Source organism: Pipistrellus kuhlii, unplaced genomic scaffold (genome assembly GCF_014108245.1).
Source record: "Pipistrellus kuhlii isolate mPipKuh1 unplaced genomic scaffold, mPipKuh1.p scaffold_m20_p_13, whole genome shotgun sequence".
In the NCBI taxonomy this organism is placed as follows: domain Eukaryota; kingdom Metazoa; phylum Chordata; class Mammalia; order Chiroptera; family Vespertilionidae; genus Pipistrellus; species Pipistrellus kuhlii.
Genome location: NW_023425438.1, coordinates 48,326,195 through 48,467,104, shown reverse-complemented (window position 1 = coordinate 48,467,104; position 140,910 = coordinate 48,326,195). Strand labels below are relative to the sequence as shown.

General features: G+C 49.6%; 5 protein-coding genes across 14 annotated transcripts in view; all 5 read left to right on the top strand.

Moving 5' to 3' along the window:
* Positions 1–1,096, top strand: part of LOC118717656 (interleukin-36 beta) — a 12,651-nt gene extending 11,555 nt beyond the window's left edge. Inside the window, exons 4-5 of the mRNA XM_036436000.2 lie at positions 1–32; positions 799–1,096. The exon at positions 1–32 is cut by the window's left edge and continues 102 nt beyond it. Coding sequence (XP_036291893.1) covers positions 1–32; positions 799–1,023 — 257 coding nt within the window. The 3' untranslated portion in view covers positions 1,024–1,096. The remainder of the gene's footprint in view (positions 33–798) is intronic.
* Positions 1,097–18,211: 17,115 nt separating this feature from the next.
* Positions 18,212–24,805, top strand: IL36RN (interleukin 36 receptor antagonist). Of its 4 annotated transcripts, XR_004987551.1 has the most exons (7): positions 18,219–18,281; positions 18,441–18,494; positions 19,774–19,859; positions 20,874–21,001; positions 21,159–21,424; positions 22,197–22,236; positions 24,478–24,805. XR_004987551.1 is itself a non-coding variant. In XM_036435994.2 (5 exons), exons 1-4 carry the CDS (start codon positions 18,466–18,468, stop codon positions 21,381–21,383), a joined length of 468 nt encoding a protein of 155 aa, XP_036291887.1. In that variant the 5' UTR covers positions 18,212–18,465; the 3' UTR covers positions 21,384–21,424; positions 24,478–24,805. The 4 variants fall into 4 exon arrangements, 2 of the variants coding, with proteins under 2 accessions (XP_036291887.1, XP_036291886.1); XR_006741471.1 differs by having other exon boundaries at positions 18,212–18,494; XM_036435994.2 differs by lacking the exon at positions 22,197–22,236 and having other exon boundaries at positions 18,212–18,494.
* Positions 24,806–31,828: 7,023 nt separating this feature from the next.
* IL1F10 (interleukin 1 family member 10) lies at positions 31,829–35,316 on the top strand. Its single transcript, XM_036435992.2, has 4 exons — positions 31,829–31,938; positions 33,893–33,978; positions 34,234–34,361; positions 34,639–35,316. The coding sequence occupies exons 1-4, from the start codon at positions 31,907–31,909 to the stop codon at positions 34,849–34,851; spliced, it is 459 nt and encodes a 152-aa protein (XP_036291885.1). The 5' UTR covers positions 31,829–31,906; the 3' UTR covers positions 34,852–35,316.
* Positions 35,317–60,252: 24,936 nt separating this feature from the next.
* On the top strand, positions 60,253–75,275 carry IL1RN (interleukin 1 receptor antagonist). 4 transcript variants are annotated; one of them, XM_036435987.1, is made up of 5 exons: positions 60,281–60,445; positions 70,048–70,099; positions 71,954–72,042; positions 73,013–73,125; positions 74,078–75,275. In XM_036435987.1, exons 1-5 carry the CDS (start codon positions 60,436–60,438, stop codon positions 74,288–74,290), a joined length of 477 nt encoding a protein of 158 aa, XP_036291880.1. In that variant the 5' UTR covers positions 60,281–60,435; the 3' UTR covers positions 74,291–75,275. The 4 variants fall into 4 exon arrangements, with proteins under 4 accessions (XP_036291882.1, XP_036291880.1, XP_036291879.1 ...); XM_036435989.2 differs by lacking the exons at positions 73,013–73,125; positions 74,078–75,275 and adding an exon at positions 72,313–72,595 and having other exon boundaries at positions 60,253–60,445; positions 69,937–70,099; XM_036435986.1 differs by lacking the exon at positions 60,281–60,445 and having other exon boundaries at positions 69,969–70,099.
* A 23,013-nt stretch (positions 75,276–98,288) lies between these two features.
* Positions 98,289–130,531, top strand: PSD4 (pleckstrin and Sec7 domain containing 4). Of its 4 annotated transcripts, XM_036435970.2 has the most exons (18): positions 110,407–110,530; positions 115,902–116,702; positions 116,739–116,966; positions 118,025–118,147; positions 118,315–118,423; positions 118,843–119,239; positions 122,027–122,203; positions 122,668–122,748; positions 122,856–122,968; positions 123,129–123,187; positions 123,337–123,426; positions 124,423–124,466; positions 124,701–124,861; positions 125,886–125,956; positions 126,095–126,258; positions 126,797–126,941; positions 127,188–127,331; positions 129,047–130,531. In XM_036435970.2, the coding sequence occupies exons 2-18, from the start codon at positions 116,004–116,006 to the stop codon at positions 129,302–129,304; spliced, it is 3,063 nt and encodes a 1,020-aa protein (XP_036291863.1). In that variant the 5' UTR covers positions 110,407–110,530; positions 115,902–116,003; the 3' UTR covers positions 129,305–130,531. The 4 variants fall into 4 exon arrangements, with proteins under 4 accessions (XP_036291861.1, XP_036291863.1, XP_045436935.1 ...); XM_036435968.2 differs by lacking the exon at positions 110,407–110,530 and adding an exon at positions 98,289–98,432 and having other exon boundaries at positions 115,902–116,966; XM_045580979.1 differs by having other exon boundaries at positions 115,902–116,966; positions 118,354–118,423.
* Positions 130,532–140,910: the final 10,379 nt, after the last annotated feature.

Genomic DNA, 140,910 nt, shown 5'->3' with positions numbered 1-140,910 from the left:
AAATTAATGGCCAGCCTACCTTGCAGCTTAAGGTGAGTGATTGTGCAGCTAATGAGAGAAATACTGTGACTTTTCATTTAATTTAGTATATTTCTATGTAAAAATAACATTTTAGCAACCCTGGATTATTTATACATTGTAAGGAAACCTGACTTAGTCTGCAAGCCAATACTTGAACCCTTTGAAATGGGTGTAACACTGTCAGAGCATCCTCTGAATGCCAGAAAGGACACCACAAAGGTATTTCAGGAAGGCCAGGGCAGCAGCTTCTCCATTCCTTGAACTCTTTAAATGCCTCCTAGAAACACTCTAAGATGTTGGGGCCCTCCCATGTGAGATCAGGCCACCACACACAGAGGAGGGAAGGGCAGATTGTGTCTGCAATCTGCAGATTTCATGTTTGTGTTCCCTGCACTGAAAGCAGCATTTATGGTCATGAAGTTCATTCTTCTGCTGTGACGGACACTGCAATGTGAGCACCCACTGGAGACTGGGAATCTTGTGAGGCTGGTCTGAACCTGTAGATGGGTGCCTAGTAGGAGCACCTATGACACAATGATCCCCACTCTGTTCTGGGAAAGATGGTGTTGTCTCAAAGAATCGGAAGTACCTAGTGCTGTGGGATTTCAGGAGGAGCCAAGCTTTTGGGAACTGAAGTGTTGCCTGTGTTTGCACCTGGCACCCTCCTCTCATCAGCCCATGCTCCTCCCTGTGGGGAAAGCAGTCACTCCTGAAGCTGAATTAATTGAGCTCCCTCCTCCCAGTAATCATCTCTGATAGGCCTCTTTCTGTTCCTAGGAGCAAAACTTAATGAAACTGTACAAGGAAAAGGAGGCGAAGAAGTCCTTTCTCTTTCTGCACAGTCCAGAGGGCTCCACCTCCTCCTTCGAGTCCGTCGCCTACCTGGGCTGGTTCATAGCCACTTCCTCTCAGGCTAGACAGCCAGTCACCCTCACAAAGGAAAGGGGAAAAACTTACAACACCAACTTCTATTTCAGATCTTTGCAGCCTGGGCTGTGGTAGGCTGATTCCGGGACAGAGAATCTCTAGGTCCACCTCACACCTGTCAGAATGGCTATCATCAACAAATCAACAAACGACAAGTGCTGGAGAGGATGAGGAGAAAAAGGAACCCTCCTTCACTGATGGTGGGAATGCAGACTGGTGTAGCCACTATGGAAAATAGTATGGCATTTCCTCAAAAAATTAAAAATGGAACTGCCATTTGACCCAGTAATACCACTTCTAGGACTACAGAAACACCAATCAGAAAGGATATATGTACCCCTATGTTCATAGCAACACAATTTACAATAGCTAAGATTTGGAAACAGCCTAAATGTCCATCAGCAGATGAGTGGATTAAAAAACTGGAACATCTACACAATGAATACTACTGCTATAAAAAAGAAGGGATTTTTACCATTTGCAATAGCATGGATGGACCTGGAGAGCATTATGCTAAGTGAAATCAGCCAGTCAGTGAAAGGAAAATACCACATGATCTCACTTATTTATGGGTAACAAAGAACATTATAAACTATGAACAAAAATAGATACAGAGGCAGAGAAGCATCAAACAAACTGTCAAACTACAGTTGGAAATCTGGGGAGGGTGGTGGGGGTTAAGAGATCAACCGAAAGACTTGTATGCATGCATATAAGCATAACCAATGGACACAAAACACTAGGGGGGGGGGGCGGGGGGGGGGGCATGTGCCAGTGGGTAGGGGAGGCTGGGAAAAAATACATATCTATTACTATTTGTAATACTTTAAACAATAAAATAATTTTTTTAAAAAAATTCAAGAATAAATGCATTAAAAGTAAAAATAAAAAAAGAAGAAAAAAAAAAGAAAAAAAAAGGACAGACCACCAAGCATTGATGTCCATCCACAGTTCACCTCATGCTCAGCACCCAAAGCCACCTCCTCTAGACATTCACTGGCACACATGACTCCCAATAGATTGTTGTTCCAGTATTAAAGCTGAGAGTCACTTTTTATTCTTTCCTGATCTTGTATTATTATCCATTTTGTTGTCAAGTCCAGTTGCTGTAAATCAAGATCTACAGCAATTAATATAAATTTGAGAAGACTGTCAGAAGGATGACCTGGGCTCCTTTGATATTCACAGGGTGAATTTCCATTTTATGACCTACTGCTGACTCAATGGCCTAATGCAAACTCCCCAACCTGATAATCTTACTGTTTACTAAACAATCACCTTTGATATGTCTGTTTGCATTCCTAAAAGGCAATTGTGTATTCTGGTATATAAAAGCAGAACAGAGACTCAGTGGAACTTGACTACTACAGTTTTTTCTGGTTTCTCCCCATAATTTCAAAATTATTATTTCTTGTGTTTTAATTTGCATATCAGCTCTTTCTTCAAGACCGAACTGGCCATGGCTTTTCACATCCAGTTAAGTCAACATCCCAAATGCTCCTTGTACACAACCCTCTCCTGTTCCTCCCGCCAACCCATGGCTTAGAGATGTGAATTGCAAACATTTTTGTTCATATCACTTAATACAAATACTATTTATTAATTTTATACATGTTCATTATAAATATTGGAAATTTACTCCCAAAGAGAAATATAAAGAATAAGAAAAATATGAAATAAACATTTTACATGTTCATACTCATGGTGAATTCTTAATACCATTAGTTAATAATTTGACACATAGTATATACTTTGGTTAAAGATGAATTGTTAACATATGAATACAAATGAACAATATGAATGCAAATCAATCCATGTTTCAAAGAATCGCATATCAGTTTGAATTATTTTTCAGGCAACTTCTCGAAACTCCTTGTTTTTACTTTCTAAAGTGGCTGGTAGTAGGTCAGCTATGACATTTTCTTGTTATTTTTTGGAATTATAGCAGAACCTTCAATCAATAGTTTCTTTATTGGGATGTTTTTAAGCCCATTGTCCATTTTGTGAGGGTGACTTTAGTTAAAGCCTGTAATGAAATCTACAAACTCACCTCACCAATCACATATAAACTTTAATTTACTATAATATCCTGGACATGAATGTGAGTGTAATGGGCTCTCCTCTCAGGAGACCCTGTCTTTCTTTGCACAAGACAAGTGTGATCATCAGTGTGAGATTCTCCCTCCTCCCAATTGGTGGGCGGAGTTATGACATTACTGGCATCTATCACAGAGACATCACCAAGACATTGAACCACCAATCAACACGTGCCAAAGTGCCCCGGAGCCACTCCTTCCTATTTCCACCCTGGGTCCAACCCTCTTCTGTTCCTCCCCTTAAAAAGATCCCCAGACCAGCCACGTGTTGCCTTCCTCCGTGTCCATCTGGAGGCAGTCCAGCTGGGTCCTTTCTCCCCTCCCCACTTCTTCAATTCTGATTTCTCTACTTCTGTAATGAGTCCCGCTCATTACTGGGGAATAAACTTTACTTTAAAATGTCTTGGTGGTCAGTTTTCTGCATCTCAAACCTTACAATCAGGTTTTGCAATGAGTACCGATTGCTAACTAAGTTTGATTTTCTCAGCCAGGCATAATCTGTTCCAAGACCTGTCCTTCTGGCATTACCTCCTGTTGCTTCACTGCCCAGGATTGTTGGTGATAACTCTTGAACCCCACCTTACACCCTGCTAGCCTGCCTTTTCCCCAGTCACTGCTATACTTTGAGAAGTCATCTCTGTTGTTCCAGCCTGCTCAGGGGTGCCTAGGACATCTTGGGTAGGGCACTTGCAGGGACCAGCCCTGTACTCATGCATGTGCACACCTGGAACTAAGAGGGAGCTGCTCCAGAGGAAACCTTCACCCGTGGGGGGATGGGAGTGGGTGGGAAATGCTATGCCTCCCATCACATGGTGGACAGTTCTGAGAAGCATTATATCTATTACATCTACATGGTTCTCAGAGGGTCCCAGCAGGACTTGGTCATAGTTGCCCATGGCAGTGCTGAGCCCAAGAACACATCCTCATGTTGGTTGCCCTAGCATTCCTGCTTCCATTTTCCTAGCCCCTACTCCTGTATGCTTCTCATCACCCTGCATGCAAGCATTGTCTCAGGCTCTGCTTTCTGGTGTAAACTGAGGCTGAGAAAATTCAGAGTAACTTCTTTTCTCTACTACTTACTCCCAGCACATCAGCTTCCCTCCCCCAACACCTCCTCTCATGCAAACATCTCAGACACATGCATCCCTGTGTATCTCACTGCCCATGTGTCTAACATCCTACATGTCTGAAGTGTTGATTGATCTCTCTCTATCTCCCCAACCAAATGCAATATCTAGTCTCCTTTAAGGTCCATAACATTTTGCCTTCTCTTGTGACATTTCTTTTGCTAGATTTTGTGCTCATTTATCCATTTGTCTTGGCCCCTCTGCTCTCTTCTCCTCAACCAAATTCTAGGTACATAGAGAACAGAGATTGTGTCTTTTATGCCTATTTACTCCCCTTAAGTGCCAACTATTGCCTCTTACATAAAGGTTTCTAAAAAAAAATTGTAAGTGCTTCTTTTATTTTCAACGGATACTGGCAATCTGCCTTTTGATGTGGCTTTTTCAGCATATACTCCCAACGATGTGTTTATCTTTCCTTCCCTGACCAAAACCTACTTTTAAATTAAAAACCATTGTTCATCCAGTGTATTAAGAATATCTTGTTGTTACTGTAATTGGCATGCCTCTGAGTACTAGGATACCATTGACTGGTCAGCACATTCTAGTCTTGGCTTCTAACTTCTCCACCAAAACATTTTTTTGAGCATCACCAATGACATCTCAGTTGCCAAATCCCATGGGCATTCTGCTGTACTCATCTTAATCAGTGTTGAACACAGCCTGCTGCTCTGCCTCATTTTTACACTCACATCTAGGGGTGATGGCCACAGAGCATTTCCCAACCCCAGTGCTTTTCTCTCTCATTCCTCTTCTCCAGTTCCTCCTTCTGTGACTTCAAAAGTTAAGGTTCCTCAGGCCTGATCTCTCCTCTATGCTGTCTCTCTGGATGACATTACTGGTTCTCATGAATGGAAAACTGTCCTGATGGATGGGCCAGTTTGATATAGCCCAAGATTCTTGTTAGAATACCAATTTATATTGTCCCAGAGCATGCAAATTGAGTATGTCCTAAGTAGTACCCTCAATAATTGTCCAATATGCCCACTCCCACACCCAGTTACTCAAGACAGAAACCTAAGACTCATCTTTGATTCCTCCTTTCCTTGAAGCCCTACATCCAACCCATCAAGTCTATCCTCCTTTCCCTAAAGAGGTTTATCTTCAAAATACACCTCAACTCCACCCATCTCTCTCCAATGTTTCTGCCACCCACCACTGCATATAGAGCAACTGCCATCACTTCCCAGTCTGTAAATTAGAATCCTGGTTGGCTGTCTCCACCCATTCCTCCGTCTATCTGTTAAATCCATTCTTTATGAATTAGCCAGGATTATCTCTGTAAGTGGAGATTTAACTGTATCATTCCAATATTTAGACTCCTCCAGTGCTTCCACTTACACCCTCTATTGTTATCTTCAGTCATGCTAATCCATCCCCATTCATTTTTTCAACATGCCAAGTTCCTTATAGCCCCAGGACCTTTGCATATGCCATGCTCATATATATCCCTGTTATCTATATTAGTTTCTTTTTATTATTTGCCTTTCTAGCTTCTTCAAGTTACTTCTTCATATGTTACCCCCTCAAGAGGCCTTTTCTAACCACCATGTCTGAAGTAAGCTGCTTCCTCTACCTCCTGAAATTTCTATCTACAGTTTTTTATTGTTTTCTTCGCATCACTTATAATGACCTCATTTAATTGTCTTTATCTTTCTTTACTTCCTCCTTTTATTATAAAGTTCCTGATTGCCAGGAAGTATCAGTTGTCTAGTTCATCATTATATCCCCAGTCCCTAGCACAGTGTCTGTGTTTAATAAATACCTGTGGAATAAATAAATTATTCATTAATAAAATGATCAGTGAGTGAATGAATGAGGATCTGACCTCCTCAGGCAGCCAACCCTCCTTAGCAGGACTAGCCTTTTTCGGAATAAAATCTACTTTCCTGTTCCTAAGCCTTGATGTCACAGAGAAAGAAGTGCCAGTGTCCACAAAGTCCTTCAGCTTGTGAAGGCAGCTCTTTGGTCCTCTTTTTTTCCTTGTTGTTAATCCTTACCTGAGGATATTTTTTCCATTGATTTTTTTTTTTTTTTTTTTTTTTAAAGAAAGAGTAGAAACAGTGGGCAAAGAAGAGGGTGTGAGAGAGAGAAACATTGACATAAGAGAGACACATTGCTTGGTTGCCTCCCACACTCCTCAGACCAGAGGCAGGGATGCAACACAGGTACATGCTCTTGATCAAGAATCAAACCTACCAATCTTTGGTATGTGGGCCAATGCTCTAAACACTGAGTAACACTGGCCAGGGCTCTCGTGGCCTTCTTTAATGTTCGTTCTCCTCTGATGGAAACTGCCATGGGAGAAGAGTGCTTCCCCACTCCTGATGTCCCCTTCTGTTACACACCTGCCCTTCTTCCCTGTCCTCACTCACCTACCCAGCGTGCACCTATCATCTCTAGACCACACGCCCTGGTGCACACCTATCATCCTCCTGCTCTCACAGGTGCCACACTCTGTGATACATTATGTGATCATCCTACTTATTAGAACCTGGGGTGGTGTGGCCCAGCCGCGTCTTACCTGCCTTCCACTGGGAGCCAACTGAATGGAGGAAAGTGTGCACTCTGCTCTGCTCCTCTGCGACCTAGGTTCTCAAGGCTCATCCTCACATGAGGAGGTACGACAGTCCCACTGCCAGTCACTGGGTGTGAGTGAGTCTCATGGTCTTACTCTGTGCTTCATTGGTCTGCAGAAAGCAATCCACACTCTCCAATATCAGCTTTATCAATGATAAACTTATCATTCAACAATACATTTTAGACTTCGTCTTTTAAAAAGTAATTTATATTTATCATTGAAATATTGCGGATGTCCTCCTTTAGTCCCCCCACCTAAGAGTTTGTCTTAATCCTCAATTGGTTCATAACTCAAGTGGGAAAGACAGTGTATTTATTACTCCTCCTCTTAAACAACTAACCTGACAAAAAACTATTCTCAACTCACTGCCAGGGTCATGGGTGTCCACTCCAGAGAGACCTTTCATTGGGGAAAGCCTGAAAGGACAACAGAGCACAGCAGCACAAGAACACTGGGGAAAGGGAAGGCTGGACATAAGCTGGGCAGACACATGGGCGCTGGACACTCATCTGGAATATCATGACATATGCTTGGATCTGCTGTCAGGGTCAACTGTCAAGGTCCCATGACTGATTCTCACTTGTCCCTGCCCCTCAGCCTATACCACCAGGAATAACTGCAAGTTGACAGCATTAGGTTGCCATGAGGGAGCCTGTCTCCCAGGAGCTGTGGCTGTCTCACCAGACAAAGGAAGAGAGAGTTATTGTCAGAACTTGGGCAATGGTAATGTTTAGGCATGATTTAAAGCAGTGTTTCAATGGGCCTAAAGCAGAGGGGATATGTGGGAAGGGGTTGTATCAGGTCAGAGTGTGAAAGGACTCAGGTCTGTGTTCTCTGAAGGCACAAAGCGAGGTAGACATAGAAGGCTGTGTCCAGACCTCTGCCTGGACCTGTGCTAAGGGTGGAATCGAGGTTACTCTTATGTGTTCATGGGACTCACAATTTAAACTGATATAATTCAAACACCACATTTTGGGTAGTTCATGGTTTTAAAGAACAAAGTCTCTTAGAAACTGAGAAAGCAGAAGTCACTCAAAGAAGGGAAATGTTATGGCACTTGTGGCCCATCCTTGGGAGAAGCCTTGCTTCCTGTTCATGTGCTGCTGGCTGTGTCTGTGTCTTGCCATCTAGCAGGTGAATGGCTGGGATGGTTTACTCTCTCACGGCCCACGATGCCTCTCAGTGGAGCTTCTCCTCTTATTCCAGAGTGGAACATGAAGCCCAGGAAGACCTATGAAGCCTGGAAGAGCACACTCATGGAAAGCAGACCTACCAGCAGTCATGGGCTCTCTCAGCCTGTGAGACCATGGAAGGACCCCAAAGCCTTTCCAATCACCAGCTCCTCTAACAACAGGGCCGAAGGGACTATTCTGTGATGGGCTGGGAGGCCAGCATCCCAGAAGGTGAGTGAGTCCACTTGCTTAGAACTTGCCATGTCCTGCCCTGGATGAGCATGCCCTCCCTGTCCCACTCAGGACAGCAAGCAACAAGTACATTGTCCTCTCTCAGAACTCAGTGTCTCTGGGCCTGTCTGCTCCCAGAGGGTTCAAGGACACTTCAAAGCCAAATTTCTTCGATGCCCATCTTCTCTGTCTCCAGCCCTGCTGTGAGGAGCACATACAGTCCCAGAAACCTACTGCCCAGTGAGAAGCATCCATCCCTTTGATGGCGGCACAGGTCAAAGGCACAGCAGAGCTTGTGTAGATCAGCATCTCCGGTTCCCATGGACATGGCCCCCTGTACTCTGACTGGCTCAGGCTTGGCTTCTGAGCCACAAAAGCATTTGGAAGCTCTTCTTTCTGGAAAGTGGCTTGTTGGTGGGCCTTTGGGTAGGGCAGTGAGTGCAGCACAGGCCAGGCTCCTTAGAGATACTCAAGGAAGAAATCCCCAACAGTAAATACAAAGGTAGGTAGTGACAGGGAGGTTTTGTGGGACTGTCCTGAGTCAGGTCCTGGGCCCTGTGCTATCTTGTCCTGGCCGCTGCCTGGGGCTGGGAAGGGGGTGGGTGGGAAGGGGAGAGGGGATAATTTGAGGGCTGGGTGAAGGTGTCTGGTAAAGGTGTTCCACCTGCTGGTCCTGGTTCCTTGGGGCCAGCTCAGGCCACTGCTGTGGGCCTCCTGGCCCTTGAAGGAGGACTCAGAGCCCTAAGCTAGGAATCCAGAAGAGAGAGGCATGTTCTCTGAGGTGGAAGCCTGGCCTGCAGCTTTCTGCATCGCCAGTGCCTGGAAAGTGTGGGGTGTCCTGGAGGTTTATGAAGATAGAGACTCCAGCATTTTCTCTACCAGCAGATATTAAATGGAGTGTGGGTGCCATCCTGGGAAGCAGCAAATGGAGATTTCCACAACACTCAGAGCTCTGATATGCTCAGGGTGGGTGGGAGAGAACCCCAGAGGTTCTGGTCACTTCACATGGAGAAGCCTGAGGTGAGCAGAAGGCTTGGACCATGGGGTTTTGCTCCAAGGGATCAGTAGGTCAAGTGATGAGACATTCAACCTGGAAAGAGTTTTGACACAACTCAGGTCCCTCTGTGGTCCTTGGTGACAGGAGAGGCAAGTAATACTGGTGTTCACATTCTCTCAACAGCTACACACCCACCTCCTGAAATCAGAGAGACCAGCATGCCCCAGAGAGTGTGGATCCTCACCCCAATGCCTAAGAACTCTGCCTCTCCTTTCCTCAAGTTTTGTCTACAACATCTGGCCTGGTATTAAGAAGGGAACAACTTCCTTGAAGCCAAAACGGCATCCCCCAACCCTCACATTCTGAGAAAAATGATAACAAAGTTGTGCCACTTGGACTGGGGCGTTGTTTGGGAACCAGATAGATACCCTGTGGAAAAGGCAAGTAAATACAGCAGAAGCTCAAGTCGTGACTGCAGACAAGGGGGGAAAATGTTTTGATGTTTATACCTAGAAGATTTGACTGCTCTTCCCTTTCTTTGGGTTAGAAAGGGAAATAGCCAAGAAGAAGAAAAACCCGGGGCCACAGGAGAGATACTTTGCTGGGAGGTGCCTGGGGTTCCTTTCCTGAATGGACCAGAGGATTGGGCTAAAGAAGGGCAAGCATGGCCTGGGGGGCGAGGAAACTCAGGGAAGGTGTGGCTGGGCTCTATTATTTGTAGTTTTGCATTTTTAAATTCTGATTTTAAAGCAACATGCACATATCACTCTGATGAAAATGAACTAAAATAGTCTGATTCTGGGCCCTTGTTTTCTCATTATGCAACATGGGTTTTTTTTTTTGTTTTGTTTTGTTTTGTGTGTGTTTTTCCACTGGGGAGGGAACCAAGTCCCCTTTAGGGAGATAAATATAGAAAGTTGGGAAGGTTTATCCAAGTCACAAAACATTACATCTTTTCTCTTTCCTATTACCAAACATCTGTGAATGCACCTGGGGACTTCAAGCCTATTCTCCATGCCCAGGTTGGAAGTTCTGCCCCTATCCCTGGCCTTCCTGGTGACAAATGAGTAGCTCAACAACATCTCCTGCCCCCAGAGGAGTACATTTCTATGGGTGCCCAGACAGGTCATTCTCAGTCCTGCAGAGGCCCTGAGCCAGAGATTGAGTAAGCTCCTGACTCTGCCCTGAGTGCCTCATCCTGACTTCTCAAAGGCAAGAGAGAACCCAGGAGCCATTCCTGTCCTGGTTTAGAGAGAGGTGGATGATGTGGGAGGCTCAGCTGTGGTGATTCAATCCCAGGAGGCTCCATCTGCATGTCAAAACCTAGGGCTATGCCTGGGCTGATGGCATAGCCCTACTTGTCTTTCTGGGTACCAGACCTAGTGCCTTGTGAATCGTGAGGGTTTACAGTCTGCCTGGTTGGAACAGGTATTGCTCCCTCTAATGGTCTAGAGCAGTGGTTCTCAATCTTTCTAATGCTGCGATCCTTTAATATAGTTCCTCATGTTGTGGTGACCCCCCAACTATAATATTACTTTCATTGCTACTTCATAACTGCAATTTTGCTACTGTTATGAATCGTAATGTAAATATCTGTGTTTTCCAATGGTATTAGGTGACCCTGCTAGCGGTCGTTACCCACAGGTTGAGAACTGCTGCTATAGAGCCTAAGACCATTGGAAAAGACAGATATTTACATTAAGATTCATTAACAGTAGCAAAATTACAGTTATGAAGTAGCAACAAAAATGATTGTATGGTTGGGCTTCACCAAAACATGAGGAACTATATTAAAGGGTCACAGCATTAAAGGTTGAGAACCACTGGTATAGAAGGTTTTTTACCTGCAGCTTTGAGTAGGTCCCTCACCTGTATGCACCGCTCAGGACTGGTGATTTTTGCAATGGGGACCCTCCGTAGACCTTCTGGGTTCTCTTCCATGAAGATGGGCCCTCTCTGCACTCTGTGATTCCTAACTACGTTTATGTGTTGACTCTCAGCTCTGTCTCCTCTACTTGGAGAGAATGCTGGGATTTCTCCTCCAAAGCTGGGTAACTAATGGGAGCACTGTCCTTTCCTGGTTGATGCTCAGTGCTTTCAGACCATTGTTTCTTGGGTTTTATCTCTTTCTCCTCCTCCTCCTCCTCCTCCTCCTCCTCCTCCTCCTCCTCCTCCTCATTCTCCTCTTCCTCCTCCTCCTCCTCTTCTTCCTTCTCCTCCTCTTCCTCCTCCTCCTCTTCCTCCTTCTCCTCCTCTTCCTCCTCCTCCTTTTCTTCCTCCTTAGTAGATTCAGATGGGAAGTTAACTTTGGTTCTTGTTACCCCATCTTTCTGGAAATGAATACAGAAGCCAAGTTGCATGCATAAAAGGAGTCTCTGGTTAGCCTCGCAGTACAGCCAGGCACCCAGTGTGCCTGATGAACTGGTCTTCTCAGGATTTTACTGTGTAGCTGCAGAGATCATTCACATGCAGATAAAGCCATTAGCAGAAATACCAGATCGAAGTTAGGATGCAGGTGATAATGCCAACTGATGATCATAGCTTTCTGGTCCAATTTATTTAAAGCACATAAAATTGGTCCCAAGTTAGGTCTTACAGACCTAATATGCTGAATAATAAATATAAACTTAAAAAAATAAATTTGAATACATATATAAAAATTTAAATAAACCATTAGAGAATAAAAATAGAATTGTATGCCTCTGACACATTATCAGAAAATTAAGTGGAACAACAACAACAACAACAACAAAAAGAATACATCAATTAAACAAAAAGTGTGAATATAACAAAAACAAAATTATGGGAGGCAGAAAACCTAAATTAAAATGATAGAATAAGCCCACATATGTTAATAATTCCAATAAAAGAAAATGGATTAAATTTATTATTCAAAGTGGCACACTTTTAAAAAGCACATGTGAATACACACTCTTAATTCTTATGCTAAAATAACAGGAGTAAGACTAAACTGTTCCTCAGCAAACTGGAGCATATTGGTAGGGATGAGGAGTTGGGTAGAGTCTAGATTTGGCTATAAAGGAGGCCTTGTATGATGGAATTTTTCTGTATTAAGATTGCATGGAGGTTGTACAAAGCTACAGGATGGTAGCATTGCAAACAAATGTGTGTGTGTGTGTGTGTGTGTGTGTGTGTGTGTGTGTGAATAGAGAGGTCAGTTTTCCAAAAAGACATAATAATCTCAAATGTGTGTGCTCCTAATAGCAGGTCTTCAGAATGCAGCAAAAATTAATGGGGTTGCAAGGAAAAAGAGACTTATCTCCAATGACAGTCGGAGAATTCAATACTCCTTTCTTCATAATTTCTAGAACAAGTAGACAGAAAATCACATATAAAAGACCTGAAAAACACTGTCAACCAACTTGACCTAATTGACATTTATATAATACAACAGTCTTCCCTCAAACAGCTGAATACACTTTGTTTTTCAGTGCACATAGAATATTCACCAAGGTAGATCATATTCTGGGCGGTAAAACTAATCTCAATAAATCTCAACAGAATGAAGATTACACAAAGTGTATGCTCAGGCCATAAGTGAATTAACTAGAAATCAATAACATTTCAAAGCTTACTACAAAAGTGTAGTAACCAAAATGCTGCGATACTGTCATATATAGACAGACATATAGACCAGTGGAATAGAATACAGACCCCAGAAATAAACCCACACATATGGTCAAATGATTTCACAAGAGTGTCAAGATCATTCAGTAGGAAAAGGACAACCTTTTCAACAAATAGTATTGGGAAAACTGGCTGTCAACATGCAAAAGAATAAAGTTGGACCCTTATCTAATACCGTTTACAAAAATTAACTCCACATGGATCAAAGACCAGAATGTAAGAGCTACACAATAAGACTTTTAGAAAAAGACATAGGGGAAGAACTTCGTGTCATGAGATTTGGCAATGATTTATTGGATATAACACCATAGGACAATAAAAGAGAAAATAGATGAGACTACATCAAAATAAAAAATTATATACATCAACAGACACTATTAAATGTCATTTAAATGAAAGAATGAAAAGATTTCCACTGATTGGGAGTCTTTTTTTTTTATCTGTTAAGTGGTTAATATTCAGAATATACAAAGAATTCCTATAACTTAACAGTAAAACAACCATATTAAAAAACAGGCAAAGGACTTAAATAGTCCTTTGAATTTCAACAAAGATATACAATGGCCAATAAAAACTTGAATCAGTGCTCAACACACTAGTCATTAGGGAAATGCAAATCAAAACCACAATGAGACACCATCTCAACTTGTCAGGATGGGTATTAAAAACTACAAAACAAAACAGAAAAATAAGCATTGGTGAGAATGTGGAGAAAATGGGGCCCTTGTGCATGGTTGGTGGGATTATAAAATATAGTCACTGTGGAAAGCAGTGTAATGGTTCTTAAAAATATTAAAAATAGAATTACTATATAATCTGGCAATCCCAATTCTGGGTATATATACCCCAAAATACTGAAAGCAGGGACTCAAACAGATATTAGAACACCCATGCTTATATCAGCATGACTCACAACAGCCAAAAGGTAGAGGCAACTAGAATATCCATCAATAAATAAAAGGAAAAGAAAAAAAAAATAAACTAAAATGAAGAAAATAAATAAATTTAAAAAAGGAAAAATAAGGTGTGGTCTATCCATACAATGGAATATTATTCAGCCTTAAAAAGGAAGGAAATTCCCATACATGCTACCACATGAGTGAGGATATTTTGTTGAGTGAAAAAAGCTAGTCACTCGTACACCGGAGGCTGAATTATTCCTCTTATATGAGGTACTTAGAGTAGTAGAATTCAGAGACAGAGGTGGAATGGTGGGTGCCAGGGACTGGGGGAGGGCGATGAGGAGTTATTGTTTAATGGGCTCAGAGGTTCAGTTTCGCAAGATAAAAGCTTCTGGAGATGGATGATGGTGATGGTTGCACAACAGTGTGAATGTACTTAACACTGCTGAACTCTATGGTTAAGATGGCAAATAATATATTTATTTTACTACAAATATTCTACCAGTGTACAATAAAAACCCAGTGACCATAATGGCAGAATAACCAGAACAACTGCTAGACTAGTCACTATGAGGTACACCTCTTGGTTCCTTTCCCCTGCCAGCAGGCTCTGATCGCCAATGGTGAATGGGGACCAGGGATGGGTAGCGGGGGATGTGGGTGGCACCAGGCCAAGCCCTACCCCCCACGGGAACCCCCTTCCTTCCCCCCCCCAGTTGCCCCCCCCCCCCCCCCCACAGAGAGTGACCAGTGGCTGGGATAGAGCTGGCAAGCGGGCAAGAACAGCAGACCTCTTTAAAAAAAATGTTTTTAATTGATTTTTTACAGAGAGGAAGAGAGAGGGATAGAGAGCTAGAAACATAGATGAGAGAGAAACATCCACCAGCTGCCTCCTGCACACCCCCTACTGGGGATGTGCCCGCAACCAATGTACATGCCCTTGACTGGAATAGAATCCAGGACCTTTCAGTCTACAGACCGACACTCTATCCACTGAGCCAAACCGGTTTGGCAACAGCAGACCTCTTGATCCCTACCCCAGCCATCGGCTCCCATTGCTATTTGGCCAGTAGGGAACTGGGGTGAGTGGTGGTGTGGGGCAGGGCTGGCTGCCAGCAACTGGGGAAGATGGCCCTGATCACAGGCTAGGCCTAGGGACTATACCTGTGCACGATTTCATGCACCAGGCCTCTAGTAATAATAATAAATTAGAAAAGACATATGTAGAAACACCTATGTAATAATTGTTATCAAACATACATGCACACATGTACACACACACACACACACACACACAATATTAATTAAAAAAGAATGAACAGTCTCTGATCTAGAGGAGCTCCTGAAAGAGGATGATCCCACCTCTCAGTGCCAGCATCGCCCACAGAGGAAGGAGGGCTGGGCCTCCCCTGGGGGAGCCTGTGCAGCTCTCCTTGCCTGTGTGGTGCTGCTGTCGGGGACTCACTGCTTCTTCATGGAGAGAGACAGGAAACAGGAGGAAAGACATGGTAGCTATTTGAAAGATATGCATGCAGTGTGGCCTGCCCCATGGAGGCTGGCTGACAGCGCCCTCTCTGGTGGGTCACAGCCATGCACGCAGAACCTGTACTCTGGTGGACAGGCAAGAATAGTGCAGTATGACCAGCTTGCTGACCTTCCACATTAGGCTTGTTTCCCTCATGCCCAGCTCCAGAACTTGCTCAAGTCCTCCCTTGAGGCCCAGCAATGGCCAAACCTCATAACTCTGAGAGGTGAGACCTTGGGCTCTGGGACTTCTGAGGAGCAGCCGAGGGAATCCCTGGGCCTGCCTTTGGAGGTCTCTCACCAGGGTCTGAGGTGAGGAGGTGGTGGGTGGCTTAGCCCTACCCTCAATGACTCAATTGGCAGCTACTGCCTGTGGGTGGGACACATGGAGCCTCACCCTGCCTTGTGGGTTACCCACAGAGCTCCCATCCCAGCTTGTAGAGCAGCCCCTCCCCAGGCTCCACCCAGGATGATGACATGGAACTACGCAAACACATCCGGGCTCAGCCCTCAGCTGCAGGGCCTGACCCATAGCCTCCCTGTTATTTCACAAGGATCCGTGTTTCTCAACTGTGCTGTGAGCAAAGTGGCACCTCTTTTCTGTCACTCTCCACAGTGACCCTAGGCTGTGTCTGGGATTAGGACTAGGGAGGGGGAAGTCTCTGTCCGCTGACTGCTCCCTGGAGGCCATGTGTCCTTGCATCCCCGCCATCTCTCCCATGCCCACTAACAAAGTCTTCACAAGGAATGGAGAATTCTCTGTGCCCTGAGGTGGCCACTCTGTCTTGGTGGAGCCTGTGTCTCTGGCCCAAATCTGTTGGTGTCCATGGTCTTTCCTGAAGCCTGTCCTTCTCAGGGAGCCATTGGTCCTTCCTGCACACGGACTCCGGGCAGGGAGATCGGCCGGTTTGCCTTCACCCTCTGCTGCTGGAATCTCTAAGCTTGCCATGGTGTATTTGTTCAACTTGGGGAGTAGGGTGAGTCAGTGTGGAATTTAACAGCCAGGGTACCAACACCAGCTCCATCTGTTACTCACCTGTACCTTGGGTGACTTCCCCTTTCCAAGTCTCACCAGCGAGACAGGCCGAGAATAGCACACCTCGCACATCATGGCACAGCGTCGGCACCACTTTTGAGCGAGTGCCTGTCAATGAGTATGTGCATACATTAGCCTTCCCTGTGAGTAATCTGAAAGCCCCACCGCGTATGCCCCAGCCGGGCAGCCAGCCGAGCCGGCCTCCTCCCCCTCGGGGGCAGGTGAGACGTGTTAGCAAATGTTTGGTCTTGAACCAGCCTCACATTTAGGTCAATGTGAACCTGGTCTCTGCCACGTTCTCAGAGTCCTCTTGGCACACCTGGGAGGAGTGCAGGAGGAGGGGACACATGGGGTGCAGAGAGCAGGTGTCTGTGGGTTTATGCTAAGTGCTAACCCTCCCCCTCCCCTTCCCTCCCACCCCTCTCTACCCCACGGGCAGACAAGGCCAGCACTGGCGTCATTCCTTTCTAGGCAGAAGGAGGAAAGAGTGAAGCCATGGCTTGTCCTGGGCACACCGTGCCATTCACTGGGGCCAGGGGCTCAGAGGAGGCAGCCTGGGCATATGGCATTTTACCTTTTTAGGTGAAATAATATCCACTTCTGTATAGTCACTTTGCAAACAAAAGCCTGTTTGCTTAAAGTCACTTTGCCTATAGAACAACAAATTCTGGAATTTCTTTCTGGTTTTATTACTTTTTGCACTATTTCAGTGTCATTTTTGTTTGATCAGTTTAATAATTTTGAAATAAGGTAACCTCTACATCTTTTGTTTTTCTGAAAGGGGTTTATCATATTAGGAGCATTATGTGAAGGACAGAAGATTATTTTCTAACTTTTGAACAACTTCATGTTTTATTTATCCTTGAACACTGTAAGGATCATTTAGCCCAATAAGCCTGAACACAATTTAAAAAATTTATTCCTTAACAGTCAATGATTATCACTGGTACTCAAGACATAATTAAACTGTTTATTATTACGCTTGGACCCTTACCTTTCATTCAAATCGATCAGAGAGTATATGGATGAATTGCCTGAATGAACATTGCCTGAATCATTACACAATCACATATTATTTTACTGTTTAGGGACTGAAGAAAGATCAATCACAGAGAGCATGAGATCGATTTTATTTCCTAAGGAAATCCTATGACAAATGAGCCAAGAAGCTGATACAAATATGTTTGTCACAACCTGATTTCCAATAGCAAATGATAAGCACAATGCAAAGGACTAACGATGATTGATTACTCTAAATACGTGATGCTGCCTCTATACAATGGACTACTGAACAGCCATTGAATGCGAGGACATCATTATTTATGTTTGGTAAGGCAAGGTACTCTGCGGTTTTGCTACATGAGCAGCAGGCTGAAGAGTGTGGGTCCTGCGATGCAGGTGTGTGAAGGCGGCGGGCAGCTCCCCGTGTGCAGAGGAAAAGCTGTGCGTGTGGGGTTTCTGGCCTTGCTCTGGTAGTGAAGGCACACATTTTTCTTCTTTGCTGACCTGGATTTTCAAGTTTTTCTACAATGAATATGCAGACTTAAACATCTAAGCAGGAGAGCCCCACCTCCAGCACCTTCCACAGGCCTGGAGGATTGAGGGGAGGAGGAAATAAAGGGAGGGAGGAAGGGAGGGAGGGAGGAAAGAAGGAGAGAGGGATGAGAAAGCAGGGAAGGTAAGAGAGAGGGAGGAAGGGGGTTGTTAGTTGACTTTCCCTGAGCTGCTTCTGCGCTGACACTTTTGGGTCTGGAAGGACCTGAGGCCCAGGAACCCAGTGTTCAGTGGGAGCTGGAAACCCCAGAAATGGTCAGAATTGCTGGGAGGAAGACAGTCTCCAGAACCTTCCTTCCCTGGGAGAGAGGGGGGTGTGAAGCCACGTGGGGAACCCTGCTCGTCCTGTCTGGGGCAGTTTCAGGCCCCTCCCTGGCATGCTATTAAAGGCTAGGCCTCCTGTGCTGCCCAGTCCCCGCAGGAGCAGGCAGACACGGTGGCTCTGCCAGGAGAACGGGGTGCTCTCAGGTGGCCCCTGGAGCTCGTTCCATCCTCCTGGCAGGACTGGGCTTCTCTCCTGACCCCAGACCAGGGTCCCCTGCTCAGTGTGGGCAGCTCACACGCTGGTGGTCAGAGGCCCCTGCCAGCTCAGCCTGTCTCCTCCTAACACCAATTATTTCGAGAAAGGACGGTCCGCACGCCGAAGGGCAGGATGGTTCTGAGCGGAGCCCTGTGCTTCCGGTGAGTATGAGCCTCGGAAATGGCTGTGTCCTGGGGACAGCGCAGGTGCATGCTGTCCAGCCTTTTCTGGGAGGAACAGGCCTGGCCCAGGGGAGCTGCAGCTCCCCAAGAGGGGTGGGCAGTGGGCCATTGAGAATAGCTCTCCCCACCCTTTCCTCCCTCCCCCTCCCAAGACACATTCTTCCAGCCTCTCCCTGGGCAGCCCCTCAGGGGCTCCTCTGTGGGCAGAGGGACAGGGGCCCCCTGTGTGGAGCTGCAGCCTCCTGCGTCCATATTGAGATCAAGTCAGGAGACCGCCTGTCATGCCACGGCATGACCTGGCATCCCTGGCCCTTGCCCCACTGGCCCTGCTGCCTTCGGGACAAAAGAACCACGGCAACAAAACGACTGTCAGGCAGTCTGTCTGCCCTCTGGTGTGTGAGACTGGGCCCTAGGCTACGCTCTGGACATTGTAGCCATGAATGACATCCGTCCTCACTCTCACTGCACTCAGAGCCTCAACAGCTTTTCCCAAAGTGTGTTCCCTGGAGCCCAGTCCTGCGAGCCGCTGTACACAGGGGACTTCCCAACAGAGTGAGTGCAAGACATGCTCTTTATGGCTCCTTGTGAGTGGCACAGTCTGAGGAACTCTGAGGCAGAGATTTGTCCACATTAACCGACACCGAGCCAGTGTACACAGTGCACTTTATTCCACGTGGCGTCTGGGGAATCCCCACTGGACACACCTTCACCTCACGGGACGCCAGGAATCAGCTGAGCTCACATGTGAAAAGTAAAAGAAAAGCATTTTACATGAAAGACATTCTGACGGTGGCAGGGCATCTGTGGCCGAGCAGAAGGAAAGCCCCTGATGTCTTCAGTGACGACTGAGCGTGGGATTTTCATCGAGGAGAGCCGGGCATGTTGAACTCGCTGTCTTAGCGTGTGATGGGTAAACCAGCCCTGCCGTGTGGGACTGGGCAGAAACCGACTCTGAGCGGTTTGTCCATTGCAAGTTGGCAGCCGTGCTGGCAGAGCAGGACGGGGACCTGGGACTCCAACTTTCCAACATGACACCCAAGGGGCTGCTTAGTGTAGGAAAGACTGAATAGGGTGAAGAAGTGAACCCCAGGCTCTGTGGGAGGCTGTGGGGCCAGTGGGGCTGGAAGAAGGTCTTGCCATTCCTTTGGCACAGCGGGCAGAGGAGGACAGTGCCTGGGACTGGGGAACTCTGGTGCACGTCAAACTGGACTCCCCACTCCCACTTCCCTGACCGAGTGTCATTGTTCTGATGTTCCAGAATGAAGGATGCAGCATTGAAGGTGCTTTATCTGCAGGATAACCAGCTGCTGGCGGGTGGGGTGCATGCAGGGAAGGTCCTGAAAGGTAGGTGGCAACAGACCCTTCTTCCCTGGGGCTCTGCTCTGAGGGGAGGGGTTGGGAGGGCTTAGAACAGCCTTGCAAAACCCAGGCCTGACACAATAGCCAGGGCTCCCTGAAGCCCAGCTTCTCGCAAGGACAAAAAGAGTGACACCTCCCTGCAATGCGAGACATGTGCCCAGTGCAACCTGGAGCCACTGTGCAGGGGGAGGTGATGTAGGGGCTGTTTTCTAAGACAAATGCGTTGTCCTGTCCTCACAACTGGACTTAGGCCACACATCCTTGTCCTGGGACACATCCAGTGCTGGGAGAACCTGACAGGCTCCCTGGGCCTTTATTTCCCCGGGGGCGAGTTTCTGTACCTATAGCCTGGTTCCCTTGTGCTCTAGGTGACCCCTGGTCACTCAGAGTGGCAGGACCCTGAGAACAGGTGGCACCCTTGGCCTGGTGCTTACTCATTCTGTGCCACACATGGCGAGAGGCAGGCCCTTCTCTCTGCAACAGCTCTCACCTGCCCGCCTGGGACAGGCTCGCCGGGCCTGGGGCCAGGCAGACCCTCTGCGAGGCTGTGTGTGCATGCCATATGTGTGCATGTGTCTGAGTGCCTGTGTGCACACATGTGTGCATATGGGGGGAATGGCCCAGACGATTGAGACTCTCTCCTGTTCTTAGGCATCTCCCAGGGGATAGAATAATATTCAAGTAACTCGGAGGAGAGGCCAAGTGTGGAGGGTATTAAAGGAGGAGGTCAGGGTCCTGTGAGGGTTGGTGAAGGCTTAAGGATTTGATCATGGACAAGAAGGTGGGGGAGGGGGCGGGAGATGGTACAATGTGCTCTATGCCTTGATGTCTTCGGCCCAGCTGGCAGGAGAGCACCTTTCCCCACATGACAGCTGCTGAGGCCCAGGGACAGCATGCCTCACAGAGACCTGCTCCCCCAAGTCCACGACGGGGCGTGGGAGTGGGCGGAGAGTGGGAGGAAAGGCAGGCAAGGCCCTGCATCTGGCTTCCTTCCTCTAGGAGAGGAGATCAGTGTTGTCCCCAATCGGTTTTTGGATGGCAGCCTCTCTCCAGTCATCCTGGGCGTCCAGGGAGGGAGCCAGTGCCTATCGTGTGGGACTGGGCAGGAACCGATTCTGAAACTAGAGGTGAGTTCAATGGGCTCCACTGAGCAGCCAATGCTGAGGCCAAGGTCGAGCGCCTCTCCCACCAGCTTCTGTTATTGCCCTCTGTGTTCCAAGCCCTCGTCCCAGCCCTCCTCGCCACCCCATTCACACCCTCACCTGCTGTACCCTCTACCTGCAGCCAGTGGACATTATGGAGCTCTACCGCAGCCCAGAGGGCTCCAGGGGCTTCACCTTCTACAGGCGGGACACGGGGCTCACCTCCAGATTCGAGTCGGCTGCCTTCCCGGGCTGGTTCCTCTGCACTGCGCCCGAAGCAGACCAGCCTCTCAGGCTCACCCAGCTTCCAGGGGATGCCAGCTGGGACCACCCCATCATGGACTTCTACTTCCAGCAATGTGACTAGGGCAACCCATCTCCCAGGACCCAGGGGCAAAGCCCCCAGGGGTGAGTGGAGGAGGAGGAGGAGGAGGGCCAAACGACCATCCTCCTCTGTTCTCGGGCCCTCACTTGACTGACTCGACACATGGTCACTCTCCCTTCTCCTGATTCCTAGTTTGCGTAAATTCTTCTAGATTTGGTGATTAGTTCAAGTTTTTTCCCTGCTGGGTGGTACTCCTGGTATGGAACCTTGCAAAAATGACACGAGGTATAAAAGGGGAGTGGTGGGAATCCTCATGCTTCATGGTACCTTGTCCAGTGCCCCTGAACCCCACAGGCCAGCCCCATCCCAAGTTGAGCCTATTAGGGCCACCAGCTCCCTACATGGGGTCCCATCACTATCCCTGTGCAGGATAAAGGGTTAGGGACCCAAGTCCCAGTCCCTTCCCCTTCCCTAATTCAGCTGCCATCATATGTGCCTTCTCCACCCCACCCTCATGCTCTCAGGGTGGTGGTGCCCAAGGGCATGGCTCCAGCTCAGAAGACCGAGGGTGGACAGGCAGTCACTCCTTCTGAAACCCAAGGTACAATTAAAATCCAAGATGCTGGTGTCTAGTCACATGGAGATGCTCATGACACATTAAGCAAGAAGAGCAAGTTACACAGTGGCATATCTTATAATTCCATTTTAATTAAAAATACATATTTAATTAAAAATATAAGAAAAAGTCTTCAAGAGTTTACTTCAATTTTAGCAATGTCAGGCTGCTGGTATTAGGTGACTTTTTGTTGTTGTTCTTTTTATTTATTTGTATATTCTAATTGTCCTACACTGAAGATGGATTACCTGTGTCATGATCAGAAGAATTAATTTTGAGGTGAGCAGAGCAGACATCATTTCTGATTGTCCTCAGCTCCCACTTCCTGGGAGTGAGATAGGGTGGTTGCCTTCAGTTCAGATCTCAGCAGGCTGGGAAGGAGGGCCTGGTGGGTGCCTGTGGTTGGAGTCTCCTGGGGAGGGAACCGACAGAGAGAATACCATGCACTTTGACTGGAAGTGGTCCCTGAGGTTTCAGGATGTGAGATTCAGCCTCCCAGGGACTCCAGTGCTGGTTGAGTATGTCCCTCTAAATCTACATCCTTCTGAACCCCAGACTGTGACCTTATTTGGAGATAGGGCCTTTCCAGGTACAATTGGTTGAAGCCATGCTGTATTGGATGGGCCCCTCACAGTGTTCTTGGTATGGAACCTTGCAAAAATGACACGAGGTAAAAAAGGGGAGTGGTGGGAATCCTCATGCTTCATGGTACTTTGCTCAGTGCCCTAAACCCCACAGGCCAGCCCCATCCCAAGTTGAGCCTATTAGGGCCACCAGCTGCCTACATGGGGTCCCATCACTACCCCTGTGCAGGATAAAGGGTTAGGGACCCAAGTCCCAGTCCCTTCCCCTTCCCTAATTCAGCTGCAATCATATGTGCCTTCTCCAACCCCACCCTCATGCTCTCACCCCCACCCTCATTGCATATGGATGCAATATGCCTGCTGTCGTGGTAAGAACAGGGGGCCCAGGGAAGAAGGTTGTGTGCAGACTGAGGCAGAGACTGGAGCTGAGCTACAATAAGGCAGGAGTGCCATGGCCCAGGCACCCTCCAGGAGGTAGCATTGTCCTGCCAGTCTCCCCAGCTGAGAGAGTGCATTTCCCCGGTGTTTTAAATCACCAAGTCTGTGATAATTGCTCATGACAGCCCTAGGAAATGAATATTCCTCTCACACTGTGTCCCCTCCCACATTGCACCAGTCCTCTCTGTGACCAGTAGAATATGGCAGAAGGAACATGGTGCCACTTCTGAAACTACGTTGGTCTCTCTCATTTCTTTGTTCCCTTGAGCTGGGGAAGCAGCTGTGTGTTGTAAGCAGCCAACAGAGACCCGAGTGGTGAAGAATGAAGCCTCTTGCCAAGGGCCACATGAATGAGCATGGAAACGCCCCTCCAGCCCTGGTCAGGCAGCCATGACGCTGCCACAGAGGACAGTGACACAGAACCACCCAGCCAAGCTGCTGTAGGCACCCTGTCCCCCCAAGAGCATGTGAGAAGAAAAACATCTGGTGCTTTAAATGACTAAGCTTTTGGAGTCACTTGTTAGGCAGCAATAGATGACTAATACACAGGGAAAAGAAGTAAATGCATTTATTTTATTATGATTGCAATTTTCTCCAATATTTTCATTTTTCTTCTCAAAGTGAACATTGGCCCCTTTACTTCTTTAAACGTTCTATTTAAAAGTTGATCATACTAAATTTGCCAAATATTCTCTGTTTCTGCAAGATTCAGTTCTTCTTTGACTACCTTTGCACCTCCAGCCATGTGTGCCAGGACTGTGACCCCAGTGTTCCCACGTAAACCCTGGGGATGAGAGCAGAGGCCAGGGAGGGGCTCAAATCTGAGCAGGTGTTGCACCTGCTCCTCACCTGTCAGACCAGCATGGATTCCACTAAGGACTAGCACGGGTTGACCGGACCAGAGAGTATGCCTCCTAGACCTTTAGCCTCAGCCTCCCAGGCCTCAGGGCTGAGAACATGGCTCCAGGCACCAGGCTATTTCTGTAGATCCAGTTCACACTCTGTGCCCACTGGCCCAGCCATGGTCCCTGATTATCACCTCTTCTGAGGAGCTTCTGCTGAATTGAGATCCCTGGCCATCTGTTCCAACACTGTCTTACATGTACCTCTATGTGACCTTCCCCTCACTGTAATAAGTTGACTTGGGGTCTCTGGTCCTTAATTTGACCTCAAAGTCAAGGCTGCATTAGCTTGTTTCCATGTACCTTGCATAGTCTTTGGCAATTGGAATTCAGTGAGTGGGATGTGGGAGCCATTTCTTACCTGAAACATTCTCTTCCCTCCTCCATCTAAATTTCAGCTGCCCCACCCTTAGGAGGAGCTGAAATTCCTTCATTCTTGAAGCTTCTCCAGCCTGAAGTGGCTCTTTATCACTTGTAGGATGATAAAACTCAAAAGGGATTTAGCAGGGATGCGCATGTAGCAGGGGAATTGTAACCACCCCACCATTCTTTTGACTTTGTTTCTGTAAGTGCTGACTCTGGTATGTTGCTTGTAGATAAACAGCATATTTGTATAAGAATCCTAGGAACTAACTTTAGAATATACAGACTCCACCTTCAGTTGTCCCTGACCTTCAACTGTAAAACCACGATGATACAAACCAGATTGTCACTTGACCAAGATCCTTATTGGAAAGGACTGTACTGGTCTGCATGTAGAATGACTTTTCAAAACCATCTCCTTGAACTCTTTGTTCTGCTTTCCCTCTTCCTTCCTTATATAAATGCTGCCTGCACTGAGATGTTGGGATGGGCTATGACAAGAGTCCCCCGTCTTCTCAGGTGACTAACACTTGAATAAACCTCTTTCCTTTTTCATCAGCACCTGTCTCACAAGTTTGGCTTTTGTGGCACCAAATAGCCAAACCTTGGTTTTGGTTACAAACTGACATGTTGATTGAAAAGGAAAGAATGTAAAATGCTGTGTATATGAACCAGAGGTCTTGGCATCATGGCATTCAAATGAAACAGGTCTCATTGTTTTAGATTTCTTCCAGCCTCAGCCAGTATTTACAGAGGTATATACCCATGACATATGTAGTTTGTGCCAGCTGTCATCACTAAGGACAATAGTTGTCCTGAAGAGCAGAGAGGGTCCCAGACCATGCCTAAGGGAAGAAGCAGAAGTGCTGAGGGCTCATATCCTGAAGAAGCTGTACAGGGAGAGCCCTCCTCAAGGACTACAAGACCTCTTAGTAGGAGAATACACTCATTCTATGTGACTCCAGAACACACAAGCAAGACCAATGAATGGATAGAGCTGTTTTTCCTGTGTGACCTGGAAATTTTAACCATAATGACCACACACACTATTAGGATTTTTCCAAGAGGTTGTGAGGTCTCTGGCCCTGGAGGTATTGAAGTAGAGCCTGCTTACCCTATTATTCAGAGATGCTGTAGCACCCATTATGTCATGTCTAAGAGCCTTAAAATTGTATAAATTTGGTTTCTCACTCAAGGAAATTATTTATCTGTATTGTCTCTAACCCAATATGCCCTTGGCCCACAGATTGGAGTCTGGTTTTCTTAATTGACTTTTCAAGTGTTTATGACTTAGCTCCCCAGATGGACTATAAAGTTACTTAACAGGGATATGTAATGGATGTCTTTGTCATATAGCAGTGTGAATAAACATTCACTGATTGCCTGGAATCATACCCCACGCTTTGGCCCTTTACACAGAGGGGCAAGAGACTGAGAGAGGGGGTCAAGAATGACTGCTGGCCTTAGAAAACAGAAATCTGGTCCTGTTCCTGCCCATCTTTTCTTATCTCTCATTCTGCAGATATTGGGGTGTTAGATCGCCTCTCCCACTTCCTCCCTGGAGCCATGCGTGGAACTTTGAAAATGTCTTTAGAGGAAGAATTACAATAAGGCATTGATCCCCAGAGAACACTACACCTAAGTATTCTTCCCCTTGTGAGTGGGTAGCTGGACGAATGGATGGACAGATGTGTAGATGGATGGACTGAAATAAGTTCTGTCAGTTAGGGGCCGAGTATTTACCCTGGCCCTGCTCATTCCATGTCATGCACTCTTAGTCATCCAGGGCACATGGCACCTGGTCAGTTCAGGATTATCTAAGTTTAATGTCCTTTGAGCATGGATTTTGTCAGATGTTCTGTATCATCAAGTTGATTCCAGCTATTGGATGTACCTCCCATCATTCCAAACAGGGTCAAGCTCATATGCGCTCAGGCCCCACTTCCATGCTGCCTGGCTTCAGCCATCAGAGGTTGTTCTCCCCTCAGGCCCCTTGGACTCATTCCACTTGCCTCTGCCACCTTTAAGTCTAGAATGGAGCCCATGGGTACCAAAGGGAAGGCAACCTGAGGACATCTGATGCCAGCATTGTTTATCTAGTGGCCCAAGCCACCAATAACAGTGTCAATGACAGTAGCTATGAGCAGGGGCCCAGCGCTGAGCTTCTGCAAACAAACATTCATTAATACCCCCACCTTCTCATTACCCATATTTGCTGTAGACATTGTGAAATCCACAGGTTCTTCTTCCCCATCCTGGAGCCAATTTTAAAGATGCTGCAGGCCCAACCTACCAGATCAGACTGTATAAAGGCAGGCAGGTGCCCTGGAGAAGTCAGTTGGTGGTTCCAGGCACTGAGGATTTGCAGGTCAGTGGTGGGCAGGCAATGTTCTCTCTATTTTCTTCTTCCTTCTATCAACATCCCAATATGCCCTTTCTTTAACTCCTCCTGGCAACTCTCTAGATGGAAAAATGTTCTATCCACAGAACACCATGGGATACTGGGGAAGTTCCGGGGCACATAGAAGGAATTGGAGGAGAAAGTTGAATCAGGATAATGTTAATATTTGGAACTATATGCTTTAGGATATAATGCCAGAGGAATTTTCTAGGCCAGTGGTGTTCAGTAGTGCTTGGTGAGGTTTGGACTCTTTAAGGTACCCCAGTGCCTACTGTAGTGCTCAAGGATAATGCTTGCATGTTCTGCTGACTCCATCACATGTTGACTCAGCAAAAGCAGGCCCCTTTTATCCATTTTCATTCAAGTTTCTGTGTAAAACTTAGTTTTTAAAAGTACTGTCTGGGCTAGCCACTCGTTCCAATGATAGTAAGTTGGAGGCCGGGATAAAGGGGACTCTCCAAGGTTGAATACAAATGAGTAGCAGCGCTAGGTCTTGAGCCCACTTTGCCATTTGAATTCGCTGTGTGGCTCTGTGTCCTGCCCATGAGCACCACTTGTGTCAGAAGGAGGTTGGAGGGAGCTACAAGCCATGCTTTATGGCTTCAAGATAGTGTTAACTTTTATAAGGGAAACCAATGTCTATAGATAGAACAATAAACAATACAGTGAAATTTAATAGGAGTGCAGAGTAGGGTGCAATAGTAAAGATTTATTAAACTCTGAGTCTCGGCATCATAGATAGTTTGATCTGATTCTTAATAACCACATACTCTAACTTCATGATTTTATAGATGCTGAAACTGAGGATTGAGGTTAAGTGAACTTGTATGGCTTGTTACTCTGAGCTGCCAATTAATTTGGCAGAACTAGACATTTAACCTATAGATAATGATTCCATGTTCAGTGACCCTAATGACATAGGTCAGAGTGGACAGCAGTGAGGAGGAATGACTTTTGAGACAGAGGAATCAAAGACAGCCCTAAGTGTGGCCATTGGGAGGTAGAAAGAAGTTGTATGCCTGGAGGGGTGGCTCAGTGTCCACAGAGAAGTGAGACACGCTCATACAAATAGATCTGGGCCAGAGGGTGGTGAAAGAGCAGCCACCGTGGATTGTAGAGCTGGGTGGGGATGTGTGAGAGCAGTACTTAGAAGATGAGTCCATGTTGGTCTGGATTGAAGGTAGGAAAACCAGGAACACAGGCAAGGTCTAATGGCTGTTAAGAAATAAAAGTTAATTTTAAAGAATAATCTATCACAGTAGTCAGCAAACTGCAGCTCTCGAACCACATGCGGCTTGTGTACCGCGGTTTGCTGCTCTGTTGACTAATGAGTTTGCCAACCACTGATGTATCAGAACTTGTTAATAAATTAAACAGAGTCAGGAGACGTGGGCAAAATGGTCAATGACTCTCAGGTTTTTGAATCTCACTGGCTGGAGGAAGATTGTGTAGGAGGGAGAAATAAAACTGGGAGGGAGATTGGACTGGGGGTGGGTGGGCAAGAGGTGATCAATTTGACCTTAGAAATATTTGGTTGGGTGTGATGGCAAGATGTCCAGAAGGGGGTGTCCTTTAGCTGCTGGAGATAAACTGGGGTGTTCAGTCTGGACTTGGAGGTGTAAACTAACATGATCATTGCAGTTATGGAAATGGGTGAATTGAAACTCTGGGAAATGAAAGAGAAGGGCTTAGGACTTTGACTTGTGGCTTCCAGTGTTAGGAATGCTTCCAAAGGAAGGGCAAATCTACACCATCTGAGAAGAGGACATGCAGAGGTGTGAAGGGAGGCAGTCAACCAAGGGTTCCAAGGGGCAATGGCCAACTATCAGAGGATTGAGAAAGAGTCCAGATTTGGTGCCATAGAAACTAATGTGGGTTTTAGAGAACATATTCACATGCAGGAGACCAAAAAGAAGATAGGATGGGGATGGTGTGCAAATAGCATGGAGAGTGTCTGGGGCTATTTGGTGCTGGTATGTGACCCAGGACAGGAGAACTGATGAACTCTGTGACAGCCAGAGATGGTGTTTAAGGAGAGGTACGGGACAAAGTCCAGTGAAAGGCCACTTGGGGGCAAAAGAGAAGGAAAAGCTCTGGGGATGGAGTGTGTGACACACTGGGAGGGACTGAGATCCCTGAGCTCCCTGATGGACTAAATATGAACTTTTCCCTCCTCCTCACTCCATCACCGTGAAGCCAGGACCCAGGCAGGAGCTGATGTGGGAGCCTATAGGGGAGACACTGGAATTTGGGGCTATGCCAGGACTGGAGGCTTCTGGGGCTCCAGGGGGCACTCAGTTGCCCTGAATTTCTGCCAGTTCTTTGAGCTGATAGTGACTATGGGAATCCTGCTGGTCCAGCTTCACTGGGTCTGCCCCAGCCAGACCTTGGCACAGCTACCAGGATGCGTATACTTTTGCTGCCACAACCAAAAGATCCCATGTAGCTTGGCTGAGAGAGAGCACTGCATCAGGTGGGCTTTGTCGAGGCCATGCTGCTGGGGTCCTCTCTAGGCTGGGGGATCATCCGGTGCTTTGCTACTCAGAGTTTGGTCCAGGGACCAGCAGCATTGGCACTTGGTTGCGAGTTTGAAATTCAGAGTCTCAGGTCCCACACCAGACTGAGGGAATCAGAATCTGCTTTTAGCAATAGCTGCCAATGAATGACATGTTCACCAGAGAGAGAATGGAGCTAGCCTAGCTGATCACTGGGATCACACCAAGCCTAGGAAAGACTCATCAAGAACCCCTAGGTGACTCAAAGGGCAGGCACTTTTGGGAGCCAGTGACTTTATCTGAATGCTTCACTTAAAAAAATTAAAACTGCTGAAACCAGTTTGGCTCAGTAGATAGAGTGTTGGTCTTTGGACTGAAGGGTCCCAGGTTAGATTCTGGTCAAGGGCATGTACCTGGGTTGTAAGCTCAATCCCTGGACCCAAGTTGGGGTCCAAGCAATCAATGTTTTTCTCTCTCTTCCCTTTTCTTCCACTCTCAAAAAAGAAAAAAAAAATCAATGGAAAAATATCCTAAGGTGAGGATTAAAAAGAAAATTAAACTTACTTTACTTTATACTAAAACTGAAATTCATATTTATTATATATAGGAAGAATGTTAACATCTTAAAAAACAAACAAACAAAAAAAACCATTCATGATCTTGCTACCACAGATCAGTGCTGTAGCAATGTGGGCATCCTTTGCTTCTGTGTCTTTGAATGCTTGTGGGTTTCAGTGGCATCATAACCTATGCATGATTTATATCCTGCACTTTTCACTTGATATATCTTCTACAATATCATATTTAATGTACACATACTTTTCTTATTTACTAAATTTGCCATAATTTTAAAATCAATGGCCTATTATTGAATATTTAGATTATTCATAACTTCCTGCTATTGTAAAGTCTATATAGTGAAGATCTTTGTTGTTGTGGGGTCATACCCTGGAGTCAGAATAAGACCACCAGAGGCTGCTAATAGATTAAAAAAGCAGGCATGGATTTATTGAACTGGCCAGGACAGCCGCAAGAGCACCACACACAGGTGGCCACACTCACGACTGCGCCGTTCCAGGTGTAGGCAATCCTTTAGGTCTAAACCACAAGGATTTTCCTTTGTTCTGAATTCTGAATTCTAAATTCTAAAGTCTGGGAACAACCCCCAAGGTGGCTCCCAGCTACATCCTGCTAGACATTGGAATGTGGCCCTATCTTGGGATAGCAGATATTGTAGTACACAAGCAGACCTGAGCGGTTAATCTCTAAAGGTTATCTGCAGTTTCTACTCCTGAAGCTACCGAGTCAGTGGGAATCAATCTCCTGTGGTCCTGGTCCACAGGCACAGGAAAATTGCCTTAGCCTCCAGGTCTCAATCTGGAAGCTGAGGCAACTACCCTATTGTTTAAGCAAGTAAGCGAGTGCCGAAGCCAGAATAGCAGGGTTAAAATTCAAACAGCAGTTTTTACCCAAGTATGGTTGCTACCATACTTCATTTGTGACTAAATGTTTGGGCAATCTCTTATATTTCATTAGAATGAGGGCAATGGATGAACTTACGAAGCACAAAAGGCTTTTTTAATACTTTGATCACATCACCAGTACCTTCCAGAATTGCAGTCCTGCCTGGCTCCCTGTTATTCTTTACTCCCACGAACCCTCAGACTGCAAAGCCCAGAGACAAGAAATGGACTGAGGCAGATCCAGCTCTAAAGCTGTCTCAGTCTCACCACTTCTCACACCCAGGCCTTGGAGCTCAGTGCTGCTGCAGCAGCTGGAGCCCACCATCAGCATCAACCTGTCCTCTCACCTGCCTCCACACATCCTCGTCACTTCCCTCTCCCTCTCTGAGCCCTGCTCCTTTCTACCAATTTTCTCCTCCTCCCACCCTCTCTATTTTCTGCTCTCTTATTTCTTCTCTTTCCCCTTCTTGGTGAGAATCTTACCTGCTCGGTAAACCTCAGCCCTAGCCATCCTTGCATTTTACTTTTCCAGGCTATTTTCCAACTCTTACCACACTCAGGCCCTAATTTGCTCTGGTTCTTTCAAACTAGATTCCAGACCAGCCCTTTGGGAGGTCATTTTAGGACAAAGCTCTGGGGCAGATTACCTGGCTGGAAGGAGAGGCTTTGTGGCCTGGGTTTATATGGGGACACTGGCTTCAGTTTCGATCACTCATACCTTGAACCTGAGCCTGTCCTGTTTCCACGTGGTGTAGTGGCAGGAGCTTGTCAGGGTTTGGATGGTCTCTCTCTTCCAGAGTCTGGGCAAGGCGACCAGTCCCTCGGAACAAGCTGTCTCACTGTGCAGGGCAGGGTCCACACCTCCTGCTCAGAGGGAAGGGTGGCTGTGGTGACTATATCTCTGGGAAGTGGGGTGAGGTTCCAGTGAGCCCATCCTCAAGCTGTGAGGCTCCAGCTCACCACCACCAGCTCAGCATGGGAAGTGCTCCTAGAGAAATCATTTGGAGAATGTATTCTCTGATTTCGCAGGGCTGGAACTAGGGCACGCTCTCAAGCTCACACCCCTGCCAGCTCGACCTGTTCCCAGATGCCCAAATGAGAGGGGCCAGCGCTGCCTGGAGTGTATGGGGTTAGGGAGACCTCAGTGGACTAGGGGGCCAGTCATGGAATAGTGGCCTGGTGGGATCTTCCATCCTGTGCCTGGGGATTTGGGGCGCATGGGGTGTCTGCCCCAGCTCCACTGCCCTCCTCTCACAGTCCTTCTCTCTTTTCCCTCAAGGACCAGTCACCTGGGATTGGAGAAATGTGCTCCCTCCCCATGGCAAGATACTACATGTAAGTTCTCCCTTTCCTGGTCAGGAGCCTGGGGATGATTCGGGAGAGGGAAAGAGGCCAAGGCAGAATGGCAAGCCTCCTTCTTACCCTAGAAACCTCAATGCCCTGTAATTAAGCTTAATCACAACCCCAATAACAATAGTCTCTTTCCTAAGCATCTGCACTATGCCAGCCATTTACTGTCTTGTCTCCATCCTAAGAAATCCATGAAAGGTTGTTACTAAGCTCATTTTACAGATCGATAAACAGGCTCAGAGGTTAAACAAATTCGCGGATGTCACCCAGAGCCAGGGCCCAGACTGCACATCCTCTGTGCTGCTCTATTCTCTTTCTGAAAGTTGAGGGATCATTCTGCGTCTCAGTGACAACATCTCCATGTGCTGGCCTCTGTGGCCTCACTCCTAATCCGGGTTTCTGTGTCTTACTTACATTTTTTCTTGTTTGACATTTTGGTGTTTACTTAGTTTACTCTTTACTGTCTATGACTTTCTATGCAAATTACCCCAGCCCTTAGGGAAGGTGATGGGATGTAATGAAAATAAAATACACTGGCCACTGGGGTGCCTGTCCTCAGCTCCTGCACAGACATCTTGTCCCAACATGGGCCAGTCGGGGGCTCCAGGAAGTCACACCGCAGCTGGAAGTCATGACACATATACAAAACATGGAAATGACAAGACAGATGCCTACCTTGGGGTATCTAGCTTGGGTTCAGGTCTCCAAACAACTCTGGCCAGCAGATGCATTCCACACTGTCTTGGAGGACCAGTTGGCAAGCCCAGGCTCCTCAGATGTTTATTTTTATTTTATTTATTTATTTATTTATTTATTTATTTATTTAAATATATTTTTATTGATTTTGAACAGAGAGGAAGGGAGAGAGATAGAGAGTCAGAAACATCGATGAGAGAGAGTCATTGATCAGCTGCCTCTTGCACACCTCCCACCGGTATGCCCGCAACCAAGGTACATGCCCTTGACCAGAATCGAACCCGGGGACCTTTCAGTCCCCAAGCGGACGCTCTATCCATTGAGCCAAACCGGTTTCGGCAGATGTTTATTTTTTATTGTGTAAGTGAACTTGCTTTAAACACATAGTCATTAGCTAAGGGTATTGTAATTAGCTGTTATTGAGAAAGGAAGCTCTCCTGGAGGCAGTGGCGTTGGCTCTGAGCCTCTGCCCTGGAAAATAAGGAAGCTCCTCGGGCTTGAGAATGGCTGACAAATGTCTCTGAAACCAGCCAGGCAACTGAGCTAATAGCCATGCACATGCTCACTCAGCATGGTTTCTCAGCTCCAGGCATGCAGTCACCCTCCCAGGCCACTATTACCACCAAAGCCAAGCCCAGTGGCTGTCATCAGGCCATTCCAGCTTTCTGCCGACCCCTTTACTTGGCCTCCATAATATGGGTGTCCCAGAGCTCTCCTGCTGGGTACAGAGAACTGTGTGGCTTATTTACTATCACTTAGAATTTGTTTCCCCAATTTATGGATTTTCTTCTATTAAAGAGTGCTTAGATAGCTGAAAAGCAAATCACACTTCAATATACACTCAATTAATTCCTTTAATAAGAGAATAAACATCTATGGATAACTGGGGCAGGTCCAGAAAACCCAGAAGAAGACTCACTGTATGCTGAGACATCTCAGCCTCCTGAGAAGATTTCTCCAGAAGGCAGCAGAAAAGGGCTATATCATCCAGAAACTTCTCTACCCCCCAGTGAAATGGCACACTCTCCTCTCAATGTCCTGAAGGCCTGACAGAGCCCAAGCCTTGTAAAGGGCAGAGGTGCAGCCTCTGATGAGATCCAGGAAGCCTTTCCTGCCTTAAGATAACCTGGTCCTTACCTGCCCCTTCTCACCTGTAGGAGGAGAACAACCCCAGATACTTAGTATGCAATCAGATTGCAGGGTTGGGGCTCAGCAGTGCCATCAGTATTGCCATCTGTTCCAGAATTAAGGATGCCGATCAGAAGGCTCTGTACCTAAGAGGCGACCAACTCTTGGTGGGAGATCCTGATGCAGACAACTGCTGTGCAGGTGAGCCCTGAGCCTCTGCCTCCGGGACCTGCCCAGGCTCCATCTGCCACATGCTCACCCCTGCCCTCCTGCCTCTGGGGACAGTGAGAAGAGACAGTGAATAACTGAGACCCACTCCTACTAAGAGGGCATGACCCTGAAGGTGTCCTAGTGCATCCTGCTTTGCCCTGGCCCAATTCCTGCCAAACACAGCTCGGCCAGAGTTTATGATGTGGGTCCGCTCATGCCCTGGTTCTCTCCTCTCTTCCTTCCCAGAGAAGATCTGCATACTTCCCAACAGAGACCTGGACCGCACCCAACTTCCCATCTTCCTGGGGATCCAGGGAGGCAGGCGCTGCCTGGCCTGTGTGGAGACAGGAGAGGGGCCTACCCTGCAGCTGGAGGTGAGAAGCTTCCTATTCTAGGGAACCCTGTAGAGCTGCCTGTCCTCCAGGCACTCTGGCATCTCTGGTCCCACCTGTGGGTGCCCTGCCAGGTCCACACGTCCCTCTCCTGCAGGTTTCCGCCATCTCCCTATGCACCCAGGGCCAAGACCCTTGTCCTCACAGCCCTCAGAAGGCCTTTCCCAGTAAAGTCCCTCCTTGCCCAGTCCCTCACCACCTCCTCTGCAGCCTCACCTTGCAGCTGGCCTCTTGCACCCCCTCCGCCCCCCTCCCCCAGGATGTGAGTATCGAGGACCTGTACAAGGGCGGCGAGCAGGCCAAACGCTTCACCTTCTTCCAGAGAAGCCTGGGTTCTGCCTTCAGGCTTGAGGCTGCAGCCTGGCCCGGCTGGTTTCTCTGTGGCCCGGCTGAGCCCCAGCAACCGGTTCAACTCACCGAGGAGACTGAACCTTCCATCCGCACTGTGTTCTACTTTGAACAGAGTCGGTAGGGAGGCAGCCGGCAAAGTTCCAGCCTGATGCCCCCAAGCAGGCTCATGTGCTCCGGGCCAGTGGTAGGCAGAGCGATGTCCACATCTTGACCCCCAGCACCTGGGGATATGTCACCTTACAAAGCAAAGGGGACTTTGTGTAAGTTAAAGGTCTGGAAATGGGAAGACCATCTTGGCTTATGAGGTGGAAGGGAGATGAGCAATGTCTCATGGGGTCCTCATAAGAGGGAGGCAGGAGGGCAGGAGTCAGAGAGAGGTGGGAAGATGCTGTGCTGCTAACTTCAAAGATGGGAAGGGGCTGTGGCATGAGTGCAGGTGGTCCAGAAGCTGGACAAGGCAAGGGAATGATTGTTCCCTAAAGCCCCCAGGAGAAAACAACGCTGTGACTACTTGATTTAATCTCATGATGCCATTTCAGGCACCTGCCATCCAGAGCTGTCAAATATTAAATGTGTGTTGTTTTCAGCACTACACTTGTGGAGTTTGTTACAGCGGCAACAGGGAACTGATACAGGGCCTCAGCCCTGCGTGTGTCCAATGCCAGGGAACCTTGAGGTCTCCAGAAGGCCAGCCACAGCTGCTCCTCTAGTCCATCTGCTCCAGAGCTTCCAGAGCAGCCACGACACTCCAGGAAGAACCCACCTGTCTTCCTCTGTTCACGGGCAATGCCTTGGGCAGCTAACCGTTTCAGCTTTAGTTCAAATCTTACAACTTTTCTATGAGACACTTCACAATGTGTCAGTCATTCCACTGATGATTGGTGCCTTTATTGTCTGCTGGTCCAGATGAGTGAGGAGCAAAGAGGGGCAGTGAGGGATGGGCAGGGGGTTTCCACAGGACGGGGTGAGTTTAAGGTTCCAGTGGAACCAATATGTTGAGGTGACTGTTAGAGCTGGGAAACAGACTGGAGACTTTGCAGCCAGACTGACACTTGTTCTCAGGGCTCGGTCTCTCTCCACTCACAGAGGATGTGTGGTAGGGCGCCAGCCAGAGCCCATGGTGCCGGGCTCTGAGGTGGTGGGCTGCTGGCTGGCACCATTCCTCTCCTAAAATCGCTCCAGATCCGTGCGACAGGTGCCATGGGCCAAGGAGTTTCAGAGCACTATGATTTCATCTGGAGCGACCCACAGGGGAGGCTCCTGACCCCCTTCTGACAGGCAAGGAGCCTGTAAGGAGAGGCGTGAAATAACGTGTGCACGTGGTGGAGCATCCGACGTCAATGGCAGTCCTCAGTGTATCCCCGCTTATTCCAGAGGCTGGGATAGAATGGGGAACAGAGCTGAGCTCCCTTGGAGCTGAGAATTGAGTGTGAGAAATACTAAACAAGCAAGCAAACAAACAAGAAAACAAACAAGGGCAGTTGACCTGATAGAGGGTGGTAACAGCGTGGTGACAGGGAGGTGACTCTGCCTTTTTTGAGGAGGTAACACATGAGCTGAGACTGAGGGACAGGAGGAGTTGGGCGAGGAGTGATCCTGGGGAGGAGTAGCCAACACAGAGGGCGTGATGTACATTTAGCAGCAGAAGGCCAGGTGGGTGAAGCATGGAGAGCAATGCAGAAGGTCAAGAGGTAAGCAGACCATAGGGCTGATCAGAAGGCCTCAAAGGCAGAGTAAGAGCTGTGGTCCATTTTTAGATGCAAAGGGAAGCCAGAGAACAGTCATGCTGGCTTCATAGCTATGTCCAGTCTAGCTTCTTCTCTTGCTTCTCCATGGCCTAGTGTTTATATGTTGGGACTGCTCTGTGGCTTTTTAGGACTTGTTCTGTTTAAGTTTGGTTCGCCAGGGCCCAGAGCAGCTGCTGGTACACCGGGAGGTGCTGAGCAAATACAAAATCTCCAACAACTTGGTGGGTGATCACTTGGTTCCTGTCAGGCCAGTCTGAGGAGCTGGAGCAACAGGGGAATGGCGCCGCTGCAGCCGGATCTGGAGGTAGAGCCGGTGGCGGGGCGGACAGGCTTCTCAAGGGCAGGGCCTTTAACCTGGGCCTCTAAGAAAAAGGACTTTTCCAGACAGTGAGTGTGGGGAGGGGCCCTGCCGGCAGAGAGGATGATTCAGGGAGGTGATGACGGAGCGCCCACCCAGTGTGAGGCTGGGGAACTGCTGAAAACAGGTGAGAAGACAGGTGGGGGCCAACTGTGAGAGCCTTGGAGGGAGGTTACACTTCATCTAGGAGGTCTGGAGGAATCATCCCAGGATTTCAAGTCTTAAGCCTGGGCCCTGGAGGTCCACACCAAACCCACCTGCGGCTGCCAGCGCTTCAGCTCGGCTCAGTTTCCTGCTCTCTCCACACCCACAGGCCTTCTGCTGGGTGCTGCCTTGGATCAGTGTGGCACTCTGGTTTGACCCATCTCTGGCCACAGTCCCTCATCTCCTTCACTCCTGGTAACTCACCTGACCCAACCTGAGCAGAGCCCACACGTGGCAGGGACGTGGGTCTGCCTGGAGGCTGTGAGCTCAGAAGAGAAGGGTCAGCCAAGTGAACTGGATCAAGTTCTCTACTCACATGAGATACCATTTGCACACCTAATGCCTGCCGGTTCTGTGTTCATGCTCTGGAGAGTGAGAGGCTCTGTGAGACTGAGAAGACACAGTGCCATGGGAGCCTGCCAGGCTCTGGGGAAAGTGATAGGTGCTCTAGTCCTAGGGGTTCTGGTCCTGGGGATTTCAGAGAGAGAGAGACCTGAAGTGCCTTTTGATAGGTGCAGGTCAGAGATGCCACTCTCAAGCTGTCCCTTAGATGCCTTCTCCTCCCTGGTGACCACACCAGAAGCTTCATCCCACCACCAGCCCCTCAGCACTATCCTCACATACATTCTGAGAGAGGCTCACTATGTATCTTACCCACAATTCATATCTCAGAGTGAACCAGAAAGTCAGAGCCAGAGACAGTAAGCTGGTGCTGACAGTAACATGGTGACCGCTCCTGTGGGACTGGGGGGCGTGGGCAGGGCAGGAGATCCAGGCAGAGGAGATGGCTCAAAATGGGCCTGAAGAAGGTGCTATGTGTGTGTGTTAGTGCATGCATGTTTGTGAACACATATGTGTATGGTGTGTGTGTATGTGTATGCATGAGTTTACCTGTGTGTATGTGTGCTATGTGTATGCATGAGTGTCTGAGTGTGTGTAAGTGTTGTGTGTGTGCATGAGAATCTTGGTGTGCGTATATGTGTTCATGAACTTGTGTCCATCTGTGTGCAGATGGACTGTGTGTGTGCTTGAGTGTCTGGGTGTGTGTGCGTGTTGTGTGTGTGTGTTGTGGGTTCCATACATGAGCAGTGGTTGATATATAAAAACCCATGTTTTTATTCCAGGAAGCTTTGGAGCAATGTTATACAGAGGGTGATGTGTTCAGGGTCTCCTGTAACCCGGTTTCACTCCAGCCAGAATTCAAAATGTAGTTACATTCCCTTTGAGCACATTTTTATCTTGTGATATCCTACAAACAACTGCTCAAAATGTTGGGCACTAAGCTCCACTGTCTGCACAGTTCAGGGCAGTGTTAGGCAAGTTCAAACCCAGATTTAGGGAGGAAAAGTGAAAGTGAGAAAGAAAACTTAATGGGACACAACTTTTCCTGGGTACTGTTCTGCAAAAACATACAACCATTTCCAAAATGAACATGACGGAAATGAACAAAATGACACCAACAGAGAAGTTTGCCTTGGTCAGAAGCACTGGTATTTGAGTTATTTGAGTTCACTTCCTGTTGGAGTTTACATTTGTGTAACTACCGGTAAATAAAAGGTTTGCTGGTATTTTACCAAAACAAATTCCAGTCACTGCCCCGAAGAGACTATTCTGAAGCCAGGAACCTGCAGCTCAGCTTTTGGTCTGCAGGTGGCAATGAAGGTCAACTTCTGTGTCATGTTGGGGAGCAATTTCGATGAATTCTTATAGTGTCAACAGGGTCAGCTCCGTGCTCATATCTCCTCCTCACTTACAGTAGGTGCATCTATCTCAGACGATGTACAGATCCAAATCACATGACAACTCCTTCCTTCCCTCAGCAGCAGATTTCTAGCAATTTCTCATAGGAGAAGCAGATCTCTGAGCCTGGGAAGGAAGAGAAATGTAAGCACAATCTCTTATGTTTGTGCCTGTATGTTGAGGAGCAAATATGCCTGAACCCCTCCTCCTGTGACTGAGTCTGCAGTAAGTCCTCTGCTGTGAGTCCTCCCACCCTTGTCCCCTCTGACACGTTTGGGACACCAGTCCAGGGCCTGTGATAGCAGGTGAAGGCAAGGAGGCTGCAACCTGGAGTCTTAGCCAGGCTCTGCCCTAGAACCTTCCCATGACGTTTTCTGGAGCTCCAGAAAGCAGTACTGGTCACATGATTCGTGTTCTTGGAGGACTGCAGATTCAGTTTCTCCTAATCAAGTACTTCCCACACTGATGCCAGGGAACAGGATTCCAGGGAATGCTCATGATTTATGGGGGAAAGGTCATTGTGATGGTTAATTTTATGCAGCTAAGTGATGCCCAGATGGCTGGCAGACACTGTCTCTGGGTTTGTCTGTCAGGGAATCTCCAGAAGGGCTTGCACTTGAATCAGTGAGTGAGGGAAGCAGACACCTTCCCAGTGTGGATGGGCACCATCCAGTCCACTGAGGGCCCCAGCAAAACAAAAAGCCAGAGAAAGGGTGAGTTTGGTCTCTTTTCTTGAGCTGGAATGTCCATCTTTTCCAATCCTCAGACTTCAAAGCCTCTGGTTCCAGGGCATTCAGACTCAGACTGAGTTCTACCACTGCTTTCCTGGCCCTTCAGCTTTCAGACAGCAGACCTTGTGACTTCTGGCTTCCAATACCTTGTAACAGTGAGCACCTTCTTATACTCTATCTATCCATCATCATCTATATATCTATCTATTTATCCATCCATCATCTACCTATTCATCATCTATGTATCTACCTAACTATCCATCTATCTATCCATTATCTATCTATCCATCAGCTACCTATATATCTATCTATCTATCTATCCACTCATCCATCATCTACCTATCCATCATCTATCTATCCATCATATATGTATGTATGTATGTATGTATGTATCTATCTATCTATCTATCTATCCATTATCTATCTATCTATCCATAATCTACTTATCCATCATCTATCCATCAGCTATCTATCCATCATCTATCTATCTATCTATCTATCTATCTATCTATCTATCTATCTATCTAAGCATGTGTGCACACCCACACACTCCCACACACACAAACACACACACATACCTATTTCTATTTCTAGGGGAACCCTCATACCTATTTACTTTGCTTTAGCCACACCAGGCTCCTAACTGTTCCCCAGAGATTGCAGGCATGGTGCTATCCAGGGCCTTTACATCAGCCTTCTGTCTGGAAGTCTCACTTCCTCCATGAGGCCACGCCAATCACTTGACATTGTCCCACACCCCCTTCTCCGCATGTCTGTGCCGCTGGGTGCCCGATGGCACGATCACGTGTAAACACACTCTGACCCCAGTGTGCGCTGAACCCCACCTCCTCCCGGTCAGCTGACGGCAATAAGAGCCCAGTCAATGTACGTGACACTGGAATACGTGTTTCCATGACACAAAGGGAATCACTAAAATAGGAAGCTGACAATCAAAACATAACTCTCCTACAAAAAGCATGTGCTTCAAATGTGACTAACATGTCAGCCCTGCTGGACTTGTTAGTCACTGAAGATCATGGAACATCTCCCTCATTCACAGGCTGCTCGTCAGCAATACCTCCCAACACTCTGAGGAGGCACAGGGGTCACCGCATGGAAATCCAGGGGTCCCGATTCTGGGAAGTCCCTGGAGCAGACTCCAGTAGAGAGGAGGTCTTCGCCAGGGCTGGCTGGTGGGCAGCGGGGGCATGGCGTCGGTGACGTTACCTCTGTTCCGTTCTGGAAGTTGGGTGTCTCTTTAGGGTGTTGTCCTTGTTGCAGTGGCATTTCTGGGCTGGCCGATCACTCAACCAAAGGGATGGGAGCTCCTGCTCTAAAGGGTCCTCGAGGAGAGAACACGGGGTGGCAAAGCCCATGCTGCTCACACAGACTCTGCCAAGCAAGAGGGCGCTGGCCTTTTATCAGCGTCTCGTTCATGGCACTGACCTATGCACTATGAGAGGCAGACTGGCTGCTTACACATGAGCACAGCCCTACCAGGATCCACGTGTGAACGTGCAGGTCCCACTGCCTTGTTCTGGGGCTGAATGTTTATTATAGCAATATGTGACAGCAACAAAGGGCCATGTGCTAAAAAAAAAAAAAAAAGCCAGTATTTCCAATGACGTTCTAGCAGATGAAAATAAAATTAGAAAAGGTAGCTTTTTATGATTCCCTTCAAGGGGTCACAGGTGGCTGGAGCAAAGCAAACAAGGAAAGGGGGTGAGGGAGAGACATGGCTCTGAGGAATATGCGGGCATGTTAGAGGCCTGGTTCTTAGCAGGAGGGCAATGAGGGGACCCCTGGGTGATTTCAAGCAGGGCAGTGACAGGTCCAACAAGCCTCCTACCAGCAGTGTCAGGTGCTGCCCAGAGAAGGAGTGTCAGCATGGCCTCTGGTGGCTCGCTGTCCTCCCCACTCCTCCTCCTTACCCTCATCTGCTCACCTCCAGTGCAGATGAGTACTGAGAGTCTACTGGCCACTGTGGGGGAGCTGGGAGAGGTGAATGGATGCAAGGCACGGTATGAAGGTAGGGTTGGCAGAATGGGGTTGACGACCAGTGTTGTAGTTTTCAGCATTGAGCTTGTGGGGTGGATGAAATGGAAGACTGAGTCCTTTGAAAGAGCAGATGGCCCAGGATGGAGAGGTATTTGAGAGTCGGGCAGAGGATGCCAGGCCTTCAGTGGAGGCTTAAAGACAGGCTGTAGACGGACAATCAGGAGATGTGGAGTATGGACATTTAGGAAGGCAAGGGCTTCAAACGAGTCAGCGTACCGACACCACAGTGCCAGTCTGGCCAAGTTCAGAGTGTCCATGGGATCCAGGAGCTGAGAGGCCCTGGAATGCTTCCAGGAGAGTGGATGGCCAGATGAAAAGGGTGTTCAGGAGTGATTGGAAGGTGAGGACATGGAACAGTGAGCACAGATCATTTTCCAATAAATTTGGTTGTCATATGGTGAGAGAGACAAATGTGTAGCTAGAGGGAGACACAAGGCTAGGGAAGAAATTTTCAACATGTGATAGGTTTAAACACGTGTAAGGTTGGGATAAAGGGGGGATGCACTAGGGTTCGAGGTTAAGTGCATGGACTGTGAAGAAAAGTTATCTGAGCTTAAATTTCCACTCTGCTATTTCTTATCTGAGTAAATAGAATAAAGTAGAAACACTCTAGTTACCTTTAGAATTCTGGCTGGTTTGCTCAGTGGATAGAGTGTCTGCCTGTGGACTGAAGGGTCTTGGGTTTGATTCTAGTCAGGGCACATGCTGGGTTGTAGGGAGTGCAGGAGGCAACCAATCAATGGTTCCCTCTCATCATCATCATTGAAATCAATATATATTAGAGTCCTAGTGCATGAAATTTGTGCACGGTGTGTGTGTGTGTGTGTGTGTGTGTGTGTGTGTGTGTATGTGTGTGTGTGAGTCCGCCCAGCCTGCACCCTCTCCAATCTAAGAGACCACTCACAATCCAGGACTGCTGGCTCCCAACCACTCACCTGCCTGCCTGCCTGATTGCCTTTAACTGTTTCTGCCTGCCAGCTTGATCACCTCCTAACCACTCTACTGTTAGCCTCATCAACGCTTAACTGCTCCCCTGCTGGCCTGGTTGCCCCCAACTACCCCCCCCCCCCCAGAAGCCTGGTCTCCCCGCAACTGCCCTCTCCTGCTGGCCATCTTGTGGCAGCCATCTTGTGTCCACGTGGGGGTGGCATCTTGTGTGTTGGAGTGATGATCAATTTGCATATTACCTCTCTCTCTCTCTCTCTCTCTCTCTCTCTCTCTCTCTCTCTCTCTCTCTCTCTCTCTTATATATATATATACATACATACATATATATGTATTAGCCCAGCCAGGTGGCTGAGTGGCTGGATGTCAACTGACCTATTAACTAGGAGGTCATGGTTCCATCATTGATGTTTCTATCTCTCTCTCTCTCCCTTCCTCTTTGAAATTAATAATAATAATAATAGTAGTAATAATAATAATAATAATAATAATAATAATAAAGAATTCTAGATGTAGCAGAGTCTTAAGTTTTTATCTTTCCATAATGCACCTGGGGAAAAAGAGCCAATGATTTTCTTTAGACTTAGTGCCAGTCCCATTTAAGGATATGAAAATGCTGTCTCAATATTATTTCCAAGGCAACTGTTTCACTCATCTATTATTGTGAAATAAACCATCCTGAAACCTTTTGGTTTTAAAAAGAAGACTATATTCTGTTTGGGAATCTGCAGTTGACCAGGGCTCGGTGGGGTTACCTTCTCTCTTAGTCACCTGTGTCTCACCGATCTGCTGGTGACACTGGCTCTGCACTGGGATCTCACGGGGATATCTATTGGCCCCAACACCATTGCTGGTCCTCTCCAGGAAGCTAGGGCTTCCCCACAGCACAGGGGCTGGGTTCCCAGAGTGCGCATCTGCAGGGAGAGAGCTATAGGATTTTGAGGACCTGACTTGGGAAGTGATTCAGCATTGCCTTTGCCTCACTGTGTTCATTAGAAGTGCGTCATTAATGTCAATCACCTTTAAAGAGGCAAAATCAGATTCCACCTCACAGTGAGAAAGCCTCAGAGAATGTGTGGGCTTGTTTTAAAACCACAGTAGCAATATAGTGCCAATGTAGACAAAAAAAATTACAATGACAGGTTTTCTCAGGCTGTTCTCCCAAAGCCGTCAGTGTTCTATGACTTCCTTGTTGAAGCAATACTTGCAAGGACATATTTATTTTATCTAAGAGCAGAAAAGCTGATGATAGAAATGAATTATCCATACAGATTTTCATAACACAAAGAGGGAAAATAGTCTTGTGGTCATTCTGAATTTATTGCTTCTCAAAACTGTGTGAACTAGTGTTTAATCCAGTTTGTAAGGCAGGCCCATATCTCTCCCATTGGAGTGGAGAGAGGAGGGAAAGGTTCATGCATCACTGAGGCTGTCTGTCATTATTAAGACTAGCATTATAGGCAGTGACACTCCTATGATAAGCAAACAGCTGGCCTTTACACATAATGTTGCCCAAAGGAATGGGAAAAGGATGAAATCACATTTTATCTCACGAGAGTGGGTAAGGCACATAGAGTGTGTTTCTCCCACCAGATGTAAACTTGGGCCAGTGGAGTGGGTGTGCTGACAGCTATCAGCACATCACAGCTTTATGGGGAGGACAGAGAAAGCCGAAGTTGGCAGAGCCCTGAGTGGGGCCCTGCACAAAGGATGCTCACTAAGAATTGAGAATGGCTCAAGATGTGCAAACCTCGAGGAGGCTGAATAAGATGGGACCTTGCATAAGAGTATACTACTGCTTCTGCTGGGTGAAAGGGAAGAAGGAAAAAGTTTAGGAGGTTTCAGTGCAGGTTGATGGGGACTTGAGGATGTCTCCTTCTACTAGTTATATTATTTGTCTATAAGTGAGGAGAGAGGAGGGGGACAGAAGACTGAACAAAGTTTGGAGTATTTGAAATATTTTCTATGAAGATGGGACAGCTAGCAAATCAAAGATACATGGAAGGGCCCAGCCGGTGTGGCTTAGTGGTTGATCATCAACATATGAACCAAGAGGTCATGATTGGATTCCTGGTCAGGGCACATGCCCTGGTTTCAGACTCCATACCCAGTGCGGAGTGTGCAGGAAGCATTGATGTTTCTATTTCTCTCTCCCTCTCCCTTCCTCCCTAAAATCAATAAAATATATATATTTTTAAAAAGACACACGAAAGGGTTGCTAAGCAATAGAAAGTTCAGTAAAACATTGGGAGAGCTGAGGGGCCAGAGTGGAATATTGACAAAAGGATGGACAAGTGAGGGGATGGAAGGAACTGAGACAGCAGGAGATGGTAGAGCAAAGTTGACTAAGTCAAAGGACTGGGTTCCTGATGGTGAAGGACACAGTCACAATGGGGAAATGCAGAAAGAGTGAGGAAGAGAGGGAGGGAGAAAAAAAGGAAGTCTAGGCCATAAAGATGGGTTGTTATGATCAGAGGGTAGGATTTTGAACTTCTAAATTTTTTTTTCTTTCAATTCTCACCCAAGGATATATTTATTACTAGAGGCCCAGTGCACAAAATTTGTGCACGGGAGTGTGTGTCCCTCAGCCCAACCTGCACCCTCTCCAATCTGAGACCCCTTGGGGGATGTTTGACTGCTGGGCCTAAACAGACAGTCAGACATCCCTCTCACAATCCTGGACTGCTAGCTCCCAACTGCTTGCCTGCCTGCCTGATTGCCCCTAACCACTTCTGCCTGCCAGCATGATCATCCCGTAATCACTCTCCTGCCAGCCTGATCAACGCCTAACTACCCTCCTGCTGGCCTGATCATCCCCAACTGCCCTCCCCTGACAGCCCAGTCACCCCCAAATGCCCTCCCCTGCATATTCTCTCTTTATTAGATAGGGTTTTTTTTTCTTTAACATATTGGACAGCCCTAACTGGTTTGGATCAGTGGATGGAGCAATGGCCTGCAGACTCAAAGTCCCAGGTTGGATTCCAGTCAAGGTCATGTACCTCGGTTGGGGGCACATACCCAGTGGGGACTGTGCAGAAGGCAGCTGATTGATGTTTCTCTCCATAGATATTTCTAGCTCTCTTCCCTTTCCCTTCCTCTCTGTAAAACATCAATTATATATATATATATATATATATATATATATATATATAGATAGATAGATAGATAGATAGATATAGATATAGATATAGATATAGATATAGACATATATAAAAGAATCATTTAAGATTCCTCCATATCTGCCTGGCTGGTGTGACTCAGTGGCTGAGAACTCAGGCTGGGCCAGGAGGGGATCTCTGCATGGGTGTGGGCACCACAGCCAGCCTGAGACCCTAGCCTGGGGCGTGGACCCAAACCACTGATTGATGCTGGAGCATTTCCAAGTGACTGCAGGTGGAGAGGGAATGTCCCCGCCCCCAGCCACTTGGCACCTGCATTCATAGGCTCCACGTGTCCGGGGGGCATTCTGGGACCCTTGCCGCTCAGGGCCTATGGGCCATAGGCTAGGAGTAGTCTGGGTCCAGAGGATGTTCCTGTTGCCTGGGAAATCCAAGCCTCCCTCCTGCTCTCTGTGGTCAGTAGCCATCTTGGTTGGGTTTATTTGCATACTCACTGTGATTGGCTAGTGGGCGTGGCCAGTGGGTGTAGCTTGTGGTGAGTGTAGTGGAGTAGAGGTTAATTTGCATATTACTCTTTTATTAGGTAGGATTGAATTTTTTTTGAGAGAGAGATACATCCATGTGAGAGAGAAACATGGGTCAGTTGTCTCCTGCATGTGCCCCAACTTCCTGACCAGGGTTAGAACCCGCAACCTGGGTATGTGCCCCAACCTGGAATCAAACCCATCATTTTTTGGTGTATGGGATGCTCCAACCAACTGAGCCACATGGACCAGGTTTAGGATTTGGAACTTTTCAGAGCAAAAGAAGTTCCGAGTGATGACCAAGCACAGGAGTGGCTGTGGGAATGGACAGAAAAAAGAGGATAGGAGTATAAGTCATTGGAAGTGAGAGAGACAAGTGACTTAGAGATCCTTCAGGGATTTGAACAAAAAGAAAGCTGTGGTTCCGGGTACCAAATATTAATTCATGGAGGGAATGACAGGAGGCCAGGAGGTGAAAGCTTCAAAGAAAGGTGTAAATTTCAAATGGCTGGAACTCTGTTTAAATGGGCTGTTCATTTTTATGGAGATCACATTCTGATGCCAGTGGACAGGTGACCTACTGTTGATCCCAGCTTCCTGTCTTGAAATGTCTGGGCAGAAAGTCTTTGTCTCTGAGGAAGCTGTAGGGAAAACATGTCCCCAGAGGAGAGCCAGGAGTCAGCCAGGGCAAGAACCAAAGAATTGGGGAGATATTTGGAAAAGGGAATGGAAAGATAGATTCATTCATTTATGAAATAACCGTTGTGCACTGCTGTGTGTATGATATTGTTTTGGACTTTGGGTACATTTGTAAATAAAAGTAAAGAAATTGATATCTGGTGGGGGAGACAGAGCATACACACCCAAGTAAAAATATGCACAAGGTAATTTCTGATAGTGACACAGACTGGGAAGGAAAATAAATAGGGCCGTCAGATAGAAAACAATGGGTGTGAGGAGGAAGTGAGGATTTATTTGTCACAGAGGGGGTACAGTGGGACTTTTGTCCATGGTAAACCTAGATCAACTTCGTTGGATGAACATTTGCTGGAACAGACAATACTGCTTAAAGCAGACGGAAAATAGCATCAACAAGGTTGCGAATCACTACTGTGGGACAGGTGATTTTGCAAAATAATGGCCAGGGTTTTTACAGCAGCTCTTGCCCAGCATGGCCCCCAGGGAAGCTGCCCATGCATGACCCTGTTTGACCTTAAGGGCAGTGACAGACGTTTGTCACCTCGGCCACCACTGTCCAGCACTGGAAAGCAGAGGAGACACTGCTGCCTCGGGTGGGCAGCTTGCATGCAGTGCAGGAAGCAGTGGTTCTCGAAGTTGAGTAAAGGGAAGTGGCTAGCAGTTCAGACATGACTCTCCTTGATGCTTAGATGAAACCTTTTTAGGGCAAAGAAAAGGAAGTTTTATTTTACCAGAGGTTGGTAAGCATAAAAAATTTACTTTCTTAGTAGAACTCAAGCTAAGGTTAGTGGGAGACCAGTAACAATACTGGGGACAGAGCTGTAACTGTCTGGTAATAAGAACTGGGGACTTTGGAGGGGTCCTCACCCCGGGTGACCCTGAGAACTGCTGCTTGGGCTCCTGTGATGCTGCCAGGTGCCGTGATGGCCTGAGCATCAGAGATACCACTAGGGTGGGACCCATGGCCCCAGCCCAACCTCCTGCATCTTGCATCCTGCAGTCCCATTCCCTCATTCTCTCCTCACTTGGGCTACTCCCAGAGATCATGAGGAAGATACAGTTTTTTGGCTGCAGTGAAGCCCTTTCTTTTTAAAATGACTAAACTAATTCATTACTGATTGATTTACTCCAACTTTCTGAGCTTTACCTTTATTCATTTTACTTTTGTAGAAAATAAACTCAATGATTAAAATGTGACAGTTCATAGTCCAGCGAGGAGAACTGATGGTTTTTATAAATGACACTAGAGATCCAGTGCATGAAATTCATGCCCTTGTGTCGGATGTCTCTTAGCCTGGCCTGTGCCCTTTCACAGTCTGGAAGCCCTTGGGAGATGTCCAACTGTCAGCTTAGGCCTGTCTGCCACCATCACTGCACTCACCAGCTTTGAGCCTGTCTCAGGGCTTCTGGCTGAGTGGTGCTCCCCTTGTGGGAGAGCACTCACCACCAGAGGCAGCTCCTGTGTTGCACATCTGCCTCCTGTTCAGTGCGTGTCATAGTGACTGGTCATTCTGCAGTTTGGTCAATTTGCATATAGCCATATAGGATTACAAAATAGCACAAATCAAAATGTCACCTGTGCTCTCTCTCCCTCAGGCCTCAACCGACAGTCACGTACAGAGCTTTCATCTTCTGCACCATGTTCTTTTCTAGATTCTAGGTGTGTAGGTTCGACAACCACCTGGACTGGGTGTCCCATCCACACCTCAAATAACACGTGACTTGAATTGAATGAACTGTCTTCCTCCACTGCCCTCAGAACAACCTCGTCCTTCTCCTGTGTCTTCTTTCTGAATAAATGCTGCCATCCCTCATTTATCTAAGCCATAAACAAGAATACCCTTGATCTCTGCCTTCAATCCTCACTAAGTCCTATTGAATTTACCTTCTAAATACTTCTAGGGCTTCTGTCCATCCTGATGATCATCTCCATAGTTCAGACCTTTTCTTCTCATCTGTGGGTTACCTAGGCAACCCCCAACTGGCCTCCTTACCACATTTGCCTTATTCAAAACCTTGGTGCACTGCTATCAGGGTGATCCTCTGCCTTTTCTTCTTCCATGGCTCCCATGTGCTTTTGGCAGACAAGATTCCTCATATTCTGGACCCCATGGCTCCCTGTACCCACAACATGTCACAGCCACTGCCAGTCTCCTGCTGTGCTCTCACCCAGCTTAGTGATGGCACGTGCTGCTTCTAGTGAGAAAACATTCTTCAGGGCTCAGCTCAAGACTCAGCCCCTTGGGGAAATAACATGTATCTGATTTTCACTGGAAAGTCACCCAGGTAAGTTGCCAGGGGTTAGGAGATGTGCTCAAGCCTTCTCAGTTAACAACAGACAGAAGCGAGGTTCACATCTCATCCAATCTGATTTTAGACTGTGATTTATTTATTTATTTATTTATTTATTTATTTATTTTTATCATTTCATGATGTTATTGACCCACTGCAGTTCTTAGGAAGGAAGTCAAGGCAGTCCCTGACAGATGTCCTGATTCTTCTCAGTAACACAGATAAGGTCCCCATGATACAGTTAATGTCAGGGTTAAAGGGTCACTTCGAGAAGTTAGAGGTGAGTAAAGCTCAGAGCAATGGCCGTAGGAGAGGAGACTAATCTTTGGTAATCCGGAGGAGATGCTTCTCAGATGGAAAGTTTCTTCATGTTATGAGGTCACAGGTTCCCAGACCAGTGGGTGTCAGAATGATGATAACAGTGACTCACTCACCGTCTGCTGTTCCAGAAGAGGGAGGGAGTGAGAGGTTGGGCAGTGATTAGGGGACCCCTGCAGAGGTCTATTCCTGGATCTCCTCAACGTGGGCACAGGAGGAAGTGTGTGAAGGGGTTCCCCCAATGTCTGAGGGCTCCAAGGGGACAGGAAAAACAACTGCTAATTTCAGATTCAAAGTTGGACACTTGTTGTCAGGGAGATGGGGTGTTCTGTGCTTTGTATGCCTCCCCTGATCCACTTGTTGTGGCAGAGCTGGGAGCAAAGAACCTGGTCCTGGTCCACTCCCCTGCCCCATAGCCTGCCTGCATAGCTAACATTTATTGGGCATTTAGCATATGCTAATAGCTTTCTGAAACAGGTTTCCTTTGACTTTTCTTGAATTAATAAAGAAACAGAAGTTCAAGGAAGCTCAATAACTTGTCCAAGGTCACAAAGAGAGTCAGTAGTGTGGCCCAAATTTTAAAAAAACAGGCTTATCCAACTGGAGATCTCAGAAGGAGAGGGGAGTCTCTGAGGTGTACAGTTCTATTTGATCCATTTTTCTATGGATTAAACAAGGTTCTGATTTCAAAAACAAAAACAAAACTTGAGGTAGCAGAGAGGAAACAGATGAAGTCTTAAATGTGTCCTAGCACATTCAGGCATGTAGAAAGAAGGGGAAGAGCATGGAAGCCCTGCGGAAACTCTAACATTGATGGGGAGTGTGTGGGTGTATCTCAGAGGAGGTGGCCTCAGAGTTCACTCAGGGTGAGTGAGTTTCTGGCCAGAAGCAAGGTCTTCTGAGTAAAGAGAAATGTGCAAAGGCATGAAGATAGCGGGCATGTTTGGGAAGAGTGAGTAGATTAGTGACTATCATGAGTCAAGAACTCGTGACATCAGGTGACACTATTGGCCTGATGATGACTGAAGATCCCATGAAAAGAAAATCCTTAGCTCTTCCAGATGAGCCCTCCTCAGAACCAAGAAGGTGAACATTTGGGCATTCTGCTCTCTGATCATTATGTTGCTCATTCAGTATGTGTCAGGGTAGCATTTTTGGTGGGATTTGTTTGCTCAGAACTGTAAAGTCTATGCGTGTAGCCACAGGATTCTTGGTTTGTTACTCATACAATGTGGTTGTCAATGATGAGGCACAAGCATCTGCTCAAAGTTTTTTAAGTGGAGAAAAGTTTGCATCCTCATTTCACCTCCTTTGAGAACTGTGCACCTCACCAGCTTCCCTTTCCTTCTGAGGCCCATGGATGACATGGCACTAATAAGCACTTCTCAAGTTGGCTACCCAGTCTCCAAAATTAAACATTTTAAATAGCTGCATAGTTTTCTAATACAACATTATTAATTAATATTCCTTTTCTTGAATGATGAGGTTTCTCTCGGTAGTTTGTTGTTTTCATCTTTGCTGAAACAATGGTGTGGCTTTTATACGTTGTATTATTTTCTGTTAAAAGGTTCCCTAAAGTGGGAAGAATGGGTCAACAATTCATCATATTTTTATGGGTTTGGGTACACGTCACACAGTCACCTTCTGAAAAGCTGGAACTGTAGCCTGTCGCTGGCATCAACTTTCACTGCAGCCTCACCAATGTTGGGAAATGTGCTTTTCCTAATTTTTGCTAATTTATTAGGTGTAAATGCCTATTCTAACTGTGATTTCCTTGTTAACTACAGAAGTCAAGCATTTCCTATATTTGTTTCCCATCTGATTTAAACTTTTTGCAAATTTCCCTTTGCTCACTTACCTAACAGAATTTTAATATTTTTCTTTTCAAATTGTATGAGTTCAAATTCACATGTGGGAAAATAGGCCAAAGGCTCTCATAGAAGCTACATAAAGATAGACCAGGAGCCAGAATATCAAAGGGGTAGTGAAGAAACATACAAAGTAAGAGCTTAGAGTTTGTTTTCATTTTTTCATTCTTAACCGTTTATGAGTCTACACATCCTTTTGAGATATGGCTCCTTATCCCCAAAATGAACCTAACCTATTACATAGAATTTAAGTGAGTTCCTGGGCCAGCTGAGGTCTGTCCACAGATCCCTCTCAGTCAAGGTCCTTTGTTCTATAAAAACTGCTTTTATTAAAATGTTCATTTAATTATGCTAATTTAAAAATATCTTTATTGATTTTAGAGAGGAATGGAGAGGGAGAGAGAGATAGAAAAATCAACAATGAGAGAGAATCATTGATGGACTGCCTCCTGCATGCCGCCAATAGGGGATCGAACCCACAATTCAGGTATGTGCCCTGACCAGGAATAAAACGATGACCTCCTGGTTCATTAGTTGATGCTCAACCTCTGAGCACACTGACCAGGCTAATTATGCTTATTTTTTACCAGTCTGAACAAAGGGCTAAGTTGTTATGTTTTGTTTGAAGGTTAATGTTATAAATAATTCAATGTAGTCTTCATTTCTTTGTGTGTGTGTGTGTGTGTGTGTGTGTGTGTGTGCGTGTGTGTGTGTGGTGTTGTTTTTAATTTCAGAGAGGAAGGGAGAGGAAGAGAGAAATAGAAACATCAGTGATGAGAGAGAATCATTGATTGGCTGCCTTCTGCAGTCCCCACACTGGGGGTTGAACTCAAAACCCAGGAATGTAGCCTTGACTGAATTGAACCTGGAACTCTTTAGTCTACAGGCCGATGCTCTATCCACTGAACAAAACTGGCTAAGGCTAGTCTTTATTTCTTTTTCCTTTTCCTTTTCCTTTCCTTTTCTTTTTTTTTTTTTCTGAGAGTTTTAAGGTTATTTTTAAAAAATATTTTTATTGCCGATTTGGCTCAATGGATAGAGCATCGGCGTGGGGACTGAGGGACCCGGGTTTGATTCCGGTCAAGGGCATGTACCTTGGCTGTGGGCATATCCCCAGTAGGGGGTGTGCAAGAGGTAGCTGATCAATGACTCTCTCTCATCGATGTTTCTAACTCTCTATCTCTCTCCCTTCCTCTCTGTACAAAATCAATTATATATATATATATATATATATATATATATCTATATATATATATATTTTATTATTGATTTTTTTACAGAGAGGAAGAGAGAGGGATAGAGAGTTAGAAACATCGATGAGAGAATAATCTACCAGCTGCCTTTTGCACACTCCCAGTGGTGTGCTCACAACCAAGGTACATGCCCTTGACCGAAATCGAACCTGGGACCCTTGAGTCCGCAGGCTGACCCTCTATCCACTGAGCCAAACTGGTTTTGGCAGTTTTAAGGTTATTGCTGGGTGGCCTTCAATGTCCCACATAAAAACTTGGCCTCAAGATTCAGACCTTCAACTCCAGATGTGACAAAGTCTCAATTATGTGGAATCCAGGTCCCTAAACTCCTATTGTGATAAGGGCTCAGTGATATGGGAACTTTTGAGTTTGAAACAAAAATAACAGATTGAGGCTCCAAAGACCTAAGATTCTAAATTTTAAATTACTATGTTTGAAAACTTAAAGTGAAAAAAAAAATAAGTGAGAGAAAAGTATAACAAATCATCTGACAGTTTTGAGGAATTATTTAAATTGAGCTTTTGGAAATAATAAATACTGTTTTTGAAATAAAAAACTCAATGGATGGGTTTCAACAGCATAAGAAATGCATTGTTAAAAAAGGAATTATTGCCCTGGAAGAGTTCAAAAACATTACTCAGCATGCAGAACAAAGAAACAGGGCAAGTCAGTGTGGGACTTACGTGTTCAGACACTGTGAGGACAGAGTGAGAAGGTCTAGCTTAATCTAGTCACAGCCTCCTAAGGTGGAAGCAGAGAGCAAAGAGAAAACAAAGTTCAAAGAGTTAACATTTTAGAATATTCCAGAACTGATAAATAAATGAATCCATAGATCCATAGTTCATCCCCAGAAAGATACGCTTGTCTCAGATGGACTGCAATGAATCTGTAAATGAAGTTGAAGAGATTATTTTAGAAGTGCTTGATGGCTGACATCACAATAGAAATGGAAGCCACCTTCTAAGTGCTGAGAGAATTAACCGTTGTTACAGAATTGTGTACCTACTAAAACTAATCTGTTAAGAGAAGGGACATAATAAAGATGTTTCCAGATAAATAATAATAAATAGCTTTATTATCAACAAGCCCTCCTTAAAAGAATGTCTAAAGGGTTTTATAAAAAGAAGAAAATTATCCTAGAATGAAAGTATATTTCTTTTTTATTAGCTGCTATAACACATTGTCACAAACTTAGTGGCTCAGAACAAGACAAAATTATCATCTTCCTTTTCGGCAGATGAGACTCTGACACAGGCTCACGAGCTGGAATGGGGTGTCAACTGGGCTGCCAGAGGCTCTGGGGAGAAGTGCTTCTTGACTTTTCTACCATTTGGTGGCTTCCTCTGTCATCACTGGGCCTTCCTCCTCCTTCAGAGTTAGCATCTGGGATAGGTCCTCCTCCCTGCACATCACTCTGACTCCTCTCCTGTCCCCCTCCGCTTTGAAGGGCCCCATGATTCCACTGGGCCCATCCGGATGACCCAGAACAACACCCTTGTTTAAAAGTCATCTTATTAGCAAAGTCATTCCATCTGTAACCTTAATTCTCCCTTTTCCATGTAACCTGACACATTCCCAGGTCTGGGGATTAGGGTGTAGATGGCTTTGGGAGCCATTCTTCAGCCTATCACACAAGAACTAGGATGAAAGCAAGAATGGTGAGCCAAGAAACCAGTAAACACTTAGAAAAATCTGAATAAACCTTTAAAAAACAAAATCTAAATGTGGAGTTAGAAAAAGGACAGATCTAAAATGCCATCAATAAAGCCTTATAGGTTGAGCGGGAGATGATTGAGGTTAAAAATGCAAATAGAGCCACGAATTTTTGGAGAAAGGTTAACTATTACCTTTAGTAATATGAAAAGTAAAATATTCCTGGTAAAATTTCAATAGTAACCACTAAAAAAGCAGAAACAGATTATGTAACTTCTAAACCAGTAGGGGGAAAAAAAAATAACATCTACCCCTTCCTCCCCCAAAAATAAGGCAAGAAAGGAGAAATAGAAACATTGAAAAGAGTTAAAAAAATGTAAGTAGTAAAGCAAGTCCAAATATAGTAAAGATTATAACAGGTGAACATGAACTAAACTTCCTAGTTGGGGGACAGAGTATCATGTTGAATTTTAAAATCCGGCTCAATGCTGTTTACAAGAGACATGCTCAAAATATTAAACAGGAAAGTTGAAAGTGTAAGAATGAAAGAACATAGTCAGACACTAATTAGCAGAGTCGGGCCAGTCCATTCATTCTGAGCAGAATTTTTTTGAGAACAAGAAGGAGATGGCCACCCTATAGTGACCAAGTATTTAATTCACCACAAGTAGATGTACGACTGTGAACAAAACAACACATCTCAAAACTTCAACATATATAGACTTTGGAAGAGCCATAGCCACCAGGGGGACACATGCTTACTATGTTCATGAGACTCTACTAAAAACTTTGCAGGTTCATCAAAGTGCTAGCGTCATTCCCACTTTACAGATGGGAAGCCTTCCCCACAGAGGACGGGGTTGGACCTGGGCCATGGTTTCTTCTGGGCTCTGCTCCTTCTTCACTGGGCCCACACTTCCCTTGAAGAACTTGGCACTGTCCATAGGGCCACAGTCACCAGCGAACAGGTTTAGACAGATCTGGGTGGACCTTCCCCAGTTGCAAATGAATAAAGCACCAAGGTACATCTCCCCAGGTCAGTCACAGCTCGCACACAGTACACACACACACACACACACACACACACACACACACGGGCAGACACAGTCCTCTCAAGCCTGACGGTGGTCCTCCTTGGAATCTCTTTAAGGAGCCACTGCCATGCTGGGGCCGTAGGAAAGCCTTCTCTCTGGGCCCTTGCTTTTTTTCTTCCTGAGCTGGGGGCTCAAGTCCGACCTCAGCAGGCTGGTACTACTCACCCACATCAGGCCCCTGCATATTAACCCCAGAACATCCCAATCCCCAAATTAAAGAACAAGTATTCCTGTAAGATTTGGAGGTTCTCCCTCTATCCCACAGCTTGAACCTCTATGGAAACAATTCACATGCTGGCCAGTCCACGAAGCTGCCAACATTTCCTCAACTGCAACACTGAAGCTAGTGTCTCGTCTGGCAGGTGGCAGCCAGGTGTGTAGGGGAAGACCAAGTAAGTAACCTCCCACTTTCAAACCTCTGATTTGCTGATTGATAAGTGCCTTTGGCTGTTGAAAAGATGCAAACATTAGACACATAAAGCACCTGGCAGGTGCCAAGCACAGGTAGGCATTAACAAATGCTGCCTCCTTCCCACGTTGCTCAGGAGGTCCGCATGCTCTTGGATGGGCTAGCCCTTATTTCCGTAGTGGCTTCAAAGCCATACCAAGGCCATGTTGGACATGGGACCAGGAAACAGATTCTTAACCTAAGTTCTGTCCACAGACTTCCCTGTCACTTGTCTCCATTTCTCCATTTGCTAAGTGGAAGCATTTGCAATTGGCCTCTGCCACTTGGCGTTTCCAAAAGGCCTAGGCCCAGTGTCATCCTCAGAGGCTTGTGGGGGGCTTATGCTGCCGCCTCTTAGGTCACGTGTTGCCCTTCTTGTGGAATAAGAATTCCATCTTATACGTGTATTGAGTTAGCAGTTCACCAAGCACTCCCACTTCATGGCCCTGGGTTAATTGGTCTTAGCAATGATGCTGCATCAGGTCAGGTGTTCAGATCCCCATTTCAGAGCTGGGGAGAGTGACTGTCAGAGAGGAATAGGGCTTGTCTGGGACACTGTCGGTGGGTAACTGGAAAAGCTAGGTGTCCTGACTGCTAGTGCTTCCTTCTGAAGGAGGCGTCATGGTGGTGACAAGGGCTCTGAGGCAAACAGCCCCATGCCTCAGTTTCCCCAAATGTAAAATGGAGATAATAAAAATATATCTGATGATTGCTGTGAGAGTCAGGAAGGGTGTGTGTGTGACAGCATGACGACTGCTGTTGTCATTGTTACTGTGGATGCTGAGTGTGCTGCCCAGACCTCCTACCTGCCCGTGGGAACAGGCCACTGCTGAGAGGTCACAGCTCATCTCCAAGGGAAGCCTGCATCCAGTGGCCAGTCAGTCTGGGAATGGAAAGGCCTGACTCCCTCTCCAGGGCCACCCTCCCTCCAAATGGGCGAAGGCCTATGTCTGGGCTGCATCACAGCTCAACCTCACTTTCTTCACATCTCAAACTAGCTCCCGAGTAAATGCCTCGCATGCTAATCTCCACGGCATGGTAGGCTTGTGCATGCATTGAAAGTATCCTCTGCCAGTCAGGCATGAACCACAAAGTGGGTGACTTTGCATGGAACCATCACATAGAGTCCTGTCCCATGGAAAGCATCTATGTTCTTGCAACAGACCAAGATGGGAAGGCCCTCCCTCATCTAATTCCATGACCTGGCACCGCGCTGGGACCCAGCAGCTGGGGCAGTCTCCTGGCCCAGGCAAGCCTGACCCTGGGCTGTTCTGTTCTGGACACAGCCTCCTATCCCCAGTGATGCAACCCTGCCACCCAGCACAGAGTGTTCCTGTCACCCAGCACAGAGAGGCTTGCAGCTAGCCGACTGACCAGGAATCTGAAACACCGCAAGACCCTGTGGTGGGAACGCTTCTACTTTCCCATTGAAAGCCACTGGCCTCAGAAAGGGAAGCATTCCCAGGTGACAGACATTTGGGGCAGGGCTTCCCACACTCAAACCCCTGTCACACGAAACAACCAACAGAGACACCTGATGGTTCCAATTGCTCTTTGGATAATATATAGGGATAAGAAGCCATAATTATGGCCAGCTCCCCAGAGAAGAGTACAATGTAGGAAGGAAAACACAAACTGAAAGAGTTACTAAACTTGTTCCCATGCCTTTCCTATGGGAAGTCCTGACACCCCTATTCTGCCACAAGTCTAGGGTCCTTGAAGGGGTAAACGGATAAGGATGTATAGGCCAGGCCCCTTACCCTGTGGGCCCTTCAAGTTGCCTTCTGTCCTGACCACTGCACTTGGTGTTGAGCACTCAGGCCTGCCTATACCCCAGCCATGCTACTTCTCACTTCCTCTTGCCAGGCTGTCCCATCTCCCTCTGAGACCCCACTCCAAGCCCTGTGGGTTGGGTGTTCCTGCTCTGTGCTCCCTGTATTCAGGTCCACAGCACCCTGCGATGTGGTTTCTGGAGGTGTGGACACTGAGCCCTGGAGGACAAGGACATACCCACCACACTCACCTCTGTCCTCAGGGTCTCAGGTCACACTTGTCAGGTGTGTGAGGACCAGCGCACATTCGGTTTTGTTGTGATTGCTAGTTATCCATATAGCTGACAGCTCTGAGCAAAGAGGCACCACACCTTTTCCTTAAGCCTCAGCTCCCAGGACACCAGGAGGGTCGATTGCTCTGACCTAGCTCTGCCTTCTGTTCTTGTGCTGTCTGAGGATGGAGGGGTTGGAGGGTGTGAGAAAAGGAGGAGCAGGTCTCCAGAACAAGGCAGATGTCGGCAGACTGATGGGGTCCTGTGGGGAACTGGGGGGTGGCCTGGATGGGGGAGCTGCTGTGCCCACCTGGAACCCAGCCTCTGCATTTTCATTTTCATTTACCAGACTTCTCAGTCCCCTTGCATCACTTGTTGGCTTTTACAGGATTATCTCATGCCTGACTCTGATTGCAGGAAACAGACTTGCTTGAGCTTCTATTATAAAGGAGAATTTATGAAACAGGACATGGTGACAGGAAGCATAGCCGGATCTCAGGAGAGACTGTAACTGGGAACAGGAAGTTCATGGGCCACAAAGCAGTCATGATGGTCTGTCAACCGCCCCCTCTGTCTGCATCTGGGCTTCATTCTGAACCACTCTGTGTGACCCTGAGGACATCTGTGAAACTGGGGTCAGACAGTGCCCATCTCATAGAATGGCTTAGGCCAGAGATGGCCAACATAAGGAGGCAATAGTGTGATCCTCTGGGTGCCAGACCCACTTCCTGGAGTGGTTCTCCGATGTGATAATAGATACAGACTCCACAGTGTCTCACTGGCAGGTGTCCTGGATGCCCCAATGCTCAACTTTCCAGATTTACAAAATCTAGTTCCTGATTGGAACAGGCGTTTCTCTACAGAAGCTGCCTCAGAAGTCCCCCGCCTGGCTCAGAGGCCTTCGTGCAGCTGTGAGCCCAGCTGAAGAGCAGGAAGTAAAGGTGTGGGAAGTCCCTGCGGTCGGTCCGAGCACCCAGGATGGGGTTCCACCCGCCCCCTGCACCTCCCAGCCAGATTTCAGGCCTGTGGGCTGAGTGAAGGGACTCTGGGCACAAGTCCAGGCCCCAGAGACAGGGTAGGGGTCCGAGAAGGGCCCAGCAGACTCCTCTGGACATGTTTAAGGATAAGGAGTGAGCGTGCCCATCCTTCCCCATGGGAGAGACAGGCTTGACGGCCGCCTTCTGAGACAGGGCCAGGCATGCCTACCTCTCCCTTTGCTTCCTCTGCCCTAAGGCAGTACCCACGCAAGGCCCTCTTTCCATGCACTCTGGGCACGAAGCACTTTATAGCATGCCTGTCATTCCTGGTTAGCCTGCCTCTAATCTAAGGTGGGGTGGGGAATGCCGGCCCTTTTACAGCTATTGGACTGAGGCCTAGAGAACAGAGGGGATGTGTCAAGAGTGCAGACCTGGGGACAGCAGCCAGGACTTTCATTCTCTCAAAAGAGCCCTTGCCGCTGTTTCCCCAGGTGTCTACCCAGATGACTTTAAGGGTTCTGAGTGGCCTTCCCTTAATGACAGGGTCCAGGGGCATGAAGCCAGAGAGCAGGTTCTGGATGGCCAAGAGGAGAAGGTTCCGAACACAGGGTCTTCTAGTGAAGGCAGGGGAGTATCTGGCCTTGAGGTCAGCATCACACAGGCACCAAGAATGCAGAGCCTGAAGTAACTGGGAAAGGCATGGATGCCCTTTGCTCCCTAAGCCATACCCCAACCACGTGATCCTCACACCATGAAGAACCGCACACACCCAGGAGCCTTCGCAATTGCTGTTCCCTCCACCTGGAACATGTTCCTTTTTTTTCAGCTCAACGTCACCTTCTCTGAGAGGCCTTCCCTGACCACTTTCCCTACAGCACGTACCCACCTGGATATCCCTCAGAAACATTGTGTTTTGATTTCCTTCATAACACTTAGCAGCATATAAAGTTGGTTTGCTTATTTACTTCTTTCCTGTCTGCCTTCCTCCATTAGAATATCAGCAAACTTGCCCAGCCAGTATGGCTCAGTGGTTGAGCATCCACCTATGAACTGGGAGATCATGGTTTGATTCCTGATCAGGACACATACTTGGGTTACGGACTTGATCCCCAGCAGGGGATGTGCAGGAGGCAACCAATCTCATCATTGATGTTTCTATCTCTCTCCCCCTCTCCTTCTTCTCTGAAATCAATACAAATATATTAAAATGTATAAAAAAAAAAGAATATCAGAGATCTTGTCTGGCTGGAGGAGTGGCTGGCACATGGTCCATATTGTCTGCATCTATGGACCCATGCATGAACTGGTGGCATTTGGGTGGGGTGGGCACACAGGCCCAGCCCCACTGGTCCAGCTCAGGCCCTCTTGTGACCTCCAGTCTTGTGCAGATAAGAACCAGTTTGGCTTCTGTTAACCTGAGTCACCATTCTGGCAGCAGGGCATGGCCAGCCTGCGTGGGTGTGTGGAAGGCAGCTGCACTCTCCTGCCTCTTCCCAGGTCTCGGGAAGAAGCAGAAGCTTCCAGGAGGCAGTGGTGCACAGGTACAGCCTCGTGTCCTTTCTACACAGAAGCCTGGGCTGGAGCCAGCAGCTGGAAGACCTCAGAAGACCTTGTATTCTCTCAGGTCCAACCATGGCTTCAGGTAAGCTCCTTCCACTCTTGTATTTTTCATCTGAAAAATGGGGAGGAAAATGTCCACCACTGGTGTTTGCCAAATGCTTTCAGGCTCTGAGAAACAAGTTTCCAGGGAAATGGTAGGGGCGTGAAGCTCCAGACCTGCCTGGGTGACCTGGCCATGCGGGAGGCCACAGCGCCAAGGGGAGGCTGTGCGGTTGTGGTGCCACCAGCAGGTGAACAGGAAACTCGCCAGACGGGAGGAACACCTTGGTACTCCTAGAGTCTATGGCTCATTTCCCCCTGTTGATAGAGACATAGGAATTTGGGAGGTATTTCTTTAAAATGAGAGGAAGGACAGTGTAAGCTCAGAGGAACACTGAGAGAAGCTGGGATTGGCCACGAGATCTAAGGGGTAACAGGGAGGGTGTCAGCTGTCACTAGTTAATTCCATCATTGTCCCATGAGAATGTGGGCCCAATTAGACAGAACTTATTTTCAAGAGTCAGAGATTCTGATTTTGGTATGTGTAGTATTTTGATTAAATAAAGTCATCAAATAAAATAATCTATGGGCTATTGGTTTGCAAACTCTTGTTAGGATCTGTGTGAGAAAAGAAGTGCTGACTTCAAACTGAAGTATGGGTGCAAGAAACAAAACCACTTACAATTTGCTATATATTATAATAAATATTGATTAAATGATGGGTTCCTTAAAAGCAAGTATTATAGGTTCATGCATTTCATTTTATTTCTGTTGTTTCTGTCATGTTTAGTCTTTTAAGCTATTTATTCTGTTAATAATAACTCATAAGCTAGAACAACAATAAAAAAAAAAAGCTAAAATATGAATATATAAGAACCCTGGGTGTAATGACCTATAACGACTGAGGCTCAACCAGTGCTGAGCTGTGGCAACCCAGTGCTGACTGCTTCCACTGCAGGCCTGGTGCCCCAGCACTAACTGCTGAGGGAGGGCCAGAAAGAGGCCTGAAGAGAGAAGCAGGGTCTGATCTGTAGCTACTGTGGCAGCTTTTAATCAGCGCTTGCCTCTCTTTTTCTCTCCCAGTTTTGCCAGAGCTGGGCCTCCATTTCTCTCCAGGCTTCCATTGGGGTTGCTTATCAGCCCTGCCTTTCTAATCCTGCCCCATTCATAGGCCTAGAGATGCTGACTGACATAGAAACAAATCTGGGTGAAATGTGAGGAGATAGTGGCTGCCTAGGAGGCAGAGCTTTTGACACTGATTGACATAGAAACAGACCAATCAGAACCAAATTGACTGTCTGTGTGGGGCACAGAAAATATCTTAGGATTGGTGGTCTGAGGATGCAGTTTCCAATTCTAAGATGGCCTCTAATGAGTAAACTATTTTTCCTTCTGGGTCTCACTTGCCTCAATGTCAAGAGTAGGTTAGCCAACCCTGAGGGTTTCATGAACCCAGTGCAGGTGTATTTGGGTTTATGGTGCTTCACTTTGTTGCACTTTGCAGATACTGCATTTTTTACAAATTGATCATTTGTGGCAACCCTTCATTCAGCTAGTCTGTCAGTGCCATTTTTTCAACAGCTTTGTTCACCTCATGTATCTGCGTCACATTTTGGCATTGTAATATTTCAGACTCTATTTTCCTATGTGTTTTGGTGATCTGTGACCAGCGATGTTTGATGTTCCCATGGTCATTGCTTTTGGCACCACATATAAGATTGATAAATGTTGTAAGTGTTCCCAGTGCTCCACCAACTGGCAGTTCCCCTGTCTCTCTCCCTCTCCTCGGGCCTTTCTAGTCCCTGAGACACAATAATATTATAATCAGGCCAATTAGTAACCTTACAATTGCCTCCAAGTTCATGTGGAAGGAAGCATTGCACACCTCCCCTGGTGACGATGCTGTGAAGATTGTTGAAATGACAACAAAGGATTTAGAATATCACATATGCTTATTGGCAAATCAGCAGCAGAATTCGAAGAACTAACTCCAATTCTGAAAGAAGCTCTACTGTGTGTCACATGCTATCAGACAGCTCTGCATGCTACCAAGAAGCTTTTGTAAAAGGAGGAGTTGGCTGATGTGGTTAACCTCATCGTCTTATTTTAAAAAACTGGACAGCCACCCACCTTGAGCATCTGGCCATCAGCATCAAAAAAAATAAAACAAAACTTGGACTTGCTGAAGACTCAGATGGTGGTTAGCGTTTTTAGCAGTAAAGTATTTTTAATTGAGGTATGTACATTGTTTTTTAGACATAATGCTATAGTACCCTCAATAGACTATAGTAGATACATAACGTTCATATGCACACAAAAAAGAAAAGTCTGTGTGCCTCACTTCATTGCGGGGTGTGCTTTATCGCCGTGGTCTGGGACCAAACCTGCAAGATCTCCAAGGTATGCTGTTGTAGCAAAAGTGTCCATTGGGCTCACTGCAAACCAGGTGCTCTACTGAACTCTTCACATGGTTTATCTTATTTTATTTAACCCTCATAACAACTATGTGGGAAGGACTATCATTGTTCACATTCCATAAGAGGAAACTGGGGCATAGAGAGGTTAAGGGATTTGCTCAAGACCAGGCATTTCTGTAATGGAAGGAGTCTGGCCTGACTGCAGACAGTCCTGTCTCCCCACTGTGCTATGCTGCAGGGGCCTGAGACCCAAGGAGACCATGGAAGAAGTGTTTGGTGAACAACAAGGGATTATTCCAAGGGAAACAAGCCCCCATCTCCCCACCAGGGGGTGGAGCAGTCTCTAGAGCGATATGCTACTATGTTAGGCCATGGGCCTGTGCATTTTTTCCAATGCGTAAAAGAGGATGCTGGACCCCTTCCAGACTGTGAAAAAGTAAATCACTATACTGTGAAATCACTATACTGTGAAAAACATTATTGCACCTAAAATGGTTTCTTCCAAAATATTTTAAAGACACATGGATACTAACTAAATGTATCTGCACTTGAGTTGAATTGAATTAAGGAGACAGTACATGTAAGCCCTGTGAGGACACCACTTCCTGGGAAGAGGAATCCCATCTCCATCTCAGGCTATGTAGAGAACAGGGTTCTGAGGAGAGAGGGCACGGAGAGATGCTTGGTTTGACTAAAGTGCTGGGAGAGCAGGGACAGAGGAGCAAAATGCAGGTGGGTCACCCAGTGCACAACTTGGGCAAGTCACCTACCTTACTGGGCCCTCGGGCATCCCTGTACCACTGACTTAGGGTAAGTCCTTTTTAGGACCCAAGTTTGAAAATAATTTTAAGTTGCTAGATATTGACTATATAGTGATTACATAGTTGGAGGCTATTAATATGAATTGATAAATTTAAAATTAATTGATCACTACTGTATCTATTATGGTTACTACTGTATCTACTATGGAATTTTCTTGAGTGGAATTTTCAAATTTGGGGGGTGGGCATCTTGTGTGCTTTATCTATATGTCTATTTATCTAATAAAATGGACCACATTTCTGCTGCTCAAAACACGCTAAATAGTCCTAGCTAGTGTGGCTCAGTTGGTTGGAATGTTGTTCAGTGCACCAAAGGGTTGAAGATTCAATTCCTGATCAGGGTACATACCCAGGTTGGGGGTTTGATCCCCAGTCAGGTACAGAGGGGAAACAATTAATCTATATTTCTCTATCACATCAATGTTTCTCTCTCTCTTTTCCTCTCCCTTCCTCTCTCTCTTAAAAACACACACACTGTGGTGAGGATTAAAACAAAAAAAAACCAACAAAAACCCCACACCCAACAGGCAAGATACAATGCTTGTGAATTATACCTGCAATTTGGGGAATTAGCTACCAGATGGTGATAGCACTTTTTAAGGACTCCTGTAATATGGTGATCATATCAGTTTTCCAAGGACTGAGGAGTTCCCAAGTTGTGGGACTTTCAGTACCAATACTGGCAAAGTCCTGGAAAGACCAGGGTAAGTGGCCACCCTAGTCTGTAAACAGGGAAGAAGCTTTCTCCTTAGCACATGTAAGGTTTTAGACCATCCTTTCCTTATACCAAAACAAAATAAAACACTAAAAGGTCAAAGCAATTATGGAATTAACTGTTGGTCTGTAACTTATGAGTTGAAACAGAAAGGAACACCATAAGAACAAATGTAATTCTTGCTTCTGTGAGCTGTGAAATGAAGCAGAGAAGAAAAGCCAGATGCCGCACAGGCAGAGCAGTGGTGTGGGGTGGGGTATAGGAACTGGGTTCAAATCCTGCCTCAGTCAGGATCTGGGCAAGTGATTTTATCATTCTGAATGTTGATTTCTTTCTTTCTTTCTTTCTTTCTTTCTTTCTTTCTTTCTTTCTTTCTTTCTTTCTTTCTTTCTTTCTTTTTAAAATATATTTTATTGATTTTGTACAGAGAGGAAGGGAGAGAGATAGAGAGCTAGAAACATCGATGAGAGAGAGTCATCGATCAGCTGCCTCTTGCACACCCCTTACTGGGGATATGCCCACAACCAAGTTACATGTCCTTGACCGGAATCGAACCCGGGACCCCTCAATCCTCAAGCCAACTCTCTATCCATTGAGCCAAACTGGTCTCGGCTGAATGTTGATTTCTTATACTACAGAGTGAGTATATGTATTTGCCACTCTCAAAAGTGTATGCAAACGTGTCCGCCTTGCACAGCTTGTTATTGTCATGTTTTAAGGACCCACGAGATCGGTATGAGAGAGGAGAACCCAGAGTCTGAGCACAGTAGGCAGAGACAGCTCCCTCTGTCCCAAGTGCCCATCCCTCTCCTCCTGCCTGGGAGAAGCTGCCTTAGAAAGCTTATCATTGGAGCCAAGTTGGCAAGAGCAAACATGTCCCTCTGGAAATCCAAGATAACTAGATTTTAAAAAGAATGGTGTTCAGTGCAGATCCACATCAAATCCAGAAGCTGCTGGGCCAAACCCATCTTGGAAGAAGCTGAGCAAGGACTCACTGTCGGTTGACCACTTTGACTTGGAAGGAGAGAGGGTTCCTATAGCAGAGATTGTAACAGTCAGCTTTACATACACACACACACACACACACACACACACACTCCTGATTGCTCTTCACCGGCTGGACAGCAGATATGGTCATCCTGATGCTGTGCTTAGTGGGCAGAGATGCCCAGGAGAATCTGACCAGCTGCTGTAGGGAGCTTCCAATAAGCTGCTGATTTGGTGAAAATGAACTTGATAACCCACCAGGGCTGGGGAGTTGACAGATGCAGGGACACCTCTCCCACCTGGCAACTGTCAAAGTGTTCTCTGTATTAAGTCTGTTTCTGCTTGTTCATTTATTTTTATTTTTCAGATTTAGTTATTGATATATATACATTTATTGCCATTTTATTGCTCATCTTTTTTTTAATCTTTTTTCTCTTCTTCTTAAAGAAGACCCTTTAATATTTCATGTAATATTGTTTTGGTGGTGATGAACTACTTTAGCTATTTCCTGTCTGGGAAGCTCTTTATCTGTCCTTAGATTCTAAATGATAACTTTGCTGTGTGGAGTAATCTTGGTTGTAGATCCATGTTGTTCATCATTTTGAATAATTTTTTGCCAATCCCTTCTGGTCTGCAAAATTTCTGCTGATAGTTTTATGGTAGCTCTCTCATAGATCAGTGGTTGCTAACATTTTGGACTTCATGAACTATCATTGGTTTCTGAACCAACAGTTGGCAACTGTTGATTTAGATAACCCCACCTCCTGCCCCCCCCCCCCCAACTTTTACCCTGATGCCAGACAATTGAGTTTCTCCTATATGTCCCTGGTTTTATTCAAATTACTGCCCCAGAGCTGGAACTCAGAGGGAGTGTGTCCAAATCCATATATGGCCCCTTTGAGAGGAACTGCCTGGGACTTCAGCAGCCTCCATCTCAGCCACAATCCCCACTGGTTTTTACACCCAGAACTTATGGGGACTTCTCTTCCTGGCTCTGGAACCCTGGATTGGTATACCTGGTGTGAGGTTGAGACCCCTCACTTCTCAGGAGGGACCTTCGCAGCCAAGACATCACTTCTTATTTTATTTTATTTTTCTCCTTTATTTTTAAAAATACATTTTTATTGATTTTGGAGAGGAGAGAGAGAGAGAGAAGAGTCAACGATGAGAGAGAATCATTGATCAGCTGCCTTCTGCATGCCCCACACTGGGTATTAGGCACACAACTCAAGCATATGCCCTAATCAGGAATTGAACTGTGACCTCCTGGTTCATAGTTTGACATTCGACCAATGGTTCATCCCGGCCAGGCTGTGGCTTCTTTAAATCCCTAGTTGTATGACACCTATTCAGCTAGATTTCAGGCAGTTCTGAATGATGATTGTTCTGTAGTTCAGCGGTAATTTTGATGTGATTGTGGAAGGATTAGAGGACTGCATCTACCTACACAACCATCTTGACCAGAAATGTCTGGCCAAGGCTTTGAGAAACTGCAAAGGCCCAGCGAGTTGGAGCTCGGCATCAGGGCCTTTACCCCATTTGCTGCGCTGAATGCATTTGCTGGTTTCAAAAGCTGTGGCTGGTCTTTGAACAGACTCGTGGGGCTTGGGGATGAGGAAGATAACATTTGCCTTTATCTCCCACTGAGGAGGAGGGGCCTAGATAAATGCCACAGATTTGGGCTAGGACTCTGGAGGATGAGGAGTGGACAGAAGTGGAGCAGTCCACACAGTGACTGTGTTATCTCCAGTCCTGCCTGGGGGAAGGGCACCTGGGCTGCAGTGCCCTGGCCTCACTGCCCAGTGGAAGCCAAAGTGAATCATCTCTGGATACCTACAACTTCGTCCAGGGCCTCATGTGATCCCAACAGTGTTTGCTATACGGTGTTCAGCAGTCAGCAACCTGTTGTCAGGCACAGACAAGGCAACCTGCCCAGGAACAAAACAGACAATAGGAGGAGGCCCAGCAGAGCTCCAACGAGGGTGTTATCAGGAGCAGCCTTTACATGAACCACAAAAAAATGTTGAAAATGTCAAAGACAAGATGGAAACTTTTGGCAGAAAACTAGAAACTACAAGAAAGAAACCAACTGTAAACTGCAGAACAGAAAGAACTGAAACTCAGAGAGACAGATGGCGTTCGTGTGAATGTCGGCCTGTTGAATGCTGTACTGGCGTCAACAAGCAGGGCTCCCCCTGGAGACCTGCCTACTGCCCCTCCTGGGACCTGGCCAACCTGGTGTTTCTGTCTCTCTGTAAGTGGGATTTGGTCGTTCCTGCTGTCACAAGTGTCCTGTCAGGGAGGGCTCAGCATGGAAGGCACTTGACATACCTGTGATGCCTGCAGCTCAGAGGGAGGGACAAGAGGCGACTGACTGGGAGGGCCAAGCCCATTGTGTGATGTCATTGGACTTAATTCAGGAAGCAGTGTGAGGGACTGAGCACTAGAAATGAGAATGAGTTTAGTCAGAGGTTTCCTGTGGGCAGAAATCGTAAGGACATCAACTGTCTTAAGAGGGAACCAAGAGTAGAACTGTGGCCAGAAGCGTGAGTAGAGGAGGGAGCTGCCCCTCCCTCTGCTTCCTCCTACACCAAGGAGTGAGGGCTGGAGTCCTGGGCAGTGTAGACAGTCAGGGCATTGTGATTGCCCTCACCACTTTACCTGGGATGAAAAGCACACTCAATAATAATCCATTGTTTGAGTGTTTCCTCTGTGACCACCATGTGCAGCACCTCAGTCCTCATAGCAACCCATTGTAAGGTGTCTATTAGTAGCCCAGCTAATGGAGAGCTTGGGCACATACATGTCCCAGTGGCCCAACTCAGGAATGATGAAGGAGGACGAAGCCCAGGTTGCCTGACTTCAAGCCAGGCCCAAGAATCCCTACCTAGACCCAGGAAGGCCTGCGGGCCACTTCTCAGGTGCAGTGGGCAAAGGGCATATGCATGGGAAAGTTGGGAACCCAGGCTTCGGCTCTCCAGGAGCCGAACTTGGATTGGGGGCCAAGGAACATATTCGGGAGCCAAACTGTGGGCAGGCCTTTGACTGTGGGTTCATACCCATCACCTCCTTCAAGCAGCCCTCCCTAAAATTAACAAGAACAAATCACCCCCTGGTCCTCAAAGGCAGATACAATTTCTCAAACATGCTGCAGAGAGTCAACGACTCCCACCAACCAAAGGCTGTGGCAACAGAGCAGGGCACATAGGAGCCATCTGCCATCCTAAGCAAATGCTCAGGGAGGTGATACGGTTTTTGCAGAAATATTCCATTTGTTCTCATGAGGAGCTTTTTAAAGATTTTGTAGCCTTCCTCTTTATTTTTATTTTTTTATTGATGTGTGATTGACATATTGATTTTGGGTGTAGGACACAATGATTTGCCTGTCACCACACATGGTTATATAATTTTTTTTCCCTTCCCTTGCCTCCCTCCCTCCTCACACTATGGGTAAGATATGATGGGCCTCATTCTGCATGTGAGGAGACAGAGCTGAAATCAGAGAAATGATTTGTTCAAGGGCACACAAGTGGCTATGGGAGAGGGGCAGGGGGGGATTTGGACCCACTTCTGACCCAGAGCTGAGTTCACCCAGGGTCCCAGGACCATAACCTCAGACACGTGAAGGCAGGAGCAGAGCTGGTGTCAAAGCCCCTCCCAGGCAGCTGGCTCTGGAGCAGGAGTAGCAAACGTTCAGCAAAGCCGCCACATGTTTCTGTAAATCAGGTCACACGGAACTCACCCAGCTTGTTCAGTGACGGACTGTTTACTGCCTTTGAACTACAATTCTGAGTTGAGAAATCACAAGACTGTGTGGCCCACAAATCCCAAAATGTTTACTATTTGGTCCTTTCACAGCCCTGGTCCAGAGTCCAGCTAGGTCGTCCCTCCTTCTGTGAACACCACGTGACAGGAGATGGTCCCTGTGCTCGGCCCTGACACTCAGTATTAGGAAAGGGGACATTTTCACTCGAATTTGTAGTTTTTTAAAAATTGAATTGATTGGGGGGACATTGGTTTATAAAACCATACAGGTTTCAAGTGTACAACTCAACAAAACCTCCTCTGCACACTGCATCGTGCACACATCCCCCCAGGCAAAGTCTCTTTCTCTCCCCATCCCACCCCTTTGCCCACCTCCTCCCAGCCTCCACACCCCCCTTCCCTCTGGCCATCACCACACTGTTGTGTGTGTCCTTGGGCTACGCATATACGCTCTTTGGCTAATCCCCATCACCTTCCTCCATCCAGTCTCTCCTCTCCCCTCTGGCATCTGTCTGTCTGTCTGTCCCGGTATCCATGCCTCAGGTTCTTCACCTTTGTTTTAGGTTGGCCAACAGTCCCTGGACACCTGTCAGGCAGATGACAGTGTTTGGTTAAGTTGTGCTTTTCTTCCCAGGAACTCAGTGAAGGGAAATGGAGTTCTCCATTTTGGGGAAATTACACCAGGGAAAAGGGGAGGGTTGGTTACAACACTGCGTTGCGACACACGGAAGGCCTGACCGTGACAACAGCAAGCGTTTCTCTTTTTTGGAATTGTGAAGGCATTTCCGTTTCTGCTGGTTTGGTGAGTGGCTACCTTCTTTATAAGCAGCTCCTCTGGCCCAGAATGGCAGTCCTTGTTGCACGAGGCGCCCCAGGATGGAAATCTGCAGGTGCCCCCTCAGTCACCTAATCTCTCTCCTCCTCTTCCTGTTCCCTTCAGAGACAGCCTGCCACCCTTCAGGCAGGAGGACCAGCATGATGCAAGCCTTCAGGTAAGGCCCACGGAAGAGGTGGGGGACGTCTCTGTCAGGCAGGAAAGGGATGTCCATTATTGCAAAAAGGGGCGAGCACGTGTGGAGCCTGCAGGGCTTGTGTTTCAGAATGTCCCAGATGTGCAAGCGTGGCTGGCTTTGAGGCCTGCCTGACGTTCCCAGAGACCCTGGCAACTCAGCAGGTGACAGACATGTGCCCAAGAGCCTGGCTGGGGTTTGGGCTGAGTGTGCTGGGCAGAGAAGCAGAGAGGGCGCCAGGGACAGGGTGGCTACGGGTTCTAGATGGTGGTTAGCAGTGTCTGCCTGTGCTCACAGTGGAAGATCCTGTCCCCTGGAGCCTCAGTTTCCTCACCTGTGACAGGGGGTTTACAATGACTCCCTGCCCACCTGTGAAGGTCACAGTGTGACTGTGCTCTGTGAACTATAAAGTATCCCCATAGGGTTATGATTTTTAGCGACTGGGTCAGGAGCTTTGTGAGACATCACTGACCATCACTGCCGTAAAGATGATAGGCTGCGACGTATCTGCAAATGCCTTCTAACCTGCTTCCCAGGACTGAGCTGCTCTGGGTGACTTCACCCCCAGTGCTGGGTGTCTCTGGCTGGGGCTGCAGGACAGACTGTGTGCATGTGTATCCAGAGGTGGGAAGTTTGCTCTGCCTCCTCCTGTGGGTGGGGAGCTCCAGGAGATGCCCCAGGAGACTCCAGTCCAGACTGTTCGACCCTTCAGATGGACACTCCTCCGGAACTAGAATCATTACAAAAGGTCAATGTGTCCACATGCAGAGAACTTTAGTTTGCCTGACCAACCACCCAGCTTGTGAGCTCCTCAAAGCTCCCTGGGGAGGCGGGGCTGTCAGCCACCATTCATAGGACAGGAGGAGAGGCACAGGCCACGGTTGGGCTGGTGGGCAGCAGAGAGTAGACAGGCTCCAGTGGACAAGCTCTTCGCTGAGAAGAATGAACCAGGAGATAGAAACAGGTTCCTGGGTGAGCTGGATGGGAAGCTGACTGCTACCAGGGATGCTGCCCCTGTCAGACCCAGCACAGGCCCTGGTGTGGAGACAGGCTCTGGGACAGACACCCAGGTCACTATCAAGTCCTCTGTGCCTTGAAACGCTGGTCTCAGATGACTCTAAGTCAGCGTTTTTCAACCGCTGTTCCGCGGCACACTAGTGTGCAGCAAGATGTTGCCTGGTGTGCCGTAGGTGCAGACAAGACAAGAATTTTATAATTTTTCACTATTTTGTTTACTTAATATTTCATAATAAAGTAATTATAAAATACTTTCTTTGTGTTTATTTGATTCCTATTCAAGAGAATTACTTTATATATAGTCAATATAGGCACAGAGTTAAATTTTTTAACATTTTCTAATGGTGGTGTGCCTCGTGATTTTTTTCATGAAACAAGTGTGCCTTTGTCCAAAAAAGGTTGAAAAACACTGCTCTAAGTGTACATTTAAATTAATAGCTAAAAAACTTAAATTAATAAAAGTAAAATAAAATTTTAAAATGCAGATCCTCAGACGCACCACCTTCCAGGAGCTCCATAGCCATGGTGGCCGGTGGCCTGTGTGGGGCAGTGGACAGACTCTGTGCCCCTGGCAGTCCTACTGGCAGGGGCTGCACCAGGGCTGAGGTCCAGGCACCTGTGAAGGGGAGCAGGGCGAGGAGTGGGCTTGTCTACTGGCTGGGGCCACCACAACTGCCTCCTCATGCGGTGGGTGTGGGAAACACCGCTCCCCAGCAGAAGGTTGGGTGCAGACTTAGGGAGCTCTGGGGAAACCAGAAGGGGCTGAGCCCAGGGCCGGGTACAACCTTGTCCAGTACAGAGGGCCCTTTCGCTTTTCAGAATCTGGGATGTTAACCAGAAGACCTTCTACATGAGGAACAACCAACTAGTTGCTGGATACTTGCAAGGATCAAATACGAAACTAGAAGGTGAGTGGCTGTCAGGAACGCCAATGTGTGTGCCCTGGGTCAGGGGCACTGTGGCTCCTGGTCCACTGGGGAGGCGGGCCCCTGGAGGGCACAGTCGAGGGCAGGGAGGGGAGATATAGCTGGGGAGCCTCCACCTGCAGGCACTGTGCTCACAGGGCCACAACTCCAGGGGTGGGATGGAGGGGGCAGAAGGCTAGGTAGAGCCTTGCCTTCCTCCTGCGCCCAGTCAGACCCCACGTCCCTGTGGTTTACTCTCACTCACTTCCACAGTGAACACAGCACACACAGCTGGGCTGGGTCCCTTCCTCATGCACACAATCAGCAAGTTTCGGGCCAGGTCCCAAATAAGTCAGATGGACTCAGGCAGCCGTCCTAGTCTATGCCTCAGTTTCCCTTTAGTTCCATGAGGGCAGGTGGATGACGTGGTGGGAGAGTGTCAGCACTGGTCTTTTGGGAAGTTTCCACATGCTGTGTCTGTGGGCTTGGCATCCCCTCCATCTCTTCCTGCTGCCTCCCCTGCTCTCCACGCTCCTCCTCCCCCACCCCCATTGACCCACCTTTCCAGTCCTGGAATTGCTCCTAATAAACACCCTGCAGTGAGGCCCAGAGACACTGAGGGGAGAGGTGGGTCAGGGATGCCAAGCCCTGGGGTCCCTCTCAGGACCTCATGCGCGCTTTTCCCTGCCCATGAGCAGCACACCTCGACCCGGCACGCAGGTCTCCCTCCGGGGATTGAGGGAAGATAGACATCGGGTGGAGCAGAACCTAGGCAACTTGGTCCGAAGGAGCAGCTAGGTAACTGCTCTTGGTTGGATCTTCTGCTTGGATGTAGATCGGAAAGATGGGCCCCACAGTCCTTAAGACCTTGGGTTTAGTTTGGAGGACAGAGGAGCCCCGGGAAGCATCCAGGCTCTCTCCACCAGCGCTTCCTCTTATCTACAAGCTGATCTTGCCCCCTCCTCTTCCTCAGAGAAGATAGACCTGGCGCCTGTCGAGCCCCACGCTGTGCTCCTGGGCATCCATGGCAAGAAGCTGTGCCTGGCCTGCGTCAAGGTTGGCGATGAGATCCAGCTCCAGCTGGAGGTAAGCACCTGCCTGGTAACAGCCACCCCAACCAGGACCTGTATGAGATGGCATGTGCTCTTTCTGAGGGCTGTCTGGGGTCTGCCGGGCTATTCTATTTCACGGGAGGTGGCTGGGCCCGTCTAGCAGGTGCATCCAGCAGGGAGCTCGTCTGCTGGCTTCTAACAGGGATTATTCCCAAATCACACACTTATTAAATGTCTGCTTGCATCACACTGCTCATGTCCCCTTGGCCAAAGCCCGTCACATGGCTGAGTCTGCCTAAATAGGAGAGGGAGCTATACAGGGATGGGCCCCAGGAGGAGGCTCATTTGGGGACCTCGATCTCTGGTGCTGCTCTCTTGTCCAAGGGCCTCCAACCCACGAAGACTAGGCCTCTTTCAGTAAAGCCCCATGCAGACCTCTCCTTCCCAGTCCTTGGCTAATCAGACCCATGGATTGGCATGCCATCAGGGCCCTGCACTCCTTAGTCCCATGCAGGGTTCACAGGCTGCCCTCAGAACAGACGGCTCTGTCTTGGGAGAAGGTTGGGATGCAGCTTAACCCAAATGTAACCTTAGCCCAGTGGCCATACTGTGGCGCTGTCCCATCGCTCCACTCGTGGCAGGGCGACTGCCTGCCGTGTGGAGTCGGGATGGCGATGTCGGATGGGCTACAATGTCGGATGGGCCACCTTCTGTAATGCCCCCTCTTTGGAGGCACAGAGCCAACAGAGCTCAGCCTCTACTGGCCTGGGCACCCGCTGATGGGGCCTTGTGTTCATTAAACTTTCTGAGCCCTGGCCAGAGCGGTCAGATTTTCCCAAGCCAAGGTGTGTCCGTGGGCCGTGTGATCTCCCGCAGGCTCGCCAGTCAGCGTCCCACTGGCAGGTCCTGGGCTGCCTGAGGCCCCTGTGTTAGGTGGAGGGGCAGGAGGCAAAGGAGCCCTCACCTGCTCACCTCTTGGCTTCCAGGCGGTCAACATCACTGACCTGAACAAGACCACGGAGCAGAACAAGCGCTACACCTTCATCCGCTCGGACAGCGGCCCCATCACCACCTTCGAGTCGGCCGCCTACCCTGGCTGGTTCCTTTGCACGGCCCTGGAGGCCGACCAGCCTGTCAGCCTCACCAACGAGCCCCTGGAGGACATTAGGGGCACCAAGTTCTACTTCCAGCAGGACTAGTGGTGCTGTCACCCTGCCCTCGGCCAGCATATCTGGGCTCCAGATGCCCCTCCACCCTGCCCAGGGTTTCAGCCTTGTGGGGCCCGGGGAGCAGCCATGGCAGGTGGGCCCCCCAAGGAACTGAGAAACCTGGTGTCCAATTCCAACTGCAGCCCCTCAGCTGCCACAACCTTCATGCCACCCCGAGTGGTCTCTCTAAAGAGCAACTGGAACACCAGTGCCGTTCCATGCCCTTCCTGCAGTGTCACCTGTGCCTCCGACAGCACCCGGGCCACCTGCCAGCTGGACACCCTCTGCTCCCCCTCCCAGCTCCCGTCTGCCCACTGTCCACGCCCAGGTCCCAGAAGCCACCAGCTCACCTCCCACCAAGTGGCTCCCAAACCTTCTTTGTCAACCTTGGGATAGCAGTGCTTTTAGGGTCTGTGGCCAAATAAAACATAAGGATTTCATGGTATTTTCAAAGCCTCCAATTTTAGGAGGGCTTTCTTTGGGTACTGTGCCCTTCTTGGAAGGGGGTGGGAGAGTAAAACATCCATGTGTTTGTGAAAAAATTTTGATGAAAACAAGTCTCCTTTTTGCATTTCTTTCTTATTGTTGTAAGGCCCTAACTGATAAAATGAGAAGTTAATGTACCAGTGTCCCTAATTTTTTCTTTCTGAAACATTCCAGTAAGTCTGGATCCCACTACCCGGGCCCAAGCACCATCTGCACTCCAGGCCTCCCCCAGCGGTTGGCAGTGCCCCCAGTGCAGCTGGCCCCCATCCTTCTCCCTCCGGAGGCGAGAGCACTTCCACATGGAGGCTGGTCAGAGATGCCTGGTGTCTGGGTGCTGCCAGGCTGGAACAGGGACAGGGAATTGAGTGTGAGTCTCAGGTGCCTGCAGGACTGAGTGTGTGCTGGCCCTTATGTGCTTCCTGTGTCCAGTGGGAAGTTACCTGTTCCCCATCATTTAAGCTCTGTTTTACAATAAAACCTTAAAAACGCATCGACTTTTCTGGCTGTTTGCATGACGCCTGACTCAGGGCAGAGAGTGCTGGGAAACAGGATCTCCAAGGGGAACATTGCATTTGGCTCATGAGATGGGTGAACTAGACCCTAAGAATGACTGCTCATCAGATGTTCCTCAGCTAATAGTCAGTCGAGCGGGGAGTGCATCCCACTCCTGCCCAGGGTCCTGGGCTCAAGCCTCAGCTGGCCTGGCTGCTTGCTTGGTCCAAGAGAGTGGTGGCTTAGATCCGGTTCCAAAGAGGGCTCCTTAGGTCCCTCTCCCAGGAGCCTGGGAAGGAGCCCCACCTCACCTGCTCATAAACTCGACTTCTTGCCCAGCTTTAATTGAGGAGGAGCTCTCGTTGCTAAGAACAAACTACATTCAGCAGGTTAAAAGGCAACCAATTGGAGAAAGTCGTCACGATATTGTCTAGGTCTCAGATCCTGTGTGTGACGACAATGAGGCCAAGGAGGTTGGCCATCTCAGTTTCTCTTCCTTGTGTGAGAAGGCGACTATACAAGGATGAACTGACATGATGCGAGTGAAATGCTGTGTGTGATAAAAGGGCATGGGGAGTGGATATGTCTTCAGTCCTGATGAAAGGGGGAAGTTTAAGACAGAAACCCTTCAAGGCTGAATGGTCACAGCAGCAGTGAACACGTGACTCTGCTCCCATCCTGCCCTTCAGAGGTTTATGCGATGAGGTTAGTTCAAGGTGAGACAGAGAGCAGCCACACACATGAGCCCTGGGACTCTGGAGCCACTTGCTGTCTGCATGTGTGCCCCTGGATGAGATAAGGTCTTGGAGCCTCAGTCTCTTTATTGCCAAATGCAGATAACCTATAGAGAATGCAAAGGACTGCATGACCTCATTTAACCTTTGCAATCACCTTCTCTGGTAGGCACTAACATGATTTTTACTAGTATTGATGCTGGAAGAGTCAACTCTCAAAGCAATCAGCTTTAAAGCTTTGTTTTCAAAGTGTGGTCCTCAGACCACCACCACCAGCAGCAGCAGCAGCAGCAGCATTCAGAGAGTTAAAATGCAGCATCCCAAACCTCATACCAGACTCAATGACAGGATCTAATCCTAACTAGTCTCCAGGGGATTCTACATGGGTTAAAGTGTGAGAAGCTCAACACTAAAGGGCAGCACCTTTTACTAGCTCACTGCCAACACCAAGACACACACCCCCGTCCCCCCTTAGCACCTCCTGGCCCAGGCGCAGTGTTCTTTGGGACTGGAGAAGCTGTAAGCTGTTGTCATCCTCAGACATCAGTCCACACAGGCAGGGGGGATTTCCATGTTATTTTCTATGATGCATCTTAGGTACCCAGATGAGTGTGTGGTATGGCCTGGGTGCTCAGTAAATATTTGGTGAATAAATGAATTGGCAACTGATAAGTCCATAGAAATGATTGTACTACTTGGGTCAGAAAATTTGAGATGACAGGGGACTTGGGCTAGCAGAGTTTGCAGGAAGACTGGAAAAGGGGAAAAGTCCAGATGTAGGAGGTTCCTGGCACTTGGGGCTGTCCAAGAATGAAGTATGAGCATAAGGGGGCAGTGGCACACTGAAGCTTGCTGGGTGATGCTTTCACAGGCTACTTTGGGGGTGGGGGGAGCTCACAATAGGAATCTGGTCACTTGGTGGTGGTTGCTGCTTAGAGGAGAAGAGGGAAAGGGGCTGGGGAAAGGGGGCCTGTGTGTCTGGGTGATGCACTTAGCAGCACAGTGGGAATCTCAGGGACATGGGGTGTCAAAGGACAGCAGAGCTTAGGGGCTTTATGGTCTGGGTTATCCTTGGCTGGCAGATGTTAGGTACAGTTTCATGGGGAATATAAAGCAGGCAGGCTGTAAGTGGCTACAAATCTGCTTGTTTGGGTGGAGTTTAAAACAATTGGTGTGGACAGATTTGAGTTTGGCATTGGGTAGATTACTGAGCCTGAATTAATTACCCAGGATTGGTATGCAGAGGCATCTATTTGATCATTGGCCTGACTCAGAAACCATAAAAAATAACCAGTCAGAAGCGAAGAATACATTAACTGAGATGAAAAATACACCAGAAGGAATCAATAGCAGTTTAGACAAAGTAGAGGATTAAATCAGCAATTTGGAAGACAAGGTAGTAGAAAACACCCAAGCAGAGCAGCAAAAAGAAAAAGAAAAGAATTTTTAAAAATGAGCATACTAATCCTGTCCAGGTAGTTGGTTTGAAAGTCATCCTAATATGCCAAAGTTGTGGGTTCTATCCATGGGTCAGGGTTCACATAAGAATCAACTAATGAATAAATAAATAAATAAATAAATAAATAAATAAATAAATGTTTCTCTCTCTCAAATCAATCAATCAATCACATTTAAAAAATGAAGATACTATAAGGAACCTCTGGGACAACATCAAACATAATGACATCTGCATCAAAGGGGTACCAGAAGAAGAAGAGAGGTAGCAACCTATTTGAAGACCTATTTGAAGAAATAATGACTGAAAACTTCCCTAACATATAAGTCCAGGAAGTGTAGAGAGTACCAAACAAAATTAACCTAAAAAGGTCCACAATGAGACACATCACAATTAAAATGGCAAAGGTTAAGGGCAAAGAGAATTTTAAAAACAACAAGAGAAAGACAGTTATCTACATGGAGCTTCTGTAAGACTGTCAGCTGACTTCTCAAAAGAAACTTTTCAGGCCAGAAACAATTGGCATGAAATATTACAGTGATGAAAAGCATGGACCTACAACCAAGATTATTCTACTCAGCAAAGCTATCATTTAAAATTGGGGGGAAAAATAAAGAGCTTCCTAGACAAGAAAAGTTAAAGGAGTTCATCACCAACAAGCTAGTATTGCAAGAAATGTTAAAGGGACTTCTATAAGAAGAAAAAGGGGGAAAAAGAGGAGCATAATGATAAAGAATAAAATGGCAATAAATATGTACTTATCAACAGTCACTTTAAATGTAAACAGTTCCAATAAAAAGACATAGGTTAGCTGAATGGATAAGATTCATATATATGTTGTCTATAAGAAACCCACCATGGAATGAAAGATAGACACAGACTGAAAGTAAAGGGATGGAAAAAGATATTCCATGCAAATAAAAATTACACATAAAAGCTGAGGTAGTAATATTAATATTAGACAAAATAGACTTTTTTTAAAGGATAATAAGAGAAAAAAAGGTCATTACACAATTATAAAGGGAGCAAACCAACAACAGGATATAATTCTTATAAACATTTATGTACCCAACATATGAGCACCAAAATATATAAAGCAAATACTGATGGACATAAAGAGAGATATCAACAGTACTATAGTAATAGTAGGGGTCTTTAATATCCATTACATTTTTTACTTTCCAGCAAAAATATCAACAATGAAACAGAGGCCTTAAATGACACATTACACCAAATGGATTTAATTAATATTTTCAGAGAATTATAACATCAAACTGCAGAAAATACATTTTTTTCAAGTTCACATAGACCATTTTCAAGGATAGACCAAATGTTAGACCATAAGACAAGCCTCAATAAATTAAAGAAAACTAAAATCATTTCATGCATCTTCTCCAACCACAATGGTATGAAACTAGAAATCAATCACAGGAAAAAAACTAAACAACACACAAACACATACAAGTTAAATCGCATATTACTAAATAATTAATGGATTAACAATGCGATCAAGGAAAAAATCAAAGGCTACCTTGAGACAAATGAAAATGGAAACATAACGACCCCAAATCTATGGAACACAGCAAAAGCAGACCTACAAAGAAAATTCATAGCAATATAGGCCTACCTTAAGAAATTAAAAAAAAAAATTAAATTAACAATCTATCCTTATTCTTAAAGGAACTAGAAAAACAAAGCCCAAAGTGAGTAGAAAGAATGAAATAAGATCAGAGAAGAAAAAAAGAAACCGAATCTAAGAAAACAAAACAAAACAAAACAAAACAAAAAATAAATGAAACTAAGATCTGGCTCTTTGAAAACAAAACAAAACAAAACAAAAGATAAACTTTTAATCAGACTAATCAACAAAGAGAGAGAGGACCAAATAAATAAAATTAGAAATTAAAGAGAAGTAACTGACATCAAAGAAATACAAAGAATTATAAGAAAACACAAGATGTCCAAATTGGAAAGGAAGAGGTAAAACTGTCATTATTTGCTAATGACATGATCCTACATATAGAGAATCCTGAAGATTCCACCAAAAACTCACAACTAGAACTGACATCTGAATTCAGTAAAGTAGTAGGATACAAGATACATATTTAGAAATCAGTTGCATTTTTATACACCATTAATGAACTATTGGAAAGATAAACTAAGAAAACAATCCCATTTTCAATTACATAAAAAAAAAAACCCTAGAAATAAATTTAACCAAGGAGGTAAAAGACCTGTACTCAAAAAAAATTATAACCCATTGAAGAAAGAAACCAAAGAAGATACTAATAATTGGAAGCATTACTGTGCTCATACCCTGTTTCCCCCAAAATAAGACAGTGTCTTATATTAATTTTTGCTCCCAAAGATGTGCTAGGTCTTATTTTCAGGGGATGTCTTATTTTTCCATGAAGAAGAATATGGTACACATTTATTGTTAAATGAAAATAAAGGAAATTTATTACCTATATACGGTACGGTAGTACGGTACTTGTCAACACAAACAGATAAACTGTGAATCCTACAGTATCAAGAATTTACTCATCTAGTCAATGACAATCATGTCATCATCTTCTGGAACATCATCATAACAATCCAATTCCTGAATTTCCTGGTGAATTTCTTGTGACTCCATTTCTTTCAGAATCAGTGGGCCAAATCTCTCATGTTTAGCAATAGCACTGTCTTTAAATGAGTACTTCTTGTCAAGGTAGCCTGCTCACAGTGCATTTGCAATGCAACTGTCAGTGATTTTCTCCCATAAATTCTTCACCCAAGTCACAACTTCTTGCAGTTTAGGTTTCACAAAGTTTCCATGCTGATTTCTCTCTATTCTATTTTCAATGTAGTCAATAATTTCCATGTGCAAATTGTCTTTGAATGGCTAGTTTATTGCAATACCAAGAGTCTGGAGATAGGCCATCATTCCTGCGGAAATCATTATCTGATCTATTTTTCTTTCGTGAAGAAATGTCTTCATGTCTTTAGCACAGTAAGTGCTGGCTGCATCCCAGACTAGACCTCTTTGGCTCCCTCGCATAACAAGCAGCAGCATTAAATCGACCCATTTCCTTATAACTGCTTGTGTGGCCCAGGCTTTTTTAAGTTTCAAGAATAAAAATGCCCAAAACACATTCAATCTTTTCCTTCTTGCCCTTAGAAATTATTAAAGGTGGGATTTTAGTGCCATCCAGACAAATTTTCCAAAATACAGGAAACATGTGCCCTTTCGTAAGCAGTGGAGGGAATGTACACTAAGGAGGCACCCCACTGTTCAATTGTTGTTTGAGATGATTGGCCCATAAACACTGCAGTTTCATCCATAGCAATCATGTTGGAAAGATTGTATTTAGAGAAGTCAGCATCATCAATAAAGGACTTGAATGCAAGTGCTTGCTTAATAGCTTGAGTATCTTCCAATCTAAACAGTGTTGTAGATCTTCTTAAAGACAGTTCACTTCGCTGAAGGAAATTATCCAGCCAGTGTTGTGATGCTTTGAAGTCTTCGGGAGCTATGTCAAACTGTGGTGCCATTGCAAGGGCAAATTCTTGAATCTGAGCTCTATTCACTACCAAAGCCTTTGCTCTCCTGTCAACAACCCATTCACAGATCAGGTCTTCCAGCTCAGAAAATAATGGTTGCCGACCTGATCCACACTTGTGCTTTTTAGCATTTCCCTTGTCCACTTGTTCAATGAGGTTACCATACTCTGCTTGCCATTTTTGGACCAATCGGATACTCAACATCTTCTCTTTGCAGAAAGCAGTAAGATTTTGGCCCCAAAAGTCTCCCACAATTCCTTTCTTGTACTCTACAGAGTAGCTTTTTCTTTTTGCGCTCATTTCTAGGGGTAAAAAAAGGAATTGGGGTATCAAGGTGGGGTGAGGGGGATCACTCAAAATGACACAAGGAGGATCAGAGGGGGGAATCAAAATGGCACAGGAGAATCAGAGAGGGGATTACCATTTTAGTAACCCCCTTTGATCCTCCTGTGTTATTTTGATTGCCCCCTCAGATCCTCCTGTCATTTTAAGTGATCCCCCTCCCCCACCCCTGTGCCACTGAACACCTTCACCAGACATCCCCCTGACTCCTTTATCAGACATTTACCCCTGGAGCATGTCTGGGGACTATCACTGGGCTTGCTGGGGCCTGGATCTGGGCTGGAGCAGGGTCTGCCACTGACTGAGAACCTTCAGTCATCATGAGGGCAGCTGTGAGCATCAGGTAGTGTCACCAGAGACAGACCAGCACTCACCACCTTTGCCAAGACCCATCTGCTGTAATCCTCCTGTTCTTCTACAGGCATCTGCGAAAGTCTCCTCCTCTCTCCCGCCCTGCGCTCACTGCTCACTCTGACCTCCGCTCCTGCCTCCACACAGCAGTGACGTCAGGACTCCGTGTAACGTCACTGGTTGCTAGAAGCCAGTCGGGGCGGCCCTAGAGACCAGTTTTCATTAAATTAATTTTCATTCTTAGACAGAGCCTGGGGGGGGGGACTTATTTTCAGGGGGGTGTCTTATATTTCACTCAGAAGGAAACCTGTAAGTAGGTCTTATTTTCGGAGGATGTTTTACTTTCGGGGAAACACGGTAGTTAGAAAGCATGAACAAATGTCCATATTATCCAAAGCAATCTATAGATTCAACACAATTCCTATCAAAATACTAATGACATTTTTCATAGAACAAGACAAATAGTCCAAAAATTTATATGGAAACACCAAAGACCCTAATAGCGACAACAATCTTTAAAAAAGAACAAAGCAGGAGATATCACACTACATGATAATAAACTATACTATAAGGCTACAGTAATAAAAACTGATACTGGCATAAAAACAGATACATAGATCAATAGTACAAAATAGAACAGAATAGAAAATCCAGCCTTAGCTGGTTTGCTCAGTGGATAGAGCATCGGCCTGTGGACTGAAGGGTCCAAGGTTTGATTCCAGTCAAGGGCATATGTCTGGGGTTGCAAGCTCAATCCCTAGTAGAGGACATATAGGAGATAGCCTATTAATGATTCTCTTTCATCATTGTTTCTATCTCTCTCTTCTTCTCCCTTCCTATCTGATATCAATACAAATATATATTTTAAAAAAGAATAGAAAGCTGAGAAGTAAACCCATACCTATATGGACAATTAAGCTATGGCAAAGGAGGCAAGAACATACAATGGGGTTATGATAGTCTATTTAAGAAATGGTGTAGGGAAAATTGAACAGATACATGCAAAGAAATGAAACTAGACCACCTTCTTACACCTTCTGCAAGAATAAACGCAAAATGGATTAAAGATTTAAATATACGAATCAAAACCATAAAACTTGTAGAAGAAAATATAGTCAGTAAAATCTCAGACATTTCTCATAGCAATATTTTTTTTTTCCTAACATATCTCCTCAGTCAAGGGAAACAAAAGAAAAAAAAAATAAACTAATGGACTACATCAAAGGAATAAGTTTTGGACAGCAAGGAAAACCATCAACAAAAGGAAAAGACAGTCTACTAAATAGGAGAACATATTCACCTATGATACATTTGATAGGGGATTAATATTTAAAATTGATAAAGAAATCTGAAAAATCAGCACCAGAGAAACAAGCAATCAATTAAAAAGTTGGCAGAAGACCTGAATAGACACTTCTCCAAAGAGGACACACAGCTTGCCAATGGACATATGAAAAGAAGCTCACTAAGAGAAATGCTCAGTAATCATAAGAGAAATGCAAATCAAAATCACAATGAAATACGACCTCACACCTGTCAGAAAAACTATCACTAATAAATCAACACACAATAAGTGTTGGTAAGAAGATGGAGTAAAAAGAATCCTGGTGCATTGTTGGTGGGAATGGTGACTGGTACGGCCACTATGGAATAAAGTGTGGAGGTTCCTTAAAAAATTAAAAATAGAACTACCATAGAAATTTCTACTTCTGGGTGTATATCTGAAACACACACACACACACACACACACACACACACACACACACACACACAAAACCTAAAACAGTAATTTAAAAAATATATAATATATTAGCCAAGATTGAGAGAGGAAGGGAAAGAGAAACATCAATAAGAGAGCAAAATACCAACTGGCTTTTCTAGCAGGCCCCCACGGGGAATCAAGCCCACAACTCAGGCATGTGCCCCGACTGGGAACCCAACTGAGCCAAGATATGGAAGCAACGTAAGTGCCCATCAATAAAGGAGTGGATAAAGAAGATGTGGTACATATATACTTATAATGCAATATTATTTATCATAAAAAAGAATGAAATCTTACCATATGTAGCAGCATGAATGGCTAAGTGAAATAAGCCAGAGAAAGACAAATACAATATTATTTCACTTATATGTGGAATACAAAGAACAAAATAAATGGAACAACAAAATAGAAACAGACTTATAGAGAACAAACTGATAGGGCCAGAGGGGAGGAGCTTGGGGAAACAGGATTAAAAACAAAAACAAAACATGGTGATAAGATTAAGAAATATTAATTGGGATTGTAAATTAAAGCATAGGGAATACAGTTAACAATATTGTAATAGCTATGTATGGTGCCAGGTGGGCACTTGAAATATCTGAGGAAACATTTTGTAACCTACACAATTGTCTACCTGCTGTATTGTACACCTCAAACTAATTCCAAAAAGTGTTGAATGCAAACCATAATCCAAATATAAAATTTAAAAAGAATGTCCACCAGGGGTCAGCATTTTCCTAATGATAACCCACTTGCAGGCCGTTCGTCTCCTCTCCATGGAATCTCCTGCCTGGGCGGTTGAAATGTGGAATTACCACACACACACACACACATACATACACACACACACACACACCTGAAAGAATACATGCCCACCTCTCCCAAACTCAGCACAGGAACCTGGGACCACACCTGCACAGGGAAAACACGCCCTTTGTCCTGCTGGATGTTGGTGGATGGAGCTCACAAAAGACAAACAGGTTCATTGGTTGATCTTTTCACACCCACCCACCCACCTCTGCCTTCCCTCCGAGGTTCGACAGTCTGTTCCACACTTCTATGTCTCTCGATCTATTTTGTTTGTCAGTTTATTTAGTTCATTAGATTCCACATATGAGTTAGATCATGTGATATGACGCAGACAATGGGAAGGAGAGGTCCTGGGGTTGGGGGTGGGAAGGGCTGGAAGAAGTCAATGGGGAGAAAGGAGGATTTATGTAAAACTTTCAACAATAAAGATTAAATAATAAAAAAAAAAGTCAAACAAAAAGGCCAAGATACTCAACGCAGTGAGGACTGGATCTAAGGGAACAGCTATGCCTGGCCTGTCCCATGGATTCGGAGCAGAGGATGGCGGTGACCTCAAGCTGCAGTCCCTTATTATTTCACCTCCCCTCTGAGGGTCTCCCTGCCAGGGGACGGGACTATCCATGTCCAATGTCAGGCACCCCTTCCTGAGCTGTGAGGGGGTCACCTGGCGCCTTCTCTTTCTGCTTGGCAGTGTTCCTGGTTAGTCGTGAACATTTCTGTGCCTGCTGACCTGTGTCTGGAGCCCAGGAACAGGGCCGAGTCAGCAGGAGCAAATCTGCTGGGCCTGGGGGTGATGGTGGGGGTTATAGTCTGTGCGTGGATCGAGGACACTGAAGCCTGAACCATCACTGCGCCCGCCCCACTACAGTGTGCTTGCTCTCCTCGCCACCACCTTCCCCTACTCAACCTTCAAACTCAGGCTCTTAGGATTCCTTCCTGTGGAGACGCTGAGACGGTCCCATCCCAGCCCTTAGAGACCCAGTGGGAAACCTCCACCAGTGCCCTGGCCCAGACCCTGGTTTGCATGACACAGAGAGGCCTTCCGAGGGCTTCATTTTTTAACCCTTACGGTAGGAACTAAGCCTCCAGAGCAGCTGGACACTTTCAGGAACCTGATTAAAACTCATTCCTGCACATTCTGAAGTATGTTACCTTCATGTACATTTTCCATTCTCTTCCCCCCCCCCCCCCCACCCCTGCTTAGAATTCTCCACCTCTGGAGACCCAGGGGACTCACTTCCTCCCTTCATGGAGTTGCTGCACATACGGGGCCTCATTAAGAATGTATTTTTGACCACATCATCTAAGATAGCATCTACCCCAAAGCCACCCGCACCTCCTTTACTCGCTGTCTCTGTATCTTGCTTTATTTTATCCCTCGCAATACTGCCTCTGATATGTTATGTATCTGCTTGTTTGCTTATTGATGTCTATTATGGCTGGAACGCTCCCCCACATCAGTGCCCAGCGCTAATTCAGCAGCCTTCCTCATGGGGCACCGCAGTGAAGACAATACACAGAGAGCCCCTGAGCAGCTTAGCCAGGAGTGGAACCGGTTCAAATTCACAGCGTGCTTGGTAGTGTTTTCGCATAGCTAGTTTCTGTTTCTGTTTGTTTGTTTGTTTTTGGTCTTTTTTGTGTGTTGTGGGTTGAATTGGGAAAACGATGATTTCTTCTCCAAGGGTGAACATGGGAGCCCAAGGGAACTAAGGGAGTGTTTCTGTCTCCTTGTCCTAAAAGCCACACACATGTCGTAGACGGGGTGTGGAGGACAGCGAAAAGGAAGGGAAAGGTCGGTCATGGCAAAAACACCACGAGCTCCAATTGGAACGGAGTTGGAGACTCCACTGCCCTAAACATTGACAGTCTTGCCACCCACAGGCTGGGTCCCTAGGCCTGGCCTAGTGCCTCGTTCTCAGCCTCTCTGTTTCCCTGAAGACCAGCCGCTGCTCTCCAGCCGCCAGGCCCTGAAGCCCACATTTCTGTTGTGTCTCCAGAAAGGAGCTCCCCTCTCCGACTTCTCCCACTGGGCAGGTCCAGGCCCACCTCTGCAAATGCAAATCCTGTGAGCTTCTGGAAGGAAGAGTTCTCAAGTTCACGGTTGTCCTTAACATCACATTCTTGGGCTCCCCCTGGAAATCAGACCAAACCCCCTGGAAAAAGTACATTTTTACCCCCATCAGAGGTGTGTGCTGCCCGAAGCAGAGATGACAGGAGTCAACAGCAGAGACAGCTGCTATCCAGATGGGCCAGCTTCAGGTAGAGGGGATGGTATAAAAAAAACAAAACAAAAAACAAGTCTCTGGCCCTGACCAGTGTTGTTCAGTGGTTAGAGCATTCACCCACCCACCAAAGGGTCTTGGGTTTGACTCCCAGCCAAAGGCAGGTACCTGGATTGCATGTTCAATCCCTGTCCCCAGTTGGGCACATGAAGGAGGTGACCAATCGATGTGTCTCTCTCACAGTGATGTTTCTTTCCCTTTCTCTCTCTCTCTCTCTCTCTCTCTCTCTCTCTCTCTCTCTCTCTCTCTCTCTCTCTCTCTCTTGCTTGTTTCCACCTTCCCTTCCACTTTCTCTAAAATCAATGGGAAAAATATCCTCAGATGAGGATTAACAACAACAACAAAAAAAAAACCAAGTCTCTGATTTGAAGTAAAAAAGGCCAGAAATAGCCAAAACCGGTCTGGCTCAGTGGATAGAGTGTCGGCCTGCAGACTGAAGGGTCTCAGGTTCGATTCCGGTCAAGGGCATGTACCTTGATTGTGGGCACATTCCCAGTAGGGGGTGTGCAAGAGGCAGCTGATCAATGATTCTCTCTCATTGATGTTTCTAGCTCTCTGACCCTCTCTCTTCCTTTCTGTGAAAAAATCAATAAAGTATATTAAAAAAAAAAAAGCCAGAAATAAGGGCCAGCTCCACCATTAGTAGTTGGATAATTTTGAATGTGCTGCTCAAACTTCCTGAAGCTCATTTGGAAAATCAAGATCATCATACTTGTGGGTTGTTTTGACAGCTAACACATGAACATGCTCTGTACACAAGCACTCTACAAAAATGTCTCAGCAATGTTACCCCCGCTGTCTCCTCCTGCGAAGCAAAGTCAATCATACCATCTGAACGAGCCTCCTGGTCCTGACATGATGACATCCCTACCTGGTATTTGGGGTGACCCAGTGACAGGCCCACTCATGTTTGTCAGAACCTTCACCCCAGACCTTCCACCACTTCCCTCCTTTCCTTATTGATCAGTATCTGTATCAAGGGTGGTCTCTCCAGATAATCCAGATCCACCATTTCTCAAGGTGCCCAAGTGGGTTCCAAGAAAGGGGAAAATATCTCTCCAGCTCTGTACCACTAGGTGGCACTAGTATCCCCAAATAGCACTCCAATGCTGCCCCCAGACCCTGATTTAGAGAAGAAACTGTGTGTGGAGGTCTGGCCCCTCGCCTCCTGTCCACACTGTCCAAACTGCCCAGAGAACTACTCTCTGAAGCCTACTAATTGGGCTGATGGCTTTCGTTTTGCAAATGCATAATCAGAGGTCCCCATTCTATGCCCAGAACTAGGGACCTGCCAGCTGCAGATGCCTTTCCTCACAGTAGAGCTTGCTGTTTTGAATTTCTCACTCGACCATCCACACAAGTTTATGATGAGATTAGGACTCAGGGTTAGTCCTGACTCTGACTTCTAGCCTTGGAGCTGGGCCTTGTCCTCCCAGCTGTCTCTGTGAGAGGGAAGTTTCCCAGGCCCTTCCTAGCCATCTAGGCTGAGGAGCTGTTTTACCTTCTCCATCCCCATCACACTTCTCAACCCTCTTTACCCAGTTAACTCAGGAGCAAGAGAATAAAATTATATTTATGACTTTCCCACTGGATGGTTTCAGATGCAGCCTACAGCATTAAAATCAGGCGATAGTTCTTTTTTATTTCTTTTAACATAAACTCATTTAGTTATCACCATCAAGTTATCTCCATCAAATCACGAATGGCCTCATCAGTATCAGAAGGAGTTAGGTTCTAAACCATCAAAAGCCTTTAAAGGATTTTTAAGCTAAAAGATGAAAGGATTTGATCAGCACTTTAAACAGAGGTATACACTGAGTGGCCAGATTATTATGATCTCTGAACACATAATAATCTGTCCACTCAGTGTATATCCTATATAATAAAAGGCTAATATGCAAATTGTCCCCTCGACTACGAGTTCGGCAGGCTGGCCACCACCCATGTCCCTTTCCCGTGGCCAGGCTGGTCGGACCCCACCCATACTGAATTCATGCACCAGGCTATATAGGATATATATATACCATATATATACCACACACACACACACACACACACACACACACACACACCGTATTTTTCGGACCATAAGACGCACTGGACCATAAGTTTTTAGAGAAGGGAAATGAAGAAAAAAAGATTCTGAAACAAATAGTGTCCTAAAATATTTTATGTGCATTAAAACCCAACATCACAGTCATAAACACATGTAATCAACCCTGTAAAGTAAACAGCAGCATTTAGAACCATTTTAGAGCCGGGCAAGCACACAGAGACCACACAGAGCCGGGCAAGTAAAAAAACTTTTTTTTTTAAGTATATGTGTAGGCTATATTTGGACCATAAGACACAGGGACTTTTCCCCCCCACTTCTGGGGGAAAAAAAGTGCGTCTTATGGTCCGAAAAATACGGTATATATTCACTCAGAGATCATAATAATCTGACCACTCAGTGTAATTCACAAAGAATACCATATATGACTTAAATATTCAGTCCATAAGTTTTGGCAAATGCAGATATTTGTGTAGCTACTACACTAAAAATTTGGAATGTTTCCATAACTCCCGAAAATCTGTTATGTCTCTTTCTAATCAACCCCCCAAACCCCTCTAGGTAACCACTGCTCTGATTTTCATCCCCACAGCTTGGCTATGCCTGCTCTACAACTTCCTGTAGCAGGATTCATTGAGCACATGCTCCTTTCATTTGGCTTCTTCCTCTCAATATAACGTTGGTGGAAGTCATGCATTTTGTGGGAAGTCAGATTACTTCTTTCTCTTGTTGAGCAGTGTTCCTGTTTCTGAATGCATCATAACCATATCAGTGGACGTGCGGGTTCTTTCCAGTTTTTATACGTGATAAATAAAGCAGCTCTGAATACATATCCCTAGGGCAGGCCTGCTCAGGGACATTTCTTTCCAATTCTCCCAAGTAAATAGCAAGGAAAAGGTTGTCTGAGCTAAATGGTAGATGTATGGTTAACGTTATAAGAAAGTGCTAAATTACTTACCCAAGTGGCCACACAGCTTTACATCAGCAAAGTGTGAGAGTTACGGTTGTTCATTTCCTTGTCAATGTTGGGTCTCTGCGGTGTTTGAATTTTAGCCTTCCTGTGGCGTTGCACTGCTATTTTATTTCACACTGGTGACATTGAGCATCGGTCATATGCTTACCGGTCATTTGTTTATATGTTTTTGTAAAAGGTCCGTAATTTTAACTGAATGATTTGTTCTTTTATTTTGAGTTCTAGTGGTTGCATACAGTTCTTCTGTCAGATATGTGTGATGTGACTATTTTCTCCTATTCATTTCCTAATGGGATATTTTGATGGACATAATTAAAAGTTTTAAATAAAACCCAGGTTATCAGTTGTTTTTATCAAGTTGTATGAAATCTTTGCCTCCCTCAAAGCTGTAAAGAATTCATTCTGGCTGAAACCGGTTTGGCTCAGTGGATAGAGTGTCGGTCTGCGGACTGAAAAGTCCCAGGTTCGATTCTGGTCAAGGGCATGTATCTTGGTTGCGGGAACACCCCCAGTAGGGGGTGTGCAGGAGGCAGCTGGTCGATGTTTCTTCTCTCTCATTGACATTTCTAGCTCTCTATACCTCTCCCTTCCTCTCTGTGGAAAAATCAATAAAATATATTTTAAAAAAAAGAATTCATTCTGTTTTCTTCTAGGTATTTTATAGTTTTCATTTATATTTAGGTCAATTTTTAAATGTGACAGAAGGCTTATTTTCTTTTGTAACAGCTTTATTGAGATACTAGTGGCTTGGTGGATGAAATTTGTGTACATAAAAGGGGAAATAATTAGAGGAAATATTTTAATATTGCTATTTGCTCTTTCTCTATAATAAAAGTGTCAGAGATGAAAGAAAATTAGTAAAATGTATATGAAAATCTTCTTCATTCTGGGGTGTGCTGTGGGACTCAGACTCAAGTCCCTGCCTACTTTCACGCTCTTCAAAATTGCACAAGACCCAGACCCAGTCAGCCCCACCCCCGTCATGCCCCGCCCATGGGGGGGTGGGCACAGCTTCAGGTCCCCTGGCCTGGTGCTGGGCAGGGGGCACAGCCTCAGGCTGCCATCAAGCCCTGCCAGGTGGGGAGAGCAGCCTCAGTTCCCCCATCAAGTACCCTTGCCAGGTGGAGGGAGGAGCAGCCTCAGGGCCCCTGTCAAGTCCCACCTGGTGCGGGGCTCAGCCTAAAGTCCCTGCTGATTGCTTGTTAAGTCTCATTACAGGAACTCAGCTTCTCCTTGGGTGCAGCCATCTTGTGTTATGAAAACCCCACCTCTGCTGTGGACACCGCCATCATTGTGATGGTCAATTTGCATATTCCCTCTTTATTAAATAAGATTAGTCTCATGCCACACAGATCACCCATTTAAAGTGTACCAACCCATGACTTTAGTATTGTGATGGTTAATTTCAAGTGTTACTCAACTGGGCAAACACTATTCTGGGTGTGTCTATGAGGGTGTTTCTGAAAGAGTTTACACTTGAGTCAGTGACTGAATAAAGCAAACCCCCTCCCCCAATGTGGTGGGCATCATGCAATCCACAGAGGCTGGAATGGAACTAAAGGGGGAAGAAGGGTACATTTGCTTCTTTGCTGGAGTCATCAAAAGCCATGAAACATTCTCCTGCTGTTGGCCATCAGCTTCTCTGGTTCTCAGGCCTTTGGACTCAGTCTGGGACTTACACCACCAGCCCTTCTGGTTCTCTAGCATGAAGACAGTATATCATGAACCCATGCCTATAATAAATCTCCTTTTGTATATTTCTCTATATATCCTCTTGGTTTTAATCCTCTGGAGAACACTGACCAACACAAGCACATTCATAGAGTTGTGCAATGCTAACCACAATCAATTTCATCATTTTTATCACCCAAAAAAGAAACCCCATATCTTTTAGCCATCACTCTCTGTTTCCCCTTTGCCCCAGCCCTAGGCAACCATTTATCTACTTTCAGTCTCTATAGATTTGCCTATTCCAGAAAGCCTATAATATAAAAGTCTAATATGCAAATTATCCCTTTGACCAGGAGTTTGATCACTCATTATAATGTGTGCTGATCACCAGGTGCGGCACAGAACATGGTGGGCATCAGTGACCAGGTGCTGACAGCGGGCAGTAGTGGAAGTGCTGCCAGCCCCAATGGGCTTCCAGGTGAGCTGGGCCACAGCAGCCAGAACTGAAGGGGCTGGTCAGGCTCCCCATGGGTTCACACAGGAGCCTGTCTACAAGGCCAGCAGGGAGAGAGCGCGCTGCCCACCTGGCTTCAGTGTGGCACTGCTGGGTGCCTCAGAGGCCCACACTGCTCCCTGGCCTGTGGCATCTGGCTACGCTCACCACATCTCTGCATCTCCACATGGGGACTTGGGCATCATGACTCAGGCGGATGGGTGTGCCTGGGGGCCTAGGTGCTGCCCAAGGCCCAGAGGTCAGCTGGAACCTGCCCTTCCACACCAGACACTTGTGCTTCGGTCACCTGCCAGGCCTAGGGCCCACACTTGTGCACGAATTTTGTGCACCCAGCCTCTAGCTTTATATAAAATGGATGCATACAATGTGTGATCTTTTGTGACTGAGTTCTTTTACTTAGCATAATGTTTTTGCAGTTAACCCATATTGTAATACCATCTTGGTATGGTGGACTAACATTCCATTGTATGGATGTGCCACATGTTTATTCATTCACCAAGTAATGAACATTTGGGTTGTATCCATTTTGGGCTATTATGAATAAAGCTATGAAAATTCATGAACAAATTTTATGTGGATATGTATTTTAAAAATATATATTTTATTGATTATTTACAGAGAGGAATAGAGAGTTAGAAACATTGATGAGAGAGAAACATTGATTAGGTGCCTCCTGCACATTCCCTACTGGGTATGTGCCCACAACCAAGGTACATGCCCTTGATTGGAATCAAACCTGGGACCCTTAGTTCAATGCTCTATTCACTGAGCCAAACTGGCTAGGGCTGGATATGTATTTTTATTTCTCTCAGGTACACATAAAAAATGGGTCATATACTTTTATGCTCAACCCTTGAGAAACTGCCAATCTGTATTACAAAGCTTCTAGATAATTTTATAATCCCGCTGGCAATGTATGAGGGTTTCAATTTCTCCATATTCTTCCCAACACTTGCTATTTGCTTTTTTATTATGGCCAGGATAAGGCATTTCTCTGATGGCTAATGATGTTGAGTATCTTTTCATATGTTTATTGGTCACTTGTATCTCTTGTTTGGAGAAATATCTATTAAGATCCTTTGCCCATTTTTACTTGGGTTGTCTTTTGTTATTGCATTGAAACATTTCTTTATATACCTAGATAAAAGTCCCAGATTCATTTTTTTTTTTAACCATATAACTTTCTAGATGTTTCAGAACCATTTATGGAAAAACTTCTCTTTCTCCACTGAATTACCTTGATATCTTTATCAATTGGCCATAGATGTGTGAATCTACATTTACACACTTATTCTGTTACATTGATCTGTTTAGCTATCAGATTGAAATATTTCCTAATTTTCTCTGCGATTTTTTTTTTTTTTTTTGGTCCATGGGTTATTTAGAAATGTGTTGCTTAATTTCCAAATATCTGTCATTTCTAAATAATATTCTATTATTGACTTCTAATTTAATTTCATTGTGTCAAGAAGATATCATCTACATGATTTCAACACTAACATTTACTGATTATTTTCAGTCAGTCTGCATGATGGTCTTGGTTAATGTTCCATGTGCACTTGAAAAGAATATATATTCTGATAATGAAACAAGGAGTACTTTCAGCTCATTTTATAAGATCAGCATTACCTTACTTGAAACCAGAAAAAAAATGTTACAAAATAATTAAAAGTATAGATCCATCATAAATATAAATGCAAAAATTGTAAACAAAATTTAACAACTTGAATTCAAAAATATATTAAAAGTGTATTGTGTCATGACCAACTTGGTGGTGTTTATTCCAAAAATGCAGAGTTGGCTTAATATTTGAATGTCAATCAATATAATTATTTATATTAACAAAGTAAATTATCTTAATAGCCCACAACCAAGCAGAGTGAGTATGCAAATTAACCCAACAAAGATGGTGGTTAATTTGCACACATACCTAGGTGCAGGGAACCTCTTTGGCACCCAGGTCCTCCCAACCTGCCTTTGGAAAGGGGTCGAACCTGCAATTGGAGGTTCTTTGGGGCAGGGACCCTTTCCTAAGCCTAAAGCCTGAGTTGGAGGCTTTAGACTTGGGAAGGGGCGGAGCCTGCAGTCAGAGGTGTGTGTGTGCGCGCGCGCGTGCGCGCGCACGTGGTGTGGGGGGGAGGGGGAACCCCTTCCTAAGCATAAACCTGGGGTGATGGTTTTTGGCTTGGGAAGGGGCTGAGCTTGGGATTGGATGGAAGGGGAAAATATCAATGGAAACATATCCTCAGGTAAGGATAAAAAGAAAAATAAAGAAATGTCATATCCTATGAAAGACACATCTTGAAAATGCTTAAAGAAAGTTGTCATTTTTTTCATGGTGAAGGGACTGGAATTCATGTTGATGAAAATACCTTGGTGGCTGTGGTGACTGGTAGTGGCTGCAGCAGTGGGATGATGGGGCTGGTGCCTTCCCCTGTTCAACCTGGTCGTACTCAAGCAAAGGGAGGCCAGACTGCCCCTTAAGTCTGCTTCCAATGGGGAGCAGACTTAAGCCATCCATAGGACATCCCCTGAGGGCTCCCAGTATTCGAGAGGGGGCAGGCTAGGCTGAGGCACCCCTCCCCAGTGCACAAATTTCATGCACCGGGCCCCTAGTTTATTTTATAAAATGAAGCTTTTTATTTCTGGGAATACTCATGATGTCTACTTTGTCCAAAATTAATGTAACCACAAACAGGCTCACTGTTTACATGGTATATTTTTTCATCATTTTCATCCTGTCTGTCTTTTTATGTTTAAAGTGAATCTCTTCAGAACATATGGCTGGGTCTTCTTTTCTTAGCCATTTTGAAAAGCTCTGCCTTCTAATTGGTGTGTTAATTATTTATAATTTTTCTATTTGTTTTAAATGTCCTCTCCGTTTCCCCCCCCCCCCCCTTACTTTTCTGATCTCTCTCCCCACTCCCCCCCGCCAGTAATTATTTTTATATCTACCTTTGGACAGAACTCTAGCCTCACAGCAATGTGCTTGCATTTCCCTTCCCTTCCTGTGCTGTGTGTTTTTCTTATCATATACCTTCCTTACACATGTTATAACCCCCCAGTACAATATTGTTTTTTATTTACAAGACCAGTGCTCTAACCCCTGAGCTATGGAGCCTTACCCTGTTTTTTTATTTAAATTGCCAGTTGACTTTTAAATCATTTAAACACAAGAATGAAGATAGTCCTTTTTTAAAAAAAAATGATCTTTATTGTGGAAAGTTATACTGATGTACCCTTCCCTTCCCATGGACACTTTCTATTCTGCCCGCTCTCTCTACCCCAGGCCTTCACCACACTATTGTCTGTGTCTGTGGGTTATGCATATAAATTCTTTGGTTAGTCTCTTCCAACCCACTCACCGCTGCCTTCCCTCTGAGATTCAACAGTCTGTTCCATGTTTCTATGCTTCTGGATCTATTTTTCCTCCCCATCAGTTTATTTTGTTCTTTAGATTCCACATTTGAGTGAGATCATATGATACTTGTCTTTCTCTGACTGGCTATTTTTGCTTAGCATACTACTCTGTAGGTCCCTCCGTGCTGTCTCAAAGGTTAAGAGATTCTTCTTTTTTACTGCTGCATAGTATTCCATGTTGTAAATGTACCACAGCTTTTTTATCCACTCATCTACCGATAAGCACTTGGGTTGTTTCCAGATCTTAGCTATTGTAAATAACACAGCTATGAACATAGGGGTGCATGCATTCTTTTTGATTGGTGCTCTGGATTTCTTAGTATATATTCCTAGAAGTGGGATTACTGGGTCAAATGGCAGTTCCATATTTAATTTTTTGAGGAAACTTTTTACTGTTGTCCACAGTGGCTATACCACTCTGCATTCCTACCAGCAATGCACTAGCATTCCCTTTTCTCCACATCCTCACCAGCAATTGTCATTTGTTGATTTGCTGATGGTAGCCAGGTGTAAGGTGATTCAAGACAGTCTTTTATATCAACCCCTATAGTTATTATTTCCAGTTTTCTTTGTTCCTTTCTGTAGCTTCTAATTTTTATCTTGTATTTTCCCTTCAACCTGAGACATTTCTTCACTTTTCTTGTAATCTGGGTCTGCTGGTGGCAAAACTCAGATTTTATTTATTTGAAAATGTTCACACTTGGCTTTTCTTTTCTTTTTTTTTTTTTTTTTAATGTATTTTATTGATTTTTTACAGAGAGGAAGAGAGAGGGATAGAGAGTTAGAAACATCGACGAGAGAATCATCGATCAGCTGCCTCTTGCACACCCCCTACTGGAGATATGCCCACAACCAAGGTACATGCCCTTGACTGGAATCGAACCTGGGACCTTTCAGTCTGCAGGCTGATGCTCTATCCACTGAGCCAAACCGGTTTCGGCCACACTTGGCTTTTCATTTAAAATATGTTTAAAACTGGATACAGAACTATAAATTGATAGCTTTTTTTTCCTGTCAGCACTTCACATAGATGTTGCATTGTCCTCTGGCCTGAGAAGTTAGCTATCATTCTTATCTCTGGGTCCCTGTATGAAGTGTGCACTTTCTCTTCTGTTTTCTTATAAGAGTTTTCTCTTTATCTCTGTTAAGTCAGGAACTGTGAAATGACCTGAGATTTGATTTTCCTCTGCTAGTAAGTCAGCGAGTTGGCATGTCACAGTTTTTAGTTACTGGCAGAAGATGAGATAGTTTATGACTAATGGCAAAGCAGAGTAACCTGCATATAGGTTCCTGACTCCAATCCCCACAGGGTAATATGACTGGGGCCAGATGTTACCTGCACAAATAGTGAGCCATGTTACAACAGAGGAACCCCAATATTGAGAGGCCCTGATCTTACATAGGAAAATTTAAGAAACTCATCCATCTCCTATCTGGCAGGAAAAGATTGAGGTATCTCTTCATAACAGGATGGGGAGGAGGGGGGAGGAGAGACAGGTGAGGGCTAGAAGAGGTCAATGAGGGGGAGGGAGGGGACATATGCAATACTTTCAACAATAAATATTTAAAAATATGTAAAAAATGAAGACAGATATTTGCCTCCTTGGAGCAAGTTTATCTATATTCCACTTGTTTGTTTATTTTTAAAATAATGGTGACCATATTTCTGCTGACATTCCCTATCTCTTCACCCTATTATGTTCATCTTTTGCTGTAGGTTTTTAAACATCTTTATCATACCTTTCATTTTAAAAATATATATATTTTATTGATTTTTTACAGAGAGGAAGAGAGAGGAATAGAGAGGTAGAAACATCGACCAGCTGCCTCCTGCACACCTCCCACTGGGGATGTGCCTGCAACCATTTTACATGCACTTGACCGGAATTGAACCTGGGACCCTTCAGTCCGCAGACCGACGCTCTATCCACTAAGTCAAACTGATTTCGGCCATACCTTTCATTTTTAGTTCTTTATCCTCTGATTCCAATGTCTTGTCTATAGGTGTGATATTATGATATAAGAAATATATATTTGGTATTTGCTCCCGGTCCTGATACAGAGCTCCTAAAAACCCTTCTAAGTTCCTGAATGATGGGGTGATAGGAGCATCTTTTGTCCTAATGTTTGGGTTTGGCTTTATAGTAGACATAGTGAATAAATACACTGCAGATCTGCTGAGTCCTGTTATTTTCCTCTGAGGAGTGTCAGTGTGCTCCAGCCGAAAGTTAATGGCTGGGAGCCTGACCCTGGCTTTGCAGAGGTATCGTTTTAGGTTTGGGATAGACTTCTTGGGGTTTTGTCCTTAAGTCTAGGGACAGCGCTTAATGCTGAGGTGTAGCCTTCACTCTTTAAGTGTGGCCATTCTGAAGTCTCAGAGGACAACCCAAAGAGTTTACCAAGCTCCTCTAAAACGGCAGGATTTGAACCCCAATCTCCCCAGCAGCACTGCTTAAATGCTGTTTTCCTTTGGGTTGTTTAGACTCTCATTGGTTGTGTGTTCACCAGGAGGGAGGTGAGGATCCGAGGTCAGTGTGGGTGCGGATGGAGGGCTCTCTTCCGCCTATGGCTCCCTCCTTCCCAGGGTTTCCCCTCAGGGAACCCCTTCACCCTTGGCATCCCGCTGCTGCTCACCTCCCTGTCAGGATGCAATCTTTTGGAGTATGATTCATCGTACTCCACAATGTCCCGTCAGGGCCTCACGTGCATACAATAGGTGCACAATCAATGCTTATAGAGTGAACAAATGAATTGCTAATTAGTAATAGGGTTTCTGACCTGGCACCAGGGCCCCCATCTAACCAAGGTAGAGCAGCAGAGCTTCAGGTGACAGAGCAAGGCCTCTGAGTACTGACTGTCCGACTGCGCGCTTTGGGGATCGCCTGGTGGGGCGCGGGAGGTGTTGGGGAGAGCGCAGGGCGGGGATGGGAGCCTGCCAGAACCAGCCCGGCCCACGCCACCCCGCGCCGCTGCGGTCAGACCAGTCTGACGGCTACGCCCCTGGCTGCCCTCCCCGCCCCGCGCCCCGCCCTATCTCAAGTCCCGCCTTCCTCTCCTCTCCCCTCCCCGCCCCCGGCCGCCCCCGCTCCTGTGCCCAGGAACCAGTCCCTCCCTTGAGTGCACCCTTGGAGCTGGACCGCCCAGCCCACGAGGCCTCCGTACCTGGGCACCTGGGCACCTGGGCACCTGGCCATGGGACGCCCGGGCCGGCGGGCGGGCGGAGCAGGAGCCCGGCGGGAGATGGGTAAGGGCCTTGGGGAGGCAGACTGGAGGTCCCGCCGCCCCCGATGGGGACTGTGTGCGCTGCGCAGAGCGCCAGGCGGGGGCATCTGTTGGGCTGGGCAGGACACTGAGGGAGGGCCTGGGGCCGGAGCAGGAGCAGCCGGAAGAAGCTTCAGGAGTGTGGAAAGCGAGTGGGCACCTTCAGAATCTACTTGGTCGAGTGGCCGAGACAGGGACAGCAAGGGGACACGGCAGAGCGCCACTGGGAAAGCCTGCGGGCCTGGGTGCGGCCACCGGCTCCTCCAGCTGGGCCAGGTATATCAGGCTGAGCAGCAGCTGCCCTGGGCTGCTGTTAGAACTAGGAGACCCTGAGGGCTTTCCTCCATCTCCGTTTCCTCTATTGCCTCTATCCTGCTGTCCAGTGCCTCCCATGCCCTTGGCGCCCATGGCCAGGCCAGCCCTCTCCTCTGAGGCCCCTGGCCCTGCAGGCAGCCCCCAGGAGAGTGCTGGGTGGAGGATAAGCCAACTCTCCATTAGCCCTTCTGGGTGCATCTGGCCAGCGACACTGGAGAGATTCCTGGGAAGGTAAACAGCATCTGCTTTGCTGATAAACTCACCTCCCCTCCAGGGGCCCTTCCTGGCCCTAGAGCTGAGTCTAGCTGGTCCTTGCAGGAGAACCACGTGGCAGCGACTTGAGTTCCCTGCTGTTTCTCCAGGTGCACAATGGATTTTGCTGTTCTAGTCAGTGAACTCACGCAGACCCCGCATGTCTAGTTCAAGAGGCTAGTGTCAGCTGCCCTTGAACCTCATTAGCCTGGCTCTTCCCCAGTTCCATAGCTGATTGAATGTAATTAGCAACTAATTGGGTGCCTGTTAGCCTCTCAACATAAGAAACACCAAGATCAAGTGTAGGCAGTGGAGGTGCGATTCATTCTTTTCTTCCAGACATGGCATTTCTTCTGTGTGGAGGGTATGAAGAAGAGCTATTCATTCATTCATTCGTTCAACAAATATTGACTGCAAAAATGCAGCTGACCATGATTTCAGAGTGATAAGTGCTGTAAAAACAAAACAGGGTGGCGGCGGGCAGAGAACTTGGCTCTCAGCTGGAAAAGGCAGACCTGAGCTAGGAGGGAAAACAGCACCGTTTCAGGCCCAAAGCCCTGGGCACAGGGTGGGATGTCCTGGTTCCTGTGAGCAGGACTTAGGGGCTTCGTAACGGGTCAGTGATCAGTGGAGGGTAGATGAGTGGTGAGTTGTCCCTCTCTGAGCTCTGAGAGTGCATTCTTGTTGGGAGGTTTAGTCTGAGATTGAAGCTTCCCCAGAAAACATGCTCTGTGTCGCCTCATTGATTTGTCCATTCATTCAACAAGCACTCCTGAAGGCCCGGATGTTCTACGCACTGTTCCAGGTGTTAAGGATGCAGCAGTGAACCAGACAGCACTTTCCCTCACAGAGCTTATTTTCTGGTGGGAAAATGGCAATAAATAAGAATAGCAATTTTAATGTCAACTCAGATGAATCCTATGAAGAAAAGCAGAGAGCTTAAGGGTGGCGGGGTTGTGTTTAGTAGAGACATCAGGACAGGCAGTGCCTAGGGGATGAAATTTGAATGGAGTCCTGAATGTAGACAAGACACAGTCATGTGATTCTCTGGGGGAAGAACATTCCAGGCAGAGAGAATGGTGGCAAGTGCTAAGGCCCCTGAGGTGTGAAGGAGGTGTGAGTGAGCCTGCTGGCATGCTGACGTGCTGAGGAACAGGACAGAGGCCAGCAGGCCTCTCAGAGCCATTGCTTCAAGGTCGGGGTGCCGAGGGATCAGCCTGATGACCAGAGGCGCCCAAGAAAGCAGATGTTCCCAAACAAATCCAGGATGAGGCTTGGGACAGGAGGTTACTGGCGATGGAGAATGTGGATCTGGGCAGGAGGCGGATCACTTGCTTTTCGCACCCCCAGCTTTCACCCAAACATCACGGGCCACACAGATAACTAAACTGGGGAGCAGACCCAGCTTTTCAAATCAGTAAAGACTCCGGAAACTGGAAATGGAGATGGGGGTTGGGGAGGGGGTAGGGTGGAGAACTGTTGCCTTCTAGGAAAATTCCAATAATCTTTCCTTGTTGAACTAAGTGATCTCATCAGTTGGCTTACGAGGCAAACAGGGGAGTATGTAACAATGGCCGTTACTGAGCATGCACTGTGTGCCAGGCTCTCCTCTGAGCGCCTCATGTGCAGACACGCATCACTCTCACTGTGAATCTGTGCAGGGTGTACTCCCACTGCCCCTGTTTTCCAGATGAGAAAACTGAGGCCCAGAGAGTAAGACAGCTGCCCGTCTTGACACTGCTGGTGAGTGTGGAAGTCTGGGTTACAGCCGAGTGGTGCAGTTTTAGAGCCCCCTGCTTTGAGAGAGATGTTTGGCTGACCAGATGCTTGTCATAGTGGAGATGCTTGTCTTACCAGCAGGGTGGTTAGAGCAAGCATGTCAAACTTAGGCCGCATATGGGCCACAAAAATATTCATGTGGCCCAGCCCATGTAACCGTGTGAGTCGTTACTTACAATTATGAAAGGAAATAAGTCTCCTGTCAGATCCAGAATTACTGACACTCACCTTGGGTCAGTTTTGAAAGGAATCACTGCGAACAGAGTTCCCCCGAAGTAAGAAAGATAGCAGCAGAGAAGAGATGCCAAGTGTCAGGAAGAAAACATTAATTTTATCATTGCTCTTGTTCGTTCCTTCTTTTTATATTATGCTTTTCGAAATAAACCTACATTTCTATGAAAATTGAAGTTTTTTTTTTCCTTGTGGCCCACATAAACTTCAACCTTGTTTATTTGGGCCGAGTTAGCCTTTGAGTTTGACATGCTTGGGTTAGAGAGAGACAGGACGGCTATGAGCCCACTCCACCTCTTTCCTTCTTTTTAAGGCAATGTTGGCATGGGTTACATTTTCTTTAAAAATATTTTTAAAGGTAATACTTGCGTGTGATGAAAATATTTTTATAAATGTTAATCACACAGCCCTTCAGGTAGCAGCGAAAGACCTCCTTCCCTCCCTCTCCTGCCCTGTTGCCGGTTCTCCTTCAGTTTCTTGAGGGTACGTCTGGAGGGAGATATTCTGCTCATGAACAAGTACACGTAGTGTGTACACGCTGCCTCTTTGTCTTTTTTTTTTTTTTTTTTACATGAATTGTAATAATCTCAGGTCTGTAGTTTTTAAAACTTTAGTATACTAATTGTTCTGTGGCAGGACATACAAGGATCCTCCATTCTTGTTGACTATCTCTCAGAGAGGAGGCCCCACTTGTACCTACTGGTCTTTTCTGGGTTGTTTTACCTGTTTTTGTTGTTAGTTTGCAGTGACAGACAGTCACGTATGAACATACTTGTGCCTACATATCTACTCACTCTGTGTCCATTTCAGTAGAAGAAATTCCTAAACTTGGACTCACTGGTTGAAAAGCCTGTGTGTTTAGATTTTGGCAATGCTGCCAGCCCGCCAGGCTTAGCTCTGAGACTGTTTCTTCGCAGCTCCATCAGTCGGTATGTTAGCAACTTTCTGTTCTTGCTAATTTTACAGGGAAAAAATGGCATCATGTTGTGGTTTAATAGGGGTTTCCTTGTGAGTTGTGTTGTGAGTCTCTCATATGTTTTACGCTATTTGTCTTTCTCTTTCTGTGGACTGTTCATATCCTTGGCCTGTGGTCTAACTTGGATTGTTGTCTTGTATTTTTGTTATTGTGTTATAATCTCTCATCTCTACTTCCACTGGCTGCCCTCACCACCTTCCCCTACCCTCGAGAGCAGCAGCTGCTGTGATGTATTCATATGTTTATCCTTAGATCTGGGTGTATTTTAGAGAAAATACGATGTTGATTTATGTGTACATGTGTTTTAAACTACATATACTGCATTGTGCCACAAATATGACCTTTTTACTTCTTAAATCTGATACTGAATTTTTAGAAAGATGAATGACCAGCATGTGAGTTCCATGATTGGAATTATTGTGGAATCATTGTAAGTGCGGATTCTTCTTGGCTGCATGTAGGAAGGTGGTTTGGAGAAATGGCATTTTGGGCGTGTGCCTTGGAGGATAAAGAGATGTTGACAGATGAGCAGGAGGATGGGGAAGGGAACAGAACTGAGCAAGAGGCAGCATAGGACACGCTGATTTGTGAAAGTCCTGGGAACATTCAGGGAAGCCCCAAAGGCTACTGGCCTAGAGTTCAGGGTGTGGGTGTGTGGCCCCAGGAGAGGCTGGGGGTTTCAAATGACAAGGCTGGGCTTTCCCTAAAGGCCACAGGGTGAGGCGGTGGGGTGGGAGTCAGTTGTTAAGGATTTCAAGAGCAGAAGTGAATGTGAGAGGAGGGAGGCTGCAGACAGGAGAGGATCGGGCTCTGTGTGAGGGTGGAGCAGCTGCGGAGGGAGAACCAGAGGCCTGGGCACCGGAGGAGGCATGAGGGGCCGAGGCTGGTGTCAGGGCTGCTCACTTGTGAAGCCAGGAGGACGTGGTGTCACAGGCAGGACCCAGGAGGGTTAGGCTGGGCCCAGGGTTCACTCCTGGGCACATGACCTTTTTGACAGCTGTGAGCCACACTGTCACCTTTAAAGGCCTACTCACCCTGCCGGAGCCTCCCCGTTGGCAGTGAGAGCTCCTTCAAGCTGGGGAGGGTTTGTGACGGCTCAGTGAGTAGGTGGGAGGTGACGGTGTGGGAGTGGGTGAGGCCGCCAGGGAGAGTGAGGAAGGCAGGAGAGAGCCCGGGGCAGGCAGGAAGGCAGGGAGAAGTATGCTGGGAGAAGTGGACAGACAGGCCCAGCCAGCCAGGGAGCTGGGTGCACTTTCGAACTCTGTCCTTTGCCGGCCAGACAAGCTTGGGACAGCATCCTCTCAGGAGGGAGCGTGGGCAAGGGTCGGGGCTTGGGGACAGTTATAAACAAGGAGCCCAAGAAGGGGGTCCCTGCATCTCTCAGTGGAGCTTTGGAAGGTGCATAGGCATGCGGAGGCAGACAGGAGGGACTGGGCCCCAAAGCACAGGTAAGTGTAAGAGGCTTTCTTCCCCAGGAGCTGGGCCTCCCACCCGTTCAGCCTGTGGGTGACTGTAGAGCATAGATATGGAGGGGCTCCTGTGGCACAGACAGGACCCTGGGCCCAGGGCTTTGCTGCTACAGGCAGGGTACGTGGGGACACCCCACCCAGGGGAATACGCAATCCTTCAGGCGACCCAGGAAATGCCCTGCTCTGAGCCCTGCCTTTCTCCTTCGCTGTCCCTGTGTTGGGTAGTGTCCCTGCTCTGTTCCCGTAGCACCTGAGCCTCGCTCACCTGTGTAGTGTGAGCCTGACATCCGCTTTGTGCCTCTCGGTGGGTCTCAGCTCATGAGCATTATTAGGAAGGCTCCATTCATCCTCCAAAGGAACAAATGCTCATCACTGTTTTTGAATACTTTTCTACCCATACTGCTTTATGTATTTATTTTTAGAAAAGCAAGCAAGAATTTATTGACTGCAGCAAAAATATACTTAGGAGAGTGACACAGGAAGGGCATAGAAACAGCAGCAGGGGAATCCAGGCTGGGCTGCTTTGGCTCACGGGAAGTCAGAGAAAAGGGGGCCTTGGAGACAGGTTCAGGGGGTTAGCCTGGGGTGAGCTGCCGCTGCCCACAGCTTCCTGGCTGTAACTTTCCTGGGGTCGCTTAGGGGTTAGGGGAGAGATGCCAGGGAGTGGGAAAGGGAATGGCACGGATGTGTTCCCAAGAGGGAGAGCACCTATATTATTTGATTTAATATTTTTCCTTGAAGAGACCATGTAAATAGGTATTACCTACTTTAGACGCACTTTAGTGTGATTCTAAGCAATAACATCTGTGAAATCATAGGTTTGTTCTATCAATTATTTTGAATGCAATTCAGGTAAATGCTTAACGATTTAAAACTTTCATTCTGTGTCCCCCTTATCCACCTATGCAAACCTCGATTCAGATCTAAGGAGGCGGGAGGAGGTCCTCCGTACTACACAGGAGAGGAAAAACACTTCCTCTGCCCTGTTGGATTCAGTGACAGGGCTTGCCTGAGGACAGATGGACAGTAGGAAAGGTTTACTGGCACGCACACGAGACCAATCAGAGACACAGCTGGCTTGTTAAAGTGAAAGGCTTCTATAGTAAACCCTCATTTTGCAGATGATTTGATGGACTTCAGATTTAACTGACAGAAGTCCCTGTCCATATATCATATGTGAAAATTAACACCCTGTTAATTTTAAAATGCTTTTAACCAAGATTTGCTCATAATTCAATTAACAAGTTATTTTTTGTTATTAATTCACTATTATTTTAAACAACTTTTAGAGAATAGGCCGTATGTTGGGAAAGACACTGCAGTTATTTCACTGATGTAAGTGATTACTACACATCCACAACTATAGCTGCATATTTATCCCAGAGTCACCGCTCCTAAATAGTGTTTGGCGAGTGATCAGCACGTGATCCCACTGAATGCGTGTGACCTGCTGCAGTGGTTCCAGCTGAGCAGGATGTTCCCATGTGCATTGAGCCACACCCCCGCTCTCCAGTCGCCTGCGCATGTGTATTCGGGCGACCAGTGAATGCACGCATTTACCAGACCTGTTCAGTATACATTTAAAACAACAGTAACACATATAGAAAACTGCTCTGTGAAATTAAACTTTTCATCCATACTGAATTTTAACCACACAAACGTGTCCACATAAGTAAAACACAGGCAAACTAATTTGATGACTTTTTAGCCTATGCCTTTGGCAAACCTACTTTATTGGGCTTTCAGCTTTAAGGGACACCCGTCCGCGGAATTAGCCCATTTACTGTTTACTTAGTAGGGGAAATGGGAGGGGAGAGAAGGCTCCTATGGGAAGGCAAATAGGTTTCTGTAGGACACACAACTGGGTGTTAGAACAAATGAAAGGTGAGAAAGTCTGTGGTAAAGTTTGGATTTAGGAGCTGAGTGGTCTGGCTGTCCTGGGGGCCGAGCTTCTGAAGGAGGAATTACGATAAGGGAAGCTCTGAGAAGGCTGCTTGCCGCATCTGTCAAACCTCAGATGACTTTACCTTAAACAATAATCTTCATACCAACTGTGGAGGCCCAGCAGGTCCCACACCAGCATGAAGGAGGCCCCATGGCAGCCACCTGACAGGTGGTCAGCGCAGGTGCAGGCCCTCCCCCTCCCCCACCCCACGAAGCTCAGCCTTGTCACAGGGAAGGACATAGGTCAACAAAGGACATAGGTCCAGCTGTTAAAGTGAACAGAAATATTCAATCGTTATGTCACTCAAACAAATTTAATTTTCTAATACCTTTATTATTTCTGCTGATCAACAGGATACATATTTGTTTTAAAAAATTAGATTCACACCAAGAAGTATAAAGAACTTTACCATGTGCACCATACCACATACGGGCAGACAGCCACCATCGAATTGGTGTGCTGGCATTTTATTGTCTAAATACACAAACACGTTTTTAAATATTGAGAATATACTGAGTATATAAACAGTTTTCTTACTTGGTGATATACTGTGAACATCTTTCCACTTCATTAAATACTTTACAGAAACGAGATAGTCACAGGCGGCTGAGGTTCACCATCTGGCCCGATGGCTTTGCCACCATCTACTTATCCAGGCCCCGATTGGGGATGTTGATGGGGGAGCGTTCTCGCCGTATAAGTAACTGCACTCATATGTGCTCCAGCAGATGTTTTGCAAGTGTCTTCTGGGTGCCCAGGGGCTTGGGGACAGAGGTGAGTGACTGTAGAGGCCTAGTTACTGCTACATGAGGGTAGATCCATGACAAGTGGCCTGAGAGTAAGGCCGGGCCAGGGAGCCTGGCCTGGGCGGCTGTCTGCGGCCGAGGAGGGATAGCCTTGGAAGGTTACTGTGCCCACCAGGGATTGGGCAACCAGAAATCCAAGAAATTCAAGGGTGCTAGTCACTTCCAAAGTCACTCTCTGCCTGTTCCAGGAAACCCAGGTAACACCAGTGCCCAAAGTGTACTGGGAGGCAGGCGGTGGTGTTCCCGCCCTTGCCTGACACATCTTCCTCCCACTTTAAGACCACAGGCATCATGGGCGCCTGTGACCCAGCCCATGGGCTCAGTCACTAACACCCTCACTTGGCCCTGCCTCCCAGCTCTGCTCCATCCCCAGGGAGCCCACAGTCCCTCTGGGCAGTGGGACTGTCACCTGGCAGAGGAATGTTGGGAGGCAGGTGTCTGCCTGTCTGTTCTCCCCGAGGCCAGAGAGCTGGAAGGGATGGGCTTTCTCTGAGGAAGCAGCGTGTGTCTGCTCTGCTCCAAGGCCTCCCACACATTCAGCGACACGAGGCCATCGAAGCGCTGCTGGCCTGGCTGTCACCCTGCCCGGGATTGAAGTAATCGCTGTCAGCTTCCTGGTTTTAAGCTGTGAGAGGGGAGAAGGGAGTTCAGGCTCCGCCATCAGCAGCGCTGTTGGCTTGGCAAGGCCTGCTCCTCCTCACCTGTAGGCTACCGAGGGGAACTGAGTAGCAGAACATGCATCTGCTGGGTTCAGCAGCCCAGGGTTCCAGTCAGCCTGTGTAACTGCTCTGACCTCATCTGTCTGTGGGGCGGGGGTAATGACACCCCTCCCCCAACCCAGACTCACAGGGGTCAGAGATGCTGCCTGTAAAGGGTGTGGTGCGGGCACCATGGGGCCTTGGTGAAGGGCAGGGACAAGCCAGGTGCCCGCCCCCTTCCTTTGCTGCCTCTGGGAGGGCAGAGCTGGTGCTGAAATCCCCAGAGCTGCTCTCCTGGGGCAGGCTCTGCTCCCTGTGCTCTCAGTTCCGAATGCCACCTCCCCACCTGTGCTGAGTGGCTTCCTCTGTGGGCAAACAGGAAGTCACTTACCTCGAGGGAGGCAGGAAGAGCTGGCGGACAGGGCTGCCTGCCCACAGCTGTGGTCATGTCCAGAGACAGGCCCTGGGGCACGGGGGATGGGTAGGGAACCCAAGAGTGAGGGGATTGCAGGGGATCGAAGCTTCTTGTCAGCAGGGGCTCTGGGGCACACGAGTTTCCCCTGCTGTGCCCTCACTGGGGCCACACACCCTCTGTCCTTGCTGGCCCCGGGGTCCCCGCCCGAGTTGCCCCTTACAGTCTTGGGAAGGAGATGAAAGTCCTGGGACATGGAGCAGAGCTGGTGGCCAGGAGTCTGGGAGTCTCTTCTTGAAGATTGTTGTACAAAGGAGCACCTGCTAGCCATGCCCAAGGCCCCAAACACATCCCCTCACATTCAGACATGCAGCCTGGAGAAGAGGGAGAGGCAGTCTCCTCTCCTCTTGGGTGGGGCTGGAGGTGAGGAGAGCACAGTGGGGGGTGGGGAGAATGGGGGGGTGGGGAGCCAGTCAGACCTGGCTCCTGGATGTTCACAGTGAAGGAGAGGAGCTGACCACTGGCCCCTCCTGCTTAGCCCCATTCCAGCCACAGGGAGCTGAGGGCCACCGGTTGGGTGTAGAGGCTGGGGCCGGGGTGGGAGGCTGGCCCTCATGGTACCTGGCTCCTGACTCATTGCCTCCTTCCTCGCTGGTCTGTACTCTCCCTGTGGTCCCGTCCGGTGGTCACTTGACTGCGTATCTCCCTAGACTTAGCAGCGGCATTCGCTAGAGCCGACCACTTCCTTTCCTGAAGTCCTCTCCTCTCTCGTCCTCTGTGACAGCACTCTCAAGCTTTCTCACCTCAACAGTGCAGCCTTCCTGCGCGAACCAGCCCCCAACCCGGACCCACGTCCTACTGGTCACACAACGCTGCTCTCTACTCCCGGTGTGTTTTTCGGTTGCCTTCTTGAGTTTCTCATAGATCCACAAACCTAATATTTAAAAAAGTCAAACTCTTGGTTTTGTCCCCTCGGCCTTACCGTCCCGATTCTGGGCCTTTTCAGCAGATGCTATTACCACCCATCGAGTTGCTCTCGCCAGAAATCAGGGTTACCCTCCACTCCCCTGTTCTCTATGCCTCTCATCTGCTTAAGTGGCACATCCTGCCAATCATCCAGGACATCCCCCCAGGCCTCTGTGTCCCCTCCTCCTCCACAGCCTTGCCTTCCAAGCCACGGCCTCACCTTCCCTGGACAGCCCCACTGGCCCCTGGTTCTCACGAAGCCTCTGACTGTCTTCTCCATTTAGCCGCCGCTGATCTTAAACACTACACTGAAGTGCTCCCTGACCTGTCATTTCCCTGCTGACTGTGTGACCTGCTTACCACTGGGGACCCCAGGACCTGGCCCTGCCACTCTAGCCCCATCTCCCCCTCAACCCTGGCCAACCTGGCCTCTCTCTGGTCCCTTAACTCAGGGAGGCTTTTCTGGCTTCAGGTGAGGCGGTCGATGTGCAGTTCCCTCAGCCTAAAACTCCTGCCCCACACTCTTTACATGCCGGCTGCTCCCTGGGTTTCCTGTCTCCCATCCCTATGAGCCCACCGCTGCTCTCTCGTTCCTCCCTACTCCTTCCCTCCCTGGTTGTAGCATTGAATTATTGCTCCTCTGGTTTGTCTCTGGCCTGGAAGCTCCCTGAGGGCAGGGATTGAGCTTGCTTCCCGGTGGGTTAGCAGCATCTCCTGAGTGAGCGTGTGGAGGACGTGCTGGCTGAGCAGTGACCACAGTGCAGAGGCCCTGGAGGCTGCGGGCTGAGGGCGGGCGGAGGGCGGGCCTGCATTCGGCCTGGGCCACGAGGCTTCTGGCTTCCACGTGGGCAGTGCTGTAAGAGCACGGGTGCAGGAGGGGGAGTGTGGGGCGGGGCGGTCAGGAGCCAGGTTTGTGCCACTGAAGTTGAGGTACCCCTAACATTTCCTTCCCAGAAAGAACCCTGGGGGCCCCACCAGACACAGGGATATGTCTGGGTTAGAACTGCAGCTGACAAACTGCCGCCCAGTGCGTCCTGTCCTACTTCCCACCTTAACCATGGGCTAGGTCCTCGGCCTCCTGGGAATGTGGCTGCGGAAGAGAGCCCCACCCAGCCTTTGCCCCGCTACAGCCCCCCTCCCTTCCTGGCTCCCTCCTTGCCCATGGGCCCAGGTTCTGTCTGCGCCCCTCAGGTGCAGGGCTGCGTGGAGCTGGGAGGCAGTGCCCCACAGGAGGCGGAGAATCCAGGCTCCTGGTGCCAGGAGTACGCTGGAGAGGTCTGGGAGGCTCTCCCTCTGGACCCTCGCGGGGGATGCAGAGGAGGAGGGCTGGAGCTGCCGTCCTGCCTCTGGCCTGTGGGCTGTGGGGCCTGGGCTGTGCGGCCGGCTGGTCTGAGGCCATATGTGAGTGGAGGAGTCTCCTGTGCAGTGAGATTTACAGGGACTAGATGGGGTGGCTCTGTCTCCATTGACAAGTCGGTGGTGGTTGAGGCCGGAGAGGTAGACTGTGCAGGGAGAGACAGGAGCCGTACAGTGGTGCCCTCTCTGCCCCCACCTGGCTCCCTTGTGGACACTGTGGCCTGTGTTCCACGGAAGGACGTCAGGAATCGGTGTGGGAATGGACAAGAGTTGGTTCATGTGGTCGGAGGCTGTGCAGCCGGGGCCAACGCCTTGCCTCTGGGCCTGCCTCCCCATCTGTATGATGGGGGTAGTGTGTAGGTGAGAGGGGTGGCTGAGGCACTCATGGGGAACACTGACCATGAGACAATTGTTATCAGGTGACAAAAATAGAAATGCCAATTGTTACAAGCAGAAAGGAACAGCCTAACCTGGGCCTCCTGTGTCCCCCCCACACCCCCCAGGTGCCCTGCAGGGCTGAGCTGGACAAGATGAGAATCTGTGACAGAACCACAGGCAGGAAGGGGTGGGGCCTTTCTCAGTGTAGGCCTGCACCTTCCCCTTTCTCTCTCCCAAGCCTGGGGGCGGGTGAAGGGCGTGATTCTGGACAGGCTGGGAGGGGGGCATGTGGGTAAAGGGCCCTGAGGCGCTGGGCCTATGAGTGAAGGCTCCTGTCTTGTGGGCAGGAAGTGAGAGGTGCAGAGCAGCTGGGGAGCCCTGGGGAGACTGAGGAGGGGTGAGAGTGTCTGGGGTGAGAGGAGCGGAAGTCGGAAGCTCCAGCCACCACATTCGCCACTCGCAGGGCAGACACACGGCAGCGGAACTGCTCGTTTGGAGGTGAGCGAGGTGGCCTGCTTGGGGTGGGCCTGGGCCTGGGCAGGGGCCATGTGTGCCCTAGGGCAGTGGCTGGGGCAGGTCGGCAGAAGGAGGGTGCTGTGGTCTCTACCGGGCACCAGCTGTGAGCCTGGCCCAGGCTGTACCCCTACCTTTCACTTCCTTCTCTCTGTCCCCCTCCTAGCTAACCCTTCCCCGGCCCATTAGGCCCTTTCTCTGCTTCCTGCCTCAGCCCCGCCAGAGCCCTCTGGGGTCTGCAGCAGTGAATGTGGGTCCAAGAAAGCTCCTGGGGCGTGGTGACTGCTATGGTTAGGTGCCCAGTGGGTGCTCATGGGGCATGAGGCCTCAAGGAAGCCTACTCTCGATCTTTGAGGGAGAGAGGCCAGATGGGCTAGGGTAGTTTGGGTGTGGTCACTGCAGGAGCTCAGATTCCACTCTGAGGGGGCTCCCAGCCCCATCCGGAGGAGCTGGTTACAGGCAGGGCCCCAACTTGCCAGTTTGCCAGGTCCCTGATGGGTGGCAGAAGCCATGCCACTCAGTGTCCCTGTGCGGGCACTCAGGCCTTCCAGGTGTGGCTGTGTCTTCATGGTGAAGCCAGCCTCGGACCCGCCCTCACAGGGCCTGGTTCTAGAGCCTGAGATACTGAAAGCTGGGCAGGGCTGCCTGCCATGGGCCAGGATTAGTCCCCTCAGGGCCTTGGCCAGGTTTGAAAGACAGGCCTGTCGCCCCAACCTCCTGGACATCTGTAAATAAGGAACCGCCAGCCCAGGGCTCAGAGCCTGCTGAGCTATTTGTGGAGTGAGGGGGTGAGGCCCAGAAAAGGTGAGGAGACCAGCCTGGCCCGAGCCCTCCTGGTGGGCCTAGCCCTTCCGGGGCAGCTGCTCTGGGACCTCTTCATCCCTCCTCTCTGCTTGAGACCTGGCTGATCCTGAACCTGACTCAACACTGGGTCCTCAGGCCCCCAGAGCCTCCCTTCCCCCCCCCCCCCCCCCCCCCCCCCCGCCCTCCCTGCACATTTGCATGAGGGCTCCTGGTGCGGCAGGAAGTGAGGCCTGCCCTGAACTTGGCATGCTCACTCCCCAGGTTCAGGCAGGGGCATCAGTCCTGCAGCTCCAGACAGAGGGCTCACCCTCAGCTCCCACCCTGAGGGACGACATTTCTGACCGGCTCCTGCACAGGGACAGCACCCGGCACTTCCTCAATCCCCGGACAGGCCAGGAGCCTTTGCTTTTTCCAGAGGAAGAAAAAATTTCCACAGTAAAAAGAAGGCATGTGTGCTGAGTGGAAGCTTACAAGGAGAGACACACGGAGTTCAGTGGGGGATTTGGGGCTGGCTGGCTCTGGAGGCCGCTGAGAGCGAGGTGCCCACCAGGCTGCTGTGCTGGAAGGGAGGGTGTTTGTTTCACTTCTCTGAGAGGACCCTCAAAGCAGCAGAGGTTAAGGTGCAGGCAGGGCACGCGCTTTTGAGGCCCGGGCCCAGCACTGGCACAGACCTGCTCCCATCCTATAGCAGACCCTGGAGCAGCTTACTCCTTCTCATCTGTGAGAATGGACAAGAGTTGGTTCATGTGGTTGCAGGCTGTAGCTCCCAGCAGACCAGGAAGCAGGTGAAGTCTCTGACTAAAGTCGGTGGCTGTCAGCTGCAGTTAGGATGTGAGTCCAGTCTGTGGGCCTCAGGTGTGGGCGCCAGGACACCCAGGCTGTCACCTGTCCCAGGGCAGGCTGTCCGCAGCCTCTTGCAGGCAGAGTGTCGGCTGTGTGCCCAGCCAGGGGGAGAGCAGCAAACTCCCTCTCAAAAGCACAGTTCAGCTACCAGACTGGGTTCCCTCCTGTCACAAAGGAGCTGCCTTGAATCCAGATGGAGTGGAACTGGCAGTGGGGCACTGTGTCCTGGTTCCCAGCTCAGCCCATCAGCTGGCACAGGCATGGCCCCTGCGGACTTCTCCTCCAGAGACCTCTTGGACGAGGATTGCCTGACGTGAATTTAGCTAATGAAGCCGGGGCCACAGTGGACCTGTGCCCTCCCCCTGGTTGTCTTCTGGAGCCTCAGCATTTTCTGGATACTTCTCCCAGAACTTATCCTCGAATGACTGAGCCCTCACGGAGCTTAGGAAATGAGGGGCCACTTTATCTCAGGGGTGGCAAACCCCCTGTGAGACGAGTTGGCAGACTGTCTCCCTCCTTTGTTCTGAGGATACCTGAGAGGAGCTATTTCAAGAGATTTCACTAAATGCCGAGAACAGAGAAAAAAGTAAACCAAGAAAATTCTAGATGCAGGAGACCAGGCACGCCTCTGCCTGAGATGTGCCATCTCTGCCCCCAGAACAGACTGGTTGCTGCCCTTGACCCTTGATCCTTAACCCTTGCTGGATCAGGAGGGTGGGACTGCCTTGGTGGCCACAAGTCACCTCTCTCCTCAGGTCCTTCCACCCCTCCAGGGGGGAGAAATTGAAAAAAGAAAAAAAAAAAAAAGTGGATTGGGGAGGGAGATAGAGATAGAGACTCAGACAGACAGAAAGATGATAGATAGATAGATAGATAGATAGATAATAGATAATAGATAATAGATAGATGATAATAGATGATAGATATAGATAATAGATAGATAGGTAATAGGTAGATGGAGCGATAGTAATAGATAATAGGTAGATATTTCTTAACCCTCAATTGCCTGAAAGGGTCCTCCCATCGCCTCTCCATCCAGCTGCTCCTGGGAAGAAGGGACACACGTGAGTGTTTTGGCTGCTGGCTCCACAGTGACGCCTGGGGCAGCTCTGCCTCCTGGGCTTCCCAGGAGGAAGGTGTAGTCGGCTCAAGGGCAGTCTGGCCCTCAGGTCGGAAGGTCACATGATTCTGAATCTCCTCTCAGCCCTGGCTCCCAGGGCCCCAGTGAGTTTGTTGAGCATTTGTCATTCCTCCTTCCCCATTCTCACAAACACCTCCGAGTGGCACCTCAGCCCACAGCCTTGCTCTGGCCATGGGAGCAGAGCATGAGTGACTGCTCACAGGGCTTTGTGCCTGCAGGGTTTTGAAGAGAGCGATGGCAAGAGAGCCGCAGACCTGGGTTCAGAGCCCAGCCCCTTTCCCCGCTGAGCTCCCTGCACATTTCTGGAACTCGGCACTTTGGCGTCTCCATTAGTAGAAGGAGACAGATGTGGCCGCTGTCCTGTAGCTGCAGGTGCTCGTGGTGAAGCAGGTGCGATGGGTCATATTGTGGGGTTCACAAGTTCCTTGCACCTCCCGGGGCGGTGGGGGGCGAGGAGAGGAGGGAGGACAGTTGCCGGACGAAACCTAGTATGCCCAGTTAAGTTTGTGTTTCAGAGAAACAATGAAAACTTTTTTGGTACAAGTATGTCCCAAATATTGGGAATCGAGGGGATGGGTGTTCCATATATTTATTTGCTAAATGTGGCAACCCTGCCACACACAGCTGTGGCCCCCAAATGGAATTGCAGACTGGAGCCAGAACCCCTCCCACCAGGCTCTGTAACCCCAAGTCTCACAGGGGGCCCTGGACTTCTCAGTCAGCACAAGGCTGTGTTTCTAACCTGCTTGAACTGAAGCAGCACCACACCCCCTACCCTGAGCTTGAAAGGTGGGAGAGAGCCTAACATCAGCGAGCACCAAATGATTCGGTTGCCCAGCTCATCCTAGTGAGACAGCCCTGGACTGGACCTGCCTTCAGGGCGCTCAGTCTGGGAAAGGGAGGACATTGCACGCTGGGGTAAGTGGGCTGGGAGGGGTGGGGCCCAGCAGGCTGAGTTTCACTGGCTCAGAGTCATGGCCCCACCAAACTGCATACTTGTTCCCTATCAACTGCTGTCAGTCTGTCTGTCTCGATGTCCTCCTCTCATGGCCGTGGGCTCCCCCATCCCCAGGCTCCCTCCACCTCCCCCAGGCCCTTCGGACACCTCAGGCCCCTGAGCTCTCTCTTCCTTTTGGTCCCGGGGAAAGCTGCCACAGCTTCTCAGACCTTTCCCCTTTGGCTCTTGGGGACACTTGGCTTCCTGGGGTGTGTGTGTGTGTGTGTGTGTGTGTGTGTGTGTAATACCAACCTAGCATCTGAGCATAGAATTAACGTTGACCTATGTGGCTGCTCTGTGTACACACGCCTATTTACTTATATGTGGGCTCCAGAGTGGGGTGGCCAGAGTGTAAATCCTGGGGCTCACATAATTAATTTTGTGGCTCTGAATAAGTTACTCAACCTCTCTGAGCCTCAAATCTCCCTCTGCCAACTTTAGATAATAGTAGCATCTACCTCCAAAGATTGCCTTAACAATCAACTGAGATTCCCTGGCACAGTGCCGGGCATGAAAAACTCAGGAAATGTTAGCTATTCTAAATAGTATGTTTGCAAAGGTGGCTGTGGGACTTCTTGTAAAAACGTGCAGGACAGACACGCTTTCCCTCACCCTGCCCGCCATCTCTGTTCCATTGCTGGCATTAGAACTTTTCCTGTCAAGCGGGTTCTCTCGTGACAGCGGAGGTGTGGCGTCACTGGTGCCTCAGGAAGGCCCGGAGGCAGTCACGTGCTGATGCAGGTGTGGGGTTTGAAGGAATGAGGACCCACCCGAGAAGGGTCTGAGGCAAAGGGAAAATAAGAGACGATGTGATGAGGCCATTGGCGCCTTTCACTCTGAAAGGGATGAGCCAGACTCGGGGGGCAGTGTGGCTGATTCCAGTGGGCACACCACCCCTTCGTCCCCTGTGCCCACCTACAACCACTCAGTGCCAAGGGGCCTGTGTTTGACCCACACTTCCTGAGAGCCAGTGGGAGGCGGGGACAGTCCAGTGACAGGTTTCACAGTGGCCAGGGCGTACCCTGGCCAAGCTGCACGGCTGTCAACCAGGACCCGCTGGCCAGTCTTGCGAAGGACGAGGCTCCAGAGGCAGGAGCCTCAGGGAGTGGGAGTAAGGCCGTGGCCTTCTGTCCTAGGTGCCTGCTTCTCCCGCGAGAGGTTCTGTTGCATTTTCGTCAACTCTGGTCTGTGTCTCTCTGGTTGCCACCTGCTTTGGCTTAAGTGCTGTTTTGGCTCGCCACTGATTTCACGCTGTTCTGATGCACTTCCATCTCCTGCTGCCTCTCCATTCTCCAGTCGAGATCCCTGAGAGGAGGATCTGATTCAGCCAGTCCATCTTTTTTCAGCTAAGCCACCTGGGCCACTTCAGCCCACAGATGGGTGTCTTTGGAGCAGGCGGTTGAGACGGTGGGGTCAGAGGCTTGCATGGAGCACTGCTCCCCGACAGAGCTGAGGAGGACAGTGTACCCCAGCTGGGGCCATGGGCATGGCAAGGTCCCCCACGTATATCTGACACACTAGATAGGAGCTGGCAGCCCTTTGCTGACCTGCTGTGCTTTGGGCATTTCCAGGGCAGAGTGAATCTCCGTCGCCCCCCTGGCCAGCAGCCCCCCTAATCCGCACAATGGGACTGTGACGGTGGACACTGCTGGGGACCCCTGCACACTTGCTCCATGTGGATGATGGATGACAACACACTCTCTGAACACCCGGAACCCGTGGAATTCCTCAACAACTATCTGAGAGACAACCTGCAGCCCCACCCAGGAGTACAGCCAAGGGAAACCAGCAGCCGTCCTGACCTGCCCGGACCTTTGCAGGAGCTGACCTGGGCGTCTGACCCCTCTGAGTCCCCGGAGAGGCAAGATGCTCCTGCCGGGGGCTCTAGAGCCGAGCCTGAGAGCCTGGGGAGCAGGTCTTCCCAGGGGAGCCCACGGCAGAACTCCAGCTCGTCCACGCAGGTGGTGTTCTGGGCGGGCATCCTGCAGGCCCAGATGTGCGTCCTGGACCTGGAGGAGGAGCTGGAGAAGACTGAGGGACTGCGGGCCGAGCTGAGGTCCTGCATCCCTGCGGCTCCCGTGGACCTCCCCCCATTCCCCTCCAGCCCGGCGGGCCCCCTGGGCCCAGGCCCCCCCGCCGGCTCCTCCTCAGGAGAGGACAGCAGCAGGCCCAAGGGAGAGAGCCAGACCCAGGTGTCCCCTGAGGAGGAGACGCCAGACTCCTCCCCAGACTCCTCCCCAGAGTGGGGTGCCGAGGAGGAGAGCCTGTTCTTTGACAACCCCCTCTTCCTGGAGAGCCCCTCCTCAGAGACCAGCATGCCCAGAGAGCGCTTCTCCTGGGGACACTCCAACTGCTGGGCTGACAAGGACGACAACGACGACGGGAGGCCTAAGAGCCCTCAGGCCCTGGAAGGGAGGCCCGAGAGCCCGCAGGCCATGGAGCCACCTCTCCTGCTGGGCAGGGTGCCCTGGGGGCTAGGCGATGAGCCAGACTCAGGGGACAGCGTGGCTGATTCCAGCGGGCACACCACCCCTCCATTCCCTGTGCCCACCTACAAACCACACTCCTTTTCCTGGGCTGAACCCATCCCCACCCCGCAGTCTCCTGCAGCACCTCCCAGCTGGGCGGGGAGCGAGGTAAGCAGGGCATTGGGGACCCGCCCGGAGCTGGGCCTGGGGCACAGAAGGACAGGCTTGCTCTGTGGTCGCCCGGCCCAGACACTCTTCAGATGCCAGGGCCTTTGGGGGCCCTGGAGAAACAAAACAGGAAGGCAGGACCAGTGAGGCCTTCAGAATTATGGAAAATGGATGGATGCTGCACTGTCCACTGAATGTGTGCACATCCATGTCTCCGTCTCGCCGGCTCAGGGGCATGTCTGGACGCGTGGGGTGGGTTAGGTGGGGGGGACTGGCGGCCCCTCTAGGTGCAGCCTGTTCCTGCCCATCCTCAGACTGTACCCTCCCGCCTCTAACACACCCCAACCCCAGACATACCTGCAGGGGTCAGCGGCCTAGCGCCCTCTGCCCCCAGGAGGTTCTGTCGGCGTCCCTCCTCTCTCTCCTTAAGGCAGCATTTTGCTACTTTTAGCTCGTCATCTCCCATTCCTCCTCCCGCCCAGTGTCAGCAGGTCAGGCCCACAGGACGAAGGCAGACGAGCTTGCTATCAGCTAGGACAAGTTCTGGGGACAAGTGTGCGAGACAATAGGGACACAGTTTTCCCAGGGTGGCCTCTGCTGAAGAGATAAGGAAGCTTCAGATGGTGGAGCAGGGCCGAGACTCTAATCTCAGAACCCAGAGAGCCGTGGAGGCCTGCTACCCAGAGGGGAGCCCCCTCCCTAGGTTGCCGCCCTCCGTCACCCCCCCCCCCCCACCCTGTGTGGGCTGGCCTCTTGGCTCTGGGGCCCTTGGGGTCACCTGAGGGGAGCCTGGGGCCCTGTCCTCATCCTTGAGCTTGCAGGGTGCTCCCGCCAGGATGGCAGACCCTGCCCATGGCCTGGTGGCTGTCGCCCTCCCTATCACACAGCCCCTCCTTGGGCTGGTGCTGGGGGAGGCAGGGACCCCTGGGGGACTGTGGAGGGGAGAGGTCGGGCCAAGAAAACAAGTCAGTGGACATGGCCCAGGGCTGGAGGGTATGGGAATGCCCTGGGCATTGCTTCCCCAGGCCAAATGCTGTCCTCTCCATTTCTTCCCTAAGGCTTCTCTGGCAGGTGGTCTTGACCCTGCAGCCTTCTCTGTGGACGAGGCACTGACCTGGGAAATAGGGCATGCCAGATCTGACCCCAGCCCTGCCACCCATCCTCATCCTGTGCGTCCTCCGGCAAGTACCTTCCCCTCTCTGTGCCTCCCTGCCCCCTCTGGGAAGGGCTCAGCAGCAGCACTTCTAGACCCCCCCCCCCCCCCCGCCCCCTAGGATCCTCCCCTGGACAGCAGGGAGGGGTGTGTAACTTAGTCATTCTCCTCCCTCTCCTTCCCCTCTCCCTGCCTGGACTCCTGTTCACATGGATACCCTGTGCCTCTCAACAGGCCCTGCCCAGTCCTCAGACCGAGCAGGGTCCTTCCTGGCCCCAGCTGCCTCTTACCTCCCAGGACAGAGGTGAGACCGGGGGGAGGGAAGGGGGGAGGGAGGGCTGGGACATTGGGCGGTGGCAGGCTTTGCCATCTGGAGTGGGACAGAGGTCATTCTTGGATCGTGGGTATCATGAAGGGCCCATGGTACCCTGTTAGGTAGATCGTGGGGTTAAATGCTCCCCTCACGGAGCAAATGTACGGGGACCCAGGTTTCAATGCCTGGCTCCAGTGGTTTACCTGTCCTGAGCCTGGCCGCCTTGGGGCTGGAGTGCCGAGAGCCCTGTGCCCCTGCACGTGGGAGGATGCTGCAGGAGGAGGGACTGGACGTGCTGCCCAGCCGCAGGGAGGAGCCCGGGGAGGAGGTGGAGGGCTGTCTGTTCTGCCAGGCCCCTGGGCCCCCAGCCTGCTGCTCACCCCCTGCCAGCTCACTCCGCTCTCCCTCAGGTGACAGAGATGCCGAGTGTCCCCAGGAGCCTGCTCCCTGTACCCGTGCCCTGGGCCCCTGGTGGGGCCCAGCCTCTCTGCCAGAGCCCAGCAGCCCTGAGTCTGAGAGCAGAGGCCTCAGGCCCGGGCCCAGCCCGGTGTCCTCATCCTCCTGGGAAGGCAGCCCGCAGCTCCAGGGCCGCCACCCCAGCACCGCCTTACCCACGTGGACATTAGACGCTTCCCGCCTGGCCCTCCTGGAGACAGACGGGCCACAGCCTTGGTCCTCAGAGACAGAGGAGGCCCCAGAGGCCCTAGACCCAGGCAAGGAGGTGAAGAGAGAGGACCCTGTGGGCACTGTCGACGCTGACGCCAGCGGCGCCATCCAGCCCGATGCTCACCTGGCTTCCGCAGGAGGGTAAGTGTGGGCTGGAGCGGCTCCTCGGGTGCGTTGGGGAGCCTTGATCTGGGAGTGGTAGCAGTGCACGCAGGGGTTTGACACTCCTGTAGTTAAGGCAGGGTTATGTGCCCGGCACCAACAGGGCTCTGAGGAGGATGGGGTAGGTTTGAAAGCATCAGAAACCAAAGAGCAGACAGTCGTAACATGGGGTGGGTTTTGAGTCAGAGCCTGTCCAAGGCTGGACAGCAGGAGGGGTGAGTGTCCAGGAAACCTCGCCAGGCCCATGTGCCCAGAGAGATGGGAGTCGTGCCACGTAGCTGTGGGGCGTGGGAGGTCAAAACATGTGACGTGGGGTTACGCAGGCTCTGACTCTGAGGGTCATCTGGGAGAAGCTCCTATCGGAGCCTGGGCCCGGGAGCTGGCTCAGATCTCAGGGGAGCCGGAGCACCATGGCTGGCTTTCCTGGGACCTAAGGGAGGAGTTTGGGGGCCCACAGAGGCCTGAGTAACCCCAGAACTGAGGCCAGAGGTGGGAACAGGCCAGGTGGGAAGCCAGCCGCGTTCCACCCCTCTGTATGCTGGTGAAGACACCAGTTCCTGGGGTCCCACTGGGAAAAGGCGTGTGCTCTGGCTGGCCAAGGAGAGGTCATGCTGAAGAGGCCAGGAGGAGGTGGTAGCAGTGCAGGTTCCGGACCTGAAGCTGCATTGGCTGCAGGGTCAACCCCACTCCCATCTCCATGCCCCTGTGTGTGGCTCAGAGCCCATCCTATCAGATCACAGAGCCCCTCCCATCAGATCACCCATCCCATCAGATCACAGAGCCCCTCCCATCAGATCACAGAGCCCCTCCCATCAGATCACCCATCCTATCAGATCACAGAGCCCCTCCCATCAGATCACCCATCCCATTAGATCACAGAGCCCCTCCCATCAGATCACCCCTCCCATCAGATCACAGATCCCCTCCCATCAGATCACCCCTCCCATCAGATCACAGAGCCCCTCCCATCAGATCACCCATCCCATCAGATCACAGAGCCCCTCCCATCAGATCACCCCTCCCATCAGATCACAGAGCCCCTCCCATCAGATCACCCATCCTATCAGATCACCCATCCCATTAGATCACAGAGCCCCTCCCATCAGATCACCCCTCCCATCAGATCACAGAGCCCCTCCCATCAGATCACCCCTCCCATCAGATCACAGAGCCCCTCCCATCAGATCACCCCTCCCATCAGATCACAGAGCCCCTCCCATCAGATCACCCATCCTATCAGATCAGAGCCCCTCCCATCAGATCACCCATCCCATCAGATCACAGAGCCCCTCCCATCAGATCACAGAGCCCCTCCCATCAGATCACCCATCCCATCAGATCACAGAGCCCCTCCCATCAGATCACAGAGCCCCTCCCATCAGATCACAGAGCCCTCCGCCTCAGGCACCTGGCCACTCCGATGTCCGTGGAGATCCAGAGGCTGGGCCATAGCGGGGTCTCAGAATCTAGACAGAGAGGGGCGCTACCAAAATTAAAGTTACTTCAACCCAAAATCAAACAAGAAAATCCATCTCAAATGAGAACCATACTTCTGTGGTAAATAATGAAAGGTTTAATTGGGGCTTCTTGATAAGTGATCATTTCATAAATAAGCATATTGAGTTTTATATTTAACACAATATAAGAGGCTTAATTTTCCTGGCACAAGCTTTGTGACCCAATAGCTATCTTTCATTCACACTTGACTTTCACAGTGTGATCAGAGACTTGTTTTAATTTATTTTATTATTTTATTTTATTTTATTTTATTTTATTTTATTTTATTTTATTTTATTTTATTTTATTAACAGCTCTGTTAAGATACAAGTCACTCATTGAAAGTATACAGTCCATGACCATATATATTTACAGAGTGGGTTTTCCCTCCAAAGTGTCTCTTTGTCCAGATATCATTACAGGAAGACCACCAATTGACAAAGTCATTTTGGTAAAGTATTTTAGGGCTTCGTCAGTTGATCATCCATAGAGTTAGTTGTCTTAAATGGGACAAGTGTGCCTGTTTTAGTTCCTGCTCTTCACTGTTTGCTGGACTAGCTCTCCTGGCTTCTCTGTCAGTGGTTCCCGGCGTCTTCCTGCACCACTTTTGCCAACTGCACAAAAGCCTGGGAGTTTCTGCCAGATTTGTAACTTTACTTTTCAGTTGGTTTGTACCCTGTTTGCCCTGCCCTGTTGGGTGTTCCTGTGTCAGGACCTTGTAAGAAGTTACCAGCAGACACAGGCCGTTACTTGGAGAGAGGGCCATTTATCAGTGAAATTCTCACGTTGTGATGAGTTCTGCTTCCCTGCACAACCCCTCACTGTGGCAGCTTGGATAACGAGCAGAGCATTCAGATAATGGAGATACCAGGGTGGGTTTGTGCTGTTGCCAGGGAAACCGGAGCATTGGGAGGAAGTGGGACTGGTGACCTCTGAGGGTCTGAGTGTCAGGCTGAGCCGGTGGGTGGCTGGCCTGCACTCACTCGTCCCGGGCCGCCAACCTGTCCTGTCCCCACGGGAAGGCCTTTCTGTACCAGGGCACTAGGGAGAGACAGCGCAGGCCGATGTTCCAGCCTTCACCATCCCGAAGCCAGCCTGGCTTCCTATTCTTGCCTCATCCAAGCACCTTCCTCGGTCGCAGGTCTAGCCGTGGGAGCTAGAGTTGGAGGGTGTGAGAGGGACAGGCCTGCTGAGGGTTCCTCCACGACCTGATCCAAAACCCCTTTGTGCCCATCGACTGAGAGTGAGGGCTCTGATGGCCTTTTGCAGGCTTCCTGAGAGCCCCATGCCCCAAGGGAAGTCCCCAGAGGAGGGCCAGGGGCCGCAGGCTGCAGACAAGCTGGCCAATGGCGTCAGGACGGACAAGCAGGCCTGGGACCTGGCCTCCCGCCTCTACCGCCTGGAGGGTTTCCGGAAGTCCGAGGTGGCTGTGCACCTGCGGAAGAAGTAAGGGGCTCAGCCTGAGCAAGGGGCCCTTGGGTGAGGTGGGCAGGCTCGTTCCACCCCCCCCCCCCCCCCCTTAGTCCTCCAGTCCATTGCTGACTCTCACCCCATCGTCCTGTCCTGGTGGTACCCTTCCCCTGTCCAAGCCTTCCTCTTCCTGTTCACTGGTATCACCCCTTCTCCACGCCCTTACCCAGCTTAGAGCCACTGGATTGTCCACTTTGCCTCCCTGCCCTGATCACATGTGGCCCTGCCACCCAGTGTGAGGAGGGGACCGGTACAGATCAGACCCTAGCTGTCCCTTGCCCTCTCAGGACCCAGGGTCCAGCTGGCTGGGCCTCTGCCTTGCTCGGGGTCCCCAGTTCCAATTCCCAGGCCCTGGGATGTGTGCAGCCACAGGGTTCCCTCTGCGCCTGTGCCTCCTGCCCCCTCCTCCACCCAGACATGATCTCCACTTCCCTCCACAGCAATGACTTCAGCAGGGCAGTGGCTCAGGAGTACCTGTCCTTCTTCCAGTTCGGTGGCCAGAGCCTGGACCGAGCCCTTCGGTAATGCCTGGGCCCTCCCTGGGGAGGAGGGGTGGTCGGGCAGACCCTGCCCAAGCTCAGGGCCTGCTGTCCAGCCTGGGCCTGTCCTGATCCGGGCCTCCTCCCAGGAGCTTCCTCCAGGCGCTGGTGCTCAGCGGGGAGACCCAGGAGCGGGAGCGAGTCCTGTTCCAGTTCTCCAGGCGCTTCCACCACTGCAACCCCGGGCTCTTCTCCTCAGTAGGTAGGAGCCTACGCGGGAGTTCCCTGGTGGCAGCTGGTGGGGTGAGCTTGGGGGCTGTGGGGAGCTACAACCCCCAGTTGAGGGTCCCCTGCCGATTGTGGGCAGAGGGAGAGCCAAGTCCGGTCCCAGCACTTTCTCTCCACTCCCCTCTCTGGGACAGATTCCGTGCACACCTTGACCTGCGCCATCATGCTCCTGAACACGGACCTGCACGGCCCGGTGAGCATGTGGGGAGGGCGTTTGTGGGACCCGAGGCCTAGGAGGAGCCAGGAAGGACCGTGGGGACCTGGAGAAGGTTCCAGAGTGGCTGGCCAGGCGTTCCCTCTAGGTGGCGGGTGCCAGCTGTCCCACTTCTCTCCATGCCACAGAACATTGGGAAGAGCATGAGCTGCCAGGAATTCATAAACAACCTGAACGGCCTGCAGGACGGCGGGAACTTCCCCAAGGAGCTGCTGAAGGTGCGCTGCCAGGGCTGCCCACAGAAGGCTCCACCCGGGCCTGAGCCTGGCTCCCCATCCACGGAATGCTGCACTCGGGCCTGGGCCTGGCTCTGCCCAAATATGCTCCAAAGACAGGGCCAGAGTCCTGAATGCAGGGTCACCATGGGATTTGTTAGCTTGTGCAAGTGCCCAGTCCGGCCCTGGGCCTCCTGGACCAGACTTCTGGGGTTGGAGCCCCGAAATGGTCACAAAGCTTAATTCTGAGGCCTGTGAAATCGGGGAAGCACTGGGTTGTTGTTTTTTCTTCTTCTTCTCTAAATGAAAAAAGGCAACACTTTTAAGAGAAAGTCTAGAGCCAGTGCTCCAGCGTTTGAGTCCTTGTCTTGGACAACTTGGGTTCCTCCTGGGTTGAACCACTTAAGTGTCGTCCAGTGAGTCAGGAGTTCACACAGTGCCTGGCACACAGTGTGCTCTTTATTAGCAATCGCAGCATTTGTTCCCGTGTCCTTCAGTGAGCATTTATTGAGCACTTACTGTGTGCCAGGCCCCTGTAGGTGTGCCCAGGACTACACAAAGCTGGCATGATGCATCTATGTGAATACTGTTATGTCACGTAGAAGCTCGGCACCTCACTCCTTCATTCAGTGGTCATTGGCCCCATCAGTCAGCCGGCCTGCTCTGCTCTGTCAGGCCCCTCCGTGCAGGATGGCATGTGGATGAGTCCTTTCTCTTGGAGAGAAGAAGTTCAGGCCTCACTGAGCTCAGGTGGAGACTAGGACAGCACAATGTCTGGCACCTGCCAGATGCTCCATGAACGGCTGCATGTGTGTGTGTGTGTGTGTGTGTGTGTGTGTGTGTGTGCCTGCACAGATGAGCTCCTTCCCAGTCACGGAAGGGGGGCAGCTGTTTTGGGGCGGAAGAGGCAGGCTGCAGTAGCCCTCCCCCTACTTCTGCCAGACGGAGTTTGGGCCTCGCAGCCTGGGGCTCCGTGACCACCATGAGCCTTTGTTGCAGGCCCTGTACTGGTCTATCCGGAGTGAGAAGCTGGAGTGGGCCGTGTAAGTGACTTTCCCTCCCCACACTCCTCCCTCGCCTCCGCCATCCTTCCCTCCTCCCGGCCTACCTGGGGGCAGGTAACACCTGAGGAGCCAGAGGCAGGGGGGGGTGGGAAGACGGGAACAGATGGGTTGCTTTGAAAGATTTCTTCTGGGGTCTCCTGAGATGTGGCTCCCCAGTGAGAGAGAAAGAGTGGGGGCCCCTATCGGCACCTCAGCCTGCTTCTCTCCGTTCAGGGACGAAGAAGACGCAGCCAGGCCTGAGAAGGCCCGGTCCTCACCGCTCGGTGGCAAGATGAGCAGCCCCTTCCTGCAGCTGGCTCCGGATCCCGTGGGGCCCACCTACAAGCAGGGCATCCTGGCTCGGAAGATGCATCACGACGTGGACGGCAAGAAGAGTGGGTGTCTCCTCTGTGCGGGGCCTCTGTCTGTGGGGGTGTGGAGGGCTCTGCTCAGGGGAGCGTGCTGACGTGTGCACGGGTGACAGGCAGCCCACGGAACTGCCTGGATGGTGACTGTGTGAGGCACCACCGGGAGGGTGGGGGGCAGACCCAGGAGGGACCGATATTCCTGCCCCTGAGCCCTGTGCTGAGGCAGAAGCCAGATAAGTCATCGGTGTGGGAGCAGTGTAGGAAGGGCCAGTTGAAGGATGGGCTGTGGAGGGGGCGAGGCTTGGGGTTTTGTTTGGGTGGATGTGGGAGACAGGCGCGTTAAGGCTCCTGGGAAATGATGAATCTGAACGGAAGCTCAGAAGGTCTGGGTGTCTGAAGGCGGGCAGAGGGTGAGCCCATGAAGAAGGAGCAGGCATAGTTTGTTCCAAACATGGGGTGTGTGAAAGAGAACGCTGGGACATGCACTGGGGGCAGCATCACCCGGGTCTGCATTCTAGGGAAGGCCTAGAATGAGGTGGGGGGTGTTAAGCGGCACAAGGCCCACATGGCTGGAGCTTTAGAGCAGGCAGCAGCAGGAATCCCAGCCAGGGAACCAACCAGGGCACCAGCATCCCACAGGCCCGTGCAAGGCAGTGACCACAGGGAGCAGGCCCTCTCCTGCCCACGGGCTCCGCCCCGTGCCTCTCTGGAAGGACTCAGGAAGCCGAGGTCACCGCAGGGACTGAAGGATGTCCGAGCTGGGGCTGTGCTGGGGGTGGGTGTGTCTGGAGAGGGGATGGTCTGTCAAATTTGTTGTTTGTCAATAGTCCTCATCTGTTTGGGTTTCCGCATGTGACTGCCTGTGTGTACAGTGTGGCACATGCCTGTGTGTGAGGCTGTGTTTTGTGTGTCTGAATGATGCTTTGTGCTTATGTGCACCTGGGACTGGGGGGCTGGAGCTGGTGTGAGGGGTGAAGAGGGGGGCCTGGGTGTGTCTGAGGGCATCTGGGTGGGGTGCCCCCACTCACCTGTGCATTCTGCTCCTGGGCAGCGCCATGGGGCAAACGTGGCTGGAAGATGCTGCACACCTTGCTCCGAGGGATGGTCCTCTACTTCCTGAAGGTAAGGGTGCTCACATTCCGATGCGTGGGAGGAGGGGAAGGCCTCTTATGGGGGGGAGGGAAGGCCTAGAATGAGGTGGGGGGTGTTAAGGGGCTGCTACTGAAAACCTCTTTTCTGAGCCGCTGTGCCCTGTGGCAGGGAGAAGACCACAGCCCCGAAGGGGAGAGTTTGGTGGGGCAGATGGTGGACGAGCCTGTGGGGGTGCACCACTCGCTGGCCTCGCCGGCCACCCATTACACCAAGAAGCCACACGTCTTCCAGCTGCGGACGGCCGACTGGCGCCTCTACCTCTTCCAGGCACCGTGAGTCTGGGTGGAGGCCAGCAGAAGGGCCCCACTTCCTGTCCCCTGAGCCCTGCCCTGACGGGGCTGCCATCTGGACCAGCAGACATTAGCAGCCCTGCTGAGGGCTCTGGTGCACACTAGACCTTAGCAGCCCCACTGAGGGCTCTGGTGCACACTAAGCAGGGCTCCCGCAGCCCCGCCCTGCCCTGCCCGGCCCTGCCCGGCCCACAGCCCACCTGGCCAGTGGGGCTCTGCCCCATAAGCACAGGTCAGCATCCCAGTTTTGGACAGAGGCTCGATTCAAGGGTAACAATGACATTTTGGGGGGCATTTGATAGAAAAGCTGTTGTCGTCCGGATTTTCCTCTTTGATGAAGGGGAAATACACCCGTGGAGGTCAGCCACTGTGCTAGCCACAGCGCTTCTGGCTTCTTGAGGCTCCAGGCCTGCTGGACTGCTGTGAGAACACAGGAGCTGTGGGTGGGGGTTGGGGGAGGTGGGGTAAGCGACAGGACAGATTCTGAGGCCCTGGGGACCCACCGCCTCCCTGCCCTCAGCACTGCCAAGGAGATGAGTTCCTGGATCGCGCGCATCAACCTGGCCGCCGCCACGCACTCAGCGCCGCCCTTCCCCGCCGCGGTGGGCTCCCAGCGCAGATTCGTGCGGCCCATCCTGCCCGTGGGCCCTGCCCAGAGCTCCCTGGTACGGCCCTGGGGAGGCGGGTGGGGCAGGGCCATGTGGGGGTGGTGCATACACTGGGAGACTAGAGCAGAGATGGGAGCGCGGGGCTGCGCACCTGGCCCCGGAAGGAGGAGGGCTGCTGCACACCCGGACCCGGGAAGGGGGATGAGTCTGCACACCTGGCTCTGGGAACTGCAGGGGTGGGGTGGGCTGCGCACCTGGGCCCAGAAGCTCGGGATTGCTTCTCCCAACGCCTCCTGCAACTAGGAGGAGCAGCACCGGTCCCACGAGAACTGCTTGGACGCTGCCTCCGACGACTTGCTGGACCTGCAGAGGAACTTGCCTGAGCGGCGAGGCCGCGGCCGGGAGCTGGAGGAATACCGCCTGCGGAAGGAGTACCTGGAGCACGAGGTGAGCCGCCGGCCCCCGGCCGCCCCCTCGTGGCCGCGTCTGGTCCTGCAGCCTTCGCTCCTCTCTGGCTCAGGGCAGGGGAGGTGCTGTCTGCGCACCTGTGCTTGCGCAGGGCGTGTGCCCTGTGTTCTGGGATCGTGGACCAGCCGCTTATCTGAAACACTAGTAGGGGACATTATTTTTATGACTGTTTTCTCCTAAGAGTATATTTGGCTTTTCTTAAGTTGAAGGAAATAGTATTTTAGGTTATTTCCCCTAATACCTACCTAATAATAATAGGCTGCATTTGTGGCGCTTGTATTACTTGCTGGGATTATCTTACTAAATTATCTAACAGCTCTGGGGTAGGGACTATGATTCTCATTTTATAGGTGAGGAAACTGAGGCATGGAGAGAGCAAATAAGTCATCCAAACCTGATCAGTGTACATGCTACTCCAGTCCTTCACAGTCTTAACAAAGGAATGACCTTTATTAGCTCCATGATTGACCCAAAATGTTTTAACCCCCAGCTCCCCACCCAAAATTCTGCTTTGGCCTGACATTGATGCACATTCTAGAACCTAAGCAGCGAGTGTAGATGAGGGGCAGTGTGACAACAGAGGGGTCAGAGATGATCCAAAGGCAGAGACCAGAGATGCAATAGTCAGTGTCACCTGCTGGCTGTACCACCCTCACCTCCTGGTCATCCCCTCTGGCTTTTTGCTGCACTCGTGGCAGTGAGCACACCATTTCTCAGAGGCCCAGGTGTGGCCAGCAAGACCCAGGTCTGCCTGCAGAACTCCAGCCCCTCCCACCAGAGACCGGAGAGGTCTTTAGCAGCTGCTAGCCCCTCTGGAGCCCTCCAGTCCTTTACAAACAGGCTCATGATGGTGCCCCACCCAACCTCCCAGCCTGGGACAAGGAAACGACCTCATGGGGTGTCCCCCCACCCCTGGGGCTGGGATAATGGCCTCACAGGATGGAGGGTGAGAAAGCACGGACCAAAACGGAAACTGTATCTGGAGGTGCTAGTTACAGTGTCCTGAGGAGTGTGAGCTGACGAAGGCTGTTCACATCATGCTCTCCAGATGCCAGTTGTTACCATGCTGCTCAGCCTCAGCCAGGTTTCAGCACAGGCGTGAGCCATCGAGTGCAGTGCTGCATGGGCCCCAGGCCTCTTGGGTCCTGGCCTCTCAGAGTCTGGGAGACGGTGGTTATAGCGCACACGGTGTTGGCCGTGAGAACAGGGCTGGCCGGCCCGTGTTACTGTAACAGAATAGTGGCAGGGCTCTCACACGCTACTGCTTTGTTCTGCAAAGCCTGGTTTCAGGTGCTACACCGGCGCTCGCTGTCAGTCCAGCCCCTCTCTGCAGCAGCTTTTATTTTCATTTTTTATTAAAATAATATATTTTATTGATTTTTTTACAGAGGAAGAGAGAGGGATAGAGAGTTATAAACACTGATGAGAGAGAATCATTGATCAGCTGCCTCTTGTTCACCCCCTACTGGGGATGTGCGTGCAACCAAGGTACATGTCCTTGACTGGAATCGAACCTGGGACCTTTCAGTCTGCAAACCGATGCTCTATCCACTGAGCCAAATTGGTTTCAGCTCTACAGCAGTTTTTATTGTCACAGCTTCATACACACGCTATCTGTCCAGCCCTCACGATTCCAGCCCCTGCCCCCCGCTGGGAGCCAGGGGGTGCTAAGGTGGGGTGCCTGTGTTTTGCAGAAAACCCGCTATGAGATGTATGTGCAGCTGCTGGTGACCCGCCTGCACTGCCCCTCGGACGACCTGGACCTGTGGGAGGAGCAGCTGGGGAGGGAGGCTGCGGGCCCCCAGGAGCCCAAGCCCAGCCTGAAGAAGTCCCACTCCAGCCCCTCCCTGCACCAGGACGAGGCCCCCACCACCGCCAAGGTGAAGCGCAACATCTCCGAGCGCAGAACCTACCGGAAGATTATTCCCAAGCGGAACCGCCATCAGCTGTGAAGTGTCACTCACAGACCTCGGCCCCTGCACTGGGGCAGACCTGGGCTGCAGCCCTGTGGGATGGAGGAGAGGCCTCTGCTGAAGGACAGCCATCTGTGCTTGCCCGAGGACTGCTCTGCCTTGCCCGCCCCTGTGGCAGGTCCTCAGGCAGGTCCCTGGCCACTGAGGAAGGTGGGAGGCCAAAGATTTGGCTCCTCTCCCGAAGTTTGCTCCATGTCACTCTTCACTCCTCCGAATCCAGAATGGCCCCTTTTCCTGGGCCTGGGGCAGCTCAGCCCTTGGGGAAGCAGAGCTGATGGTCCCCATGCTTCTAGAAGAGAGCCTGGGGCAGCCGAGGCCTCTGGGCGGTCAGGCCCCCGGGATAGTCTTGCCCTGGGAATCAGGTGACCTGCTGGGAGAGGTCCGGGAAGACCCCAGCGAGCCTTCTGTCGTCGGGCCCTGCTCAGGGTGGGGCTGCTGTCAGGGACAGGGCCCTGTGAGGCTGGCTCTGGGACTGCACCTTTGTCTCCTCAGCCCTACAGGGGGCCCTGCAGGGCCAATGAGAGCACCCCACCTCCCATGCCCAATTGCTAATCAACAGAGCAGAGCCAATGGCCCCAGAGCGGTGGGGGCTCCAGGGCTCTGGGAGCCCTGAACAAGGGGCCTTTGTGTCCCCGCGCCAGGAAAGAGGCTCAGATCCCTGGGGAGGCTGAGGAGGAGGTGGTGACACAGCCCCTGGGGCTCTCCTGGCAGGAGCTGCTGCTGAGGAAGGGTTGAGAGTCAGGGTGGAGGCCTGGACCCCCTCCCCACATCCCAGCCCATATACCTCCATTCCCCAGGGGCACCAGGCCCCTCTGGGCCCTGCCCTCCCTGTGTGTCCCCTGGAGCGACCCGCAGGGTGGGGCGGGGGGTTGTTCTGAAGTGGTTCTCAGACACCCACGGATCTGAGGCTGTGCCAGTGGGAAGGAGGCTGGGCTGGGGGAGCAGCCACCATTGTCTCTGTTCAGCCAAGTGTGCCCACAGGCTGCCCGCCAAGAGGGGCCTCTGCTGCCTGCCTGCCGCCTGCTGGCTGCCGCACTGCCGCTCCACCTTCCTGCCGGCCTCCCCCTCGTCCATGCTTGTAACCAGCCCTGTGGCCTGGAACTCCCCCAAGCTGGGCTGGCCCTTCGGGGCCACGAGAGGTTTCTGACCAGAGCCCGGGGCTGAGCCATGCACCCAATGGGTGTGCAATAAATACAGGCCAGTGAAGAAGGTGTGCACGAGTGTGTGATTGGGGGTGGGGGGTGGGCAGCTGTTCTTTGTCAGGCTGTATCCCCTCTGCCCTGTGGGCATAAGCACGTCTATGAGTATGTACGTGTGTCTGCATGTGCATATGTGTTTATATGTGTCTCTGTGTCTGCGTGTAGATGTGTGTTTGCATATATGTATATGTGTGTCTATATGTCTGCATGTATATGCCTGTCTTCAGGTGTGTTTGTGTGTCTGTGGATGCATGTCTGTGTGTGTGTCTGTTCATGTATATAGAGGAGTGTGTGTTTGTGTGCAGGAGTCACACATTTACTATCAAACTGGAGGGGACCTCAGAATCGTTTATGCACGCACTGGTTCATTTATCCATTTCACAAACAATATTGACACTTTTCATGGGCCAGTGCTAAGGAGCTAAAAATGAATGGACCACATCCCTGACCTCCGGGAGGTGATAGTGCTGCTCTGGTTCCCAGCTGTTGGCATGGAAACACTCATCTCTCAGTGCAGTGAGCGGAAGACACCATCCCACCTGCGATGAGGGTTTGGGTCCTGTAGGGTTTGTTCCCGGGCGTGAAACTAGCAACCCTTAGGCCCTGGGTCGCCCTGATACAAACACAGGTAACAGCGCGCAGAGTCCGATGGCCCTGTGTTATGGAGGTGAAAGCCTGGTTTCAGGTGAATGTGACTGGGCTCAGAGCTGACAATTAAGCTCAATGGCCTTGGATGAGGTGTTTGACCTCACTGGATGCGTATCCTTATTCTAAAACAATGAAAGGAGAAGTATGTCTGCCTGTGGGCATGTGTATAACACTTGATGCTTCTTTGCTCATGAAAAGCTGGCACCTCCTTTCACTTGGGCATGTGAGGCCTGTGGAGCCAGGGGCTGGTGCCCAGGTCCCAGCCAGTGTTGCCAGGCTACTCATGCCAGATGCCTGGTGGGTGGAGACTGGGCTGTTGGGCTGCAGTCATGGTGGGTGGCCACGAGGGGGCGGGCTTGCATCTTCCTGGCTTCTGGGCCCAGGTGCTTGCTGCAACGCTGGGCTCACTGATGGCAGGAAGCCAGCCTGTGTCCTCTACAGAACCAGGAGTGGCTCAGGCCAGGCCTCCCACATTCAAACATGTCTTCACCACGCAAAGGGTAGGGACTTTGACATCGTGTAGGGACTTTGACATCGTCCTGCAGATGAGAGAAAAACTCTTTTTTTTTTTTTTTTTTTAATATTTTATACAGAGAGGAAGGGAGAGAGATAGAGAGTTAGAAACATCGATGAGCGAGAGTCAGCTGCCTCTTGCACACCCCCTACTGGGGATATGCCCACAACCAAAGTACATGCCCTTGACCGGAATTGAACCTGGGTCCCTTCAGTCCCCAAGCCGACACTCTATCCATTGAGCCAAACCGGTTTCGGCGAGAGGGAAAATCTTTCTGCAGCCTTATGGGGACAGCCTAGAGCAGCAGACTCCCACTGGTGGTCTGAGAAGTCTGAAAGGCTGCCGACCGCTGGCCTGGAGCTCCCCACAGAACTGACCCCAGTGACCTAGGAAAGTGAAAACAAGCCCAGTCCTGGGCGTGGGGCCGTCAGACCCTCCAGCCAATATTTGACTCACCTCCCTCTCCCCGAGACGAGCGGGGTCCTGCAAGTTGGCAGAGTGTGTCTGTGTCCTCCCTCCCCTCCAGGGGAGCGCAGGCTCCAGGGCCCTGAGCTGCCCTGACCGGGTGGGACTGGACTCCTCCTGCCTCTCAGCATCAGTGAGGCCTGGCTTTCTGCTGGTGACATCCTGTAATCTGCCAGGCACCGCGGAAGAATAAAAGGTCACAAGGCCTCAGCCTGGCTTTTCCTCTGGGGGCTCAGAGTCAGAGGGAGACAGGTGGGGTGCATCGGGGTTGGAAGGAGCTGGGCTGGAGGGTGGGGGAGGCAGGTTGAGGAAGGCACAATATAAGAGGGGCCTTTAGGCCAGATCCCCAAGAATCTCACGTGAAGCCCAGGAGTGTGGCTTTCCAGCAAAAGAGGGACGTGCAGGGCTTGGAAACAGCCCAGGAGCCTTGCTTTCAGGGGACAAAACAATTTGAGTAAGGCCAACTGGCAGGGACCGAACATGGCCTGGAGATGGTCTTGTTCTCTTATTAGTGTAACTTTCTGTAAGTAAAAAAAAAAAAAGAAAGAAAGAAAGAAGGGGGGGGGGGCGAGGAGGGACAGCGGCCTGGAACCTGGGACCAGGTGGCGATCCCACACCTGGCCCTCCTCCTCCCTTGTCCTCCCACCCCAGGTGCTCCCAGGGATTTACAGGTGTCAGAATTCCTGCTCTCTCATGGCTCCCCCCACCGCCCCTCCGCCAGCACCTGTGCCTCCAGCTCTTCTGGATGCCACATCCCTCACCATCAACTGTGGCTCACACCTTTACCTGCCCCTTCTTCCTCTGTCTCTGGAGGGAGAGGTGCTCTCTGCGTTCCTGAGTGGACGGACCCCTCTCCTGAGCCCACACACAGCCCATCAGCTCCACCCATCACCATGAAATGGGGTCCTGGCTGCTCCTTGGGCCTAATCTCCACCCTCTTCACCATCTTGCCTTGCAAACACCTTTAAGTCTCCCCTTCATGAAGAAAAAGATGCTATTTCTAGCCATTTCCCTCCCTCACCTGGCTCCTTGCTCCCTCCCAGCCACAACTCGCTAACGGGCTTCCACCTGCCCCTCCCTCACACACCACCACCCAAAAGAGCACATGGAGGACCCTCAGTCATCAAGTCCAGGGTCTTCTCTACCTTCCTCCTCTTCCCTCTCGGTGACCTTTGGCCCCCTCGACCATATGACGAGTGACCTGGACAAGGCCATCATCATGTGGCCTTGGCAGCAGACTCTGGAGCCGCGTCCTAGCTGTCCCACATGTCCGACCAGGGCCCAGTGACTTAGCCTCCTGCGCTCCACCAGCTTCCCTATAAAACAGGATAATCACACCGCTTACCTCATGGGTCCTTGGGGGATTAAGTGAGGGATGCGTGTCAGCATCTGAGAACAATGCCTGACACAGAAGGACATGGCGCAGGTTAGCTATTAGTGCCCAGCCTCGCTGCCTCACTCACGCACCTGCCCCTCCTCTGGGCTCAGGCTAAGGCTCTGCCCTTGGACATGTGAGTCCTCAAGGCTAGGCCTTTGCTCAGGGCTCTTCCCGCCTGGATGCTGCAAATCCCACATCTCAACTCAGAGGCACTTCAGCGGAAAAGGACATGGACTGTCTTCAATAGCTGGATGCCCTGTGCTCAGGGCAGATGAGGCGGACTCCAGCTCCCTGGCTCCGGCTCTTTGGCAGGGGAGGCAGGAGAAGCCTCATGGCACCGAAATGGCTCAGCAGCTTCCGTGCACACCTGGCACAGACAGAGCTGCTCCTGGGAGAGTTCCTCTGAGCAGCCTGCCCTGGGCCCTGGCCCATCTCAGAGCCAATCACTAGAGTCAGGAGCTTCGGGTCATCAGAACCCATCTTCTGAGATGGGAGTGGGGCAGGGTGGAGGCAAACTCCCCAAAGGATGGGACTGGGACCAGCTGTGGAGAAACTGAGTTTATCAGGAATGGGAAGAGGAGAAGCCACTGTCGCCGGCGTCACCTCCTGCAGGAAGCCTCCTTGAGCCCTCCTCCTGGCCATTCTCTGTCATACCGTCTACAACTCTGCTCCCAGGAGAGCGTGAGCTCCTTGGGTGGGTGAGGGAGGAGGTAGGGGGAAGGCCCAGGCAGCCTGGCATCCTCTGGGCCCCACTGAGGGTGGAAAACGTGAGCCTCAAGTTTGTCCTCCCTCAGGTCTGGCACCCAGTACTCCTGGTTCTACCTGCCTGTTTGTCTTCTGTCTCCTCCTCCTGGTCCTCCAACCCCTGGAGTCAGCCTTCCCACAAGCCTGGCCGGAGAACTTCTGGGACTCTCCTAACTTCAGCCTTCTGCCCCATCTTTGCTCTGAATGTCAGAGCTGGAGTTCTAACGCCTGCAGGACGTGGCCCCTCAACAAATCCTTCCAGAAATGGTCCATTTCTGTACAGACGTTACTCATCAGACCTAAGTCTGAACTTGGCATTGTCTGCTCCTGACCCCTGTGTGTATGATGATTCTGTGATGATTTGCCCGCTGCTTTGAAAGACAGCACACACGAGGAGACTGGGCCAGACTGGCCTCTCCTCACCTCGGTGTCAGGCAGGAGCTGCCGGTCTCTGGTCTCTCTGTCCCGTTCTGGTGTGATGGGTCAGGGCCGGGAGGGACAGGCACAGAGAAGCAATGACTCCCATGTCCAGCAGATGAACTGGGTAAGTGACCGGCAGCCCCTTCACGCGGCCACCGAGAGGCTGGAGGCCCAGGTCCAGCTCTGCCGGGCCGCCCCGGCCTCCTGACCGCTCCCTGCACGGTTCCTGAGGTCCCCGTGCTGTGCTTCTCCTTCGTACTTGACTCACGGCATGCATTTCCTGTGAGCTGTCTCACCCTCTCTGGAACAAGGTGGGGAATACATTAATATTTAAAATAAGACAAACAAAATGGCAGTGTGTGTGTGTCTTAGGCTGGAAATTCCTTAAGGGCAAGGACCATGTCTGTTTATATAGCACCTGGCACAGTGTCAAATGGGGGCTTAACAAATGAATTTTGATGAAGATGAGAAAGGAGCTGCCTGCATGAAGATGCAGAGGTCTAGGTACCCCCATCCAGCTAAGCCTCATCCACCCCCTTAGCCAGGGGCACCCTTTCTCCTGCCACCCCACACCCTCACCCTATTCCTGAGTCTCCAGGCTGCTTTCCATCCTCCTAGGCCTGCCCACGCTGCCCACAACCAACCCTGTCCTCACCCACTCTGCTCTCTCAGAGGCGTGCCCCTTCCTCACACAAACACACTCACTGGGGGTTCACGCAGCGCACCTCCCAGCTGCTGTCCAGCCCCCCAGGCTTGTCCGGGGCCTGGCAGCATGTCCTGGAAGCGGGAGATGCCAGCAGCTGAGCCGTTGGAGGTGCCGTCCCCAAGCGTGCCTTGGCCCCGTGGGGGCCTCCAGCCAGGCGGGGACCTGGCAGAGGGAGGGAGAGGATAAGCTGCTTCAAAACTCCAGATGCAGCAGTTAAAAAGAGGACAGAGGCAATGATCCTTCAAATTGCCACATCTGTATAATCTGCCTTTTATTTTCTGCTTCATGAAGTTTTATTTCCTATTATTTATTCACCTCCCCGCCCTCCCCTCCCCCAGCTCAGCTCCTCCTTAGCGGGCTACATGCTCAGATAGGCCCTGAGCCTTAGCTGGGATCTGGCCCACCCCCAGCTCCCACCCTGGGCAGGCTGCCGGGGAGGCACCTGCTCCCCTCCGTGCTGCAGCCCCAGGCCCTCCCTCCACCCTCCATGTAGAGCGGGAGGAAATGCAGATGGAGGACGGGATCTGTGAGGTGAAGCCTGTCCCCAAGGCCTGCGTCCTGTCCCCACCCTGAGCCGGAGCACATGGTGAGGGAGAGACAAGACCTGAAGCTCACAGCCATTGGGGCCTCAGCCTCCATGTAGGTCTCCCTTCCTAGCCTCTCCCCATTGTCCACCCAGGACCCTCCTCCTCCTCCTCTCTTCCCTCCAGCTCCTTGCATATGAGGTCAAATGGCTGGGCTGGCGGGAGAAGGGGCACCAGCCATGATCACACAGGGAAGGGCAGCTGCTGGTCAGTGTCAAGGTCCTGGACACCATCCCTCCTCCCCTCCGGCCATCAGAGCAGAGAAGCTCAGAGCACAGCACAGGCCCTCGGTGTAGGCCCCTGTCTGGGTGCCCGGCTGGCCGGGCTTCTGCGGGAGCAGTGGGCGACAGGGTGCTGGGTGACAGGGTGCTGGGAAAGGTCATGCACATTGTGTCTGTCCAGTCGCCCTCCCAGCGTCACAGAAACACAGGGGCAGAAGTCTTCCCCGGGGAGAGTGCCTGACGGCAGGCTCAGGTGTAGGTTTGCGTTGGTTCCTGGTAGCTGCTGTTTGGAGGGGACAGGAGGGCAGCGGGGCTTGGTGAACATCCCCTGAGCCGGCGGCACTTTATGTGGCTTCTCTGACGCCTGCCACTGCCTCCTCGCCTCACTCTCTAGGTGACTTTCACGAAAGTCTCATGTCTCAGCTCCGAGGGGGTTTGTGTTGTTTTGGTTGCTTTTTTGTGGGGGATGTCATGCAACTGGACTCATCTTGTTTCCTCCCAAGTGCCTATCTCAGGGTCTGGCACACAGTGGGTGGCTTATGGAAGAATTCTGAGTTGTGAAGGTGACTTCTCTTGCCAGCCCGCATGGCTGTGGCCCCCGAGCTCGGTGTCTGCCCCAGCCTGGCGTGGCTCAGCTGGTTGAGGCGGGACCCTCCCCCTATCCCCCCACCCCAGGATTCCAAATGTGGGAATGTGGTTCCCTCCTCCAGTTTAGCGGAAAGTTACCTGGGGAATTTAGGAGAAAGAGGGCTTCATGCCTGAACTAGTCAGATGAGGCTGCACTGCCTCTCGCTGACCCAGGCGGCATCCTGGCCTAAGCCTGGCATTTCACAGCTGAGGAATCAGCCGCCGCCCCCCACCCCGCCGCCCCGGGGCATCTGTGGGGAGGGTGGCAGGTGCAGGCCCTGGCTCTTTAGCAGGGGGACCCGGAATAACGTGATGACGTGATGACGTATGGCCGGGCTAGTTCTGATGCCAGTAACTAACAGCCCGGCCTCTGGATTGGAAGGAGGCCCGCTCCCTTCTTCGCCCTTCCTTTTCCTTGAGTGGGGGGACAGGCTCCCATTCAGACAGAATTCATCCCCCCGGACACTGCTCTGCAGGAAGCCCTGGGACCAGGTGGGGAGGTGTGGGTACGAGTGGGGAACCCATGTGGCCTGGGAGACAGGGGCAGGTGTGGAAAGGCAGCTGGAGGGTGAGGAACGGTGAGTTGGCCGGGAGGTGAGCTCCTAGTTCAGGCTCTAGCAAGGCCTCTGGTGTCAGTTAAGCTTGCTACCAATGAAGCCTCATCCCCCAACCCCTCCCAAAAATGCAAACAAACAGGAAACAAGCGAACATTTATTTGTAAGTGCACAGGTCTCGCCTCCAGGCTGGCTCCTGCATTTCAGGGCCCGTGTCTGACTGTGACGCGTGGCCGGCTCTCCGACCCGGAGGTGCCTGGCTGGGAGGGGGAAGGGCGGTGGGGGGTGGGCACTGTGGGGGTGGCGGTGTTGGCTCCGTGCTGGGGCGGCTTTGATTTATCCCTAATGAGTTCTCAGCACATGGCTGCTCCCAGCGCACCCCAGGGGCCAGCGCGGCTTCCCGCGGCCCGGCTCGCAGACTCTGCCACAGCCGCTCGCTCAGAAAAGAGCCAATTTCCACACTGCACAGTCCGCTTCACTCGGGGAAATCACATTTCCCTGGGAGAGCCGCAGGCGGCACCTCCCTGCCCAGCCTGGCCGGCTGCCACAGGCACAGATGGAGGCATCGCCCCCGCCCCCTCAGCGCCCCACTTCCCACCCCTGAGAGACCCCAAATCTCCGGGAGGCCTCTTCACAGCTGCGGCCTGGCATCACTGCCCGGCAAGAGTCGGAGAAAGAGTGCTGTCCTCCGAGGGACCAGCCTCTAGGGAGAGGCACTGGCTCTGTCCTAGGGGCTTGGAGAGGGGGAGGGTGTGGTAGGTCTCCACTACCAGCAGGAAATGGCTGTGGGGTGTCCCTCGCTGACAAGGGTGCAGAGGCTTTCCTGACCAGGCTCGGACCCCTGAGCCCTTCCCACACCCTCAACACAGAGGTCTCTCAACAGGCTGCGAAAGGAGTCATTGCTGGGACCCGGCAGAAGAGGGACCGGAGTAGAAAACTGAGGGGGGAAAGGAAAGAGAAGGGGAGAGGGAGGAGGTCAGTCGCCTCTCTGGGACCGGGGTCCTTGCTTTCACCAACACCACAGCCATGGCCGGCTCGGCTCAGCTGGTCATGCCTGTTGGAAGTGACACAGGAGCTGGGGCCCTGGAGCATCACACATCGTCCTTCAAATGGTGGTGCATGTGGCCCTGAAGGCCGGGAGGGGAGGGGACCAAGGATGTGGGGGAAATGGATCCACCCGGCACTTCTCCTCGGCCTGAAGGCTGACCGCTGGGAGCCGGCAGCTCTGTCCCTCCTCACACAGAGATGTGCCGGAGGCCACATCCAGACACTGGATGCCTTCGAGGAGGGTGCAGATTAGTGCAAAATGGGGCCAATGTCCTCAATCAGAGAGAAATGGATGCAGAGAAGTTTTATAAACAAAAGACACTACAGCTACGTGAAGGGTTGTCATAACCTCTGAGGGTGGGGAGGGCGGGTGAGGGGGCAGTGAAATGGAAGGCCAGGAGGGGGCCCCCAAGCCACTGGAGGTCAGCCCCCTCTTCCTGCACCTACTACAGGACAGGGACACCAGGAATCGCCTCAGGAAGACGGGTGGGTGTGGGGAAAAGTGCATGTGTCGGAATGGGGAGAAGAGAAGGAGGAGAGGGAGCCCTCGGCGGGCCCATCTGGGCTGCGGCACCAACTCCCCTGCCTGAGGCTGTCTGGGTTGTGAGTGGCCCCAGAACCAGGTGGGGCTGGAGAGGCAGGGAATTCATGTTCGTTAGTAACAACTTTCAGCAGGAATGTTGGGGAAGCGAGGGTTGGACCTGGCCCAGGGCCTTGCCACGGAGGCAGGACTCCCAGCTGCCCCTTCCCCAGCCTGTGGGACAGAGGGTCTCAGCAGCTCCAGCCCCCGTGGAAAGATGGGTTCTGCCCCTCCTGTGGGCCCAGGGAGGGTTCAAACTGCTCTGTCTCCCACCGAGCAGGGGCTGCCTTCCCACCCGGAGCCTCTGTGGGCTTCATGCCGGCCGGCCCAGCTGGTGCAGGGAGGGCGGGCCCTGAGGAGGGAATGGGGACCATGAGGGACCAGGGTGAGTGGCCTCAGGGCAGAGGAGCCTGTCCACAGCGGAGAGGGGCTGCTCCAGTGTGCAGGGGCAGGCGAGGTGGGCCCCACTGCTGCGGGCATGCCCGGGCCCATGCTGTTCCCCGAATTCTCCTGCCAACACGCTGCTCCCACAGGCCTTCCAAGGACTAGGCCGACCGTGCCACACAGTCCACCAGCCCCTCCCTCGGGCCACTGTGACTCATCCTGCCCTCCACACACAGGCCCCATCAGGTGGCTTCCAGCTCTGCCCTGTGCTCCCCTGTCCTCCTCACCTTCTCCTCACACCCTTCTCTACTGCCCTCATGTTCCCCAAGTCGTCTTTCTCCCCCAGGACATCACATCGCTGGCTGCACGGTTTGACCTCGGAGGGAATATCTGGCCTGCACACCTGGCCCGGCCACCCTTGCCGGCACCTCAGAGCAGTGTCCTGGGCACCCGGGTGGCCTCAGAAAGAGGCAGGTGGCTCCGAACCTCAGTCACCATGGCACAAGCACAGCCACTCAGGGCTGGAGAGGGCCAGCCAGCGCACCGGTGTTTGCACCGCAGGCTCCCTGGGTGCCATGCATCCCACAGGGATTCCTGGATGGGGGTTCACTGTGGCCCCAGAACCAGGTGGGGGCTGCCTTAGGGCCTGAGGAGGCCAGCATTTCAGGATCACGAGGAGTCTCAGGGGTACCAGGCTGGGTCCCCCCCACCAGGCTCCTGGCCAGAGGGAAGCCCTGATGTTGAGAATGAGCCTATCGCAATCCTCTGCGAAGAGACAGGGACCAGTTATCCCCATGGGAACGTCCTGCTGTCCTCATCCTCGGTGAGCATGCTGGCCTCTCCTGTCTGCCACCCCTTGGCCTCCCAGCCCGGAGTCCCTGAATGCTGGGTGTGTGTGCAGGGGGGTGGGGGGAGTAGAAAGGGGATTGGAATCCTCTTTCATCTGACTCAGCCTCAAGTGCTGTCTTTGCAGCCGTCAAATTCACCACACAGCCCTGTCTCTCGTTCCTGGGTCAATTGGAGAGGGTCCCTGTGGACAGCAGACAGCCCCTGGGGGGCCAAGAGCCCTGCTGGGGCAGAGCCCTGCAGCCACCAAGGTATGTGGCTCTTGCTCTCTAACGTATCTCAGAAAGAGGTTGTCCCTGCGGGCTCCCTCCTTCCTTGTTGGCACTGCCACCCTGTGCCTCTCCATGGTGCCCTGCAGGTAGGTCCCTCCGGCACCAGACAGGGCTCTATGGTGTTGGGTGAAAGTGCTGGACTTACGGTAAGAGAACTTGACTGAACCCGCCGCCTCCACGCTTGGATTTCATTTTTTCCGAGCCTCAGTTTGCCCGCATGTAAAATGGGGCTAACCCCACCTTCACCTTCACTGATGTGAGGCCTCCACTCTGTGGCCAGCACAGCAGAGCCCAGTAGATGTCTGCTCACTCCCCTTCCCCCGCCTCCCCATACCACAGGGTCACAGGCTGCTTCTGTGAGCAGCCATTCCTGGTGCAGTCGCCAGCCTCCCGGGA

Bases quoted from the DNA above. Each gene is read 5' to 3' on its own strand.
- IL1F10 (XM_036435992.2), top strand. From the start codon at position 31,907: ATGTGCTCCCTCCCCATGGCAAGATACTACAT. The intron at 33,979-34,233 runs GTGAGCCCTGAG...CTTCCTTCCCAG, and splicing joins TGCAGACAACTGCTGTGCAG to AGAAGATCTGCATACTTCCC. The intron at 34,362-34,638 runs GTGAGAAGCTTC...CCCCTCCCCCAG, and splicing joins GGCCTACCCTGCAGCTGGAG to GATGTGAGTATCGAGGACCT.
- PSD4 (XM_036435968.2), top strand. From the start codon at position 116,004: ATGTGGATGATGGATGACAACACACTCTCTGAACACCCGGAACCCGTG. The intron at 123,188-123,336 runs GTGAGCATGTGG...TCCATGCCACAG, and splicing joins ACACGGACCTGCACGGCCCG to AACATTGGGAAGAGCATGAG. The intron at 125,957-126,094 runs GTAAGGGTGCTC...GCCCTGTGGCAG, and splicing joins TGGTCCTCTACTTCCTGAAG to GGAGAAGACCACAGCCCCGA.
- IL36RN (XM_036435994.2), top strand. From the start codon at position 18,466: ATGGTTCTGAGCGGAGCCCTGTGCTTCCG. The intron at 18,495-19,773 runs GTGAGTATGAGC...CTGATGTTCCAG, and splicing joins AGCGGAGCCCTGTGCTTCCG to AATGAAGGATGCAGCATTGA. The intron at 19,860-20,873 runs GTAGGTGGCAAC...TCCTTCCTCTAG, and splicing joins TGCAGGGAAGGTCCTGAAAG to GAGAGGAGATCAGTGTTGTC.
- IL1RN (XM_036435986.1), top strand. From the start codon at position 69,984: ATGGAAATCTGCAGGTGCCCCCTCAGTCACCTAATCTCTCTCCTCCTC. The intron at 70,100-71,953 runs GTAAGGCCCACG...TTCGCTTTTCAG, and splicing joins AGCATGATGCAAGCCTTCAG to AATCTGGGATGTTAACCAGA. The intron at 72,043-73,012 runs GTGAGTGGCTGT...CCTCTTCCTCAG, and splicing joins ATCAAATACGAAACTAGAAG to AGAAGATAGACCTGGCGCCT.